We start from the raw sequence: 112,108 nt of genomic DNA, 5'->3' as shown, positions 1-112,108 counted from the left end.
TTACCAGGCTGCTAGGGACATTACTGTGCGTGTCCTCTTGTTCTGTGTACGAGGTTCTTTAATGTATGTCCCTATAGGAGTGAGTAAAACTGCCGAATCATAAAGTTTTCTCTGTGTGTACGTGTGCACATGTGTGTGTGTACTCAAGCACCCTGATGGCTTTGCTTAAGCATCGAATCAAAGCGGCTACATACAAGCAGGGATGCAAGCATTGGGCATGGCCTCTTGGGGCTCTGACTTCATTCTCGAGAAGAAAAATTAGGTAGGAGCTAGAGACTTCTTTCTCTAACATCCCCCAAAAGAAATACTCCTACCACTGGAAGATCAGTGCAGCAGCCAATGGTTCTCCTGCGCTCCAGAAGGTGGGCAGGGACAAGGGGACTGTGTCACCCTAGGTCCTCCTGGTGGCTGCTACAGCCCTGGACTCTGGAGGAAGAGCCTCTGGCACTAGGCAAAGGGCAGGGCCTGAATTTTATAGTCAGTAGGGAATTAGCCAGGGCTGATTAAGACCAAAGTTCTTATAAAGGAGAAATAATCCATGAAGAAAGCCCTAAGATGTCTGTGCTTGCAATTCCTTGTTTTATATTGAACACATAGCTATTCTATTGTAATGACAACCAGGATTTTTATTTTCATAATTAAATAGGAGAAGTGGGTCCTATCCCACAGAGCCAAATATATGGACTATGTTTCATGGATAACTATGAATATGGCCCACCAGAGCCTAAAACTAATATCTGAGAGTCTGGATGAGAGTAGAAGAGTTTATTAATCACTTTTTTACAGGGCTTTCCACTGAACTGCCTTAAATAATAAGCTCTGCCCCTGCATAGAAAATAGACTCAAGTCTACAGCACGGCATGTAGGAGCCGAGAACCTACAACCCAGCATGGCTATGTCCCTCCGCGGCCTTGGGCAAGTCACTTGTGTTTGGGCCTCAGCGTCCACATCTGTGAAATGACTTTGGGCCAAATGATCACTTGCTTTAAGGTTTTACGATTCTGTGATCTAGACTGGCAACAGTGAACCTTTCACTCATCTCTTTGGTCTCCTGTTTTGTGCATAAAACAAGCTAAACCCACCTACTTGTGTATCTGCTCTCTCTGCCCCATGCCTGGTAGGTCCCCCTAGCACCTTCTGACAGTCCCTCCTGACAGCCACCCACTCCTTGAGACAACATCCAATGTCACCTGAGGCTCTGAGTCAGGCTTTTCTTGTATGCTTTGCTGCTAATGGAGCTGGTGGTAATCTTCCACCCAAGAGTTTCTATTTTTTTTACAGCCAGTTGGAAGCTCCACCATTCCAGAAGCTCAGAACCCTCATCTGTTCTGTCTCTCAGGGCAGACACCTGCCGAGGCTAGAGCCACAGGATATGCTATGGATAGATTTAGGAGGTTGGGCATCTTCTTGGTGCAAGTTTTGAAGAACTGGCTCCATCCTCCCCTCCTTCTCCTCCTGCAGGTGAGCCAGCACAGATGGTTCTTGGCAAGAATCTCAGAAGCTTCCCCCAAGCCAGAGATGGAGGCTGACACCTACCTGGGAGGAGGTGGGAAGAAGTCAGTCTTGGGGCTGAAAGCCAGGCGTCACCAAGGGAACCAGTCTAGTGGTGGCTGCTGTGTGCTCAGGGCCCTGGGAAGGTTCTTCTGCAGCTGGATGTGGCCTCCTTACAAGTAGCCCAGGCTGGAGTGGAGCATGGTTTCCCGTTCCAGTTTCCCAGCACGCCTCCGGGGTTTTTCAGTACAACCCATTGGCAAGTGGGTGTGGGCAGAAATCCTGCTTCAGAAATCCAGGGGCTCAAACCAGGGACAAGCAAGGAGAAACTTGTTTTTCCAGCCCAAAACAAACAAAACTACTCTGCAGCCCCTCTTCCCTGGAAAGCCAGGTGGGATGGACTTTTGCAGCAGAAGCAGCAGCCCTGGGCAGCCCGGGTGGCTTAGCGGTTTAGCGCCGCCTCCAGCCCAGGGCCTGATCCTGGAGACCCAGGATCGAGTCCCACATCAGGCTCCCTGCATGGAGCCTGCTTCTCCCTCTGCCTGTGTCTCTGCCTCTCTCTCTCTCTCTGTGTGTGTGTGTGTGTGTCTCACATGAAAAAATAATCTTAAAAAAAAAAGCAGCAGCAGCTCTGAGGGTCACTAGGCTGAGAAGGAAAAGGTGACCCCCATTCAGGCAGAGGCATCCAAGTCAGTGGCCATTGTAAGCACAGGGGGCTCTATATTAAAAGTCACAGGCAACCCCTCATGGAGGGTAGCTGTGGGAATTCTGGGTGAATGAGGATGATGGTGGGAAACCACATAACTTCCCAGCACCTACTTCATCCTGACCTGAGAGGTAACAGTCTAACGATAATAATGATAAACAGCATGTAGTAGACCACTGCTCTGTGTTAGGCACTGAAGACACAGATTCAGATAAGTGACTTGCCCAAGGTCTCACAGCTTTTAAGAGGCCGAGGGGGGGACTGAATGTGGTGTTGTCTCATCCTAAAGTTCAGGCTCTGACATCTGGCCAGTGACCCAGGGTCTTTATTGCCAAGGTAACTCAGATGCCCTCATAGTGGCGTTAAAATGCTGCCTAGAACCATGGACTGAGAATTACCAAGCTGCAAGTTGCTGGAGAGTTCTCTTTTCTGGGGAAGGGAGGGGACACCAGCCTGGATTGGGAGGGCCCATTATTCAAGGGCCAAGAGCAAGCTGGAGCGGAAGATAACTCAAGGAAGCATCTCAGGGCAATCCCCAGCTTTGTAGAAAGAGGAGGCTGGGTCAAGGCCAGATGGAGGCAGGGGTCAGATGCAGGGTCATCCTGATTGAATGAAGAAACTGATGCAGAGACAGATGAAGTGGAAGTCTCCAGGACTTCCCTGTGACCAATATAACATTAATGGGATTATACTTTTATCAAGTGCAGCTTAAAGTCAGTCGTTTATCCTTTCAATAAACATTGATTAAATGCCTACTATGTGACAGGAACTGCACACAGTGGTATTAAAAATATTCCACTTTTCCCTTGTGGGCTTTATGACCTAGAGGAGGACCAACCAAAGAACACACAGACACACACACACACACACACACACACACACACACACACGGTGGCAAATAAAGATAAATGTCATGAAAGAAAATACCAGGAGGAACAAGAAACAATGAGTGCCTTGAAGGTGGCTATTTAGAGAGGGAAGCCCTCTCTGAATGAAAGTGGCATTTTAGCTGACCCTAAAAGACAAGAAGAGCTCAGCCACACACCCATCCTGGGGGAACCCATCCCAGGAAGGGGGTGTGGGGTATTGGGAGGTCTTGAGGCAGAGAGGAGCTTGGTGAGCTTGAGGCACAGAGGAGGGCAGCGTGGCTGGAGCCTCGTGTGGAGGACACAAGCCAAGGGCAGGAGATAGGTGGGGGCTAGATTGTGCAAGGTGATGGTCATGCTCAGGACTTTGGAACACACTCCAAGGGCAATGGGAAACTAGAGAGTTTTAAGCAGAGGGGACGCCATGACTAGGTCTGTTTTCAAAAGATTGCTGTAAAAAGTGTCACATAGCAGCCCCTCAGGTCTTTGGGCTACTAGCCAGTGTCCTGAGTCTTCTCTCCGAATTGAACTCAACTTGTCCTTTGAATCTTGTAGAGGGTTGCTGGGGAGCAGCTGGGGAGAAGGGGGAAGGAAGGGAGTAGGCTAGACTTCTCTGTCTTCGCCCCATCCTTGGCCAAGTGCAGATGGAGGACCTTTCCGTTCCTTGCTTCCGAGTGATGGAATCATTCACAGGTTCCAGATGTGGCTGCAAATGTACGCCCAATCTGGCTGGCCAGCAGTGGAGTGCCAGATGGCCCTTTGCTCCTTCCTTCCCTATTCCCCCTTCCTCTGGAAAAAGAAGAGAACCAGAACATTCCGTGGAAACTGTGGAGTGGCTTTCACAACAGGGAGCCCCTGAGTGACAAACTGCGGGGATCCTGGGAGGGTCACAGGCTTGGAGGAAAGAGGACAGCAGACACTAAGAAGGCAGAGGTTAGTTAACAAGGGAGGAGAGGGACGCCCCCCAAAAGGGGGCAGAAGCTGAGAGTAAGAGAGCTTAGCATCCTGAGGAGAAGAAATAAAAACACTTATCTGCGTCTTTATTGAATTTCTGCCCACCCTCATTCTAAAACAATTTGGGCCAAGCATCACTCATCACTCACCGCCATGTCAATGCCATTAGCAAACCACTGGGGAAAGACCTGCCTCAGGGACCAGGTCTGCAGGTGGGGAACAGAGCAAGGCAGTGGGAGGGAGATCCGTCTGCAACAGCTCTATGTGTTTCCTCCAAGAGCTTCTGTGGGATAAATGCATGCGGGGGCAGGTAGATTTATTTTAAATGGTTTCAGTTATATACACCTCCTCTTGGCCAGATAGGTGGGTGAGGCACGTAGGTTACCTGCTGGAAATGGACTCAACTGGGGGAAGAGAGACAGACAGGCAGGGGCTTAGAGGTCCCTTCTAGTTCCTTCCAATCTGGCAGCGGGCAGGCTCCTATCCTGACACTGGAGCCCTTGCAATGGGACCCATTCTGAACTGCCCAAAGCCTGGGCCTGGGATGGAGGCAAGGAGGCAGAGATTCAACCTGGGTGAGTAAATTTAAATGCTTTTATTAACAATCTTCTTACATTACAAGGATAATATGACAAAAGGAAAGTTTCTGCGTACATATTATGATAAACCAACATAGCTCTATTTGTATCCAGTGTTCTAGGTCCCGTCACACAGGTACTATAAAGCGTAGTCTGCAAAATAATAACATCAAGAGGTTTTTTTTTTTTAAAGAAAGAAAGTATTAACATATTAATATGTATATGATAATAGACTCCTAGGTATTTCCCCCCACCCCCACTTAATTTTTTTCCTTTGTGATTGAAATGAACCGGTTCAGCAGCGTGGGGGTGGAGAGGAGGAGAGAGGGCCCAAAAAAAGAGCAGATCAGACTGCTGGCTCTTCCCCAGAGACCCAAGTGAAGACGAGGGCGCCGAGGGCAGCCCAGCCCTGGCTTCTGGTGAGCAGTATTGTAACCGGCCTGCCTCCCCGGGACGGAGGGTGCCCGCGGGCCCCAGGGAATGCTCTCTCTCTGAGGTACAGTGCATCGTGGATTGCTTCCCGGGGATGCCCACCCCTGGCCACGGGTCTGGCCCACCGGCGCGGCAGGAAGGCTCGGGCCGGCCTGGTCCCCCTGGAGGCACTGAAGGTGTTCCGAGCCCGGCTGGCCGCCAGCTGTGGCCCCAGGAGACCCAGGCAGATGTGAGGGCAGGGGAGGCGGGCATCGGCCGAGCAGACCCGCCCCGGACTCCGGACTCCGGGGGTGGGGGGTCTGCTGGAGACTGAGGTACGTTGGTGGGTGGCAGGAGAGGGGAGGACGGGGTCGGAGGCGGCTGGGGGCAGAGGTAAGCGCCTTTGGAGAGCTGAAGGCCCGGCGGCCTGGGGCCAGAGGACGCAGGGCTGGGCCTGTCCCCGGCGGCCCCTCGGCCCCTCCGCTCCCACCTCCAGCCAAGGGGCCGTCGAGGAGCCCTGGGAGCCCTGGGAGCCGGCCGCCTGCTGATGGGGTCAGGGCGCGCCAGCCCGCACCAGGCCCGGCCCCACGTCCCCACGTCCCCTCCGTCCCCTCCGCCGGCGGGAGCAGGCCCAGCCGGGAGGGCGGGTGAGCCTGGGGCGTCCGGCTCAGCCTGCCCCGAGTCGCAGAAGGACAAACAGCGCAGCGAGCCCGACGTGCCGCTGTGGCAGCGGGGCCAGGCGGGGGGAGCGTCGTCCTGAGTGCGGCGCAGGCCGCGCAGGGGTCCCCCGGGTGCGCCCGGGCGGGGCGCGGGGTGCGTCCTGCGGCCCCTGCTCCCGCCGCCCCCCGCCCCCCTGCCCTCCGCCGGCCTGGCGGCCTGGCTTCAGAGGCTGGGCCTCCGGGCGGGCGGCGGAAGCACCTAAGCCGGGAGGGCAGCCCCCCCCCCCCCGCACCCTGCCTGGGCCCCCCTCGGGCACCCAGGCACCCTTCCTATTGCTACCGGTGCTGCTCCTCCCCGGGGTGCGGGTGCGGGTGCGGGTGCGGGTGGGGGGATTGTGCAGTGGTCCCTCCACCCGGGCCCCAGACCGTCCTAGTGCCCAGCAGCACTGACTTGCAGGGGTGCGCGGTGAGGAGGGCACAGGGGGCTCTGCGGTGGGAGCTGGGGCGCCAGGGCCTCCTCCCGCCTCAGCCCGAGCCCGAGCCCGAGCCCGCGGTAAAGGAGAGAAAGTGCATGGAGAGGGCGGGGACCCGGGGACTGTCCTCTGCTGCGCTCGCTCGGTCCCAGCAAAGCCCCAGCAAAGCCGGCCTGCCCGGCTCCAGGCTCCCGCAGCTCCCTCCGCACGACCCGCGACAGGCTTTCCCGTTGCTCTCTCAGCTCTCTATAGACTCTATTTTTATATCTATTTAAAACATAGAAATGTATAAATATATAGGATATTATTTATAGATATATAGACGTGATTTAATCTCTTACTCTGTGTGTATCCGTACTGTATATGTCCATATATACAATATATATGCTGTAGCATTTGTATTATACACTGCACGTACCCCCTGCTTCCATGCGCTCGCTCTCCTAGGGAGACTGGATTGCATAGGTATTTCCAGAAAACACCACTTCAGGGGATGGGGCGGGAGGGGACCGAAAGCCAGATGGAAGAGGAGGGCCGTACCATCTTCCTCCCCAAAGGCCACTTTTTCTCCCTCTGGCTAACCCACAAGATCATGGCAAAGGCTCCCAGAAATATCACAGCTCCCTCCGCTTCGCTAAAGGACCCTGTGAACAGAGAGCAAGAGAGGGTCTCCCTCCAAGCAGAAGTAGGGCCCTGGGTGCCTCTGGACAAAATCTTCATTCCTCAAGATGTGAGGAGGAAACCGTGAGCAGAACCCATGACCCAGCACCACCTCCCTCAGGAGGGTGGCATCTGGAATGGAACTGTCCCAAGGTCACCTGCTGTCCAAACTCGCCATTCCCACCTAAGGAGGCCTGGCCTCCCTGCTTTCACTGCCCCAGGCTGGCCTGCCTAGGGCAGCCACTGGACGGGGCAGAGGGACATGAGGTCCAGTGTCACTGGAGCCCTCTGCACAAACTGAGTGTGGGACCTAGAAAAAAGAATGATTCTACTTGGAAATCCACCCAGACCACATGCCAAAACCAGATCCGGATCCAGAATTCCTATACCTGGAGGGGTGGGGGTGGGGGAAAGGGAGGGGGAGGAATCTAGAAGTTCCACTTCAACCCCCAGGCCGCCTCCTGGACCCTGCAGTGGGGCTCCAGGTGAACAGCAGCCCCACAGACTGGCCGGGCCAAGCTTGTAGTCTGTTTCTTGGTCGCCACGATCATTTTCAGCCTCCTACATGCTTTTCTATCTTTCCTCCTTCTTGATATCACGTCCAAACAAATGGGTAATATTTAAACATTACCTTAAATAATTACAAGGTCCTTCCTCCAAATTACAGGGTCGACATAAGCAAGTCAAGGAGAGGGGGCTCAGCAAGACAACGCAACATGGAAACATGTAGCGGGGGCTGGGGCTCTTGATTCAGGGCCCAGCACCAAAGCTGGCCCTGCAGACACCCTGGAGCTCAAGCCTGCTCTCATTCTCCAGCGAGGATGAGAAAGCAAGGATCTGCCTTGTACTACCGGATGTTGCAGGCAGTCGTGAGTAAAAATAAAATAAAATACAAAGCTGGTGTTTTGGATGCCGGGACTCTCACATTCAATCAGGCAGGCAGAACGTGGGGATTCCACATGGCAAGAGCTGCAGACAGGCCTGGGTTGTCCTGGGGGTTCACAGATAGCAGATGGCAAATGGGGGTCTTTTCCCTCCACGGAGGAGAAGCAAACCATCTCATCCCAAGGGCTTGTGGCTCCCGGGCTCTGCAATGTATCAGCTTGGCACAAATGGCCATGAACCTGAACTCCCTCCCCACCCCTCTCTATGAGCCAAAGAAAGTCCCTAGTCAGCCAGTCCAATTAGGACAAGTCTCAACCCCAGAGACGAACATGTCATTCTAAGCCAGTGGCTGAGCTAAAGGACTCTATCTCCTCGGAAGTGACCACATTTGGGATGCCAGGACCGCCCGGCCACAGCTTTTCATGCCCATCAAAGGGAGATTAGGCTACATAAGCATTTGATTCCCTAGGCTAGACCCTGTGGGTCCCATTAACCCAAGGGTCTTCCCTAAGGAGTCAGAAGAGTGGAAACTCCTATGATAGAAATCACATGCAGCATTCACAGGATGGAAGCACTGAGCCTTCTGGGAGCAACCAGGTTGAAAAAGACCCTGTGTAAATTGCAGTGGTGTGTCACCCACATTGTTCCCTGGTTACTCCCTGTCCCGAGGCAAAGTGGCCTTCAGAGTGCCTGGCACGGCCCAGGCCTGGCTGGATTCTACAGAAGTCACGAGCACCCAGAGTTTTAGAGCGTCTTGCCAAACCTAGAAATCCCCCCAGGAGAGCTCGACCTGCCCGAGGCTTGGAGCCTGGCTCGGCAGGTGACCACCCACCGTCCTGTGCTGCTAACAGCAGCTCACACCTCTAGCTCAGAGGCAGGCTACCAGCTCCCAGCTCTCTCGGGAGACACAGGGGAGAGGCTGGCACAGGCCCGAAGGATTTATTCTCCCCTCTGGATAAAAATTTGCGCTGATTTTGGCCATGGCCTCTTGAAACAGTCACAGCCCTGACTAGTACTCAGACAGACATCAAGAATTCTCTTTTCCTGGTTTTCAAATAAGTGACCCAGGGCATGGCTCCCAATGTAGCAGGTGGAGAGGAGCAGAAGGGAAAAGGAGAAGGTGTAAGGCAATTGGTGGCTAGAAAAAAGCATCCCAACCTACTGTTTCTGGCCCCCGCCAAGGCCCCCTTGCCAGCCATCTCTGCCCTCAACCCATCTTACTTAGCCTGTGTGATGTTCAAAGAAAGCCCCCACAGACATGATAGTTTGTGTGTGCGATGGAGACGATGTCAGGGAGGGAAAGCTGGAACCTTGTGCTTTGCAACAGTATCCCACTTGACAACAAGTACTGACCCGGATGGGAAGAGGGGGGTTGGGGGGGTGGGGAGCACACCACCTTGGAGTACGGACATGATCTTTAGCTGGGAACTCCAAAGCCTCAGAAAGAGCTTTGGGCATTTCCTTGCCAGTTCCTGCTCTCTCCTTGTTTGGAGGAGGGTGGGGAAGTCTGCGGGCCTGGGGAGGAGGCTGGCGGGTGAATGTCACCAGGCAGGGGTGCATTGATTTGTTGAAGAAGGCAGCATATGAGGCCTGGCAGTGGGACAGTTGGAGAAAACCTGTTTTTTTGTTTCTTGTATTTTTTAACATGCTACATCACTGTTGAAAACAAACAAAAAAGTTTCAAAAATAATATATAATATATATATATAATATATTTATATAATGAAAAGCTATCGACTAGCAGCAATGATTCTAAAGTTATCTTAGCACCAAGACCATAGGGGTGGGGGGAAGGGACGTGTGGAGGGTGAAGGGACTGGCAGGACAAGGAAGGGGAAGTGACATGTTCAGTGTTGATGACATTTCCACTATGGTTCTCAACAGTGGCATGAGGCCTCGGAGACAAGATAAACCAAGAAGGAAGGAAGCCACCACAGTTTTATGTCTGAGCCAAGCAGGTTGGGGACACGGGGCTTTGCCTGTGGCCAGATCAGACCATCCTTTGCCCACCCTCTGCCAAGTGAGAGGGGTGGCTCCCAGCAGAACTGACCACGGACAATGCAGCTCTTCCTCCGTCCCCCAGATAGGACCTGCATCCACAGTACAGGATCTCTGCATATCAAATATGCATAAATCAGATGTGGAAACATGAACAGAAGTTTTTAACAGCTCACGCACATTTTTTTTTTTAAACTCCCTTGCGAGGTATACTGGTAGTTAAATGAACAAAAGAGCATTGATCAGACTCCTCTAGCTTAAACCACTACTTGCCCCAGGGAGTAGGCAAGTGGCTATTTCTAAAGCTTATATCATGGTTGTGTGTGTGCAGGTGCGTGGGCCCGCATGTGTGTGTGTGTGTGTGTGTGTGTGTGTTTAGGCTGTTGCCTTGAGAGTCCTGTCTGACCTCTTGTTTATACCATTTCTTTAGGACATCTCTACCCTGTTCAAAAAAGGAAGCATTTCCAGGCATAGATTCAATGCCTGGTTTCCCACTGCCTCCTGCCAGGCTGAAGGGTCTGGTACCAGCCTTGTCACAAAAGAAGGCCTCAAGCTCTAGAGACCCTCCTTTGAGTCACGCATAACCCAGGGCACAACTTGCATTGACATCTCCTGCCACTGAACTAGAGCAGGCATTTGATTATTAAAGGAATAATAATAATAAAAAAAAATCCCCAACACGTTACGTGATTATAAAGACAGAGCATAAATAATTCATGTAAATGGAATACATACTTTTCATTTTACTTTGCTTTTAGCCAAAAATCACTGCCCTGTTAGGGTCTGGATTTCTTGGCTCTTCATTCCCCCACAGTCCTGGATCTGACTGGAATTATATTATTTTACCCCATGCCGTATAAGAACAGGAATGCAAAAAAAAAAAAAAAAATCCCCCCACCCCCCCCACACACCTTATCTCTTCCCCAGGATTTCAAGCTTGGTTGTAAGGCAATTTTGCCTTCAGTATAACAGGTAAGTAGGATCCAGGGGGCTGGAAGGAGGGAATCCGTAACCCAGGGACCGGAGAGGAGATCGAGGTGGGGAAGTGGTGGGTGTCACAGTTTGACCGACACATTTGTTTCTAAGACAGTGAAAGAACGCTCATCAGGAAATGAATACAAACCTCTGAGGCTGAAATCAGGTGGGAGGGGGAAGGAGTCACGCACCCCGATCCAGGTACAATACCCACCCCATCGGAAACCCGAGATGGGATTCAGCTCCACCAGCATGTCGAGGCAGAGGCCCAGAACCCCCATCGTCGACCAAACGAGAAAAGCAAAGGCAAGAACATAATCCCAAACCCAAACCCCTCAACCCCCAAGCAAAAACATAAATGAAACAAACCACCTAAAGGTGATGACAGAGACCCGTCATTTTAGCTTAGGCTGTTGGTTGGCTGTGAGGTGGGCACGCGGGTGTCCCCAGCACGTGCTTCTGTGAGTGAAAACGATGGATGGCCACGTAGGTCGCAGCTGCCAGATCTTGTAGACAAGACTCCGTTTCCAACATCATTCCTTTGTGAAAGCTCCCAGTGGCTTCTGGTGGACGCGTCACCTTGGTTTTTAAAAATTTTCAGTGTGGGTTTATATATATATATATGTATATATATATATAATATAATATATATTTATATAATATATCAAAGCTTATGAGTATAGATTAAAAAAATATTCAACAGCTTAGTGAACTCTGGGACGCCGGCCCCCTAGATGTCCGGGTAAAACTCGGACCCGTGGTCCACGGTCTGCAGCACCGGCTTCTGCTCCAGCGCGGACATCCTGCTGAGGACCTCGGCGGACAGCGCGTAACTGTTGCCAGACTTCTCCTCAAACCAGCTGTCCAGGGCTCGCTTGGCATCGAAGTTGGCGATCGGCGGGCCGTTCACAGCGATTGTCAACAGGTCGCTGAGCTGCTCCAGGGTCAGGCGGGAGCGGTGGTTTTTGCGAACCCGCTGCAGGGCGTTGCGGCCTTTCTCGCAGCAGGCGGTGGAGGTGGGGAGGACTTTGAGGACCTGGATGATTTTGTTCAAGAGCGGGAACCGCTGCTTGTACTTGCAAATGTGGCCGATCAGGTCCTTGAAGCCATTTTTGGTGTAGTAATCAGCCTTGAGTTCCCGCCACTCCATCAACAGGCTGCCCCGGGGGTCCAGCCCCTCCCTACAGACATCCCGGGAGAAGGTGGGGATGGCCTCCAGGTGGTCAAAGATCTGCACCATGTCCTCCTTGCCGTAGCTCATGAGCTCCTCGCTGCTCCTGGGCCAGGCAGCCAGGTCGAACACCTGGCAGGCCTTCACGAAGATCCGGCTGCGGGAATCAAACCTCTGAGCCAGGATCACCTGGGTCTTCTGACAGATCTTCTCCCTGACGGACTGGAACTTGGCTTCGGCCACCCTGAGGTTCTTCATGGCAATCCCATTGAAGCTCTCTCGAAAGTTCTCCTCGAACTCCTGCAGGTACTCCCCCGGGGAGTCAGCCAGCCGGCTGATCTCCTGGATGGCCTCCTCGATCTTGTCGTCCACCTGGGACACCAGGAGGTACTCACCCTGGAAGACGTAGGCCAGGCGTGACAGCACGGCGATCACGTCCAGGAGGAAGTAGATGAGCTTGATGGACTGGTAGTCCATGAGGAACTGCAGCAGGGCCAGTGCGATGGCGGACGCGTCCGCCCGCTGGGTCTGGCTGCTGACGTCCTTGAGGTGGGCCACCACCTCCAGGTAGTCCTTAATGAGGGCGTTGAGGACGTTCTGCTCCCCGATGATCCACCTCACGGCCCGGATGTCCCCCAGGAACTCCGTCTCCTCGCACAGGGTGGAGGCCGTCGAGCGGAGCTCACACATGAGGCGCGGCGAGTACCGGTAGAAACTCAACAGCTGCTTCAGGTTGTTCTCCAGCTCCTCCAGGCAGGGGAGCTCCTTCCCGCTGATGGCATCCAGGATCTCGAGGTGGGGCCGGTGCACCATGAAGGGCAGGCACAGCAGCCAGGGCAGCGTCTTGCGGATGGTCATGAACATGCTGGCACGCAGGCTGGCGGTGACGTTGGCCCCGTCAATGCCCAGGCCCACGGTCGGCTTCTCGTCCTGCAAGCGGATGCCCAAGGCCGAAAAGGCACGGTCGAGTGCCTGCAGGTAGCTCTCAGTGCTGGAGAACCCGAGTTCCTGCAGGGACAGGAACTCCGTGGCCGGGGGCCCATCGCTGCTGGTGTACTGGACGTAGACAGCCACCGTGTCGGCCAGCAGGTCGTCGCTCTGCCCGTCCAGGATGATGCTGAGGCAGGGCGACTGGCGGATGCGCTCCACCAGGTCTTCCCGCAGCGCGCGGGCGATGTGATGGATGAGTATCTGGCAGTCGCCCTCGTTCATGTACTGGTCCACCACCTTGAGCTCGCACTTCCTCAGGAGCTCGGCCAGGGGCCGGAAGTCCAGGTAGGGCCTGCCCTCGAGGGCCAGGTGGTAGGCGGTGTTGAAGAGCAGAGTCATGTTGCGGCACATCTCCTCCGTCTTCTCGGGGTGCATGCGCAGCTTGTAGAGCTGCAAGCACTTCTTGTGCAGGTTGCTCTGGCTGTGCAGTTTGATGGTGTGGATCTTGAACTGCTTGGAGCCGATGATGAAGGCCGACGTGCGGGAGGACTGCACCGTGTACTGGCGGCAGACGTGGCACCACATCTCATTGAGGGTCGGGGAGTACCGCAGGAACCAGAACTTCTTCAGCCACTCCTGCTTAAAGCGTCGGATTCGGCGCCCGGTGGCAGATGACATCTTGGAGGGCTCGTCGGCGGCAGTCAGCATGTCATTGGAGACGGATTCGTCTGCAGAATCGACCTCCTGGTCATCGTCCTCCATGATGGCAGGGCCGGACACCATGCTCTCGGAGGCTGCAAGACAAATGGGAAGGAAGTGTTTAAACTCTGGTGGCAGAAACGCGGGCTTTTCCAGAATGAATGGGAACGCTGCCCGAGAGGTCAGAGCCACCACGGGTGAAACAAAGGCCAATTCCTACGATGGACTGAATCCCAGCCTAGATTTATTTTTTTTAAATAGCTGCTCTTGTTATCCACGCGTGACGTTTCCTCTCTGGGGATTACCCAGGGTGGACACCTGCTCCAGGCTGCCTGCCTTTACCCTCCACCAGTGGGCGCTCAAGGAACTCAACCTTCTATAGCAACGGGGCAGCTGGGCCACGGCCACCGGAGCAGATCTGCCCGAGTGAACGCGGCACACCCAACATTCCCAAGTCACACAGCCAGGACATGGGGCTCATTTATCTCAGTGCTAACATGGTCCGGGGAGGCAACCTGCCCTCGAACGACGGCAGCCTGCCATAGCTTCGGCTTATTTCAGGATCAGAATGCAGTTTAGTTAAGACACATGCTTTGAATATCTGAAACACCTCATTCTGAGCTCAGGGATGTGGTTAAAATAGAAAATGCTATGTAAATACTGGGATTCAGCTGCAGCTGTGTACTGAAAAAAACCTTCCTGGTTGTCGACCGCTTCTAAAAGATCCAGGCAGCCAACAGAAAGGGGCCATGGCGTGCGGCCATACATCCCGTATCCCAGTCCTTTTAAAATCCCAGGCCGGGGAGCCAGGACAATGTGTGGCAGGACGTAATTTGGGAAGAGAAGCACGAGGCTGTGTTCCAGGATTGAGTTCGGGAAGGCTGGGAGCTCTTCCCCCACGAGATGCCCTGCTTGGGGCTGGGGAGACAAAGGTTGGGGTTAGAAGTTTTGAGTGTAGGGTTAAGACACCACCAGGATCGGCAGAGAAAGGCAACGGGTCAAGAACACAGCACACACCCCTCCTGCAGTGGAACTTCCTTTATTGACAAGGAGGATACAAGGGCGAGACACGAAGCATCCCACGGGCGCCGCGGAGCAGCCCGTCAGAGGCAGGCACCTGCGGGCGTGGGCTGCGACCGGAGCCCGCCGCAGCATGACACGCCTTAGGCCACCCCCTCCCCTGAGGGTGGCTCCCGCAGAGGGCGCCAGGCCACCCTCACACTGCCCACCGGCTGCTCTTCCCTCCGACCACAATCTCATCCACGCCAACTTACCTGCAGGGTCGGAGAACTCCGGCAGCTCTAGTACCTGTGCTGGTAATACCGGGGGTTCAGGAAGTTTCCCAGACTTAAGCATGTCTAGTTCGGCCTGGAGTTCCCGGACCTTCTTCTTTAGGCGAATACAGTTAGGGCAAAAGGAGGTGGTGGGAAGCTCGTGAGGGTCGGAGGCAAGAGAGGCCTCGGCGGGACTGTCGGCCTTGAAGGATGAAGGCTCTTCTTCTTCATCCTCCAACGGGCCTGGCTCCTTGGAAGCCCCCTGGGGGATCTTCCAGTCCCCTTCCCCCTGGGTCCGGCTGACATTCTGCACGCCGTGCGACATGGTCATGGCACACCGACTGTATGCATCGTCCTGGTACTTGGGGACTTTCCTGATGACCAGCGAGGTGCTCAGAGCCAGCTGGTGCGCTTCCACCTTGGCGGATTCCAGTGACGCTTCCAGCACATCCTTGAAAATTAGGTCGATCTTCTTCTTCTTGGCCTGGGGGTGCGCATCCCCCTCGTCAAAGCCACGCTTGTACGGGCTTTTGCCCTGTCTCAACACGGGGAGCTGAATGGGACCCCTCAGGTCTTCTGGGTTATCCAGAGCCTGCTCAGACTTCTCCCTCTGCAACCTCTTCTCTCCTAGGAAGCAAAACCAGGCGTGAGGAAGTGGGGAAGAGCCCCAAAGTGGAGAAACCAACAGGAAACAGAGCGGGCCTCCTGTTAGGAAGCCACTTGACACATCCCTCTGGGGGCTGGTCTTGTGGGGCAGGCATGACCGAAAGGCAGAGGCGAGTCACTCGGTGGGTCTCGGGGTCTAGAGTGGGACCCGAAAAAAGTGGGAAGAATTCTCTAAAAAGACCATTCCAGGGGAGCCTGATGTATATGAGCTGCACATTCATAGGTGGAGGGAATGCTGGAGGGGAGGGCAAGTGGAAGTGCGGTCAGCCTAGAAGGTGACACCCCACCGGTCCAACTGGGCAGATGGAAACACACCTCAGAGCTCGGTGCATATGGATCCCCACCCTCCAGGCTTCTCGTCCAGTCCTGGCAATTGGATGATGGCTGCTTCGACTTGGTAAAAGGTACACAGGACACACCAGGTCTGCTCCTTCCTGTTCCCTGACTGCCTCCTCAGACAGCCCCGCAGGGCAAAGTCCAACCCATGACAACCATCCTAACTCTCCCAGGACATCAGAAGAAGAGGTGCCCATGAGAGGAAGTGACCTGAACGTCTGTGGTCCTCCCTGACAACTAAGGCAGGAGAGAAAGGGAAGATGGGGCCCCTCGGGGGGCTGAGGGCTCCCGAGGGGCAGAGGAGGGAGCCCCCAACAAGATAAAAAGCAGTGCGTGACTACACTGACCCAACGCGTTCTTGAAATACAGCCGTGTTTCCTTACCTGATCATTCAAAGGACCTTCCCTTTTCTATCTCTTTCCATCAAATGACTGACTTCAAAAACATCGGTGACCTCCCAACAGTAATTTTAGCCTGCTGCTTTAAAACGGCAGACATGGTTTCATCAACTGGGACAGAAGTGTGCTCCCTGGGGGTGCTGATGCTAAAGGGGGACCCTCGGAAGGTCCTGACAGCAGCCTGTGGGCCAGGAAATCTCAGAGGCTTCCTAGGTCAGGGCAGGGCCCTGCAAGATGACTCTGGGCAGTGACTTGGCCCAAATACACTTTGCAACTAGGCTTCCGAAAGCTGCGTTAGCTAAAAACCTCTGAGTGAAGGCCAACGGATCTTGGGGAGCGATCCAGATGTTCCAGGCTGTGACGGAGCCCTGGCTTCTTGCAGCTGATGAGGGGTGCTGGGCCCTGGGCCCTGTATGAATCCGGGTTTCCTACAGGTAATGGCACAAAAGGGGGTAACCTATTCAGGACACCCCTCTTCTGTCCTCACATGACTGTTTTGAGGAGCAATCTCATGTTCAAGGCCCCTGAAAGTCAGGTGGCTCTCACAGCCTACATTTCTATAATGGCTGAGGGGCAGAAAGGATGGAGATGAGTGCTTATAAAAAAATGCAACGTGTTTGTATTACAGATCAGATATGACACTTGCCCATTCAGAATCTCTAAACATCGAGGGCCACCCTTTCACTGCTCCCGGACCAATCAGGCAGCAAAGAGCTGAGGATGTCGGGAGGTCAAGGCTACACATCCCCAGGGAGTCCTCAGGCCTCTCTGCTCAAAAGACAAGGTCATTCAGATTCCCTAGGATGAGTGGGAGACCTCTTTGGACTCAAGGCTTCCAGAAAAATCTAAGGGCCGATAAAGACCTTTAAAGTATCATGAAATTGATTTCAAAGCCTCCATAAAAAATGGGGAAAACACCATTGAATCAGTGACTCAATGTAGATCAAATAACATAAATTTTTTGAATACACGTATTAGATGCATCCTATTCTTACAAGAACACCACCCAGGCATAACTTACACTGTCTTCAGGAAGCAGTTCTGGGCTCTGAGTAATAGCCCTACTTATGAAGGACTAATAATTCATGCTCTGGCCTTTCTCAGGGCTCCAGCCTCCAATTACGAAGAAACCTCTTTCCGCGCAAGAACTTCAGTGAGTGAGCGTAGGGATCCCCTTTCCAGAGCAGGGCTGGCACACCGATCTGAGCCTCCACTAACTATTCAGAATCTGCCAAAGCTACAGGCTAGAGACAGCTACACATCTAAAGGCCACAGAGCTCACCACTGCTCCCAAGAGCTTTAGGACCAAGCCTCACCACTGCTCTGGCACCGCCCCACGGTGCCTTTCAGTTTCCTACTGCTCAGCCTTGCCAGGAACAGACCCTCCTTCCTCCTGCATCTTCACAGGTCTTCGTGGATTTCATTTCAAAGCTCTCTGCCACGCCTCCTTTGAACCACTCCTGAAATCTCACTCCCTTCTCTGAGCATTCCCCTTGGGTCTCTGGGCTCTCTGAGGATTACTGCAGCTTCAGGTGCTTTGGAGAAGACCCTGGGGGTGAGGGGAAGGACATTACAAATCCAGAAGAATTCAAGAAGATTACGGCCAAGGGATGGAACCTGGGTCCTCAGATATGACTTCTCTCAGGTTTCTTTTCTTCTGGTGGTAGGATTCTTTTAGAGACTTCTTGGCTGTTTTCATTCATTTCTTCTTTTATCCGCTCGACAAAGAATAATTGAGCACCTACTATGTATCAGACACATTTACAGAAGGCATCTTCAGAGGTCAAATGGAAACTGTGGCAATCTCATCATAGAAACATGCCTTCCCGAGTGAAATCAGAACCCCAGATCCGAAGAAGACAAGAGATGAGTATGTCTACTGGGTCTCCTCACTGCCCATCCGATCACAGATACCTTTTACCAAGTCAGGCAGCAGCTGTGCATTCAATGTCCATAATCTGTTTCATTCTGCTTTGTTTTTAAAAATAGCTTACTTGCAATGGGCCACCCCACCCCTGTTCATCTTCTCCACTCATACTCCACATGAAGATATATTTCCAACAAGTAGGTTGGTCCAGAATGTGATATGGCGGGGCTTGGGTCTAGCCCTGGTTCCTGGAACCACAGGGACTCTGGGTATTTGAATATGTATTTTTTTAGTGCAAGGAAGGGCCCCCTGAAAGAAGGAGCCAGACTCGCCAGTTTGCCTTGGCCTGGCTGAGGATGGGGTAGGGAGGCAAAGGGCTAGGGCCTGGGGAATATTTTAAGCCACTTTCCAATGATTCCTTTAAATGGAGCCTGGATGAACATCTCATCTCCTGGGCACTATCCACCACTAAGGTCACCTTCCCACCTCCCTCCAGTCTCCTCCTTCTAATAGAGCTTGTTTGTTCACAGCATGTCATTAAGACTTCCTAATGACAAGAAACTAGTTTCGTCAGGGAGGTCATGTAACACTACAGCTTATAGGTCAGATCCTGGGCTGAGACAGACATGGATGAGAAGCCCAGTGCTGCCCTTCCTAGCCATGTGACCCTGGGGGAGTCATTGGACATATCTGATGTCCCGTTTCTACACTTGTGAGCTGGGGATCATAGTCCACATGGGACCATTAGAATTAGAAACTTACAGTTGAGGGCCTGCAGTGGTCAAGGTGGGCATTGTTCTGCACATATGACATAGTGTTAGCTACTGCTGGGGCAGTGGGACGTCATAGCATCTTTCCATCAGTTTGATTTGGGGAAAGCGGATCAATTTTGATTAAATTTATGCGCTTGCCTTTGGGGCCTCATCTCTCTCAATACTCTAAAATGTAACAGGGTTTCTGAGGGAGGAGAACACACGGGAGTGCCTGCTGCCCTGCCCAGAGCTGCTGCTCACACCCAGACCACCTGCCTCCACCCAAGTCCCTCTGAGTCTCCCCATCACTGGTATACTGCAGTTCCCATCCGTCCCCCTAGGACGGCTTCCTCTTAGGAAGCTCCCAGAGAAGCATTTCCGGCCTCCCCTGTGTTCGGTGGCAGGTGTGGCCCTCACCTCGGGGGAGGCTGGGCACTCACCTCTGGCCAGATTATGGTGGATGGTCTCCTGGGACATGCTGTGCAGGCGCTTCATGTAGTCCTCACTGTACCAGACCCGGAGCCGCTCCCCGGGCCGGATGTCCCGACACGCTCGGAAGTAGATGCGCTCGCTGTGCTGGAACGCCAGCAGGTTCTGCTCCCTCTCCTCCCGGGAGATGACCACGTACCTGGGGGCGAGGGGGACAGGTAAGAACGCACGGGCCACTCATCAGTGAGTGCCTGCTGGGGCCAGGCATGGTGCTGGGCAGGGGTTGGAGGTCGGAGGACCACCAGCAGGTGGCACGTGTCAAAGTCTAAGGACAGTTGTCTGTCCGAGACCAGTCCCTGGGCTCAACGTCACCGTTTTGTGTGACTTTGAGCAAATCTCCGAGCCTCTAAGTATCTGTTTTCTGAGACTAGACATGCTGCCCTGCCTACCTCCCAGGCTCTGGTAAATATAAAATTCAACGCCAGATACAAACCGAAAACTTGAAAGATCGTGTCATTTATTCCTCACTAATTTTTAAGTGCAGGGGTTCCCAGACACCCGAAGGCCTCTGATGGTGCTAAGTGTGGGGTTCTTGGGCTCTTTCCAGTATTTCGCAAAGCCCAGCAGAAATAACCCATGTGACAAGGATGCCCAAAAAGTCAATTAATAAATGCTAAAGATCAGTATCTTTAAAAAGTGGGTGTCCAATGCAGACAGAAGATAAAGGTAAATAAGGTGGGGCTTGGGTCTAGCCTTGGTTTCTGGAAGAACCAAGAAAAGGAAGAACCTGGAAGAGGTTAGCAGCCACTTGTTAATCTAACTTATTTTAAGGTTAGGAAACTAAGACTCAGAGAAGTAAGTGACTTGCCCGAGGTCACACAGCTAATAAATGGGAAGTGGAGCTTTGAGGTCTATGTTTTCCCCCCACTAGAACTCAGCTCAACAATGCCCAGATAACTTTAAATTTCCGCCAAACCCTCAGGATCTCTCCCTTACCCAACTCTCCCTGAAATGACATTTCCAACATCCAACCTGCCACCTCCAAAAGACGAGATGGCGTAACACCTACAGAGATACAGAGGCATGTAGAACATAAGGACCAGAAGAAATTATTTGGAGTTTTAAAGATCTGTGCTATGCGAACATCTAGGTAACTTGCAGTCAAAAATAAACTTATTTCCTTATGCTATGCTTTGTCTCAAAAACCAGGGAAGAAACCAAAGTCTGTCTGACTGGCCTAACCCAAAAAATCGTCTTTGGAGCAGTCCAGGGTAAACAATAATTCACAGAAAAAAAAATCCAAGTGGGTAATGAACAAATGAAAAGTATTCAGCATCACTAAGAAGAAACACAAGGATGCACATTGTCTCATTGGCACGGATTTCTCTCTCTCTCTTTTTTAGTGATAATATCCATATTGGCTAGAAAAGCATCTCCCATACTAATGGTAGAGAATAAACTGGCACGGCCCTTTGGGAAACAAAAGGGCAATATGGACTCGAACAAGTATTCGTACAGCCACGTTCAGAGCAGCAGGAGTCACAACAGTTAGGAGTGGAGGCACCCTGAGTGTCCACTAATGGGTAAATGGATAAACAGAATGTGGAACACACATACACTGCGTATCACTCGGCTTTAAAAAGGGAAGCAAATTCTGATACATGCGATACCATGAATCAACCTTGAAGACACACACGAAGTGAAATAAGCCAGTCACAAAAGGACAAATACCGTAAGGTTCCATTTATACGAGGTACTTATATGAGTAGTTAAATTCATAGAGACAGAAAGTAGAATGGTGGTGGCCTGGGGCCTGGATGGGGCCAGGGGAATGGGGAGTTAGCTGTTAATGGGTATCTTGTTGCAGTTGGGGAAGATAAAAAGAGCTCCGGAGATGGATGGTGGTGATGGTTGCCCAATGTGAATGAACTTAATGTGACCAAACTGTACCCTTCAAAAAAAAAAAAAAGTCGCTACAATGGTAAATTTATGTGTTTTGTCACAAGTTTTGCAAAATTTCAAAAAGGACTGTAAGATGCAGACCAAGTAGACAAACTCTGCACACCACCACCCCGCCTGTATCATTGTGCAAAAACGAAAACATCGAAACGTCTAATATTGGAGCAATGGTTTAGTAAACCATGGTATATTCATACGATGGAGTGTTACTCATCTATAGAAAAATGTTTTCAAAGGATCTTTCATGACATGGGGAAAATGGTCCTGACAGAATGCAGAGTGAACAGTAGGGCTGAACACTATTTACCCTACGGTTCCAATTGTGCGTTAAAAACAAGCCTCAGTAAGCTACTCGAAGGAAATATACCCATGTCTTACCACTGATTATCGTTACAGGTGGATGGATCTACTTTATCATCTTTTTCTGTATTTTCCAATTTTCCTTATAGCAATTACTACAGTTACCCCCCCACCCCACTGCCACCCCCTAAAAAAAAAGACACACCCGAACGGCAATACCAGCATTGGTGGCAGGTCCTGGCGGCCAGCCGCATTGTGAATCTGCATTCACGGAGCCTCAGGCACTGCAAGCTTGAGCACATCCTGCCCCTTGTGGTCGGACACAGTCCCCTGTGGACTCGGTTCTACTTGGCCCTGGAGGAAGCCATGACCTTCCAAGGGGGATCACTAGAGTCCCGGGACCACTACAGCTGTCAACAGCAGCAGCACAGACCCCTGGGTGGTGGGGATAAGGCCAAGTGGGTCAAGAGTCCCCACCCCCTTTGGGAGGAGCAACCATGAGCTCCACCCTGTGGCGGTCACACTCGCAAGGATGCGTTGTGCTTAGCTCCCCAGAACTTACTTGGGTCTCTGAACTTAGCCTCAATGCATCTGTGCTTGTCCTGCTGACAAGCACATGAGCATTGGTTGCCCTGAGCTGGAGACGCTACTGTGATATCCATGACACCCAGTGACGCTGCTAACAAAGAACTCGGGGGTAGGAAAAGAGGACCCCTGGCCTAGTGAAGTCGTTCCGAACCACAATTTCCAAGTCGCAACTCTCCAGCACAGGGGTCTGCATTTCTCCGGATCTGAGATTCCTCCTGAATGTGCAAAATATTTTTCAGTCCCCAATTTAGTGAAAGCCTGGGATCTGACATCCAAAATTAATCACCCTTGTGGTTAGCACAGAACTGGGGTAGATCCAAATTTTCCTACTCCCAGATTCGGACGGCAAACCATTCAATCACCTTCTCTCAAAAGAATCACTTGGAGCACAGAGCACACGGAAAGAGACACTCTTCTCTCTCTCTCTTTTTTTCTTGTGTTTAAGCAATCATTGAGCTCTAAAAGCTAGACTTATTTCCTCAGGCATTCAACTTTAGCAGCAAAAGAGATGAGGCACACGTAACTATCAGGGATTTCTTCAAAAGAGCAACTTCTAGACTACATCCAAAGGTTTAGACGGATTCAGGTCAATTTCCCTTTCTACCTCCTGGTGGTTTCCTGCCCCATAAGAATCAGGGTTTAGGAAGAGAACTCCAAATCTTTGCATTGATCACAATCCTCTAAGACAGATCAAAATTTGCACAGCATCTGGTTGTATTTGGTTGTTTCGAAATGTGGCACTTGAAATATGACATTTATGGCAACTCTCAGCAAATCGTAACAACCCGTCCGGTCAAGAGGTTTAATGGAGCCAGCTAAGCCCCAACACACATTACCTCAAAAGAGATCTCCTCTTTTAAGTATTTTGCAGTAACACCCCCATGGTTTGATCCACTCCCAGAATCCTTGTCTAGGATATTCTCTTTAGGAAGAGCAACTCCTGTCCTACTCCATGGCTGCAGATGAGCAAGAGCCCTCCCTGGGAGACAAGGCTTCTAGGTAGTGAACATCTCTCTATCTGTTGAGTTTCCAGGTCACCACTTCTTTGGAAAGCAGGAACCGAGTATGTCAGAAGAAGGTAGAAAATGGCTAGCGCAGGCCACTCTATGAATGCTAGAGCTCATCTGATTGCTTTTCAAATCAGACCCACAGAGTTGGCAACCTTTGAAGCTATCAAGGGGGTGGATGGCCGTGGTGGTGATGGGGGGTGTTCTGGACTGGATGTTTCACGATGATAATGGGTTGTTTTTATTTTGAACTCCTTGCTGACGTTGCGTACCGGGCAGATGAGCACTGAGACAACACTTCTCATACCTCACCCACTGTGCCTTATCAAACGCACCCTATTTTCTAGCTGGGTCAGGAAATGACTATCAGTTCTAACCGAAGAGAGAAAATAATCCACAGGGCATCCATTCTGTTGGAGTTGGGGCAGACAGAGGTCAGCCTCAGACATTCCCACTCAGCGGGTATGTCTCCGATGGAAAGGAAACTGCACCCGTCACAGAGCCAGAAATGGGAAAGAGTGGCCAAGAAGAGGCCGGGCTTGGTTTTCTCATGAGTTTAGGTCTCTGAGGTGGGCAGGTCTTCGGTTCATGCATCCATCCACCCACCAGATGGTCACCCGGCCTCTGACCGAACATCACCCAGTCAGCCTTTCAAGAGGCCTTGGACCCTTGGGTGGGACTCCCCTTACACTGAAATTGGCTGTGCATTCACTTCCAACCGCCGGTCCCAGTTTAGCCTTCCTGTTTTGACGTGCTAAACCCACAAGCCCCATGAAAGCCAAGGAAAAGAAACTAAAAAAATTTCATCTGAAGTTCACAGGCTCTTCATCTCTCTGCCCCCTTTTGCTTCCACTTGATCCCTTCCCTCCCCAGGACCAGAGCGGGGGGCCAGCCAGTTACTGCATGGCACCTAGACCTTGCTGGAGAAGATTCTGGGCCCAGTTTCAGTCTCTTTGCCTGTTGCAGAAATCAGACAAGTTTGATTTCCATGGCTGTGATTTTTGGCCAAGAACAGAAGAGGATGACCTGGATTCCGAGAGGTCAAAGGCGAGCTGGAACGTTCCAGAGGCGCTAGATCTTGGGGACTTCCTGCTTGGGAGGACCTCTCTGTGTGACTGGGAGTAAGCCAGGGTAACGCCCAGGTTGGGAGACCCCTTCTCTTCTCAGAAGACTCCCAAAGGGACCCAGAGGAACCGCTGTGGTTACTCTGAAAGCCTCAGATCTAGGTGGGCAGGGTCTTGCCTGTGACAGATCCCAGGATCAGTGGGGAGGCATCCAAAAAACAGTTCATGCCTCATAGTGGTCCCTGAAATACAGTGCCAAACGGATAGCCCCTGACCCTTCTGGGGTCTCCCGCCGGAAATGGGGATTTTTTTCCCAGGACCCCTAACTTCTTTTAGGGAATTAAAGGTAAAACTCACTTAGCAACATCCTGTTTTTGCTGTGCAGAGACTTTAAAAACGGCTGAACGGTTTCCTATGTGGTTGCTTCACCTCACTCAGCTCATCGGTTCGGTTCTCTCCCTCGCCGGGCTAGCCAGCACGGTGCCCAATATACAGGGCATCCGAGCACTTTCGGAATCGGGAAATGCCAGGGGCACTGGAGCCCCTCTGGCCGGCATGCTTTCCCTCAGTCATCTAACCCCTGCTCTGGGGGCCTTGAGGTTTTCACAGGAAGCGAAGAAAAAGAATATACACCAAAGAAAGATCCTGGAGACTGGGTGCATTCCAAGTGTGAGATCAATTTCTTTTTATTGCCATCTTAACAAAAATACTTGGGAAGGCAATCTTTGATTCCAGCATTGGAGGGCAGGGGAATGCCAGGCAAGTCAAGCCACTGGGCTGTCAGATGGGGGGGGGGTGTTTGCTTTGGGGTAGCAGGAACCCCCAAAGAACCACAGAGTGGGGAGATGGAGCTGAGGACACCAGGACATTGCAGTTGTCCCCCATGCTCTCTACATGGGACAAAGCGTGGTCTGGGTTTAGAAGCAGCACTCCTGGAACAGCCACAGCAGGGCACTGGGTAGAGCTGTCCTCCCAGCCCCCACCACGGCTCTAGGGGGGGCAGACGTGGGAGACAGGAGGGCTGGGGGAGGACAGCTTCTGCTGGGGTCAGCCTCAGGCCAGGGAGCAAAGAGGACACAGAGCTGAGCTACACCTGGGTCAGAGCGAAGCTGGCCACTGCCACCCCGCCTCCCTCCCTGCCTCCAGGAACCTGGCTGCCTCTGCACACTCCAAAATGAAACATGAAGCTAGAGATGTGTGTAGCTAATGCATATGCAGCCCAAGCAAGCGGAGGCAAGGCATGCTGGAACTTGGATGGGACAGGAGCCCTGCTGGGTTCTTCCAGAAGCCAGAGGAGGAGTCATCACCTTGTGGGTGCCGAGGCTGGGGTCCTGGCTCTCCCCAGCGCCCTGGCTGTCAGCCTTAGAGCCAGGGCAGGGTGGGGGACTCACCTCCTACACGCTGCTATTGCCTCCCACGGGCTGAGGACAGGAGCCAACACCCCTCCCAACTCCAGATCTGGCCTCTGACAGGGGAGCTGGACAAATCCACAGACCCGGCTTCCGGTCCTGTCCCCTCCACCCCCACCCTGCGACTAACTGTTGTGTCATCTGTCATCTATGAAATGCAGGTGATGGTGGTGACAGTAATACCCGGCTGGGCTGCCTCTCCGGCTGTCCTGAGAACCCACTGAGATCACACATCTGCAAATGCAGGGAAAGCATAAGGTGCTCTAAGAATGCCAGGGCAATCTTCTCCTTCCTCCGACGCCATCCCATTCTTCTCCCCATTCCATGAGAGGCAAGCACAGCAGCTGAGCACACGCACCGCAAGGGCAAGCGGAAGGCCAAGGCAGGGGCACCACCCGCGGCGCTCGGAGCCCTGGGGAAGGGGAGGACGGGCCCCTCCTGGAAGGACTGAGCTCCCCCTGCCCATCCTCAAGCTTCACCCGCTTCGGAAGCAGCAGAACCAGGGCATGGGAGGCGGCTGTGGCAGCCCTGAGGTTGGCAAGCAGGCTTCCATTCAGATGCTCCCCGCTCTTGCTCCCCTCTTCCCCACAAGGCCCACTGCCGTGGGTGCCGACCGAGAGGAGGCCGCCGCTCCAGGGCCAGCAAGCATCAAGCAGGCAGCTTTCCCGCATCTTCAGCACCTGCCAAAGATGAGGGAGTGGGGCTCAATGCACACACTCTGTTGGAGCCCAGGGCCGCCGACCTGCACCTGGGGAGCAGATGGCGGTCTCCCCAGGATCCTACAAGGGTCATTGGTCCTGGACATGAGAGACTGGCTCCCATCTCGAGGCCAGGCACCCGTTCTCCACTTCTCTTCCTCCTGCCGTGGACTGGCTGCGTTAGAAATTGTGCTTTCTCTTCCGAGACCTGGTAGTCCGTGCAGGGGCTGGCGCCGGGGGAGCCTGCGGGGGCTCAGCCGGGGGCGCCTCGGCTTGAGGGGTCGAGCCCACGGGGGCAACCCCGCCTGGCCCCCGCTGAGATGCCTGAACCCCGTCTCGGATCTCTGTCAGCGTCTGGCACATCTGGCCGACGCGGCTGGTCAGCTCGGCCATGGTCTGGCCGATGGCGTGCATGCTGTTGGCCATGTCCCGGTGCACGGTCACCAGCTCCTGGCAAAACTGCTGAAACGCTTCAGTCTGCTGGACGTGGGCATGGAGGAGCTGCCAGTCAAGGCCTGCGCCGGGTGGGCTGGGGTGTGGCCGAGGGGTCCTGCAGGCGGCCTGGGCCTGGGCCGACGACCGGGGTAGGGCCTCTGGCTTGGGGCCCACCATCTCGGACTGGTCTGAGGAGGAGGAGGAGCGGACCAAGGTAGGCCTGGCCAGGTGGGCCTCTTCCTCTGCTGACTGCTGAAGGGGCACCCGCAGAGGCTGCCTCGAGGGCCCGGGTGCCTCCTCATCTTCGTCATCTTGAAGGACAAGAAACAAAAAAGGGCAAATGGTTACCACGGAGAGAAAGGGTGCAGCCCTGGGCTCAGGCCTGCCCGCAGAGACACACCTGCTCCCCACATCCCCGAGGCTCGCGGGCCAGGCGCCCCTGGGGAGGATGATGGGCGTCAGCACTGCCCGGGCCCCCTTCCTCCTGCAGGGACAGCACCACTCTTGTGGGGGAGCCTGGGGGCAGAGGATTGGAGACCAGGCCCAGTGTTGGCAGGTCTACCCGTTCTCATCTCACTGTGACTCAGTTTTTCTGCAAAGATGATGCCTGCACTGTCCACCTACCCGCCCCTTGCCCACCAAGCAGGACTGTCCAGGGCGCTAAACAGGAGACCGGACAAGAAGGAGCTTGGCAAAGCCTAGAGTCGCACCTGCCCCAAGGCGCTCTGTGGTCCAGCCTCCCTGAGGCCGCCTCTGACTCGCGGGGGCCACCTTGTGGCCTTGCAGGAATCTGCAGCTTTACGCCACCACAGGGGTGACCAGACCCGGGGGTGCAGGGCAGGAGAGCCGCCTCTGCAGCCAGCCCTGATGGCCCCCCGACTCCCAGGTGCCCCCCCATCCCCGGCAGACACATCGCTCTCACCCTCACACCGACTGCCAGTCCCAGGGAGGGGCCTAGCCCCTGTGCCCTTGGGCCTTGGCTCTCTTGTGAGCAAGGCTATGAGCTGATTCCCATGGCCGGAAAAAAAATATATACAGGTTCCCTGCCTGTACCAGAGGGGCTAAATTCAGAACCAACCTCTGCCCCACCCCCCCAGGAAGTGACAGAGGACAGACTCATCTTGCCCCCAGCCACAAGCATGCCTCCCCAGGGTCCCAGGGCCTCCTTGGGCCCACACGGGAAGAGCCCAGTCACTTATAACCGCACTTGGTGAGACAGCTGCCCCCCCCACCCCACCCCCTGGGGATCCCAGGACACCCATTCCGGCGTGGCAGGGCTGGAAGGAGTAGGACGGGGGGAGGAGATGGTGCTCCTTCCCTTTCAGGGCCCCCTTCCACAGAGCCCCTGGCCTCGTGCTATAACAGCTGGTCGACTGGCTGGGAAAGGGGGGCTGGCCCAGCCTGCAGTGGAGGGGTCCTGGGCCCCCTGCCCAGCCCAGGTCACATTTGGTAACCTCATTACCTTCTGTCTTAGGGAGATGGAGGAGAGAGCAGGGCGGGATTCAGGGAATGGACTTCCCTGTGTTCTAGGCCCCCTTCTTTTTCTCAGAGCTGGGTGGAATCACCCTGAAACTTAGCAAAAACACTGCTTCACAGGGAGCTGGCTGACCAGAGTTGGCACACATGGGCTTGACCCCTGGTTCCAGATCTAGCTCAGGGCCACTTCTGCTTCTGGAACTCAGCAGCCTTGTCTCCATAGCAAGGAAGTCAGACTGGATGGTCTCTGCTCCTTTCTGAGTCCCCAAGAACTGACTCGGAATGGCCACCTGTCAGGAGCCCCGGCCAAACAGGAAATTAGCACAATCCCTATCCCAACGGCCAGGGCCAGGGGCCTCAGAAGGGAAGCAGGGTCTTTCTGAACCACCTTTCCCAGGCTGGCCAGTCGCTGACTTCCCTGGAGTCCTCCTGCCCTGCTCCATCTCTCAGAGGCCAGACTCCCGTTGGGACCGTGGGCTGAGCGTGAAAGGTGTGTGTGTGCAGGAGCAACCGAAGGGGGTGCAGCCCCAGCACAGAAGGGCCTGGACTGCTCCCTGCTTCAGGTGGGCCCAGCTGGAACCACAGCCCCAACTACAGCCCGCTGGGCCAGGAGATTCTGCAGTCAGGCCCCCAGCATCCAAGTCCATCCTGGGACACAGGAAGCCCAGGAGAACGAGGCAGAAGAGAGGCAGAGGGGGACGTGGGGGCAGTCCGGACAGGGAGCAGACCTGGTGAGACAGGCAGATCTGAGAGAGGGCCCTAGCAGGGAAGAAAGGGGCAGAGGGCAGAGTGGGAGGGGGCTGCACGGCGCAGAAGCTCAGCAAAGAACACAGATGTAAAGATGTCAGGAAGAGAGAGAGAAAGGACCCATCCCCTCTTCTCCCCCTTCACCCCCCCCCCCCCCGGGTGGCCTGGGCCCTGAAGACTTGGCTGGCTTCCTCCCCGGCCCCCCTCCCCCTCGCCTGCTACGCTGGGCTTCCCTGGCTCCTCTCTGTCCTGGAACGTGCCAAGCGCCTTCCTGATGCGGGGCCTCTGTACATGCAGTTCTCAGCCTGGAGGCTCCCCGCTCCCCTCCCTGCGCCCCATGCCGAGGCCTGGTTAACTCTTACTCACCCTGCGCCTCTCACTCCTGAGAGCCCTCCCCTGCCCCCGTGGAGAGCCAGTTCCTCAGCCCCTGGCCTTCAGAGCGCAGGGCCAAATGCGAAATTTGAATACAGGGCACCTGGTTCAAAAACTATTATGAACTTAACAGGGCAAGAGTGGAGCGTTAAGCCCGCACACTGCCCTTGTGCCTGCAGAGCCCGAGGGACGCTGCACAGGTGGCCTGGGTCATCCGCCCAGGAAGGCGGCCTGCTCTTAGGACTTCTGGTGTTCACCCCTCATCCCTTCGCTATGACTGTCCTTGTATGATGACTTCAAGTTCGCGTATTCCCACGAGTCTAGGGAGGACCCCAGAGCAGGGCCAGTGGAGGTTTTATATACAACTCTGTCTTCCCAGATCCCAGCACAGCTCCTGGCACAGAGTTCAGGAAATATTCTAGAATGAATGAACGGAAAGGGGTGGGGAAGACAGAGCAGGAGAAGGAGGGAAGGGTGCCTGGGAAGACTGGACTCATCCAGAGAAGGACAGAAGAGAGAAGGCGAGGGAAGGGGGGATGGCCTAGGAGGAGGCGGAGGGGCAGGGGCTGGGGGAGGAGGAGGAGGAGTTGGCCAGGGGCAGGCAGCCAGAGCCCAGGGAGGGGAGGCAGGTGGTACTCACAGCTGGTCGAGGGGCTGTCGGTGCCATCCAGTTCGGCCCTGGGGAAGCTGTGCCCGGAACGGGCTGTGAGCAGTGTTGACTCGATGGCCCTCTCGTGGGCAGTGAGCACGATGGTGGGGGCCCGGCCCCCAGCCCCGGGGCCTGACAGGGACTTCTGCATGAAGGCCAGCTTGTCCTTGGTCCTCCGTTTCATGTCATCCCATCTGTGCTTAATTTCCTTGACGGAGCGGGGGACCTGGCTGACGGAGGTGACTTTCCGAGCTATGCCTTCCCAAATCTTGTCCCTGTCGGCATGGGACAGCCGCATGGTCTCCCTCCCAAAGAGAACCGCTTCGTGGTGGGTCACCTCGGTGACCAGAATGTCCAGCTCCTCCTTGGAGAACTTGGGCTTCCTCTTGCGCTCGGCCAGGGGCGCCACATTCCTTGGGTTGAATATCCCACAAAGCACAATTGGGTAAATGACCGTCAGTGCGGGTGGTCCTCCTCCTTCCTAATTGCCGGCCCCCAGCTGGGGAGCCAGGAGGCACCTGGGCACCCTGGCCTGCTCACCACCACTATACCCTCCTCCTAGCCAGCGGCCCCTTCCACTACTCCTCGGAGGGCAGGAGGGCAGGAGAGGTGCGGCGGAGCAGGTGGGAGCGTGGCCTGAGTTAGATGCCTTCGGTGTCCGGCCCTGCCTGAGCCCGGGCCCGCTGGGAGAGCCAGGGCAGGTCACTCAGCCTCTCCCGGCCCCTGTCCCTGGCCGGGTCGGAACAACTGCACCGACCTCGGGGTTGTTACTAGGGAGGGAAAAGCAGAGTGATGAAAAGAGCTTTAAAGCCCTAAACAGGAACAAAGGGTCCTTATTGGGGTGAGGACCAGGCCATCGCCCGGACAGATGGCTCACAGGAAGAATATTTAAACAGGGAGACTATTTACAGCGGGCTTCCTGGTGTGTGGCCTCGCTGGTGATGCCCGTAATTAGGGTGTGGTCACAGAAAACTCATTCTGTACCCTGTGGCTCTCTTTGGCTCCTTCCCTGGCTCCCAAGTGCCCCCCAGGTCCCCACCTCTGGGTGTGTGTAGGCTCCCCTCCGACTGGGCAGAGGAGCTCCTTTTGGGGTAGGCTGCTGTGGCCTTTTGGCGGCTCACGGGTAGAACGTGAGCGGTCCACGAGCACCCACCGACAGACAAGTTCTGCTTTGATGCAGGCCAGGAGTGACCTTGGCTTCCATATGCACAGAGTAGCCAGGGGCTGCCTGCCTAAGATCTTCGCAAGAACCACCCAAGAGAGGAACCCAAAGTATGGAGGGGAAACCCGGAGCCCGAGTCACTCCTCCGGCTGCTCTGCTCCCAAAACAGCAGCGAGAGGCTAGGAGCGCAAAGATCCTGCCGCTCTCACCTCCCCAGAACACCACAGCTCAGGAGGAAGGAAGGCTGGGGCTGTATTACCAGGCCAACACAGTGACAGGGGCCTGGGCCCCACACTCAGGTAGACCTGGAACTAGACACTGAGTGTCCTGCACAAACCCGCCTCCCCCTCTACACAATGAGGGTGGTCATTCTAGAGCCACCTCCCAGGGCTGCCAGGAGGGATTCGTGGAGTTTTTTAATCTCACCACGATTGGTATTTGGGGTTAGAAACTTCTTTGTGAGAGGGAAGGGGCATCCTGGGCCATATAGGGTATTTCTCAGCATCCTCGGCTTCTGCCCGATAGAAACCGGTAGCATTCACCCGCAGACCTGTGACAACTCAACATGCCTCAAAGCCAAACAGCCCCTGGTTTCAGACCACCGATTTCATGAATGCAGAGCACCTGGCAGAGGGAGGCCATACAGTCAACACTCATTACGTTGCACATTCTCTTCCCCACCCACCACTTAATTGTTTGAAAAAACTAGCCAACTCCATTCAATCATGCACAAGACCCTAAGTTGTACAAGTGAAGGTATGTGCACATCGGGGTGAGGTATTACAAAAGGAAGCTACACATGAAAGGGGAAGGCAGGTTGCCAGGATGCACTAGCTTTCCCCTCCAACTACCACCAGTGGGACATCCCCATGGCAACAAGCCACACACCCAACCCCAACCTACTGGTTGAGCGCATAATGAGAGGGGGCCCACCAGCTGGGATTACCCTGGCGCCATCTTGCATCAGATCGGGTTTGGCAGATAGGATGGAATGGGATGGGGACAGACCCCATCCCAGCAAGGTAGTAGTAGCAGAACCCACCCCACAACAAAGCCCAGGAGGCCATGCTTTTGCCTGGGCCCTTGTGCACAAGCAGAAAGGACACTGGCCCAGGAGTCCAGAGATGGGTTCACGTCCTGGCTCTGTCCCTGACGGCACGATCTTGAGTAAGATCTTGCCCTGCTCTGAGCCTCAGTTTTAGCACCGTAGCATGAAGGTCAGTATACAGTAGGGGTTCTTAACACGAGCCGTCAGAATCACTATGGAGAGCTTTAGAAATACCCATAGCATGAGCTCATCCTCAGCCCGACAGGTCAGAATCTCTGGGGTGTCAGGTGATTGCTCAGTTAGTACAGATGATGTCTTTCTTTGGGGTTGTGGTAAAGCCTTGTCCCCAAGGTGCAAGATCAGAGATGGGTGGAAGGATGGAACAGTCATCTCTGCTGGTAAAGCTTCCAGAGCCTCCAAAGCAACGGTGCAGAAAGGCCCCGATGCCAGACTGTGCTCAGACACTCTCTCCTTTGCTCGCCTAGAGCCAGACGGGAGCAACAGGGAACAGAAGCCCAGGCCGGGGGTCTGGTCCCCACTTCTGTGTCTCTGGCCACAGTACCCTCAAATGTAATCCTGGCCCTCTGGAGGGCCCAGCTCAAAGGCCCCCTCCTCTGGCATCTGGGCCCTTCACAGCACATCGTGCCTTCATTCAACAATCATAGCAGAAAAGCCAGCTTCCACGGTGGAAGGGGTGAGTCCTGGGAGGACCGGGACGGTCAGTCCATCGAGGGAGCCCAGTTACACGGTCGGCTCTGCAAACGAGCAGGGAATTGCAGGTGCCGAGATGACCAGCACCCAGCAGTTGGGGAGAAGAAGGCAGTTAGGAGCATGTCCATGGCCTTCTCAGAGCCCCTTTTGCAGGGCACTGGCCGACAGGATGATGGGAAATGGGGCTGGAGGGAGGGAGTGCTATCCCTACACCACAAGGCAGGGGCCCACCCATCCCTGGGCACCTCTGCTTCTGCTCCTCTTAAATGGCAGTGAGAACAGCGGCTCTGACAAATAAGAGGACAAACCCTAGGGCCCTCTGAAGAGTGTAAACCGCAGCCCCTCTCGCCCCCACCCCCTCCACAGCTCTTAGGTGGGAGCACAGGTGGGCAGCAAGAGGAAGGAGACAACAGACCTCGTCACCACCTCCCCACCTCAAACCAACTTCTCCTTGTTTGGCCTGGAAGGTGTCAGAGTTTAAATACAGCAAACCCCCTCTGAGGAAGTTCCTGACCGCCCTCCCTCCAAGCACAACCTCTCCCACATCCCCCAGCGGCCATGGGTCACAGGACGCACCAACGCCTGACAGAGGGCCCCCGATCCACAGTGTCCCTGGGCCCGGCCATCCAAGGCCTCCCTTCCCACCCAACCCAGATCCAAACCCCCGGCCACGGCTCCTGGGGCCCAGACAGGGGCTCCAAGTAGGCACTGGTGCAAGCCTGACCCCTCTGGGCAGGGCCCCAGCCCCCTGCGCAGGCCTGTAGCTCAGAACTGACAGGAGGGCTGTGGGCCAGGTCCTCCGTTTCTGGCTCAGACCAGCCACCCCCGGGCAACCCTGGGCCAGTCTCCCGCTCTCTCTGGCTGGCCAGGAAGGATCCTTCTGGTGCAAACTTCTGTCCCAAATGCTGCACCACAGCAAAACCACTCTTGAAAGTACTCAAGCCTGGGCAGCAAGTACCATCAAAGAATGAGCGAGAGACTGTGCCAGAAGCCTCCTTTTCCACGGGGGCCATGTAAACAACTGCTGGCAGCTGCACTGGGAGGTGTCCTGCTCCCCTACAGCAGGAGCCTGTACTGTGAGAGGGGTCATAGTCCTGGGAGGGGAGAGTCGCCCCCAGAGCTGGAGACCCTGGGAACTCCAGACACAGGGATGAATGTGCAGACTTTAGGGGTCCCTCAGTAACCCACAAGCCTCCTCCTGAGCCCCCTCATGGAAAGCTGGGGAAGCAAGAGGATCCCCTGGAGCTACACATATCCCAAACCCTGCAAACAGCAGTCCTGGGGCCCCTAGAGGCCTCCACCACTGGAGACTCCATAGGCCCTAGCACGCTCCCTTGGCTTCCTTTCCAGAGTTTGGGCAAGGCTCCCGGGAAATCAGCAGAAAGCAAGACTCACCTCATCCAGTTGGCTTTAGTCTCATCTGACCCATCTATGGACTTGTAGCGGTTATTCTTGTCCACAATCTGGAAGACAGAGAGAGAGTCTAGAAGGGGCCACCCCAGGGAGGTTCTCGTGTCCCTGGGCTCCTCCCCAAGCCAGGGTGAGCGGCCTGGCACCTCTGCTACCTCACCTCCCTTCCTCTTGCCTTCCTGCTACCATGCCCCTACTGCTACAGGCCTGAAAACTGAGCTAGGGCCAGGAATCCCAACCCCTCTTCTGTCCTAATGGAAGACCCAGCAACATGGCTGATGAGCAGCATTGCTAGTAGCCCTGCAGAGACTGAAAAACAGAGGCCAGAAGTGGATGATCGAGCAGAGGTGAGAGGGTTCCTCTTCTCCCCAACCTTGAAATGGTCCAGGGCCGCAGGGCTGGCCTAGGCTCTTCTCATCTATAAAATATCCTGATTTCCTCATCACTCTTGAATCAGAGTTCAGCTGGGTATGGCGTTCTTGGCAGACTGTTTAATTTTCTTTCAGCCCGTGGAAGATTGCCCAAAAGGCTGCCATAGGCCGTTCAGCAACCTACTGCTGTTCTTTTGCAGATAGGCTGGTGAGGGTAAAATTTAAGACTTTCGCTTCATTTTGAATTTTCTGCAGTTTCCCTCTGTGGTTCCAAAGTGGAGGACTGACTTCCTTAAAATTCTCACTACGAGCATATTACTTGGTGAAGACTAAGTTATATTCATATTACTTGAAGAAGACCAGCTCTTCTTCAATTCTGGAATATTCTGAAAAACTCTGATGTTTGTGAGTACAGCATCTCAGTCATTTTCTCCAGTCTCTTCATGTAGAATTTCTATTAAACATATTTGGAGACTATGGGATACCCCAGGTCTATCCCCTACCTTTCTCTGTTTTCTCTCTCTCTTTCTGGGCAGTGCTCTGGGAATATTCCTCAGAACTCTCTTCCAATTCACTAACTCTCTCTTTGGCTCTGTCCAGTCGAAAATTTATCCACATTTTAACATTCTTCCTTTCTTTTTCCTTCCTTTTTTAAATGAGCACTTTTAATGCAATGAATACTTATTCCCAGAATCTTAATATCCATCTTTTCTTCATTCGAACTCTCTGATTCCCAATGTCACCTTCCTTCTTTTCCCTTTCCTAGCAGCTTTATTGACCTATAATGGGAATATTATGTGCCATCCGATAAATTTTGACAACTGTATACACCTGTAGCCACAATCAAGAAAACAAACATATCCATCACCCTCAAGCTTCCTTGTGCCCCAGAATCGCTCCACACCGGTCTCTTTCCATACCTCCCATCCCCAGTCCACAGGCAACCGGTGAGCTGCTTCTTGTCACTATAGAGTACTCTGCATTTTCTAAGATTTTATATAAATGAAATCAAATAGAAGTCATGCGCTCAGCACAATTATCCTGAGATCTGTCCATACTGATGTGCGTATCAGAGTTCACTCCTTTGTACAGTATTCCATGGTGTGCATGGGCCACAATTTGCTTTTTTATCTACTTATTGATGGATATTTGGGTCCTGTCTAGTTTCTAGCTATTATAAGTAAATCCGCTAAGAGAATCCAATTACAAGTCTTTCTGTAGACACACATATCTCTTGTAAGCAAATACCTAGTAGTGGAATGGCTGAGTCACACCGTAGGATTACGTATAATTTTTAAGAAACTGCTAAACTGTTTTCCGAAGTGGTTGCAATATTTTACATTCCCTGTACAACAGCCTATGGACGCACCGGCTGGTCCATATCCTTGACAATACTTGGTATGGACAGTCTTTTGCATTTAGCCATTTTGATAGTCATGAAGCAGTATCTCATGTGGCGTTAACTTTATTTCTCTGGTGACTAATGATGTCGAGCATCTTCTTGGGCAGTTACTTGTCAGCGGCATATCTTCTCTGGTGAAGAGTTGATTTGAATCTTTGCTCATTTTTAAAATTGGTTGTCTTTTCCTTATTACTGAGTTTTGAGAGTTTTTAAAAAATATATTTTGGATCCAGTCCATCATCAGACGTATGATATACAAATGTTTTCTCCTCATCCAAGGCTTTTTTATTCATCCTCTTAATGATATCTTACAAAGAGCAGAGATTTTAAATTCCACTGTTTTGTTCTTTTTTAATGCACATTATCCTTCCTTTATTTCTTCAAGGATCCTAAAACTAAGACTGCTAATTATCCCTCATTATCTACTATGTCCTTCATCCATAGTAACAGAACCCCTAGATTATAACTGGGCACCTGGCTACCTGTAATAATAGAATACATTTTGGGGCACCAGGCTGGCTCAGTCAGGAGAACATGTGACTCTTGATCTCAGGGTCATGGGTTTGAGCCCCACGATGGGTCGAGAGATTACTAAATAAATAAACTTTAAAATAAAAAAAAAAATCAGAATGCATTTCCTGGCTTCTTTGCTAGCTAAGTTATGGCCAAATGGATGTAGGTGCAAGCGTCATGTGTCAATTTCTTGAAAATTTCCTCAAAAGACAGCCAATACAGCCTTTCCGTCATGCTACTGCCTGGAATGCAGATGTAATGGCTGGAGTTCTAGCAACCAACTTAAAACATGAGGATTACCCAAGCACTGAGATAGTGATGAGCTGGGGTCAAACTTGGTTCCCTGAAGGCAGAGCCACCACATCAGTTCTAGAATGTATTCATAATAGAAAACTTAAGTCCTATTTAGCTTGAGCCACTGTTATTCAGAATCTCAGTTATTCACAGTTAAACCTATTCCTGATAGGAATCCTAAAGAGTTATTTTAAATTCATTTTCAGAATATAATTTTCATTTTAGAGTGAATTCATTTGTCAATGATATTCAGAGGCCATATTTTGAACATTGTCTTCATTTGTTTTGGAGTTTTGGTCTTGGGGGTCGAGGGAGGCTCATCTTTTTTTTTTTTCACTCTCGTTGTAACATTGGGGGGGGGAAGGGGGGGGTAGAACAAAGCATGAACTCTCAATGCATCTGAACTGGAAGCTCCCCTGCCCCCTCCACACACCTTCTCTACCTATTCTCTTTCTCTGGATATTCACATCTCCAGACTCTCAACGTATTCATTACTCGCAATTTTCACCTCAAGCCCCAGGTGTGAACATCTGACTTCCCACAAGACTTACCTTCCCTGGGTGTCTCATGAGCACCTCAAACTCACCTCCCCCAAAGTACCCTCCCCCCAGGTCCCACCCCCAAGCCTGTTCCTCTCCTACTTTCCTCATTGCAGGATCTGAAACCACCATCCACTCAGGTTTCAAAAAGAAAGCCATCCCTACAACCAAAAACCAGTGTGAATGGTATACTTCACATGGGTGAACTGTATGGTACATGAATTATATCCTGAAGAGCCTGTTTAAAAACAACAACAACAACAACAACAAAAAGAAAGTCATTCTTCATCCCATGCTCTCTCAACACCTCCCCATCCAATCTCTCAACAAGTCCTGCCATCAGATGTCAAAACTGCTCCTCTCGTTCGACTTTGTCCTCTGCTTCCATGCCGGTGTGAGCCGTTAGCTCTCTTCCAGACAACTACAGGAGACCCTAACTCCCCTCCCTGATGGCGCTTTTTTTTTTAAGATTTTATTTATTTATTTATTTATTTTTAAATTTTTATTTATTTATGATAGTCACAGAGAGAGAGGGAGAGAGAGAGAGAGAGAGAGAGAGGCAGAGACACAGGCAGAGGGAGAAGCAGGCTCCATGCACCGGGAGCCCGACGTGGGATTCGATCCCGGGTCTCCAGGTTCGCGCCCTGGGCCAAAGGCAGGCGCTAAACCGCTGCGCCACCCAGGGATCCCCTTATTTATTTATTCATGAGAGACACAGAGAGAGAGAGAGAGAGAGAGAGAGAGAGGCAGAGACACAGGCAGAGGGAGAAGCAGGCTCCATTCAGGGAGCCTGATGTGGGACCCCAGGATCGCGCCCTGGGCTGAAGGTGGCGTTAAACCTTTGAGCCACCCGGGCTGCCCCCTGATGGCACTCTTGAGCCTCCACCAGTTTTCCTCAGAGCAGCCACTATCATCTTTATGTAAATATGTAAATATAAAGCACCTCAGGTCACTCACCAAGGATCAGCAGCAGCACTTACAGTAAAATCTGCACTCGTGGTCACAGCCTTCAAAGGCCCACGCCTGCCTCCATTCCCACCTTGAACCTCCTCTTCCCCTTCATGTGCTGCAGCCACAAGGACCTGACAGTGAGCCTTTACACTGGTAGGGTTCACAGCCTCCGACCCTTTTGCCCCACTCTTAAAACTTAATAGTCCTGAAATTTTTCACGCATCCAGAAATCATGAAGAATAATGTGACTGACAATCATGTACTCATTAGCTAGAACCAACAAAAATTACCTCCGGCCACGTGTCCCCCACCAAGCTTGCTTCTAGAAAACACCTTGATATAGCTGAAGACCTTCTCTGCCTCCAACTTCACCCTTCTCCAAGGCTAACCACCATCTTGAAGCTGGTAGGGAGCCTTCTCATTTTTATTACACAAAGAGATTTCTGGAAACAATGTATGACAGTTTTGCATGTTTGCAAAATTCATAGATACAGCATCCCAGTGAACAGATCCTTTGTACGTTTTTCCCACTGATTTTTTCATGACTGGTCCCTTCTTATCTTTTGGGTCTCAGTTTCTGTCACCTCCTCAAAAGAAGCTTTTCCCGACCTGAACCTAAAGTAGGCTCTCCCTGTGTCACTTCCTGACCTCCTACACACGGCCCTCCACAGCACTATCTCTATGACATCATCTGTCACTTCCTTTTAGAGACCTAATTGCACAGTGCAGTTTTGATATTGATGGTGTTTATTTGGCAGTTTGGCAACTGACCACTGGTTGAATGACTGAATGATTGGATGAAGGGCCTTTTAAATAAAAAATGAATTAAGGAAAAGTTATATAATGTTAATATTTTAGTTGAAAGGTAATGAGAACTGTGCTCGAGCTGGCTTGTACTGGCTAACAAGAGCTGAATCTTCCAGAAATTCATGAACCAGTTGTTAAATACAGCTGTTACTAGAAATAAAATTATAGGGGTACCTGAGTGGCTTAGTCAGGTAAGTGTCTGCCTTCGGCTCAGGTCAAGATCCCGGGATCCTGGGATCGAGACTCGCATCAGGCTCCCTGCTCAGCAGAGACTCTGCTTCTCTCTCTGCCCCTCCATACTGCTTGTGCTTGCTCTCTCCTTCTCTCTCAAATAAATAAATAAAATCTTTAAAAAAAGTAACTAAATTATATAACCTTAAAATTCATGAAATAATACTTTCATGAAGGTAATAAATACTCAAAGCTTACCACTTCCTTATTATTTTATATCATCTGTGTTCTTGAGGGAAATGGGTATTTAATGTATCTGCACAGTAGAAATGCCATAGTACAGTTGCTACTGCCTATCTCTCCCACCTCATGCTGGTACCTTGAAATCAGCCACGGCGGGAGCACTTACACCATGGAAATGGGCACACGTCCCCTCACCACAGGCGTTACCACGTTACTAGCATGTGTTTGTGTGTGCACAGAAAGTCTGGAAAACACATTTTGAGCACTCAACTCCAGTTACCTCTAGAGGAAAGCAAAAGAAGAAAGCAGGACAAGGCTTTTGCTTTGTCTGTCTATTAAGCTACACTGCCTTTGTGGTTTAAAATTCTCAGATAGACAAAAAGAGAAGACATGCGGCTCAGGCTCCGCACTCCCCCTCATCACCCATCCAAACCCCAACGGTCTCCCTGGATGGTGCCCCAGTCCTCAGGGACCTTCCCTTGGAATTTCATAGAACCCTGTATTTTATTATCATATTAACCCCCCTACACTATCATTTTCTGATTAGTCCTTTCTCTCCTGGGGAAAAAGAAAAGCATCTCTTAGGCCCCACAGCCAGTAACAGGAGCACCCTGTGGGTATTAAGGACCACGAAGCCAGAAGAATCCGCTTCACCATTGATAAGTGAGTGGTCTTGGGCAGGCAACTCCACTGGACTTGTCTCAGCTTTTGCATCAGTAAAATGGGATAAAAACCAACCTTGCTATAATGACTCATGTGGGAGGCACTCAATAAACAGTCATTACTAGCATTTCAATCATGACTGTAATCACAATCTTTGATCTCTTAATGAAGAGACCAATTGTTAGTTATCATTAATTCTGGGCAGTGGGAGGTCTTGGGGTGAACACTGGGTTGTTGTGATCTGCCTTTTTACAGCTTCACCTGGGCAGAGAAGCCTGGGGGGAGCAGTAGGGGACAAGGGGACCAACCGCCTAGGGCCTCTGATGCTGGCTTCAGATCTGGAGGTTTACTGACAGATGCTTCTGGCCTTATTTTTCCCACCAATCAGGATTTTCTCCAACCAAGCATTCGATTATACATTCATTCACCAAATATCACTGAGGAAGTAGCTACAATGTCGGGCTCTGTGGATAAAATGATCTGGGGAGACAATGTCTCTGCTCTCACAAAACTCACAGTCCAGGGAGACACAGAAGAGAGGCCACTGTGATGTCCCATGTTTAGCACTGTGGCAGGTAAACCTGTATAAAGGGGAACTCCGAGCCAGAGCCTGCATCTGGGAGTCAGCTGAGGACCCTCCTAGGAAACATAGAATCTGAGCTGAGGTCTTGGAGAAGAGGAAGGGGAGGGTGTTCTAGCTGGAAGGAGCAGGAGCAGGCAGGATCACACAGGACTTGCAGACCATGTCATGTGTCACTGCAAAGCCCAGACCGCCCTGGATAGAGAGCAGGCTGTAGGCCTCCAGCCCTGCGACTACAGTGGTCCAGGAATGGCCAGCCAGGGCCTGATGCTCCGGACAAAGCCCCTAGGAGGCTGGCCTCCCAGTGTCTCCCCTGCCTTGTCTTGCAAGGTCACCTCCTTGTGGCCCCTCCAAACCCAGCACTTCCCTAACACCTGCCTGGGCTCTGAACACCGTGATGTGAAAAGGACCTTGAGAGTCTGGGCCTGACCAGAGAAGGGCAACCAGTGTGGGAAGAGAGCCGCCCCTTAATCTGGAGAAGGAGGCCAGAGAAAGTAGAGCCATCATCAGATGTGGGGAGGCCCACCCTGTGGGAGGAGCAGAGCCAGGACAACTTACAGGGCACAGGCCTGACCTGGTACAAGCAGAACCATCCTATAGCAGAGTGAGTATTCTTGTGAGGTGGTGAGCTTCTTGTTACAGGGAGAATTTAAGCAGTACCTGGATGACCCTCCATCAGGGAGGCTGAAGGAAGGATTTCCCCACAGAATGGAAATCTGTCCTCTAATGACCTCTAAAATTCTGTCTAAAGCTCAGATCCTATGATTCTATGTGGACAGATCCTCAGAAAATAATATAAAACCTGACTTTAGGCCCCGGGGGCAAGCATGGCCCTTGTGGATGGGAGGGCTATTTCTGACTGTGGTAATGATTAACAAAGACATCGGGAATGAAACACTGGTGGCTCCCATTCAAAAAGCAATTTCAGAGGTGCCCAGGTGGCTCAGTCAGGTAAGCACCTGGCTCTTGAGTTTGGCTCAGGTCGGTGGGATCCAGCCCCATGGGATCAAACCCCGAATCAGCTCTGTGCTCAGCAGGGAGCCTCCTTAAGATTCTCTCTCCCCCTTGCCCTCTGCCTCCCACCCCCAACATGCATGCACACGTTCTCTCTATCAAATAAATAAATCTTAAAAAGAAAGAAAGAAAGAAAGATGCCTGGGTGGCTCAGCGGTTGACCGTCTGCCTTGGGCTCAGGTTGTGATCCCAGGGTCCTGGGATCAAGTCCCACATTGGGCTCCCTGCATGGAGCCTGCTTCTCCTCTTGCCTGTGTGTCTGCCTCTCTCTCTCTGTGGGTGTATCTCATGAATAAATAAATAAAATATTTTCTTAAAAAAAAGAAATAGTTTAAAAACAAAAACAAAAAAGCAATTTCACTGTGCCATGGACTCTGACACACCATTTCTTGGATTCTCTTAACTCTGTGAAGTAGCTGCGATCATCATCCCCATTTTGCAGATAAGAAAACAGGCTCAGGGCAACGAGGTAATTTGCCACCAAAGAAATGTGCGGTGAAGCCAGAGTTTGTTCAGACTCCGATCTCGGCTGGTACAGCCTGCCTCTTAGGCACTCTGGAGAAAGATGGATGTTACCCCCAAGCTGCCCCTAATGACCTCATCAGAATCAACCAGGAATGTCCCAGGGGGACCTCTGAACCTCCAGTTCTGCTGCTGGCTTGAGCAGATTTACTATGTGAAGATCTGCATTTTAATACAGAGGAACATCCCTCTTGGTGGCACAACGGTCAGCTGCCACCAAGGGTTCGCTGTTGGGCTCCTCTGAATTGGTGCCATCACCGGATGCTGCAGAGATTAGAATTTCAAAAACCTGATTTGCTTGCAACTTTCCAGGAACCCGTGGAATCCATCAAGCATTCTGATTTTCAGCCCTGCACCTCTTCTTTGAGCAAAGCAGTTACAAAAATGATTTATGAAGCTATTCACAGTTGACAAAGCACTTCTGCACATCTCAGATGCTCCTCCCAGAACCCCAGGAGGCAGACAGCATGGCCTCGGTTCTCCGGTTCTCCAGCCACATCCCAGCCTAGCAAACTGAAATGGCAGAGCAAAAAAGAGGCCAGCCTAAACCTGAGCTTGAACTAAACACTTGAGCGTGAAGGGGGACCTCTGAGACTACTTAGGCCCTGGTCGCCTAATCTGGTGTCCACAGCTGGACTTTGGCAAGGCGAAGGGGAGGTCCCTTAAAATGTGCACAGCATTTTGGGAATATTGGTATATGAGTGTAACTTCCTAGGTGACTCCGGCTGCTTAAGAACCAGATTAATAATGGAATTAGTGCCTCCTTTTATTGCTCTAAAACTCTCTTTTATTAAATTTCAAAAGAGGCCTGGAGACCCAGTAAAAGAGGCAGATTTACATATAATCCTCAATTCTGCATCCAGGTTTCACACACTGTAGTATCACTCACCATGCCCATGTGATGCTAACTGGAGATAATAAAGAGGTCTGTGATCTGTTCATCACCTGTTATGCACCTGCACACAACAAGCATCAATACTCACAACTAAGGGAATGAGTGCTCCAACAGAATAAGCACCTAACCCCAAGACACACGACCCTCAAGTGGTAGGAATGGGAGTCCAGAGCCCCATAACTGATTCAGACAGCTCTTCCCCCCACTCAAGTCCCCCTGCTTGGCCTGTAAGAGTGCCCCCCTGGCCTTGTTACCAATCTCATGGCCAACTACTACCCCCTACTCTGAACACATTCAACCTCAAAAAATGTGGTTATTGGTGAAACCAGTGGGTTGAGCCCTTGGGCAAGAGCACTGGAGTAGCAGTGATGTTAGAATGGGCCTGTGGCCAGAGGCAAAGTAAATAGAAACAAGCTTTAAATACGCTGCAGATGTGAAGGGTCTTCCAGGTTAACAGAGAAGCAGTTGACAGGGCTGATGTGAAAAGCACCCATGGAGTTGTCCAGAGCCCAAGCAGCACACGTCTGTCATGGGTGGCTCGTCCCCAGTAACCAGAGAAATGAACAAGAGAGTCAGAAAAAAGGCAGAGAGCAAAGCAAAGCTCCACACTGAGACAGCGCTTCACACCCACGAGGATGGCTAGAATCAAAAAGTCGGCTGACAGCAAGTGTCAGCAGGGATGGGGCAGGGATGGGGCAGGGATGGGAGGAATCTGCCCTCACAGACTGCTGGTGCGGATGCAAAATGGTCCAGCTGCTCTGGAACAGTCTGGCAGTTCCTCAGATGATTAAACAGAGACTATCAAGTGGCCCAGCAATTCCACTCCTAGGTAGTGCTGGGCCGGCGGGATCCAGGGGGATCGAGGGGGATCAAGGGGGATCCGGGGTGGGCGGCGGACCCCCCGACCTGTGGCCCCCACCTCAGAACTTTCCCATTGCCACAGACCGCCCGAGGACATGTCATCAGGGGGAGACAGGACCTATGCAGGAAGCTGAACCACACCTTACCCAGTTCCATAAGCCCTTCAGGGACCCCCCGCGGGAACTGCCCGAGCACCGACCAGCACAGCGGCAACGGTCAAATGGCCCTGGTTCCCGGGCAGCGGCCTGGAGAGGGTCCCTGTCCTCCGGTGTGAGGGTGGTGGTCCCGACAACATGCCAACCATGCCAAGTCAAGTCCCATGCCTGGGCCAAATACTGGAATTCCTTGATATAGTTTCCCGGGTTGGCAGAGTACGAGCCCAGCCGCTTTTCGATTCGGCAAAGATCTTGGAGTGAAAATGGGACCCAGACCCCATAGAAGGGCATAAGCAGTTATCAGCCCATCCCGATTTCACCGGGAATATGCCCTAATACCTACCACCTGGTACAACACCCAAACCCTTCCCCCTTAAAAGCCCGCTTGCACCCCCCTGCGCGCGACTTCCCCGCCCTCTCCCTCCCCTGCGGCCCGGAACCTCGCCCCAGGGCGCGTCCCAGGAAAAGCCGGTTTCGGCCAACTTTGGCCTGGCCTCTCTATTTCCTTTCACTTCCGATGGGATTCAACCTGACGTTTGGTGCCGGAACCCGGGAGGAGATCGAGGCCGCACGCTGGTGGGGAGCCTCTCTCGTCTCCCACCAGGACCTTAACCGAACCCAGCCGCTGGAAACGCCGGGTAAGTTCCCGATTCCGTGCCTCCGTGGTGGTCCTGCCTGAAGCCGCGGCCGCGCCAGGGCACCTCCACCGAGCCACCAGGTGGCTCTCCGCCGGTCCCTGGGGATCAGGAGACGTCCTCATCCTCATCCTCACGGTGATCTCCGTTTCTGTCCGTGACCCTGAGCTGCAAACGGGGACGCCTGTTTTCAGTCTCTGGGTTACCAGGCGGGAATCATGGGAACTGCCCAATCCAAATTTGACCCCGAAACTCCGCTGGGTTGTCAACTGGCCAATTTCGAAACTCTGGGGTTCTCACAGGATCTCAGAAAACGCCCTCTTACCAAATTCTCACGGACCCAGACAATCCCTGTAGACGCCGGGGCAAGTGGACCGGGGTCCCACACGTGCAGGCTTTCTGGGACCGCCGCTCTCGCCCCTCCCTCTGCTCCCAAAGTTCGGGACTGCTCACGTCCTTCTGGCGCCTCCTTCTGCCCCCAAAACAAAAGCCCCTTATACCTATCCTCCTCCTCCCTACTAGGAAACCTCCTGCCCCCCTCCCCCTGCGTCCCAAACCCCTTACCTATCCCGACCCTCTGCCTTCACCTCTTGCCCTCCGATCTCTACCCGCACAAGATCCCACGGGGTCTCTTCCTCCCCTGACCTACTCTATCCCTTAGGACAGGTGGCGCGGGCAGAGGGCATTGTACGTGTTCACGTCCCATTTTCACTCCAAGGTCTTTCCCAAATCAAAAAGCGCTGGGCTCGTACTCCGCTAACCCGGGAAACTATATCAAGGAATTCCAATATTTGGCCCAGGCACAGGACTTCACTTGGCATGATTGGCATGTTGTCGGGACCACCACCCTCACACTGGAGGACGGGGACCCTCTCCAGGCCGCTGCTGGGAACACGCCGACCGGGGCCATTAGGCCCGTGTCACTGTCAATCCAGGGGGCCCGGCCGGGATTGTCAGGCCGGCCAAGATGCCCAGTCTCCTTGCTGGCACTCGGTGGCCTCTAACAGGGCCGGCAACTATGACAAACTCTGGGAAGTCGTTCAGAACCCAGATGAAAACCCTGCAGTTTTCCTTCAGAGGCTCACTGAGGCCTTAACCCAGTACACTGGCCGGAGCCTGCCTCCCCCGCTGGGGCTGCTGTCTTGGCGGCCCATTTCATCTCTCGGTCCTCCCCCCATATCCGTAAAAAATTAAAGGCAGCCGAGGAGAGTCCTCCAACTCCCATTCCCGACCTGGCGAAAGTGGCATTTAAGGTCTTTAACACCCGAGAGGAAGCGGCTGAACTTCAGAAGCAGGCTAGACTCCAGCGGAACGTCTAACTCCAGACCCGGGCCTTGGTGGCAGCCCTGCGGCCGGGGACTCCGGGAGCCCACAGAAAGGGGGATCCAACTGCACCCCGCCTGGGGCTTGCTGCAGATGCGGCACTGAAGGACACTGGGCCTGTCAATGTCCCGATCCCCAGGAGCCGATGCGGCCGTGCCCTCACTGTCGAATGATGGGCCACTGGAAATCTGCCTGCCTGGGTCTCAGGGGATCATCAGCACCTGTGAGTCCAGCCTTCCAACTACTCGGATTGGACGATGACTGATGGGGCCCAGACTCGGACACCCCCCAACCCAGGCCGAGCCCAGGGTCCTGCTCCAGGTAGCGGGTAAGTCCTGTTGGACACAGGAGCGACCTACTCTGTTCAGCCTTCCTACTCGGGGGCTAGTTTCCCTCTCCAGTAGCGGTGGTGGGAATTGATGGCACCTCCTCTATTCCACGGACTGCCCCACTCCTCTTTGCAGCCGGGATGGGTTCCCCTTCTCATATTCCTTCCTTATAATTCCTTCTTGCCCAGCTCCTCTCCTCGGCCGGGATATCCTACACAAACTCAAGGCCACCATTCGTCTTTCTCCCTCACCCACTGTTTCTACTCCCCTCCTCTTCATCAAAAATTCTGACATCTATCAACTTCTCCTCGTCTAAATCCTGCTACCCTCCTACCTCCCCCCTCTACTAACTCAGAACCCTCCCATTCCTGCCCTCAACTCCTGGAAGAGCTGACCCCTCAACATCCAGGAGTTTCTGATCAACCCCTCCCTCACCCTGACTGAAACCTCTTTGTGGATGGTAGTTCTCTCATGGGCCAGAGACATGCAGCATAAGCCTTTGTTACCCTAGACGCCATCCTAGAGGCAGTTCCCTCCCCCTCGGGACAAACTCCCAGAAGGCAGAACTTAGAGCTCTCACCAGGGCTCTTCACCTGTCCAAAGGGCAACGAGTTACCATATACACTGACTCCAAATATGCCTCCCTCATCACACACACATTCTATCCTCTGGCAGAAGTGAGGGTTTCTTACCACCAAGGGAACCACCATAATCAACGGGCCCCTCCTTTCAAAACTACTCAAGGCCCTCAGCCTTCCCACTGAAGTAGCCATTGTCCACTGTCACGGACACCAATCCTCCAAGGACCCGGTGTCCTGAGGCAACAACAAAGCCAACTCCACTTTCCTCCACTTTCCGAGCCACTTAGGCCCCCCACCAGCTCCCCTCCTCCTCTTCCTTAACACACCACATTCCCCCTCTTACACAGACTAGGAAACTCAGACACTGAAAGAGATGGGAGGAATAGCAGGGGGAAAAGGCTGGATCTTCATTCAAAAGAAACTCGCTCTTCCAAACCATTTAGCTCCCATCATCATTTCAGACATACATCAATCCCTACACATTGGCCCCAAGGCCTTACAGCAGTTCCTAGAACCCCTTTTCCACTATCCACATCTCCGAAAGGTTATCAGAGAGGCGCATCACTCTTGCAAAACCTGCTCCACTGTAAACGCTCAAGGGGGAATTCGCAGGCCGGGACCCAATCACCAGCTCTGTGGCCACCAACCTGGTGAGGACTGGCAGCTTGACTTAACCCACATGTGACGCCATAAATCCTTTCGCTACCTATTAACCTTAGTGGACACCTTTATAGGGTCCACTAAGGACCTTTATAGGGTGGATAGAGGCTGTCCCCACAGCTCGGGAGACAGCGGATGTGGTGGCCACCATACCCATCGAACACATCATTCCGAGATTCGGCCTCCCGCGGACCCTACAATCTGACAACGGCCCAGCTTTCATCTCCAGCATCACCCAGCAAGTCTCTGAGAGCCTTAATATTACCTGGAAACTCCATATCCCATATCACCCCCAGTCTTCGGGTAAGGTAGAGCAGGCCAAAGGCCTTCTCAAGGAACATCTCACCAAACTTACCCTTGAAACCCGCCTGTCCTGGCCAACCCTACTCCTGCTGGCTTTAACAAGGCTCAGAGCTACCCCTAGAGGGCCATCGGGTCTAAATCCCTTTGAGCTTCTCTATGGGCAGCCCTTCCTGCTCACTCAAAATCTTCCATCATCACCTCCTCCTCTCCTATCCTTACCTGCCTTACCTAACTCTTCTTAGAGCCCTCCTGTGGGCCCATGCGGATTCACTCACCCCTACTCCAGAAGAATCCACACCAGATACTCCCCCAGCCCTGGCCCCAGGGGATAGTGTCTTGCTAAAAAAACTATACCCAGAAACTTTACAGCCTAAGTGGACTGGTCCCTATACGGTGGTCCTTACGACCCACACGGCCACCAAACTCATAGGATACCACCCGTGGGTACACATCTCTAAATTAAAGCGAGCGCCCTCACAAGATGTATGGACGGCACAACCTTTGGGACCTACTCAAATACAGCTTTGGCACCATCCTCCTCCTCCTGGTCCTATCTCCTAGTCACTCCACCACTGACCCTGGGTTTAGGTGGAGGTTTTACATGACAGAGACCTGGGACCAGGGAATCCGGTCTCGCCTTATTTCTACCACTGATTGTCAACCACTGGGGTTGCCATCAATTACTCCATCCCACATTTCCAGTCAATTCCTGTATCCAGCTCTGATCCTATAATCTGTTTCACCCATGATCAGACCACCCTACCTGCCACAATTACTGGGGTGAAACCTACGGAGGCTGTTCTTATCGCTACTGTAATATTCATCACCTTGGCCACTTCTGTCGGGACCCTTTCACTGGCACCTTTGCAACCAGTGACCTACGATGCCGCTTCTACAACACAATAAGTATATCCTAACTATTTCGGACCCTTGGGATTCCCGCTGGGTGACAGGAGGTAACCGCAAAATTATACCACTGGCCTTTTCCTCTTACCCTACCGCCTCTCTCCCAATCTATAGAACATACGCGCAGGTCTCACTTCCACAAATCCAATCCGCCCTAAGTAACCAAGCTCACACCATACATGCACAGGAACAACTTCTCCAAACCCACCTACAGGCTAACCCAGCTCAGGACCAGGGCCCCTTCTCCTGGACTAAACTTATCCAACAAGGCACTTCCCTCGCCAGCCTTTCCAGCATGGGCAACCTGTCCCACTGTTTTATCTGTGCCACCTTGGGCAAAGACCCCCTGGTGGCCGTTCCCCTCCCTCATGCATTTAACTGCACCAACCCTACACCCACACCTTGGGACATTCTCCCTCTCTCCATGACATTCCCTTATTCACTGACCCTCTCAACCACCAATTCCCTTTCTGTTATTCCACCCTTAACTCTTCCCTCTGCAACGTCACCCTGTCAAATGTTACCTCCCATCACGCCCCATCGGTGGTTTCTTTTGGTGCAATGGCCCCCTTTCTAAATCTCTCAATACTTCTGCCTCTTTCCTCTGTCTGCCTGTCTCCCTGGTTCCGCGATTAACTCTCTATAGTCAGGCAGAAGTAGCCCTCCTTACCAGCCCCCCGGAAAAGCAGAAATGAGTGGTCTTTCTCCCACTAGTTGTCGGGGTCTCCCTGGCCTCCAACCCTGGTGGCCACGGGATTGGGGACGGGGACCTTAATCCACTCTGTAGATTCCATCAGGGAGCTATCTGAAAGGCTTCAAGTGGCCATCGAGGCCTCAGCAGAGTCTCCGGCTTCGCTCCAACGCAAGATGACCTCAGTGGCCAGGATGGCCCTCCAGAACCTATGTGCCTGGGACCTGCTCACTGCAGACACGGGCGGAGCCTGCATGTTTCTCAACGAAGGATGCTGTTACTACATCAATGAACAGGTGCAGTGGAGACCAATCTCCACACCCTCGCCAAAGTTCGTGAGTCTCTCCAAAGCTGGTACCACCCCGGCGGCCCAACACCCCAATGGTCGCAGACCCCACTAACCACACAGCTCCTCCCCCTCCCAAGCCCACTCCTAATCATTGGTATACTGTTAACGGTGGCCCCTTGCATTCTCTGATTCATCCAGGAACGAGTTCGCGAAATGTGTCGGATATCTGTCAACCAACTCCTCCTACACCCCTACTCCTGCCTGTCCACTTCCGAGGGACCCCACAATGCCCCCTACTCAGCAGGAAGTAGCCAGATCTGAACCAATGCCCTATAACAAAAGGATCAGAATGTTGGGCCGGCGGGATGAAGGCGGGGGGTCGGGAAGCACCAACAAAATAGCGGTGGACCCCCCCACCTTGTGGTCCCCACCTCAGAACTTTCCCATCACCAGCAGACCACCCAAGGAGCCCAAGGACACGTCATCAGGGGGAGCCTGGACCTATGCAGGAAACCTGAACCGCACCTTACCCAGACCCCATATAAGGGCATAAGCAGTTATCAGCCCATCCCGATTGCACCAGGAATATGCCCTAATACCTATCATCCCGATTTCACCAGAAATATGCCCTAATACCTATCACCCCCTATAGACACACAACCCCTTACTCCTCCCCCCTTAAAAAACCTGCTTGTGCTTCCCTGTGCCCGACTGCCCACTCTCTCCCTCCCCTGCAGGCTGAGGAACCTCGCCCCAGAGCCTGTCCCACTAAAAGCCAATTTGGGGCAGCCCTGGTGGCTCAGCAGTTAAGTGCCTGCCTTCGGCCCAAAGCATGATCTTGGAGTCCCTGGGATCGAGTCCCATATCGGGCTCCCTGCATGGAGCCTGCTTCTCTCTCTGCCTATGTCTCTGCTTCTCTGTGTGTCTCTCATAAATAAATAAAATCTTTAAAAATAAATGAAAGCCTGTTTCGACCAACTTTTGCCTGGCCTCTCTATTTCATTTCACTACCAATCGGATTAAACCTGACAGGTAGATGCCCAAGAGAAAACATGTCTGCGTGTTGTGCACGGGAACCTGTACACACACATTTATAGTAGCATTGTTCCAAGAGCCAAAAGATGAAAACAACACAACTGTCCATCGACAGATGAATGGATGAACCAAATGTGGTGTGCCCATGTGATGGAATCGAAAGGCCATTAAAGGAAGGATAATGCTACATACATAGTGATAATGTGGCACAACATGGATGCACCTGCAAGACATCAAGCTAAGTGCAGGGAAACCCGCCTGTCCTGGCCAACCCTACTCCTGCTGGCTTTAACAAGGCTCAACAAGAAGCCAGTCACAAAGGGCCACACACTTGTTTCTATGAATTCAATGATCTCCTATCTTATTCATACAAAAGTCCACAACAGGGAAATCTCTAGAGACAGACTAAATCAGTGGTTCCTGAGGGCTGGACAGGGAGAGGGGAGAGGAAGAGGTGGCGGGACAGCTAAAGATAGAGTTTCTTTTTGAGGTGATGAGTGTCCTACAGCTGATGGTGGCAGTGGCTGCATATAGCGGTAAATATACTAAACACTAAATTACACACTTTATTTATTTTTTAAGATTTTATTTATTCATGAGAGACACACAGAGAAAGGCAGAGACACAGGCAGGTTGAACCTGCGGGGAGCCAGATGTGGAACTCCATCCCAGGACCCCAGGACCACGACCTGAGTCGAAAGCAGACACTCAACCACTTAGCCACCCAGGCGCCCTAATTACTACACTTTAAATGGGTGAATTGTGTGGTATGTAACTGTATCTCAATAAAGTGGTTTTAAGAAATCTGCCAAGGGGCACCTGGGTAGCTCAGTTGGTTCAACATCTGACTCTTGATTGGGTCATGAGGTCATGATCTCAGGGTCCTGGGATCAAGCCCCACATTAGACTCCAAGCTCAGCAGGGGCTGGGAAGGAGCCTGCTTTGTCTCCCTCTCCCTCTGCCCACCCCCCACTCATGTTCCCTCATTCTCTCAAATAAATAAAATCTTAAAAAAAAAAAAAAACCCTCCAAATACTCAGCAGCAGCAATCAGACAAGGAAAGGGAAACCACCTTATACTATCTGCTTGCAAAGCACTCCCTAGACAATTAGAAGTTTCTGTGAGAGTGGGAAGACCAAGGATGCCCTGGGGGCATGCACCTATGGCGTTAGAGATTAGGAGCTAGAGCTTTAGTTCTAAATCCTGGCCCCAGGATTAGCTGCATGGCCTTGGACAAGTAACCTGGCTCCCTGAAGCTCTAATTTCCCAATCTGAGCAAGGGGGGAGAAGTACATCCCTCTGAGAGCACGGTTGTGACGATACAGAGTTACAGCACACAAATCCTTGAGTGCCCAATGAACAGCAACTATTTGGTGGCTGTTAGGGTTGTTGTTGCCCTCCCATCCTCACTAGCTTTGGCTGAGGACCCCCTCCCTCAGGGGGCGATTTAAGAGTGCTGAATCGGGTTCCAACAAGGCCCTTCCCAAAGGAATCTTCAAACACCAGAATACCCACGTTCCCTATTATTAAAGCCAGGGAGCTCACGAGAAATTAGTGTCTCTCAAACGAGATCCTTGGATATGTTCTCAAGATCCAAAAGCTCGCTCTAGGAATTCTTAGTTCAATGTTTTCATTAAGATGAAAAATCCACATATGGGAATCACTATGAGATTTCTGCCGTGAAGAGTACTATGCTCGTAGCTGGGTTGGCACCTGTAGTAGACTGAATCCGTGGCCCTGGTTCCCACCCCTCTCCATGGGCCTTGGTCATGTGATTCTGCACTAGGCTCTCTCTTACAGGTGGCCTGGACTTCTTTGATTCCCTGACCTTGGCTTCATCTCTGGGACTATTCTGGCCAATGGGATGTTAGCACACACCAAGCAAGCAAAGACAGGAAATGTGCTTGCGAGAGTGGGCTTGCCTCTGGGGCCTCTGCCTTCACCCGGAGAAGAGCTTCCCCAGGGAGCCCCTGCTCTTTCAGCCTGGGCCCAGAACAAACGCACATGAAGTAGACCTGGCTCCATGGCAAGGCGACAAGCTCGCCCCATGGGCTGGCGACAGAGGCCCAGCCTCACCCAGCTAAATCAGCCTCCTACAGTCTACCAGCAGACACACCAGACTAACTGAAGAACTGCAGTGTGGCCAGTAGATGCATGAGCAAGAATACAGGATTGCTGTTCTACACTGTGGGTCAGCCAACTATGGCCTGCAAGGTAAATCCAGCTGCCACCTGTGTTAGATGGCCCATCAGCCAAGAATGTGCGTTTCTTGGTGGTTGAAAATAAACCAAGAGAAGAGTATTTCATTATGTGAAAGGTATATAGAATTCAAATTTCGGTATCCATAAACAGTTTTACTAGAATGCACCACACCTATGACTACTCTCCCACTACCAGGGCAGAACAGAGGAGGACACGTACGATCCGCAAAGCCTACAATATTTACTATCTAGCCCTTTACACAAAAAGTGTGCAACCCAAGTTCTCTGCCACTGAATTTGGAGGTAGCTTGCTAGATGGTCACAGCTGACCCTACAACCAATTACTGCTATCTGCTGCAAGCTGGTGCAAAAAAAAGCAAACGCAAGCTTAATAAGCACAGGATGCATTCTGGCAAAGAAAAGAGGCAGTTGCACTAAAAGATTCCCCAGTGTCTCAAATAGAGACAAACAAAGAAAATAAAGGTGTCACAAGGCACATGAAAGCACGGGAACGCCAAATACCAAAGAATCTGGGTGTCTGTAGTCATCACCATGGTCATCCTAAAAACAACAATTTTGTTCTAAACATCATCAAACACGTTACACTGATTTCATTAATTTGAATTACGTTGGTTTGTATCGTTCTGTTCATTTGATATTTGTAAGTCTGTCTTGGATAGTTATAGCTATTTAACAGCTCTAAGAAATGTTTCATCTAGATCTATGCTTATACCTTTTCAAATAACATTAACATAAGGTTAATGTAACACTGGGACACCCTCCCACCCCGCCCCATGAACATTAAAAGTCAGCTGACCAACAGGCACAGGAAAAGGTGCTCAACTTCACTAGCCATCAGGGAAATGCAGATCAAAACCATGATGAGATATGCCCTCAGGCCTGTCAGAATGGCTAGGGTCAATGTGCCAAGGGATAACAAGTGCTGGCCAGGATGTGGAGAGAAGGGAGCTCCTGGGCACAGCTTTGGGAATATACATTGGTGCAGCCACCATGGAAAATAGCAGGGAGGGTCCTCAAAAACTTAAAAATACAACTACCATGTGATCCAGCAATTCTACTTTATCAGCACGAAATGAAAACAGTTAATGAGAAAAGTTAACACGCAACCATACGTTCACTGCAACATTACTGACAACAGCCAAGACGTGGAGACAACCCACGTGTCCCTTGGCAGATAAAGGAATAAACAAGATGTGGTAGAGATACACGACGGAATATTATTCATCCATGAAAAAGAATGAAATCTTGCCACTTGCAATAACACACTGAAGAATGGACCTTCAGTGTAGGATGCTAAGTCAAATAAGTCAGACAAAGACAACACTGTACGCTCTCATGTATATGAGGACTCTAAAAAAGCAAAAAGCAAAAAGCTGAACTCATAGACGTGGAGAACAGATTGGTGGTTCCCAGAGGCAGAGGGTAGGGAGTGGGTGAAATGAGCAAAGATGGTCAAAGTAAAATAAGCAAGCCCTGGGGAGGTGACAAACAGCACAGCGACTACAGTTATACCTATCTTTTTTTTGCATTTTTATTATTTTTTAAAAGATTTTATTTACTTATTCAAGAGAGACACACAGAGAGAGGCAGAGACATAGGCAGAGGGAGAAGCAGGCTCCCTGTAGGGAGTCTGATGTGGGACTCGATCCCAGGACCCCGGGATCATGACCTAAAATGAAGGCAGACACTCAACCACTGAGCCACCAAGTTATATGCATCTCTTAAAAGTCACCTCAATATGACAAAGGTGAGAAACACCACTGCAGCAGAAGTGCTGAGAAGACAAGGAATGGTGAAGGTCAAGTTAGGGGCTCCTTCACTCTGGAAATACTGGGCCACTTCAGAATAGCTCTTCATGCTCTACTTTTATTCCAAAATAAGAGATTTTGAGAATTACAGCCAGTTCCAGCCCAAACTGGTTCACCAGCATATTACATATTTAGGGGGAGTCTTGCCTTGTTTTGTGATTCACAACCAAACAACCAGCATTTGTCAAAGAGTTAAACAAGGCAAACCCATTTAATGCTTCCGATATTAAGAATCTTAGGATTGAGCTGCATATTTTTATTCCTGGAAAAGCTGATATTGAATCGAGAGTGTTTTAAGGGTCCATATATCTTAGAATATGAGAAAAGCAACTTTTTTCTAACATAATCTTCCACTCTTCTTTCTAAGTATACTTTGTACTTCTGCTATGCCCTATCACCTGCCCACCCCCCACAACAGTACTCGTGTCCCCGGATCCTTGCACATGTTGTGCTCACTGCTCATGATTCTGTGCTCCCTCAGTCCTTAGTGCCTCAGGGCACTCACTACAACTCATCTCTCAACACTTAGTTCAGGTCTAGAAGCAAGGAGACCCCAGTAACTACGCGCACACTTAGTGCCAGGAATCTTGAGTTCTACACACCATTTCCACTAAAACAAATTAGGGCTCCTAGGAGAGATGGCTAGAACATCTTTGTGCACCAGAAAAGTAAGGGAAGTACTAAAATAAGGACAAGAAGCCAGTCTGAATGGGCTCCCGCTGGCCAAATCTAGGACAATTTAAACATCAGAATGAATAATGACAGGAATGGACTAGAACACATTGAAGGGGGAAAAAAAGGATTCAAGAGTCCATACTGACGCTAAAAATAACTTTAAAATGAAGGATGGGGGGAGGAGAAAGTTGAGCATCTTTTTTTTTTTTTTGCAGAAGAATATCACATAGTAAATATTATAGAACATAAATCATTTTAAACCGTGAAAAATCATTAATGATGCAGGCAAGAATCATCAACAGTTGCTAAAACCACGGGGTTAAAGATAAGACAAACTGACTTCACATGCTTCCTGCAACCTACAGGGAGAGAGACACAACATTCTTCGGGCCAAAACTCTACAAGCTGAATCTATCATGAGGAAACCATCAGGCGAACCTAAACTGTGCAACATTCTGCAAACAGCTATCCAGGACTTCCCCAAAGTGTCAATATCCTGAAAGAGAAAGAACAACGCAGGCCAACTGTTCTAGGATAAAGGAGACTAATGACACATGACAATTCAATGCAGCCTGTGATGCTTGAGTGGGTCCTGGATGGGGGGGCAGACTACAAAGGCCACACGCCACCAGGAAAATCTGAATACGGATTGCAGTTGAGACACTGTCGTGTCTATGGTTTAATTTCCTGCGTATACTAATTCTACTGCGGTGACACAGGACAGGGGTCAGCAAACTACCTCCTGCAGTTCAAATGCAGCCCCCATCTGCTTTTACACAGCTGTGAGCGAAGGGTGGTTCTTGCATTTTTTTAATGATCAAGGAAAAGCTTTTTCATATTAATTTCATTTCTATGACTTTTTGGGTGAAATGTAGATGAAATTCGAATTTCCTTTGAACTTATGGGGCACTCACATTTGGCATTCATAAATAAAGTTTTATTAGAAGGACACCTGTGTGGCTCAGTGGTGGAGCATCTGACTTTGGCTCAGGTCATGATCCTGGAGTCCCAGGATCGAGTCCCACATTAGGCTCCCTGCATGGAGCCTGCTTCTCCCTCTGCCTGCGTCTCTACCTCTCTCTGTGTCTCTCATGAATAAATAAGTAAATATATTTTTAAAAAATAAAGTTTTGTTGGAACACAGCCACACTCATGCATTCGTGTACCGTCTCCAGCTGCTTTCATCCTGCAACGGCAGAGTTGTGTAGTGATGATGGAGAGTGCACGGCCCCGCAAGCCTGATGTCCTAGGCTTTGAGATAATCAGGTTTGAGATAACTGTATCTCAAACAGCTCAGAAAACAAAACAAAACAAAACAAAAAAGAATGTGTGTATGCATGCACGTGCCTGTAGGTATCTATAGAGATTCAAACAATTGCTATAAAATGTTAGCAGCGGGAGAATGAGATGCAGGGTGTATGGGTGTTTATTACACTCTTCTTACAACTTTTCTACGGGGTCTGAAAACCTCAAAATAAAGAGTTAATGGGAATTAGCAAACAAGCATGGAAAACATCTGCTCATTCTCTCTCTCTCTCTCTCTCTCTCACACACACACACACAGACACTAGCCAACCTCTCTCTAAATGTCCTTTCTTTTCTTCCTGGAGAAGCCCATTATTCTTCCCTTCTCTGAGCTCTCCCAAACTTGGTGACACCTGCCTTTTCCCACTGACATCTCATGGGCATTGCAACTGTCTGCTCACGCTTCCATCTATCCCAGTCACTCAGGGGTTTTTTTCAGACTCTGTTTGGGAGGCTGTGTCACGAGCTTTTGCATGTCCAATTTCAAGCTTCAAAATAAACCTCCATTTTACCATGGGACTTGAAACGGAAGACACATTCAAATACCATTTCCCCTCGGTTTCCCCCCAGAATGGTAGGAGGCTAGCAGGCGGAAAGGCTGATGGACTACAGGTGAACAAAGCCACCCCCCGCCCCCGCCGCAGCGCCCTCTTTCTAAGGACCCCTAGGGAAATCTCCTGTTCAGTACCAGTACCCAGAAGGGCAGACCTTCCCAGGAGCTAACTGGGGACTCTTCATGATATCGACAGAAGGTCCAGATAGCTGATTGGGCTTGCCTATATCCCAGTGGCTGCAAGATTTGGACCCCACATAACTAAAAGTGCACATGCAGGTCATTATGGCGTACATTTTTAGCCTCATTCTTGGCTCCACCCTTGCTTTTCTTTCTTCTGTCTCTTCCAGTTTTAATATGCTATGGTGTTCTATTTTATGCATCCTGCTAGGCTACCCTAAATCCCTTCTGGAACAAGACTGAGCCCCAAGGGAGAAATGTAGACACCCTGTGCTGGCGTCCCCTTTTTTCTGCCTGTTACCAAACCGGTCAGCTGCATGCACTCCCGAACACCTCAGGTCAGCAACATCGTCTCTAGCTGCTGGGGTCTGAGGGCAGCTTGGCAACCCTGGCTATGATTTGTGGAATTTATCATTTCCAATGAGAGGAAAAAGCAGAGGAAGGTGGCATTTCTGTTCTAAGCAGCCAGAAGTGAGGGCAAAACCCCTGCAGAAGAGGCCAGGCCGTGGAGAGATACGAAGCGGAAATGGTCACTGGGTCCATCTAAATGCAGGCCTTGGCCCCACACCACACTGGGCACCATGGGACCAGCCTTCTTCTAGGTTGAGGGGAGATGGAGAGGGAACCAGTGCTGGGCAGTGCTTTGGCATTAAAGCCAAAGGCCAGCAGACAGGAATAGGTGAGATAAGTAAGGAAGGTGGAGAAGGACCAGGAGACAGAATGGGAGGGGTGGGTTCTGGAGTCCAGACTGCTGGGTTGGAACCTCTGCTCAGCTACTTGCTAGCTGTTCAGCTTTGTGCAGAATGACTTTCCTCTCCAGGCCTCAGTTTTCTCAGCCGTACAGTGGGTAAAATAACAGAATAATAGCTACTTCACGGGGGCATCATCAGGACCAAATGAGATTGTGCTGTCAAGTGCTGAGCACAGACCTGAAGCACTGTCTGTGCTCAAGAAACGTGAACAGGTATGCTTCTTACTGGCCCCAGCACTATTTCTACTGGAGCAGTGTGTACACATGAGCAGTTGTGGAAGGAAATGTGTTGTGCTGGACGAAGGCCAGAGCTTGTGAAGGCAAGCAGAGGTCAAGAAAGGACATCGAGTATTGGTTTGGGACAGGATTTGACAAATGAATGCAGTTTGTTTGGGATGTGATGCTTCTAGCTCCTGGTCCAAAATCAGTGCGTGGTTCACCAGCACCCTCCTTCCCACCTCCCTCTGTTCAACCAACCCATCACCTGAGCCAGCAGAGCTGTACCTCATTCCTGCTTTTCCCCAACTGAAACCCTGACTGAGGACACACACACACACACAGAGGCCCTGCTTTTTTGAGCCATTCTGCACATCTGTTCTCTCCCGGCCTTCAATGCCTCTCACCTCTCTGGTTCACAAAGGTGAAAGCCTCCACATGGTCCCTTGACCTCCAGCCACTCCCTCCCTGCCCTCATCCACATGTCACAGCCCCCAGCTCCAAGGCCCTAGGAAGAAACCTCCAAGGGAGCAACACTGCTGGCCACTGGTCCCTGAACTGCAGGCCACGCCCACTCTCGACTGGTAGAGCTTGTCTGTGAGCAGGCTGCAAACTCTGGGGCTTCCTCTTTCCCCTTTTCTCCAGACCCCGGACTCAGGCCAGGCTGCAAACCTGGGGAAGCTGCCTGCTTTCGAGATCCCAAGCTTGCTGAGCTGGGCTGTCACAAATTGTAGATTCTTGGGGCGGGGGTCCCTTCCTGGGCATAGGCCTAGATTTTCACCTCTGCTGAACTTCTACCCATCCTTCGAGACTCATCTCTAATCTGCCCAGTCAAAATCCATTCCCCTTCTCCCTGGCCCTACAGCCTTCTGCAGGACTACAACCACAAGACAAGACAGCAGCACTCTGCCTCTGTATTACTAGGTTGGGAAAAGGCCTCCTGTCCTCCCATCCTTAAAGCTCAGCAGCGTGGAGAGGCGCTATCTTCACGGTCTACCCTGTGTCAGCCATGGGAGCTGGGGTGGCAGACTGAACCTCTTCAGTCCCAGGTGTCCTCTCCTGAACCAGAAGGGGATCGACCCTCGCCTACAGGACTGTCGGAGGAGAAATGTGGCACACAGCTGGCATATAATCATTGCTTGCTGGCAGCCAGACTTTTAAAAACAAGCCAGGCACCATTGCTGGCTCCCTCCCCTCACCTCCCACTCACACCTCAATCCCAGGCAGCAAAGCTTCCATAACAAAACTGCCTGTGGCCAGGACACAGAGATCCGTGCGCTGCTCCAGCCCCGCAACTGTCTTCCCGCTTCTCTGCAAACCTGTCCCCACGGCCCGCCCCCTCCCAGGGTCTCAGCCGCATCCGTTGACATGCTTCATGCTCCCTACACGCAGGCCTCTGTCCTCAGCTGCTCGACATGCACCAGTGTGCCCCTGGACAGGCCACCTGGGCGTTTCACATATCCCACCTAAACTCAGCTTCGGCGCTCCCCTGGCTCAGGCCAGCTCTCTCCACGCATGTTAGCAGCCGCCTCCCACCCCCCCAGACACGGAAGCCCACTGCGTGCATTTCCCATCGCTTCTTAACAAATGGCCACAATACGGTGGCTTCAAACATGGCACGTTTATTATCTCACAGTTCCGGGTGTCAGAAGTCCTCAGATCAAGGTGTCGGAAGGGCTGAGTTCCTCCTGGAGGCTTGAGGGAAGAAGATTCTACTTCCTTGCCTTCTAGAGGATTCTAGAGGCTGCCTGCATTCCTCGGCTCCTGGCTTCTTCTTCTATCTTCAAGGCCAGCGGGATAACATCTTCCAATCTTTTCTGATTCTTACTCTTTTGCCTCCCTCTTATAAAAATGCTTGTAATTCTATGCCCCCCCCATAATCCAAGATAATACCCCTATCTCAAGAGCCTTAATTTAATTATCTCTGGAAAGTCTCTTTTGCTGTCTAAGTGGACATGCACACAGGATCCAGGGACCGGGACATGGCCATCCTCTGGGGAAGGCGAGGACATAATTAGGCCTACTACACTACCCTCCCTCCATCTGCTCCAGGCCTCTAGGATGTCCCTCCAGTGATAGGAAAAATGCTGACCCATCTCCCTCCTGTATGCAATGTTTTCACCTGAACCTTCTTGATAATAGAACAACTCGTCCACCAAGCCTCATCTCTACTCTATATGCAACTGGTTCTCTTAGTAGGACCCTCCCACCAGGTTTTTCAAGGTTTGTTTGTCCCTCTTTTAACAAAGCTCCCTGCCCCTGCATCTGCCTGCAGCCATCTCCTCCCAACTCCTGTCTCTCCTCCACTGTTCTTACTACCTCTGATCAAACCTCTTAAGAAGTGGCTCCACTGGTCACCTGGGTTCTAACAAGGTTCCCATCAGAGGGCTTCTCCACCACAGCACCATCAACCACTGAGGCCAGATCATTCTTTGTTGTAGGAGGCCAGCCTGTGCATTATGAAAGGTTTAGCAGAACCCCTGGCCTCTACTTTCTAGATGCCAGTAGCATATCCCCGTCCCAAGTCGTGACGCCAAAACATCTTCAGACGTTATCAAATGCCCCGGGTGAGAGGAGCAGGGAGCAAACCGCCCCGGGTTAAGAACAACTGTCTGACAGTAACAGTTCTTGCTAAATAAAGTGGCTAGTGACCTCCCCAGCACTAAACCCAAGGGACGCTTTTGAGGCCTTCTCTTGCCTGTTTCCCAGCAGAATCTGACACCATTGGCCATTCTGCATTTCCCATCTCTTGGGCTGCTCTTCCTGTCGCCCCATGCAGGATCACACTCCCCTGCTGGACCCGCTCACCACTGAAGTTCCTCAACGCTCACCGTAGACCCTCTCCACCTCTTGTTCACTTATTCTCCCTGCGGGCTGCCCTCTGCATCTCTGACCCCACTGACCCCTATCCACAGGTGACTCTGGAAGTGACATCTCTAAACCTCCTTTCCAATCTCCGTACCCATGTAGCTCACCACCTAGTTAACATAGCCACTGGGTACCTTGCCGTCAGTCCAAAACCAGGATGGAGATCTGGACCTCTACCCAGGTCCTGCCCTGCATTCCATTTCTCAGAGATGCCTTCCTGACCTGCTGAGAGTGGAACTCTGAAGGACTTGTCCTGGCCAATTCCCACACCCTTACTTAGGCCAATCAATCTATTTCCAAGTCAATCTCGCCTATCTCTGAAACAGGTCACAAACTAGTTCACCTGTCTCCATGTTGCCACCCCACCCTAGTTCAAACCTCCACCATCACCGACGTAGAAAATAACTTCTAACTTAGCTGTAGGCATCCATTCTCAACCAATGTCCCCACCCCCGATCTGTTCTCCAGGCTACGGCCAAAGTCACCCTTTCAAAACATAAATGAAACTTCTCAGTGTTCTTAAAGAGCAAAAGTCCCAGTTTGGTCTACTGGGCCCTATACATCCAAGCTTCTGTCTCCCCCCGGCAGCCCCTGGATTTGCTGTACTTCAGGCACAATGATCTTCTTCTAGTTGTGCAAACATGCCATGTTCTCTCCTGCCACAGGGCCTTTGCACATGCTGTTCTGGCCATCTGGTGGGAATTCTCTGCCTCTCGGGCTCATTGCTAGTGCCACACCAGACCGGTTGGAGTTTCTCTTGCTCAGCTGTTCTGTATGCACACAGCATTTTTCTGTCTCCCTTCCCATAACTGCTACTCATTCCTCAAGTCTCAGGCTGAAGGGAATCCTGCCCAAACTCCTCAACGACAACAATAATAATAGCAGATATTCACTGCAAGCTTCCTGAAAGCAGGCACAGTTCTAAGAGCTTCATAATATTAACCTATTTCATCTCCACCATCACCTGTGATTATCCTGTTACAGAACAGGCACAAAGAGGTTAAATGACTCATCCAAGGTCACGTTTGATAGTAAATAGCAAAGTCGGCTGACATAATGAACTTGGCTCCAGGCCCCAGGTCCCTGAGCACCATGAACACCACCATCTCCCTCTGCTCCTAGAATGTCCTGTCTTCCCCCTTCCGTAGTAATGATCACATGTGCATGTACCTGTCCAGTGCCTGTTCTCCCCACCAGACTGTCCACTCCCGGAACATGAAGGGCCATGTTTCCTCTGGCGCCCGGCCTAGCACCTGGCATCACTGCTTTGTGGCCCCCAGACCCAAGTCACCCGCTCCAGAGGAGGGCTTGGGTAAACCCCTCGTAAATGCCACAACATTTTGTGGGGCCCACCAGACATACACACATGAACATTCACGGGGAAGTCACCCTGTGCTCTGCCTGGCTGGCGGGCCATGGGCTCCCTCGAGCCCCGTCACTGGTTCTGCTGACTATGGCCAGATGGGCTCCTCAGTGCGGCTCTCAGCCACCCAGGGTGGCAAGCACTCAGCCAGGGCAAGGGGAGAGCAACATCCATCATCCCCGCATCCTGGAGGGACGGCAGGAAAGCTCGTGGCCCGGGCTGGGCCAGCGTATGGCTCCCCCTGCTGGTTTCCTTCTAGGCTCGCTCCTTAGCACCCTCTCCCATGGCACAGCGGCACAGCCCGGGGACACTCACCAGCCAGGAGAAGAAGCCAGCTGATTTGTCCTGGGTGGAGATCTGCCCCTCATAGGGGCCGAAGATGTGGCCCTTGGGGATGACCTCATTTATGCATCGCACGTCATTCTCCCCACTGGCTTCCTTGACCACCTCCATGCCCTGCGGGATGGTGAGGGCAGCCCTGTCTGGGATGCCCACGGGCACTGGCGTGTCGGACACAAACACTGGGGGACCGTGGTTCGGGCACTCATCCACAAAGTACTCTTGGCAGGACTCGCAGACTGAAGGGATGGAAAGAGCGAAAGAGCCTCAGTTGCGGCAGGGAGGCAGGACGCCCACGGCGGAGGCGAGGGGCTGCAGGGAAGCCCACCCTGAGGACGGCAGAGGGCAGGGAGAAGCACACTGCGTGGGATCAGCTCCACCCCAGCCAGCCTCAGGCCCCTGAGTCTTCCGTGGTAATAACCCATGACCCTCCCTGGGGGCTCCAAGGACATGCCTGCCAATGCGAAGGAAGCCAGTAGCTCCCTTTGTTTTAAGTATAAAGCACAACTTTGGAGTCAGACGGATTTGGGTTTGAACTGCAACCATGTGCATCTGTGGGCTGGGGGACCCGAGGCAAGGTTCTGAACCTCACCAAGCCCCAAGTGTCCTCATCTGGAAAATGGGACCAATAAAAGCCACCTCGGTGGCTCACGGTGAGGATTCACAGAAGCCTGGCCCTGCGTCTGCTACATAACGGGCGAGTACCTATCATTAGTATGGTGGCTGCAAGTTCCCTAAGCAGAGATGGGGCGTGGGGTGGGTGTAGGGTGAGGGGAGGACAAACCCAGGCACAGCCCCAAGCTCCACTTACACCAGAAGTCCACTTGCTGGAAGCTTTTGGGCATGATGAGCTCACGCTTCCCCTTCAGTTTCTTGGGCTCCACTTCCATGGTTGAGGGGTCTGGTCTCCTAGAGCTGGCCAGGCCAGGGGCCGGTAAAGAAAGCAAAGAAGCCATCAGAGAGTGGCAGGCTGGTGGGCAGAGGAGCCGTGGACCAGGCCAGGAGGCCACGGGGATGCGGGGTGGGCGGAGGAGTCCCAGCCAGGCTGCCCGTTCAGTGCTGGGGATAGTGAAGGAGTTCTGAGACCTGGGCCTAGGCCTTCGAGGGCCACGGTGTGGATTCTTCTAGCCTTCTAGAGCCTGCGTTCACATCTGCTCCCAGAAGCCGCCCATAGAAAGTTAAGGAAGGTGGGCCAGGAGTGGGAACTCCCCCCGCCCAGGGGCATCCACCCCACCCAGCCTGGAGACTCCCCATTTTTCCCTCTCCTGTCCCCACATAAGGGCCTCACCAGGGCTGGCCATACTCCTGGTCTCGGAGTGGTGAGTAGACCTCGGTCTTCACCACGGTCACCATATCCCCCACGGCCGCCTTGGTCTGCGCCAGGCACTCCTTCATGTTCTCAGTCATTCTGTCCTGGGGACGCGAAGGCGGATGGCGCAGGAAGAGGATCAAAGAGACAGGGGAAGAAGGGTGAGTGTCAGAGAGGGCAAGCGGGGGTCCCGTGGAGTCTGGTTACCCTCCCTGCCATCCCCAGAGGAAGCGCTTGAGAACACAGACAACAAAAACAGCTGTAGCCCAGCCAAGAGGAAATGCCATTTCTATCCCGGGCTGGTCCTAGGGAAGACTGGAGCCACCAGCCCCCTGGGGTCAGAGGCCGCCCGGGGGCAGCTCAGGCCAGGGGGCAGGACTTAGGGTAGCACAGCCAGGGACCCCAGGACTACAGGGCAACGGGTGCCAGGAATCCACAGGAGCCTCGGCCCCAAAGTCTGCAACTGGGAGCAGGGGAGGGACCCACTCAAGCCCAGCTGGGGCCAAGGGGGGCTGGCCCATGAAACGGGCCGCAGAAGCGGGCGGCGCAGCCCCTCACCCCGAGGCTGCCAGGGAATGCGGCCAGGCCCGCTTTGCCAGCTCAGAGCAGGTACAGGCGGGGCCTGGGGGTCCCCGCGGGGCCGCCCCGACTCCCAGCCCCACCCGCTCTCCGCTCCGCTCGGGGCAGTCTCCCAGCCCGCGCTTACCGCCCTCCTCCACCACCGCGCCGGGCTTCAGCCCCTCCCTCGGCACCCCGGGGTCCGCATGCCAAGCCCGGGGACACTCTTCGGGCCAGGGCCGGGGCCAGGGCCGGGGCCGGGGCCAGGCGGCGCGCGGCTCGGGCCGGACCGCGCTCGCGGCCCGGGACTGGGCGAGCAGCGTGTGTGACTCACTACCCGGGGCCCCGCTGGCCACACCCCTGCTCCTCGGCTAATCAGCCCCTGCTCCCCACCGGGGCCCCAAAGCCGGCGGCGGCTGGGAGGGGTGCGGGGAAACACGACGGCCTGCCCCCTCCGCCGGGCCCGCGGGGCCGGGGGCGCGCGAGGGGGCGGGGGGGCCCGAGTCGCCCCGCCCCGGGCCCGCGCCCCGCGCCGCCCGCACCCCGGCCCCCGCCCCGCCCCCGCCGCCCCGCGGGGCGTCCCGCCCGCGTGTCCGGCGGGGAAAGTGTGAGGTCGCGCGGCGGGGCGGGGGCGGGGCGGGGCGGGGGGGCCGGGCAGGGCGCGGGGCGCGGGGCGCGGGGCGGGGGCCGGGCCGGGCCGCCCTCTCCGTCTCACCAACCTTCCCGGCGGGGAGCTCCCTGCCCTGCCCGCCCGGCCCTGCCCAGCGCCGCCCCCCGCCCGCCGGGCCCGGCATTCCTTGCGGGGGCATGTGGCTTCTTGCCGGCCCCGGGGGCACGCAGTTGGCTGGCGGCCGGGAGGGGGGCGCGCGGGGAGCGGGAGCGGGAGCGGGCGCCGGGAGGGGCGGCGGCCGGGGGCCCGCCCGGCGGGAGTCCACCCCCCGCGGGCCGGGGCCGGGCCGGGGCCGGGCCGGGCCGGGGGCGCCGCGGGGCCCGGGCCGGGGCGGGGGTGGGGGCCGGGCGGGTCGGCGGCGAGCGCGGGCGGCCCCCCGCGCGCCCTCCCTGCGGCCGCCGCGGACTCGGCGTGGCTGCGGCGCGGCCTGCGGGCCACCGGGCACTGGGCTCCCTGCCGCCGGGCGCGCCGCACGCCGCCGCGTCCCCACCTGCGCGGCCCGGGGTGGGGACCGGGCACCTGCGGGGGCGGCGGGGGTGGGCAGGCTGCGCGCCTGCCGCTGGGCCGCCCTCCCGGCCCACGGAACGCCCCCCCCCCCCCCCGTGAGGGGCCGGGTTGAGGTCCCCGAGGCGGGAGCCTAGAGCAGGAAGATGCCACGACTCCTGGCCAGTATGACCAGGGACTTGCCCAAGGTCACGCAGTCCACTCCTAACGGCGCCTAGACTGGAGCCGGGGACCTGCTCCGAGTAAATTGGAGACCGGAGAGCCCCGCTTCAAGCGTTATGTTTCAGGTCTGCTTCGCCCAGCCTCTCCGGAAGGATCACCGGGATCACCCTGGGGTGGGTTCAGGCCGCCCCGAGTCCGGCTGCTGGGTCTGGGCAAGGTCTCACAGCTTTATTTGTAAAGGACCACGGAAGGCTTCCTGCCCCGCGGAGCACTTCTCACTTGGATGGGCAACATTCACACACAACACATCCTGAGGTGGCTCAGTCTGGTGGTTAGAGACCCAGGTCTCCGAAAGGAGCACTGCCTGCAAATCCCAGCGGTCGGTGGGTGTTAGTGGACTGAGAATTCGTGTGCCCCCCCCCCCCAATTCCTATCCTTAATGTGACTGTATTTGGCAACAGGGCCTGAGAGGAGGTGATAAAGGCTCAATGATGTCACAAGGTTAGAGACCCCCAATAGGGCTGGTGCTCTTCTAAGAGGAAGAGATACCAGAGCTCGCTGGCTCACTCTCTCTTTCCACCAGGTGAGGACGAGAAGGCATCAGTGTGCAAACCAGGAAGAGAACTCTCCCCAGGAACCAAACTGGCTGGCACTTTGATGGTGGACTTCCCAGCCTCCAAAACTGTGAGAGATAAATCTTGTTAGGCCACTCAGTCTATGGCATTTTGTCATGGCCCCCTGAGCCGCCTGAGACAGCAGGTTATCCAGCTTCTCTCTGCTCCCATTTGTTCATCTGGAAAATGTGGCCAATGTTAGATTCTATCACAGATGCTGCCGTACGGAAATGGAAGAAGATGAGTTTGGAGAGAGTTAGACACAGTCTCTGCATATCTGCACCTGAAGAAAGCTGATCAGGAAGGTGGGTATAAGTGACCTCCTTAAGGGGTGGCTTTGAATTCTCTCCATTGGGTTGGATTTGTTTTTTTTAAGTCAGTCATCTGCAGACTGTGGCACTTTATTAGAAAAAGACTGCGCGGGACCATTTTGTATTTCTCCTGCTCTGGCCCCTCCATCCTCCACCAGCACCACCCCCACCCTGCCATGGCGCCTGTGAACTTGCTGTGTCCTCCACTTGCAACACACCTGAAAAAAAATCCCACGGATCCTTCAGCCCTCCCTCTCTTCTTTCCACCTCCTGAGCCATAATACCCTCTCCAGCTCCGCGTCCCTTACCTCGTGGCACTTGTCAGCCTTAGAACAGTCTTTTGTTAGCATGATTATTTGATGAATACTTGTTTCCCATAATACATTATAAGTTCCACAAGGGCAGGCACCTTTGCTCACCACTGAAAAAACTGCATTGCTGGCACTTGTAACAGCACCTGATACCAGGGCAAGAACTAGTGAAAGACCAGCAAGGTGCTAGGGCATAAACTTTAAGGAGGCACCCCCACCTCTCTGGGTCATGCCCTTGGCAGGAATGGCACCTGAAAGTGAACACATCCTTGAATTTGGCAACTTAGGTGACTTCTTGCCTTAACCTAGTCTCAGCCTTGCCTAGCACACAGTGTATTCTCAATATTTGGCCAAATGAACGGCCAAATGACCCATGTCGCAATTTACCACCCCCTTTAATATGTCCTACTGGCCCCACTGAGAATCTCAAGTCTAAAAGGGATCTCAGAAAGGAAGACAAGGTGGGCGGGTTATTGTTTTGAATCCTCTTCTCTTCTGGGTGCTTTCACTGATCTTAGCAGGGCAGGGTGGGTGGCCCAGTGGGTGAGGCTGGCAATGAGAGGCAGTGAGGTACAGCAGAGACTGTGATGGAATTAGATTCTGAGTCCGGGACCTGAATCTGATAGGAAGTCCTAAAGTGTATGCTTTGAGCACACGCACATCACTTAAACTCACCAGGCCTTTCTGTCTTCATTGGTAAAATGGAAATCGTCCTGTTTGCCAGGTAATCCCCATAAGGAATAAATGAGGTAAAGGCTGGGGCGAGGCCTTGGGAAGAGCCAAGTGCTACGGGTCTGTAAAGGATATTAGTATTAAACTGGCCGCCCAGAGGCAGGGAGTGAGCAGGAAGGGGGAGAGGGGAGAGATCTGAAAGGGGAAGGGAAGGAGGGAAAAGGCAAGAGTAAGAAAATAAGGGATGGAGGGGAAGAAGGAGGGAGAGGAAAAAAGACATGCAGACATTTTCTGAGTCTTAAATGGAAAACCATTCCCTCTGAGAAAAGCATTCATTTATACCTCAAGATAGAGATGTCTACTGGCCATTTCCTTTCATATTTTACTTTTCACTTACATCCCACCTTCACGTAAAAGAACCATGATGATTTGTAACACAAACACATACTCAATGGGACAGAGATTTCATGGAGAAAGATTGATGCCAATTATACCAAGAATCTGTTGTCAGATGGTTAGTGATCTAGCCGCCCATTCAGTGCTGAGCCTCCTGGCGGCTAGTGCAAAAAAGGAAATACGATGGCTTTCAGAGTACTCATTATTTGAGGCTTATTTATTGACTGCATGATTAAGTTCTCTCCATTCTTGGAGCAGTCCAGCTGCCTGGTGAACCAGAACCGAGCCTTATTTGCGTGACTGATGTGCATTAGGGCTCCTTCCTGTGACTGTAATGAAGGTGGTGGGGGTGGGGGGGTGGCAGGACTTCCACTGGGGAAGAGAAGGAGAACACCACAGGCTAGTGTCCTTCACTGGTTCCATCTCAGCGGGCACTGGGAAGCCTGAGCTGGCTGAAGCTCCAGCAACTGTTTCTGCAGTCTGCTCTCGACCTGTTTGCCCACTGAGGGGCTTGGGGGAGGGCTGGCCCGCAGGCCTCAGGGAGGACTTCAAGCTGCTGGCAATGCTCCCTCTCAGCTGGCTCCTCTGAGTCTGCACATGCAGAGATTAGGCATGTTGCAAACCCAGCAATGAGATGCAAACCCAAGGGGGGGGGGGGGGACAGAATGCAGCTCAGGAGGGCAGCAGCTCTGTTTTCACCCTTGGCGGGGCGCCAGGGTCCTGGAATGCCCGGCAGCTAGTGTGGCCTGAGGACTGGGAATCTGTGCCCACTTGGTTTTCCTAGCGGCTGGCCCCATGAGAATCCGAGGGTCAGCTCCGGTGCCACCACAGCATCCTGTGTTGTTCCCTCTGATGACCAAGGGACAGGAGATTAGAGGGCTGGCCCAAGCCACCCAGTGACCTGGGCTGGGTATCCCGAGCTCTGGGTTTCAGTCCTGGCTGTGCTGTAAACTTTTTAGGTGACCTTGAGCAAGTTCCTGCCTTGCCCTGAGCCTCAGTTTCCTCAGCTTGAAAAATAAAAGGTCCAACACGGTTCTTCATAGTAAACCATGGGGGTAAATAGAGGAAGAGCACGGAATCATTACAGGGAACCGTTGAATTATATGCCCGAGAAGCACTGCCTCTAGATGGAATAAATTATGTGCCTTTAATTTATACATAAGACAGATTTATAAATGTATATAAATACTTTTAGGATGAAGTAAATGATAAAATGGTCTTAAAATGTTATTGAATTCAGGCAGCCCAGGTGGCTCGTCGGTTTTGCGCCGCCTTCGGCCCAGGGTGTGATCCTGGAGACCTGGGATTGGGTCCTGCATCGGGCTCCCAGCATGGAGCCTGCTTCTCCCTCTGCCCTCCTCTCTCTCGCCCTCTCTCTCTCTCTCTCTCTCTGGTCTCTCGTGAATAAATAAATAAAATCTTTTTAAAAATTAAAAAATGTTACTGAATTCATAGAAGCCGAATGTCACCATGTGTTTTCTTAATCAAATGATACCAAGCACAGTCGCTTGCAAACTATATAACCTTGAGAAAATTAACCACTCCTACCTTAGTTTCCCCACCTGTCTAATGGGACTGAAGTCAGAAGCTGTCTCATAGGGCTGTTTATACACCAAAACACCTGGCATATAAGCACTCTATAAATATTAGTTCTTATTATCATTCATTTTATTGTTGCTTTAAAAGTAGAGCAGACATCAGGTGGACACACTGATGAAAAATTTTTTTACATTAAAAAGAGGGCTTTTATTAGCAGTTACTACCTTTAAGGGAGAAATACTTTTAAAATGTCTGTGTTGGGCAGCCTGGTGGCTCAGCGGTTTAGTGCCACCTTCAGCCCAGGGCGTGATCCTGGAGACTCAGGATCGAGTCCCATGTCAGGCTCCTTGCATGGAGCCTGCTTCTCCCTCTGCCTGTGTCTCTGCCTCTCTCTCTCTCTCATGAATAAATAAATAAAATCTTTAAAAAAATAAAAAATAAAATGTCTGTTATAAAGATGTTCATCCCAACAGAAAAAAAAGGAAAATAATACTTAAAAGGGAATTTGTAAAAGAAAGACAAATGGCCAACATGCTTTATGGAAAACCACAAAATTTAATAACCAAATAAATATAGATTATAATAAACATCATTTTACCTCTATTAGCAAAGATTTAAAAATCTCAGCAATATTCCAAGTTGGCAAGAGTGGGGAAAAATACCCTATACACGGACCCTGGTTGGAAAATAATTGGTATGAACTTTTTGGAGGGCGATTTGGCAATACATATCAAAAGACTTGAAATGAGCAAAACCTTCGTAGGAGCAACCCCAAATCTAGGAGTTTATCCTAAGGACATAATTAAGCTGTATGCAAAGATTTATCTACAAGGCTGTCTTCTGCAACACTATTTTTAGTAGCAGCAAACAAACAAACAAAAAACACACAGCAGGGGAAAACATACACCTTGAAAACAGTAAAGAAAATATATATCACATGGTGAAATATTAGCAATTAACAATGCTTTAGAAGAATATTTATTGATATGGAAACATGCTCAACATATTGTTAATGAAAAATGAAAGTTACTAAGTGAAAGATCATTTAAAAGGCTCCCTGCTGGATGATTCTGACTATATGACATTCTGGAAACAGGTAAAACTGTGGAGGCAGTAAAAAGTTCGGTGGTCACCCAGGGTTAGCAGGAGAGAGGGATGAATATGCAGAGCACAGAGGATTTGTAGGGCAGTGAAACTTACTCTGTGTGACACTGTAATGGTGGATACATGTCACCATGCATTTGTCCAAACCCACAGAATGTACAGCACCAACAGGGAGCCTTGATGTAAACCACGGACTCTGGGTGATAATGACGTGTCGGTGCAGGTTCATCAGTTGTGACAAACGTACCACTCTGAGCACTCTCCCATAGCAGGGGAGATCGTGGGTATGTGGGGCCAGGGAGACTGTGAGAATGCTATGCTTTCCCCTCATTTTACTGTGAATCTAGAACTTCTCTAGAAAATAAAATCTGCTTTTATTTTATTTTAAGATTTTATTTATTCATGAAAGACACACACACAGAGAGGCAGATACATAGGCAGAGGGAGAAGCAGACTCCCTGTGGGGAGCCTGATGGGGGACTTGATCCCAGGATCCCGGGATCACGACCTGAGCTGAAGGCAGACGCTAAACCGCTGAGCCACCTAGGCATCCCAATAAAATCTGCTTTTAAAGATGAAAACTGTGGAAAGATAGATACAAAATAACTCCATTTTAGAAATACATATACACATGGATTTGCACACACAGGTCTAGGAAAATATATTCTGGGGGATCACATGTGGTTAGTTGGCACCGTGTGTTAAAGAGAAAGAGTTCCCCTTCTTTTTGCTTATAAGAAAAAAGTCACTCTTTAAAGGAACTCTTTATAATCCTTTAACTTAGAAATTGCTAAAGACAATGTCTAAGGTTCCGATACCCTCACCCACTTGTCACTGGATGCTGAGACTCAAACAATTGGTTGGGAGGAAGAAGGACTCCAAATTAGAGACTGAACCCCAGGCATAAGTGGCATCTATTGCACATTTGATGAATGAATGCAAATCGATTGATGGATCAGTAAGAGCCCCGATATTTCTACCATGAAAGACTTCTATTTTTATTTTTCTTATGATCCCCATTTTAAAAGATTTTGTCTACCGAAAAGACTAAATATATTGTATAATAACTCATTCATTTTTCGGGGTGCCCGCATGGTGTAGTTGGTTAAGTATCAGACTCTTGGTTTCAGCTTAGCTCATGATCTCTGGGTCATGAGATCCAGCCCCTGTCGGGCTCTGTGCTCAGTGGGGAGTCTGCTCAAGACTCTACCTCGCCTTCTGCCCCTCCCCACTGCCCTCTCCCTCTGTCTCTAAAATAAATAAATAAATCTAAAAAAAATATTCATTCATTTTCCTAGTTTTTCCTAGACATGCTGGTAGGTGATAACCAGGGTTAACATACTGGTTAGTTGCTATCCTCCTATAAGCAAAAGCAGAGAGATCTGGCACGTTCATTCATTTGTCCTGATTTCAGGGAACTGCACAATTTTCATTAAGCTTCTTTATGTTTACAAAATAGCTCGGTGGGTCGATTACTGTGCAGAAATGAGACTAACCAAACCACACTATCTGCTCTCGTATGTAGTCACGATGCGAGAAAAGAAACGAGACTCCAAAGAGGACATACTGTATAATTCCATTCATGTAAAGTCAAAAAAAAAAAAATGGGCAAAACTATGGTATTAGAAGTGTCCGTGGTAACCCTTGGGAAGAATGAAAAAGGGATAAGGAAGGGGCTTGTCCGATGCTGGTCATGCTCTGTTAATCTTGGTGCTGGTCCGCCCGGTGTGTTGAGTTTGTGAAAATACATTGAGCCACACTTTTATAATATGTGCATTTTTCCATATGTATTTATACGTTAGTAGAAACAAAGGAAAAATATTTGCAGGGGTCCTAAGGGCAAAGAACTCCCATGGGCGAAATTGGGACCCAGTATAGCCCCTGATTTTGCAGCTGGAGGAACTGGGGTCCAGCCAGCGAGGCTCACAATTGGGTTTCAGGCCTTCATCTGCAGAGCAGTTGAGCACAGCTGGCCAGGGGTGGGGGGATGGGGGTGGGCAGTGGAACACATTCTCCCAAGGTGGTCCCTCCTGCAGAACCTTTTAAAGGTAACAGGCTGACCCCATCATTGATAAGATTTTGAAAAGAGGTCGGGAGAAGCGGTGTAAAAGTTCATGAGTCAACGTTTTGCCATGTTTGCTCTCAGAGTAGACACTGCTGTGGCAGTGTCTACTTAGATCCCATTTCTTCCTCCCCGCTAATAGAACAGGACATTGTTCAGGTGGGACACCTCTCTCCCAGGACCTACTGAGATCCAGGAGGAGCTGAGCCTACCTTCAGCTCCAGGTGCGGACTCCAACTAATCAAAGACAGTGGTGGCAAGACCATCCTCCTCCCCAGTTATTAGATCAGGAACCTGGATTTTGACTAGTCAGCACCTGACATTCCCCTCCCAAGGTCAGATACCTGACCTACTTAGGCCCATCCAAGGGAAGAAAAGGACTTCAGTTTCATGACTTGACCAAGAAAGCATGCAGCCATGTTGTGCAAAGCACCCTCAAGATGAAGCTAGCACAGTGGAGCAGAGGGAAGGTGTGGTATAATAAGTAATATATTTGTTCTTTGTCCCCAGTTCCTGGCAGAGAGCACCTAAAACCCTTGGAATTTCCCAAGTAATAGGAGTGTCTGTTGCCCCTTTCTAGCTCATCTGAGTGTATGTTAGTGAGTGACTAAGGGTGGGGCCCCTATAGAGCCTCAGGATAGGGCTGGTCACCCCAGAACCCAGGATTAGAACGTTAGAATTTCCGGCCCACCTGCTGACCTCCTGGGAGGGGAAGGGGCCTGGAGAGTGAGGTCTACAAAAATCCTTTGGTTCTTAAATTGAGGTATAATTGACCTACAACAGCATATTAGTTTCGGGTCTACCACATAATGATTTCATATCTGTATATACTGCAAAATGATCTCAGTAAATTAACATCTGTCATAGTTACAGAATTCATTTTCTTGTGATGAAAACACTTAAGATCTACTCTCTTAACAACTCAAATATGCAATACAGTGTTATTAACTATAGCCACCAGGCTGTGCATCACATCCCCAGGACCTAGTTTATAACTAGATGTTTGTACCTTCTGTCTCCCTTCCATCCATTTCGCTTCACCTCACCCCCGCCCCTCGCTGGCAATCACCAGTCTGTTCTCAGGATCTATGAACTTGGTTTGGTTTTGTTTTCATTCTGCAGGTAAGTGAGATCGTACAGCATTTGTCTTTGACTTATTTGACTCAGCATAATGCCCGCAGGGTCGATCCATGTTGTCACAAATGGCAAGATTTCGTTCTTTTATATGGATAAATAATACTCCGCTATCTCTACCACGTCTTCTTTACTCACTCATCTGTTCATGGACACTTAGCTTGTTTCCAAGCCTTGGCTCTTGCAAATAGTGCTGCAGTGAACATAGGGGTGCAGACAGCTTTTCCAATTAGCATTTTCATTTTCTTTGGGTAAACACCCAGAAGTGGAATTGCTGGATCATATGGTATTTCTATTTTTAATTTTTTTAAAGGAGTCTATTTATTCAGTTGAGACAGAGAGATACACAAAGAGAGAGAGCATGAGCAAGGGGAGAGGGAGATGGAGAAGCAGATTCCCTGCTGAGCCTGGAGCGGATGTGAGGCTCGATCCCAGGACCCTGAGATCACGACCCAAGCCAAAGGCAGATGCTTAACCATCTGAGCCACGCAGGTGCCCCTATTTTTTTGAGGAACCTTCGTCTCATCTTCCACAGTGGCTGCACCAATTCGTATTCCCAAAGCAGTGCACCAAGTTTCCCTCTCCTCCTGGCCAGGGCTTGTTCTCTCTCTCCCTCCTGATGCTAGCCATTCTGACAAGTGTCGGAACATCTCATTTCCCTGATGACCAAGTGATGTTTATTCATTTACCTGTTAGTCTATATGTCTTCTGTGGAAAACTGTCTTCAGCTCCTCTGCCCATTTTTTAATCAGATTGTTTGGTTTTCTGCTATTGAATCATATGAGTTCTTTATATCTTTTGGATATGAATCTCTTCTCAGATAGATGATTGGCAAATATTTTCTCTCATTCAATAAGTTGCCTCAAAAAATTCTTGATCAAGATTCGGAGAGCCAGGCAGCCCCGGTGGGCTCAGTGGTTTAATGCCGCCTACAGCCTAGGGCATGATCCTGGAGACCTAGGATCGAGTCCCAAGTCGGGCTCCCCGCATGGAGCCTGCTTCTCCCTCTGCCTGTGTCTCTGCCTCTCTCTCTGTGTGTATTTCTCATGAATAAATAAATAAAATCTTAAAAAAAAAAAAAAAAAGATTCCGAGATCCTCAGGGCACCTGGATGGCTCAGCGGCTGAGCATCTGCCTTTGGCTCAGGTCATGATCCCAGGGTCCTGGGATTGAGTCCCGCCTCAGGCTCCCTGCAGGGAGCCTGCTTCTTCCTCTGCCTATATGTCCACCTCTCTCTCTCTCTCTCTGTTGTCTCTCATGAATGAATAAATAAAACCTTAAAAAAAAAAAAAGATTCAGAGAGCCTTCTGGGTGGGAAGAGGTAGCAGTGCTGGGGGGCGGGGTGCACAAGGAGGGGGCATGGAAGCTCCATGCTCCTTCTCATCTACCTTACCCAAGTTCATCTTTTCCATCTAGCTTGTATCCTTTATAGTAAACTATGATTGTCAGTAAAGCACTTTTCCTCAGATCTGAGTCATTCTAGCAAATTATAGAACCTGAGAAGGAGGTTGTAGAAACCACTGATATGTGTTGGTCAGAAACATGGGTGTCCCAGGACCTGCAACTGGTGTCTCAAATGGGGACAGTCTTGTGGGACTGAGCCTTCGATCTGTAAATTCAGTGCTAACTCTGGTTGGTTAGTCTCAGAACTGCAGTGAGCCGTGGGACACCAGCTAGTATCTGAGAATCAGAGGACTAGTTGGTGCGGGACAACATCTCAGAGATGTGGTCTTGGGCAGTCGATGGAATCAGCTGCTCCTGGAACCTTCCCTACTTCTGCACTTCCTGTTAGGCTGCTGTATCACTCAGGCCCCTCCAGGACAGGTCTCTATGACATGAGTCCATCACCATGCACACCACCCACCTACCAGCTCTGACTGTGTCCCAAACTCTGGCTGTGCCTCTCTAAAGGGTCCGCCTTGATGGTGCCTTGATCTCCAAAGAGCAAACCAGGAGGGCCTACAGCATCTCACCCCAGCCATGCTCTCCCCTCAGCCCAAGGCCTGACCTGAAGCTGTACCCCAAGCACTCTCGCACACTGGTGAGAACGTAAGCTGGTGTATTTAAGGAGAGTGGTATAAGCCTGGGAACCTTTAAAAGATGCACATAATCCTCTGTCCTGCCATTGCACTTCTAGGAAGTTCACTGAGATGCACGTCCAAGACTTTTCACGGCAGCACTATCTAGAATAGCGAAAGACTGGAAATAACTGAGTCCATCTGGAGGCCGGTTAAATAAATAATGGGGTCTCTGGACAACAGGCAGCTGTTTCGAAGAAGGAAAGTCATGGAACAAGGGCTCCACCAGCGTGGTCTGAGCCACTTCTCCCTCTGGCCTGAAGGGCTGAAGCGGCAGCCTGATGGTCTCCCTGCTGCCACTCTGCCCCTGCTGTCCATTCTCCCGCCCCGTTAACCAGTCAGATCAAATGGTCCCCTGCTCTAAACCCTCCACAGAGCAAAGCTCAGCCAACAGCAAACTCTCCAGAGTGACACAGTCTGCCCTCTGTGACCTCTTTCCTACTGTGCCCCCCTCACTCCCACCACCCCCAGAGGGGCCTCCTTGCTCAGCCAGCAACATGACAGTGCTCCCATCTTGTGCCTTTGCACTGGCTGTTCCCTCTGCTGGGAACGCTCCTCCCCCAGATACCTGCAGGGCTCACTCCCTCACTCCCTTCAGGTCTTAATTCAAGGTCACATTCTCTGCCACCTAGATACAACTGCAATCCCCTGATGGGTCCTATCCCTCTTGCTTGGCTTTTCTCCTGAGCTCGACTCACCATCACATTGATGTAGTACTCATTTATATTATTCGCCCTCTGCCTCCCCAACCAGAATGCAAACGCCAGGAAGGCAGAGATATTTATCTTCCATTTATTGCTGAATCCCCTGCAAGTAGGACAGTGCCTGGTGCAAAGTGAGTGCACGATAAACATTTGTTGAATGGATTATGTAATTGGTGGTGAAAACAAAACCAAGGTAAAGACCATCTGCATCAAAGAGAGGCAGCAGCAAGGGGTCGTTAAGAGCATAGATCTCAGTACCCAGCTCCCTAGGTTCTACTCTCAAGCTTCACTTACCACTGTGTGATGCTGGGGGCCTTCCTTAACCTCTCTGTGCTTTGGCGAATAGCACCTAAGGCTGTTTGGAGGACTGAATGAGTTAATATTTGCCATATACTTAGAATGGCGTCTGACACGAAGCAAGCAAGCTGTATGAATGTTATATAAAATAAACATACCCTATTTTAATAAAATAGAAAGGATATACACATTTATACGTGCTCGCGTCTGCACAAAAGAGTTCTGAGCTGTGACAGCCGCTGTTCCTGGGACTGAGGGCTAGTGGAGGAAAGGGCCTTACTTCTTATGGAGCTTTCCACCAGATGCATGCATTTCTGATTTTAAAAATAGATTAGTAATGCCTATGAGTTATTGATTATGAAGGAAATTTATTATACTCTTCTTTTTGTATAACAACAAATTTTGAAAGGCATGTTAGTATTAACAGTTTAAAAAACAAGCTGTAGGCTGCCCTGCCACCTCCCAGGCAGGGAGCAGAAGGGGGAAGGCATCTGCTGATGGAGGGAGGGTGGGCAGAGGGGGCTCCTCCTTAGCACCTGCTGACCCCCTGGAAGGGAACTCTGAAGTCCACATGAATTCCCCAAGGCTGACCTAGCTCCAAGATCCCAGATATCAAGTTGAGCACAGACAAATATGGCTTGCGGAGAATGGGGTGTGTGCCGGTGGGGGCGGGGGTGGTCTCTGGGCTGAGGCTTCCAGGGCCTCAGGGAGATTGCACTTGCAAATGATGAAGCGGGAAGGTAGGAGGTCATGAGTGTAAGCGACCTGAATGTGTAGATGCATTTAAGGATGGTCAGGGCCATGCTGCCCCGATTGCTTGCCCGCCTGGTGTGGCAGACGCTGGCCACCCACAGGACCTCTAGTTTGGTCAGCTCCTTAGGTCCCGTCCCCCATGATGCTAATGAAGAGGGCAGGGTTGGGAGTTGAAGCCATCTGCACCCAAGGCCCCTGTGGGTTTTAAGGAGTAGGGCTGGGTAAAGTGAGCTTTCACATCCCACTGCCTCCTCTAGACTGTCGGAGCTGGAAGCCTGTATCCAAATGGCTAGATTCAAGACCCTCCTTTCCTGGCTAGGAAACTGAGGCCCAGAGTGGGAGCAACTTGCTCAGGGCCTCCCAGAGGAACGTGGTAGGAGATAGGAACCCACCGCCACGGTCTGTGCCGGGCTGCCCCTCCCCAGGCCCTCCTTTCTCTATCCCCGGCCCAGGGTGTCCTGCACATTCTCAAACCTACATTTAGCCCGCCCTATGGGGCTAGAGCCTCCAATTAGCAAAGTGGGGCCCTGGTGAAACCCCATGTGGTTTTTTGACTCCAAGGAAAGGAGTCCCTCTACATCACGAGACCAGAGGGGAAGGCCTGTGGAGGGAGTTTCGGGGGGGGGGGGGGGGCATGAGGGGGGCCCAGTGGACCTGGCACTGTGCCTTTATCTCTCCTGCAGTCTCTTCCTCTTCCTCCTCCTCCTTCGCTGCTCCTTCCCACCCCTGCCCTTCTCACTGGCTGTTTATTTCTATTCATCCAGTCCTGCCCGGCATCTCAAAATTAAAAGAAACCTCAAAAGTCACCTAAATCCTTGTTTCTGAATGTGTGGTCCACAGACCAGCAGTAGGGGCATCACTTGGCACTTAGAAATGCAGAGTCCTGGGGCACCTGAGTGGCTCAGTGGTGGAGCGTCTGCCTTTGGTTCAGGTCATGATCCCAGAGCCTTGGGATCATGTCCCATATCAGGCTCCCCAAAGGGAGCCTGCTTCTTCCTCTGCCTCTGCTTCAGCCTCTCATGAATAAATAAATAAAATCTTAAAACTAAATAAATAAATAAATAAAATTCAGTCTTGTGCTCCTCTCCTAGGCCTCCTGCACCAGAGATGGCCCTAGGTGATAGACACACACAGAAAAGCTGGGAAGTACCCTTGGAAACTGCAAGGTGCTCAAAGCCATGGTACGTGTCAGCACCAAGCGTGATGAAGACCTCCCACAGGAGTTCTCCATCAGCAGCTAGGCCGCCACCCCATCTTTCGACAAGTAAGCTGTGCGCGCATGCCCGTGCGTGTGTGTGTGTGTGTGTGTGTGTGTGTGTGTGTGTGTGTGTGATGGGCCAGGCGATCCCCCAAGGGTCCTGAGCGTCCCTGCTGAGTATGTAAACTGTTAAGGCCTCACCAGCCTCTGACCCCAAGTCATCTCAGTAGCTTGTCAGGTAGGTAAATAAGTAGGTTAAAGCGACCGCAGCATGGTGCTCAGCCCCAGAGAAGTGGAACCGGCCACTGGCTACCCAAAGTGCTGGCCCCCGAGTTCTTCCGATGCTGTGTAACCCACGGTCCACACAGTCACCGTCTGGGTTCACTGTGTCACCCTGTGGGACTTGGGGGTGCAGTAACCAAGGCCACCATGTGATGATCCTGCTATTTACTGCACCGGAGTCATCGTCCTGCCGACCCAGAGTCTTGGCCATCAGATTGGGGTTCTTCCCTAACCATATGTGTGCATGTATAGGTGTGTCTGTTTGTCTCTCTGCGTGTCCTCAGCGGCCATTTACTAAGGTATCCATGGGAAGGCTCAGACTGAGACCTTGACTTGAAGGCATTCACAGGGAACCTGGCCTTGCCTGAACCCCCACTTTCTCCCAGCCCTGTCCCCAGGTGTTCCACTTCTTCATTCTGTCGCCTAATCCTCCCCACGACCCCACAGGGTGGATTACAGCCCCTTTTTACAGTTAATGACATTGGAGCTCTATCTGTAGCTCAGTCGCCAAACAGTAACAAACATAAATTATGTGGACACAGGCAGTAAAGAAGCAAAGAATGAGATGATTTCGGAGAATGATACCTGTGAATGCAAGGTGGTGTGATCAGCGATGATTATATTTACTGTTTGTCAAGCTTGTCCTAACAAACGGGTGTTCTGGGGCCTCCCCAGAGGAGCTAGCCAGCTCAGTACCAAGCAGCCAGTGCAGAACCATGACATTGCACCAGACAGGTGAAGCGGGCGAGGATGAAAAACCTTTATCCCAGCCCTCCAGGAAGGAGACAGGAGGGGCACGGCGTGGCTGATGCCAGGCTCTGTGCCAGGTGTCTGCATGCACTGTGGAGGATATCCATTCATTCACTCTTGACTTTCTCACATGCCACGCACTGTCCTAGGTGCTGGGAACCCCAGGGTGAACTAGGTCCCCGCCCTCATGAGACTTGCAGCCTGAGTAGAATGTCTGTAGGTTTTCCTGCTAGCATCTATCCCCTTTCTGGCACAAAGGACCCTGGTGTCCTTGGAGAGTCCCCTTCTCCAAATGCTCCATTCTGGGATAGGACCAACCAATCAGCACTCAAGTCTGCAAGTCATAGTGAACGCTGCAGGCAAGGGTAAAGGGCCCAGCCAGTCACAAGGGGCAATTTTGGGGCTTTGGAGGAATCTGCTGGGAAAGAATGGAACGTTACTATGGATCTGCTGGCAGCCGGCCACTGTGGCACCACGTACACTTGCAAACACCAGCCTGCCTAGGAGGGGAGGCAGTACAGAAGAAAGCAGAGTAAGAGGAACAGACTGAGTCCTGAGGACACTGTGTGAGCCCCGGATCCAACTGTTCCTGAAGCTTAACAGGACCCTGGACTTTGCACTTTGCTGAGCCCATAAAATCCATTTTTGCCTAATCCTGATCGACTTGAGTTTCTGTCTTTACTGTCTTTAAAACCCTTTCAAAAACCTAATGAGTACAGTTCTACTTTACTTGTTTTTCACACAGGAAACAGAGGCTCAGAGAGGACAAGTGTCTTGAACAAGGCTGCACAGCAGATGTCTGGAATCTATCCAAGTCAAAGCTCATGCTTTTTCCACTAATGCCAGGTGGCAGTCTAGCATGGGGGGTGACAAACTACAATCAGGGGGTGGGCTAGGGGCTTCATGGCAGGTAGTGGAGGGACTTCCTGACAGAGGTGGCCCTGGGGGGATCATTAGAACCTGCCTCGACCAGAGACAGGCCTGTAGAAAGGCAGCAGAAGAAAGAATCCACAGGTTACAAACTGGTGCCTGGTTTTGTCTTGGGTTTATCTTTTCCAATTTTTATTTTTGCCTTAGTTGCCAACTCTGAAGAAACAAGATTTTGTGGAAAGACCCAATGTTCAGCTTTGCTGGAAAATCGGAAGCACTGGCAACAGCAGGCAGGTGGCTCCACGTGGCAACAGTGTGCCAGAGCTGGGTGGTGGGGGCCCTGCTCAAAGGGCAAGGCGCTTACTCTCCAGACCTGCGGCCAGCCTGTGTCACCCAGGTGCCTTCCCTGCCCCGGCTGGCATCTGAGGTCACGGCCTGTGCAGCCAAGGCCATGGGGCTGTGAGGACATCATCCTCTGAGAACCTGGCCTCAGGCAAGATGGGGGACCGGGGTGGGACCTCTGTCCCAAGTTCCCCGGGGCTCACGATGGTCCCTGGTACCCGGCAGGGGCTCAACACACACTCAGTGAGTGAACGAAGCAAACAAGAGGGTGGGAGCCACCCTGGAAATCCACTCTGAGAGGCAGTGTGGTGGATAACTTGGGGAATGGGGGCTCCGGGGTGAGACCACTTGGTTGCGGATGGTTGCCTCACCACTTACAGCTGTGTCATTGGGGGACGGGGCATTCTTTTCCTTTCTGTGCCTTCAGGTGCCTCTCCATAAAAGGGGAATAAGAGGACACCTGGGTGGCTCAGTGGTTGAGTGCCTGCCTTTGGCTCAGGGCGTGATCCTGGGGTCCGGGATCAAGTCCCATGTCGGGCTCCCTGCAGGGAGCCTGCTTCTCCCTCTGCCTGTGTCTCTGCCTCTCTCTGTGTGTCTCCATGAATAAATAAAAATCTTTTTAAAAAACAAAATAAAATGGGAATGATAATGGTCAAATCGGGTTCATGAGCAAAGGGGTCCATTGCCATTAAATAACTCTTAGCCTGACCTCTTCCACTACCAGACATTAGACAGATTGCATCCCCCGTCTGAGCCCCAGTTCATCCAAGGGGGTCGGGTTTGATTTTGTCAGGACCCGTCAGCTCTTGCACTGGGTCACTATGAAAATTCAACATTTGTGCAAACCCCTGGAGCCGGCCACACAAAAGCCCCCGAGGCCACAGGGGTCTCTCCACCAACCGCTTCACCACGGAGGCCAAAAGGGACCCTGACGGGCATCACGGGAAGGCCACACAACGCCAAATTCCTTGAGATTGAGCCCAAGTTCCAGCTCCAGGACCTGGCATGGCTCATTTACTCCAAATCATGATGACCCAAAGGTCTGGGGACACGGCTAGAAGGAGCCAGCCCTCGGGAGCCCCTCATGGGGGTCCCCGGGGGTCCCGGCCTTGCTTCTGAGAGCATGCCGGGCCCACCGCAGCCGTTTCACCACGGCTGGCGCCGGGGCATCCAGCTGGCAGAGCCACGGCCATTTCTCTCACACGCCCCCGGATGGGAAATGATTCATGAAAACCAAGAAGGTAAAATTAGCCCAAAGGCTGCCGAGTAATTTATGCAGCCACCAGGCCCAGGAGGGAGGGAAGGCCCACGCTGCCAGCTCCTGCCTGGCCATCAGGAGCCTCTGTCTCTGGGGTCTTCTATTTCGGGACTCAGGCTCTGGGGCTGTTGACAAGGCTTCCAGAACCATCCCTGACCCCCGCCCCACCACACTCAGCAGACCCATGCCTGTCACTGGGGACCTGCCGAGTGTCAGCGGGTTGCTGGGGAGAAGCTCAAGCATTCCACCCTCACCTCAATCTCGGGAGGGCAGTTTCACTCTCCCTACTTCCCAGGTGAGAAACTGAGGCACTGAGAAGTCAGACAGCCAGCCAAAGGTCAGGGGCAAAGCCAGAATTCTGACCCAGACTTCATGCACTCCAAAAGCCGTGCTTTCCCCCCACGCTGGGTGTTGTCTGCCAAACTTCGAGTTCTCAGGGTGGGCAGAGGGGAGTGGACCCAGCAGGGATTCCCCAGCAAGTCCTAAGACACGCTTTTCACCATCTCAGGACTGGGCCACACCAGAACCAAGCCCAGCTGTCCCAGCTCGGCAAGGAGGAAGGTCCCCAATATCCTAGTGTCTTAAAAAGGGGTTGAGAAAGTGGGGCATAAGTCATACCCCTTAATGGAGGCACAGAACAGTAGATGTCAGCGAGCCTGTGGCCTCACTTTACAGGGCTGCACATCAAGGCCCAGAGAGGGGAAGGGGCTTACTCAAGACGACACAGCAAACCCATGGCAGAGCCTAGGACGGAACAGCATCTCCTGAGTCCTGCTACAGAGAGCCTGCTGTCAAAACTCTTTAGAACGACAGCAAATCCGAGTGGGAGGGGATTCCCCACCTGCCGGAGCAGCAAAAACAGGAATCACCCTAGAGACCCCCTGGGATACCCTGGTCTGGTTATGTCTGATATTTGTTCATACTTTTGGAACCCACAGGGGACATGTGAGCACCTGGAAAGGCCTCCTTCTGAGGCAGTAGCTGGAAGCAGACTGGAATCCCACCCTACACCTGTGGAAACCTGCAAGTCCCCTCACCTCCTGAGCCTGGGTGAAAAATAGACTCAGGAAACTGACAAGAAAACACCTGGGTGTGTGTGTGTGCATGCGTGCATGCACGTGAATCACCCAGCAGGCTGTGAGTGTTCAATAGGAAGGCAAGGGTCCCTCACGAATGCCGTCACAGTGCTCACCCTCAGCCCCTCTGGCCCCTGGCTTGGCCCAGAAGAAGCCCAAGGCCAGCCATGGGTGACATCCCACAGCCACCCATGCAGAAAGAACCCACCTCTGCCCCCCAGGGCAGGCAGGTGAGCTCCAGTGCAATAGCTTGGAGCAGCACCACTCACTCATGGGACACGGTTCAGAGCAGCTCAGTGGCACTGTCTCCCCAGAGTGACCAGAGCAGCCATGGCCTGAGCCCTGAGCTTATCAGCACTTTCAAATATCAACGCACTGAGTGGATCCTTCCCATCAATGCTGGGGGAAAGGTGGCTTGGTATTCACTTTACTGGCATCCAGAAAGACTGAGTTGCTTATTCACTTGATAGACGTGTAACAAGCACCTGCCATGTATCAGGTACCATCTGGAATAAGGTGTGCTTGGCCCTGGGGGTCCTCCTGGCCATAAGAAGCACTGTGGTGGTTCACACACAAAATCCCAGTTTCACCCATATGACTCTAGGGAGTCACTTAGCCCACCTGTGCCTCAGTTTCCTTGACTGTAAATGGAGAATACTAGTGGTATCTACCCCATGAGGTTATTCTGAAGATTAAATGAAATGTTATGGGTCAAGACTTAGAATAGCACCAGCACATAGTAAGTGTTCAATTAATATGAAGTTTTGGGGGCACCTGGGTGGCTCAGTTGGTTAAGCATCTGCCTTTGGCTCAGGGCATGGTCCTGGGGTCCTGGGATCGAGCCCCACATTGGGCTCCCTGCTCAGTGGGGAATCTGCTTCTCCCTCTCCCTCTGCCCCTTCCCTTACTTGTGCTCTCTCTGTCTCCCAATCTCTCTCAAAAAATAGATAAAATCTTTAAAAAAATATATGAAGTTATTGTTGACCTAGGGCCCAAGCCCACATCCCTCTGACCCCACCAGCCATGCTCGTAGCTCAGACTGAGGTCAGCTCAATGTCTTTGGTGTGACCCAACAACAAAGAATCAGGAAATGGGGCTTCACGTTTTCCTTCTGCCAACTCCCAGCTCAGAGCAGCCCCCGTGCCTCTCTGAACCTTGCTTTCTCTACCCAATGGTGGGCTGCTCTCCTGCTTCCCTGGAAGGAGCACCCAGAGTCCCAAGGGTTGCTGCAGCCCCCTGCCCACATCACAGAGAGCAAGCCTCCCCCAGCAGGGCAGAGGGCTACAGCTAAAGCAACCACACTCTGTTCCCCCACTGGTGACCGAGAGATGGCTTGTCGCTGGTGCTGGGGAAGGGCTGGGCCCCAAGCCAGCTACGGTCCTTCTTGCTTCTCAGGAGATAATCCCAACCCTCCGTGCCCACTCACCGCACAAACCACTGACCGGAGGACAAGAGGTCACACGGGGCTGCCCGGCGGGGCACCTTCTGCCAAGACTATCAGCGCAGGTGGCCTCATGAAAAAGAACTGGACAAGAAGCCAGACAGCCTGGGTATGTTGTCAATGCCACTGATGGCTAACCATGTGGCTCTGGGAAAGTTACTTCACCTCTCTGAGCCTCAGCGTCTGCATTTGTGAAATGGCCCCGGCAAGGCAACCTGCTTCACAGGGTGGCTGTGATGAGCTGGTGAGAAGGTGACATGAGAGGTGGTTTAGAACCTGAAGGGTGGGGAAGAGGTGAGGGAAAAGCAGAAGGGCCATCCTTCCCAACGCTAACTACACAGTCACAGGCAGAGATTTGCGCCCCCACCCCGAGCAGAAAGGCAACCCCAAGCCTGGACCAGCCAGTGTGGCCCAGAGGGGCCCCAGGGCTCTCAGGGGAGAGGCTGGCCCCAAGCTGCTTTCTTCTCCTGCCCACCCTGCAGGCCAAGAGAGATCAAATCCCCGGCCACAACGGGCCCCATTGAAAGCTGGTAAATCTGCCCGAGGTGTGGGGTTACGTTACCAGGCTCCCGGCCACCGCTGCCGAGCGAAGGGTCAGGCTGACCTCCTTCCCTCCCCGTAGGCCCCAGTCCAGGACCTGCAGGGCCGAGCCGGGAAGTATTCCAATCACCCGCCGCATTCCCAGGCAGCAGCCTCCTCTGGGAAATCAGTGAGTGGACAGTGGGATAAAACCGTTGCAGAGGCCAGAGCCATCCCAGGCTGCCCACCAGGGACACAGGCCCCCATCCTCAGAGTGGGGTGTGGAGCTAAGACAGGCGAGAGCCCCCAGGATAGAGTATTAGTGGGATTTTACTGTGTGCCTAGCACAGCATCCTGCACTTTACCCGTGTCCGCTTCCTTGGTCCTCACAGAAGTTCTGTGACACAGATGCTATTGTCATCTTTATTTTACAGAGGATACAACTGAGACTCCCAGAGGTTAAGGAGATTTCCCAGAAACACCAGGATTGGAACCAAGGACCAAGAACCAAGTGACTCCAAAGTCCATTTACCACAAGAGCCACCCAAGAGATGGGTCACCCAAAAACATGCCCTTTGAGTAAGGGTAGAAAAACCCAAGTGTGAAGGAAAAAAGTCTCCAGGAGCCATGGCTACTATTTTCAGCTCTCTGGGGACCACCAGGAGACAGGGGAGTAGCCTTTTCTCTCTGACTCTAAAAGAAGACACCAGGAATAGTTTGGGACCTACAGGGAGACATTTGGTTCTGTCCAAAGAAGTCTCAGCGGATGCCTTTTAAATATTGTGCAATCATTTATAAAAAAAAATGCAACAGGCTCCCATACCCAGCAGTAGATAAGCCCAGAGAGGCACAGAAATAAAATTAGAATTAACTTAAATGTCCAGCAGTAGGAGAATGGCTAAAACTACCGTGTATAAGAAAGAAAGAAAGAAAGAAAGAAAGAAAGAAAGAAAGAAAGAAAGAAAGAAAGAAGCGAGGGAGAGAGAAAGAAAGAGAAAGAAAGAAAGAAAGAAAGAAAGAAAGAAAGAAAGAAAGAAAAGAAAAGAAAAGAAAAAAGAAAAAAGAGAAAGAAAGAAAGAAAGAAAGAAAGAAAGAAAGAAAGAAAGAAAGAAAGAAAGAAAGAAAAACGAAGGAGGAAAGAATTATGATAGCTTGCCATGACAGATTTCCTAGATCCAACATTGAGGAAAGCATTTACACAGTGATCTGTAACCCTTCATTTATGTTTTTTATGTAACCCTTCATTTAAACATGTACACACGCAGACACACACATGCGTGTTATAATAGCACATCTTCCTCTAGGTTCTGTGAGTGGATGTATAGAGAAGTATCTAGAAAGATATATACCAAAGTAATAACCGTGATGATTGACCCTGCAGAGGAGGCTGGAATATTGTAGTTATGAAGGAAGCTAGTACTTAGCTTTTTAAATCATATTGGACTTCGGTACAACAAAAATGTATCTGTATATTCCTTACATAATTAAAACCTAGTAAAACAACATAAAAAAGACACAGCAGGTTGCCTTGGAACCAGTGAGCTGCTTGTCCCTGGAGGTATGCAAGCATCTGCATTTGGGTGGAGTGATTCGAAAGAATTTGAGGAACACAAAGGCAGGTGGGTTAGCTGGCCTTCCAAGCCTCAGAGCCTCAGAGCTTTGTCAGGGGAGTGCGGGGGGTCGGGGGAGCCCTTAGTCTCTCTGCATCAAGAGTGGCTTTAAGGAAGCACTGAGCATCAGCTCCTGGAGCAGGGAGAGGCTGGAGGCCCTCGCCATGACCTGGGCAGAGATGCACAGGCCAGTCTCTCCCTCTCCTCACAGCCCCAGCCCCTGGGTCCCAGCAGCCCCCCAAACACTGGCCAGTATGCATGGTGTTAACCTCAGACTCCCAGGGTAGGGGCTGTGTCTCTGGGAGAACCTCACACCAAGGACAAGAGTTCAGGAAGGAAGAAGAAACGCTCATAAGGCTGATGGCTCCTGTGACACTGAGCCCAAGCCATAGCCATGCCACATGGTGAGCCCAGTCCCCAATGGGGTCAGCCCCAGCCCCAGCCAGGGCCCTGGCCCCTGACAATCTAACAAGCAAAGGTCAACTAAGCTCTTACCTTACCTGGCAAGACAGCAATGTGGTCAAGGAAAGAGCTGAGATACAGGTTTGGGTCCCAGCGTCTGCCCCTGACTTCTCATAAGACCTTGACAAAATCACTGAGCCCCACAACGCCTCAACCCTCTCATCTGCAAAAATGGATGGACAGTATCTAACTACCAAGCCTGCTGTATAAATACAATGAGATATCAGCCACATTAGCCTCTTTGTGGACTCCCACAAAATGTGAGGCCCCCAACCACGCCACGGACACTGAGAAAAGGAGGCGGTCACAACGGAGTTCCCAAAGCAGCCAGACGGGCTGCAAGTCTGGGAGCCCAGGGGCAGTCAGAAAGGGGCCCGTTTCTGGCCCCGGGGTGGGGATCAGGAGGCAGCATGTAGAGGGATTCTCCAGGTGGAGAGGGACCCATGGGAGGAGACAGGACTGAGCCTGAAAGAGCAGTGGAGCCTTTCCTGGCCACCGTCCTGGGCCGAGGGCCAGGGTGCTCAGGGAGGGCAGGGAGCCACTGGCAGGTGCCAAGGAAGAGTACAGTTTCTACCTGAAACTAGGGGCGGGGACCCTGGGAGCCGGGCCAGAGAGTCCTTGCCTCACCAGTAGCCAGGGAACTGGGGCAGAGGCAGGCTACGGATCCACAAAGGGAAATTAGGAGGAGGAAGTGCAAAGCTCAGGCGCGGAGAGCCCAACACAGGCTGCAATGAGCCAAAGGGCTGGACGAGCCCCTGGGTCCTGGGCACAGCCCTGGAGGATCCGATCCGGGACACAAAGTGGCATGGACCACACAGAACAGGCTCGGGGTGTCCTCTGATGAGAAGGGCCCTGGAGAAGCAAGGAGGTCCCACCCAGTGCTCTGAGAAAGGGCAGGCCCCAGAGCCACAGGACCCCACACTGGGGAGACCCTAGGGTTATGGCAAGCACCGAGTCCAGTGTGCGGCCAGCCCAAGGCAGAGAGCCAGAGAGGTCCGAGGACTCCCGCCTGAAGCCTCTGGATACAAGCTAGGCCACTGTCAAAACCTAAGCTCTTCCGTGACTGCTGGCGCTGAAGCCAGGACCCAGACAGGCTGCGAACGCCTCCCAGCCCCATCCTGCAGGATCCCGGGCAGCTGGACTCCCCCCTGAATGGCAGCCAGACAGTCCAGCCTGCTGTGTGGGGCCCAACTGATGGGGAGCCCAGCGGATGGGGAGCTGCAGGGGGGGGAGCGGGAGGCTGGGCCACTCTGAGCAGGGGCCCAGGAGGAGGGTGTAGGTGGGGCTGGCAGGAGAGGCGCTCCCCACAGCTTCCTCCCCGCAGGCCGGCATTCTCCGTGGACCTGTGGCCACATGCAGGCCCAGGCACACCAGCGGCTGTTCCCAGCAGCCCCCAGCCAGGGAGGGCTGGCTTCTCTCCTCCCCAGGCCGCACCACGGCAGCAACTCCCCGCCACCACGCTGTCTGCTCACCTGCGCTGGCCCGGGATGGGACACCAGCCATCCCTCGCCTCCTCGGCCAAGTATTCACTCCTCAGGCCACACGTGCGGGCCTCGGCCCTGACCCAATGGACGGTTCGAGCAGGAAGCTGTCCACTGCTCACCTCCTATTCAGACCCCACACCACATCACACACCAGATCCTGTGCCGGGCCAACCCCCACCCCCACCTCATCCTCAGATCTCCGCCTGGCCTCCTCCTGCCCACATTCCCTGGCATGTCTCTGGACTCCTTGGGGGCAGTCGGCGCCCCCCCCCCCCACCACCGGACAGCTCACAGCCCTGGCTGCATCAGGCAGGAGGATAAAGGGGCTCCACCACGGCCAGCCAACCACACCAGATGCCAACCTGCTGGCCAGGACGGCCTGGGAAGGCCTGCTGCTCGCACCCGAGAACTGCCTGCCTGTCCAGCCAGGACCAACTTGGGGGCCTCCAGGGGGCTGGCTGCCTCGGGAGGGACAAGGACAGGCCCGCTCCCCAGCAACTTAGCCTGCAGGCACCAAGAAACAGCCGTCCTTGAAGGCCGAAGATGGAAGCAACCACCACCTGGATGGCCCGTTCCGCCACTGAGAGCACCTCCTTGGCTGTGACTTTATCTCCCACCTCAGGACCTCCGCCTCCAGAACACTCTGGTCACTTACTTCCTCTAAGTCCCGCCTCAGCCTGGCAATCAAGGCCCTTCCAGTCTGGCCCTAACCTGCCTCTCCAAGGCCATCTCCTCTACCTCTTCTCCAAACACCCGAGACTGCTTGCCCTTCCCTGAACCGCCCTATCCTCATGCTGTCTGCCTTTGCACATGCTGTTCCCAGGACCCAGACTGTCCAGCCCTCTTCCTCCACCCGGCAAACTTCTACTCTTCCTTCACAGTCCAGTGCCATGCCTCTTCCTCTGGGAAGCCTACCAGGCTCTCCCTCTCCCACCGCTGGTGGCAGAATGACTTGCTCCCCTCCCCGACCACATCCTCGAGCAAGTAGGGCATTTCCTACCTTCAATCACAGTTAGGATCTGGGCCAGAGCTGCTCACACTATTTGTGGTAGAGATTTTTTTTTTTAAGTTTTCCAATCTGTTGCCAACTGAGGCTTTTGTAAATTACAATTAAAAAATGGCTCAGTGGGCAGCCCCGGTGGCCCAGCTAAGGTGTAGCGCCGTCTTCAGCCCAGGCGTGATCCTGGAGACCCGGGATCGAGTCCCACATCGGGCTCCCTGCATGCAGCCTGCTTCTCCCTCTGCCTGTGTCTCTGCCTCCCTCTCTCTCTGGTTCTCTCATGAATAAATAAAATATTTAAAAAACAAATGGCGTAGTGATGTCAAGTTGTGATACGAGTTTTTTGACACTCTCAGCGTTGTAACTATCTCTGCTGCAGACCAGCAACACACAGCTCACGGATGGGCGGGGGTCCGCAGACCACCCTCTCTGGGTACAGGGCTCATCAAATCATGTGTTTCTGTTTGGCCCTCTGGAGCCCAAAGGCGAACTCCACGAACGTCTCCTGACCCAAAAATGGATGGGAAGGTCCCAACAACGGAGCAACACCGGGAGGCACCTGTGCCAGGCTGTGCTGCCCATTTCTCAGGCGAGCACAGAGAGGCCGATTGGCCTGATGCCACAGCTGGCCCATGCTGTAGTTTCTCGGTACTACTCAGCGTCACAGGGGCAGGCGCTTGGAGCCTGCAAGCCTCCCAGACCACGCTCCCTCCTCCCTCCCAGCGCAGCCTCCCACAGCAGTTCCCAGTACAGTGACAGTGAGGCAGCTCCAGGCAGTAGAGAAGAGCTCCATTCTGGAGTCAGACAGACCTGGGTTCGAGTCCCAGCTCTAACCGTTCATAGCTGTGTGGCCTTGGGTAAGTCACTTCACTTCTCTGGGACTCACTTTGTCCTCCATAAATGGAGGCTACTGACATCAGCGTGATGGGGCAGCGCACTGCTTCAGACACGGCCCGTCTACACGTACGAGGTTCGCTCAAGTTTGGCTATTCTGATGTTTTTATTATTTATTTATTTATTCTGATGTTTTTAAAGGCCTGGATCACCCAGCCCAAAACTTGGCCCTGTATCCTCCCTTTCTGCTTCTCCTCCACCCAAGGCCCAATGTCCTTTTTTTGGGAGGAGGTAAACTCTTCCCTGGCTGCCAAGTTTGCTGATTTCCTTTGAAGATTTCACCGCCTTGAATCCCCCTGCCCCAGTCTAAGCACCCTGCCCCTGCCCTTGAGACACCTTGAGCCTCTGACCTCTTCACCTCCTCTCTAAATACCAGCCTCCCTGGCTGGTCTGGCTTCTCCTCTGGGGTACGGCTGTCCTGTACCTGTCCTGCAACAACTCCGCCCTGTTTGTGTTGGGGCACCGAAGGGCTGGGCTGTGAGGTCAGGGCCAGGCCTCAGCTTGCAAATGCCTCCCCCACCTCCACCCGCCACCAGAGCACCCTCCCTCCCTGTACCTTGGGCCATGACAATGCTGAGTCCAGCCGGGCTGGGTCCCAGTCAGCCGCCCCCACGAAAGGCTCACTCCCTGCTGGGGCCGAGGGTCCGCTGGGCTGCTCCCCATGCCCCTCGGCTGTCCCAGAGCCTCCCAGGTCGGTCATCTCCATCCCCTGAGCATCGGGCAGCAGGATCCCTTCTCGGCCCTCACCCCTTTCCCTTGGGGAAAGTGAGAGATAGTGGGAGAAGCCACTCTGGGAAAGCTGACACTGTGGGGGTGGTTCCATATTTACTTGCTTGGTGACGTCCATACCAGCCCAGCTCGGTGCCCAGGTCAAGCTGCTCGTCTTGTCTGCTGGTCTCACTCTGGCCCCCAACCCGGCCATGAGCCCAGGAAGGAGAAGCCCCACTGGCCATGACCCCCTCCCGACCCCTGCCCTGACACGCACATTTCCCGGGGTCTGCTCAGGGAGGGGTGAGCTGCTGCCACTGTGGACAGTCAAGCAGTGACCCCACAGCCTCTCCTTTTGGAGAGCAGGGTTTGGAGACGGGGCCAAAATTCCCCATCCTGAGAATTCCCCATCCTGTTCTGACGATTGCAGGAGGATGGTGGGTGCAGAGGAAGGGTCCCAGATTTGGGGTTTAGCTTGGTCACCCCCTAAACGGTACAACCTCCACCATACCGCTTCCCCTCTGTGGGTTTCCGTTTTCTAAGCTCTAAGATGGGGGACATGAGCACCGGGCTGCCAGCCTCACGGGCTATTGACAAGGGATCTGGGAAAAGGTGAAGTTGGGAAGAGTCCTTGTTGGCCTTATGGGTCGAGTTGGGGAGGTTGGAGAGAGTGGTGGAAAGGAAAGCCCTAGAAGGCTCTGAAGGCTCCAGAGACCCAGGTGTGCCTCTGCATGCAGGGTCTCCACCCCTGGGCACCCACTGGGGACCTGAGGCTGATGCTGGGGAGCAGGAGAGTCAGCAGCCTTCTACCATGATCCCCTCTCCACTCCTCCCTCACCTCACCCTGTGTCATTTCTTTGGAGACCCTTGGTCTGTCCCAGTGTGCTTGTAAGTTCTCACCCATGAGGTTCCCAGGTGGGGAGAGGGGCCTGGAACCAGCTGTGTAAACCGAGGGCTTATAAATCAAATCCCACATTTAAAGCACCCAGGAAACCTGCTGGGAATTGTTACAGGACACAGGTAGGCAAACCCCTAAAGCTTCCTTTATAAATGTGGGTTTCTCAGAGTGATTAGAAAGATTAGATTATAGCTGTGTGATCTAGAGCTAGTCACTCAACCTCTCTGAACTTGACTGAGCTTCCTCATCCACAAATGGAGGTCGAAGAGGCCTCATGGGGCACAATATGTGTTCCTCTTAAATTTGGTCATGAGAACAGGGAGGAAAAAAATGTCTTCCAAAGAACGTAGCACAGGACTGATATGACTGTCTCCATTTCTAGAAAGGGAAACTGAACTCCTTGACCTTCTCCAAGCCTTCTGCGTGCCCATGCCTTTGTGCAAGCCATACCCCACACCAGAATGCCTCTCCCTTCTTTGCTGTCTGTTCACCCTTCAAAAGCCAGATCAAAGGCCGCCTCCTCCTCCAGGAAGCTTTCCCTGACTTAGAATCAGTGGCCATCTGCCTTGCACCCATCTGCTAGAATCTGTAATTGTCTGGTTACATGGGCTCACTTCCCATGTTGGTCCTTGAGTTCTGTAGGGGCAAAGACTGTGTTTGACATACACCTCCGAGCCAAGCACAGTGTGCCCCGACCTCCTGATGAAGGGGGGGAGGGCTGAAAGATGCCCCAGGCCTCCCCTCTTACAGAACCTCAACCAGGGACGCCACCACGAGTGTGGCTGCACCGCGTGAACATCGGGCTTTCCAACACAGATACAAATCTGCAATAGGAAACAGGCTTTTTAAAAATAACAGCATATTTTTCTTTTTTCTTCATTGTTTTTTTCTTTCTGCACGGCTTATTTTTCCGGCGCAGCCCCTGGGCCAGCTGCAGGGAAGCCTCTCCCAGGCCCCACTCTGAGACCATGGGGCTCCAGGGCCTCTAAGAACTCTCAGGCCCCAGCAGGGGTGGAGATGCACCAGATGGTTCTAGACTGGCCCTGGCACCAAGGCCACCAATGAGCTCTGAGCCAGCAACCCACTCGCACAAACCCCAATGTTAGGTGGGTGTTACCTCCTGGAAACATATTCCCCAAGAAGGATTTTATAACCCCATGTGGCATTTCCAAAGGCGGGTCTGGGGATCCCTGCTCTCATTCTAAGAGGGCATCCCTAAGGAAATGGCATCAGAATGCCAGGGTTCCAATCCTGGCCATACCACTGTGCAACCCTGGATCCTTTAGTCCAGCTCCTGAGGCCTATTTGCCCATCTGTGAAATGAAAATAACAATATATACCTTGTGGAGTTGTTTCCTGCATAGAGACACGCTCAGGACCATACGTGGCACACATTTAGCCCTCAATAAACATTTGCTGCCTTCATCATCATTATCTTCGCCATCCCTGGATCTCCTATTCTGTGGCTCCTTCACTGAATCATATCCCCTCCAGATCAGCAGAAGCCTCAGGGTTTGTTAAATCTCACCCTCTTGCCCTCTTGGAAGGTCCTCTCCTATCTCCCAGCAACATGGTCCTTCTGGAACACGGACACCTGAAGGATGGGGAGTGTAGCACCTGTACTCTACAAGCCAGTCAGTTTGCCCGCCAGGGCTGATGCCTCCTTCCCTGCCCTGACACCCGGGAAACAGCATTCATCTATTCTGTCCTTTGCCCCCCAAATACAGCGAACCAGCAGTCAGTGCTCAGGAATTCTTTGGAAGAGCAAGTCTTGTGTGCAGATACTGGAAACACAGCAGCACACACAAGCCAACCCTGTACCCGCAGAGCTCCTGGTGTGATGAAAAGGGGAGACCACCGTCAATAATCACATCCACAACTGTAAAATCACTACAAAGACGAGTGCTGCATAGGAGAGGGACGTGGGGCCATGAAAAGCTGTAATGGAGTGTTTGATCTAATTAGGGTGGGGCTTCCTTGAAGAGGTGATGTGGAAGCTGAAAAATGAAGGATGAGGAAGCCAAAGCAGGGGGGATTACGGGGCATGGTCAGGGCCTAGGGGAACAACATGAGGAAAGCACCATGTCAGACGGGACACGGCAAATGGAATTATGCAAAACAGTGTCCCCACGGGGTCTGGAGGGCAGCCCCAGGATTTCTGTCTTTCTCCTAACAGCAATGGGAGTCCCCGAAGGTTTTTCAGGCAGGGTTTGATAGATTCACATCTGTTTGTCAAAAGGGTCACCATGGCTGCTAAGGATGAGCCTTCCCGAGTCCCTGTGTGTGTACTTGTCTCTGCCTGGAATGCTCCTCCAGTCCTTGTACCAGTCAGGTGAGGCCAGGTTATGCTGTGGTAACAAACAACCCCCAAATCTCAGTGGTTGAAACACCAAAAGTTGAAACATCACTCAAGTTGCATGTCCATTGTGGGGCACCAGGGGGCTCCATCCCACGCGGTGACACAGTGACCCAGGCTAGCAAAAACAGCCACCATCCCACTGACCGCTAGTTGCCACACCACAGGAAAAGAGCGTTCTGGAGGGTCTTGCGCCAGCCACTAAGTGCTTTGGCCCAGAGTGATTTGTGTCCCTGTAGCTCACAACTCACAGGCCCACCACATGGCCCCACCCAAGCACAAGGGCACCTAGATCCAATCCTACCCTGTGCCTGGGTGAGCTGGAAATGTCTAAGGATAGGTTAAAGGACCATCGGACGGACATTCTCCCACTCCGCCTCGCCCTTTGCTAGCCTTAACTCATTCATTAGGTGGCGACTGTTTCAGTATTCCAGAAGGAAGGCCGGGTACAGGCAGGAAAGAATAAGACAGGGAGTGCAGCGAGATCCAGAAGAGGGTACGAGATGAGGCCAAGGAAGCGGCCGGGGCCAGATCACTCCAGGGCTTTTAGATCAGGGTGGCATTTTGGTTCTATATCCCAAAAGCGACTGGGAAGACTTTTTGGTGTTTTAAGTGAGAAATATGAGTCCTGATGTGATCTCTTTTGGAACAGATCACTCTGTGATGTGGAGACTGGCACGGAGGAGAGGCTACAGGTGGACAGTTAGAGGAGACTCTGAATGTTGTCCTGGAGGAGAGCCAGGAGGCAAGGGACAGCCTTGGATGCCATGTGTTGGTCATGACAACGATATAGCCAAGAGGATAGGCCAAGGAGGCAGCTGTAGAAGCACGTATGACTTGTGACTCCTAGTCCAGTGGTCTTTACTTCCTTCATACTTGCCAGTGACCTAGAACCAGGGAAACCCTGCTTCCCCATCCAAGTCCCTGTGAGGAAAGACTCAGATAATTGAAGTCATACTCAACACCAAGAACACATTTATGCAACACAGGAATCCAAGGGGCCTAGAGGACAGAACTCTAACTCATGCCAACATGGTATATAAGTGATGGTTGTAGTAGCTGATCAGGGCTCTTGGGACAAGGGAGGGGAGCCCTCACGTTGGAGAATGTCATTAGGGAAGAGAACTAGCTCCTGCCCCAGCTGCTCCTTGGAGGCCCTGTCAGTTTGGAATCCGAGGGTCCTGGGTGGGGCCCGGCAGGCAATTCTGATATTCCCCGGGGGGATAGCATGTTCCCAATAATCCCAGACAGACAACACTTCTCAAATCGTGTGTGGAGCATGCATTGGGCATTTTCTCTCTATCACTTTTAATCTCACAACTGCCTTGCCAGACAGACTGTGTTGGTCCCATTTTCGGGATGGACAAGTAAGGCTCAGAGAGGTCAAAGATAATTGTGCCAAACCCAAAGCCATGCAGGTATGCAGTAGAGGGGAAAGGACTCCAGTAGAGAAACCCCTCAGTAAACTAAACTGACCAGCTCGGGCTCTTCCCAGCAGGTGTTCAGACCCGTGCCCACACAGAACTCTGCCCACCTCTCAGAGAGCTGGTGGGTGAAGACCATGCCCCTGCCTCACAGGTAGGGAGACCACAGCCTGTTCCAGACTCCAGCCAGTGGACCTCACACCCCCAACACCTCCCTTCCTCTCAAGGGTCCTATGGTCAAAGGCAAGCTTGGGTGTCCAAGGCATCAGGCTCGGTGGAAAATTCTTTTGCCCCAACCCAGACCAAAAAACCCCTAAGTTCATAGGGTTTCCAGGCATCGAGAGCAATCTCTCATTATTGCCTCCTGTCCCTGAGCACAAAGAACTGGGTGTGTATCCTCTGAGCCACTCTAAATTATATACCACAGCCTCTCTCCACACGAAGCAAACGTCTAAGCAGAGAGATTTAACATCTTTCCCCTTCTAAGTCCCGGCCCATCCCAGGGGTCAAGCCCCTATGGCCCAACCCCGTCCAAGACACAGTGCAACTTTCCAACCGGCATCGCCCAACGCTCCAGGAACGCGTATTCTCCTAGCAGCGACTTGCCTTAAGGGCGAGCTGGCCTTGACCGGAGAAAGGTCACTGGCCGCTAAGTTTCTGCAGTTTCTGCAGGCGAGAGCACCTTGGGGACGGCGAGTGGGGGAGGGAGGCCACACTCCGGGGAGTCGACACCGCAACTGAGACTTAAAATACATCAAAGAGCCGGCCTCCGGCCCCGCCGCGTTTCGCGGGAAACCGAGGGCTGCGCTGGAAGCGGCCCCGCCGCCTGCCGAAGGGCCCGAGCCCCCCACGCCCGCCGCGGGCGCCGCGCCGAACGCGCCCCCGAGAACTAGGCCAGCGGCGCCCCGCGCCCGCCCGCCCGCCCGCCCTCGCGCCGCGCCCCGCCCCGCCCGTGTCACCGCGTTCTCATTCCGAACGCCCGGCCCGGGCCGCCGCTCCCATTGGTCGGCGGCCACGTCCGTCAGCGGGCGGGACGCCGGCGCAGAGAAAAGGCTACATTGTAACAAGGCGAGCGAGCGAGGAGCGAGCGGGGAGGAAGGAGGCGGAGGGGCGGCCCCCGAGTCCCGCAGCGGCGGCGGCGGCGGCGGCAGCTACCTGCCGAGGGTTAACCCACCTCGGGGCCGGGACGAGCCGCCCCCCCACCCCCGGGCCCGCGCCCGCGCCGCCCGGGCCCCCCGCGCCGCCCGCGCCGGACCCCCGGCCGCCCGCGCCCCCCGCAGCCGCTCGCAGCCCCTGCACCGGCGGCCCCCGCGCTCGCTGGCAAACTGCCGAGCGCTTTCCGAAGCCATTTTCAATGGCCACATTGGCTACCGGGGCTGACTCACCTTCCCGGGAATGCTGCGGCAGCCGCGGGGCCCGGGCGGCGCGGGCGGCCCGGCGGGCGGCTCGGCGGAGGCGGCGCGGCCCCGGCTGGCGGCCCCCGCGGCGGGAGCGGCCGCGCTGCGGGCGCGCTGGTCCCCGGCGAGGCAAAGTTTCAGCGCCAGCCTCGGCGCGGCGGCGGCGGCGGCGACTCGCTGCTGCTCTCCTCCCCTGCTTTGACCACCATCTTATTAGTACAGGAAATGACATGGAAAACGGAAGAAAGCGGCGTTTGGGGCAGACGCGGACCCCCCAATTCAGGGGCCGGAGCCGGGACTCAGCAGCCGCGTCCCAACCCGGCCCCGGAGAGAAGTCCCGGGGCCCCCCTCGGCCCCCGCCCCGCGCGCCGGCCCGGAGGGGGGAACCTGGCTCCTCGAGCCCACACGGACACGGCGAGTTTTATAATCCAGCCCGCGGAGAAGCCGAGAGAAAAAAATAATGAAATAAATGAAAAAAGAAAAGGTTAAAAGAACTTTCGAACTGGGACACTTTTTTTCTTTCTTTTTTTTTTTTTTTTTTTGGTTGGTTGGAATTAAAAGTTCTAGAATTTTAAAAAGTCATCCCGTGGGGGGGCGGGGGGGCTCCCTGGCTCTCCTGGCCCCGAGGCTGCCCGCGCTGAACAGGATGGTCCCGGGGCGTGACGGCGTCGATAATTTTAACCCTTTCGGGACACCCCGCCCGGCGCAGCGGGCCCCCGCCGGGTCCCTTTTAACCCTTTGAATGCCCAGCGGTTTGGAGACACGAACTAAAGTTGTAAAGCGGGGGACCCGCTGTGAGCCGAGGGACTGCGGGGGGGGGGGGGGGTCGCTCGAAATGTTCACCGTTTCCGTGGGGCTGCGGTTCCCAGTGGGAAAGCTCATTCGCACGTGAGCTTCACATCGAAATTCGTTGGAGGCTTTGAGATTCCGAGAATCGGGCCCGGCTGGTCCCCGGCCGACTTGGGAAAGACGTTTGTGGAAGCCGCGCGCAGTGGCTCGGTTCCTCAGTTTCTCCATCTGTGAATGGGATTCAGTGTCGCGGAGACACCAGGTAGCCAGGGCAAGGTGGGGCGTTCGGAACGTTCACAAAGACAAAAGTGTTGGGGGGCGGAGACGCTGCCTTCGGCGCCCACGAAGCCCGAGGGGCGGCGGTGGGGGCAGAGGACACCGCGGGATGGCGTAACCAGGACAACCGTTCCCAAAATAACCCCTTGCTCCTGGCATTGTCTGCGAGGCTGGTTGGTGGCGGCACGGCAAGGTCTCCTGCCCGGGAGGCTGTGCGACGCTGGCTGGAACTCGGGAGCCTAACCGCACCCCCCCCCCGCGCCCCCAGTCGGAGGTGCTTGGAGGGGTTCGGTCCCACGAAGGCGCCGAGGTGGGGCGCTGCCCAGTGAGGGCGCCCCCTCCCCGCCCCCTCAAAAAATCCATCGCAGCCCTTGCAAGAGCTGGCACAGGCGGCCTCCGCTGGGTACCACCCCAGGGAGGCCTCCTCCCGGGGGAATGAGGTTCCCACTCAAGCTCGCTGCTGGCTGGGAGCCTGGCCCTAAGATGGGCGTCCACGGTCAGGTCCCGGAGTCTGGATGTTGGGGATGGGGGTGGGGTGTGCAAAAAACTTTAGGCACCACATCATCTTTCCTCCCTTAACTTTGACATCAAAAACACAGCTTCTTGGGATCCAATGGCTGTTTCTAGCTGTGTGATCTTGAGTAAGTGACTTTCCTCTCTGAGCCTCAGGTCCCTCCTCTGCAAAGGGAGGCATCGGAATTGCCCTTGCTGCCTGCGGGCTCTGTGTGAGGGGCCCTGAGAGTGTATTTAAGGGGCCCATCCAACACCAAGCTGCTCATAGTAGATGCTCAAGTAACAGTAGCGAATGCCACCATCATATGACATTCAATACAAATATAAAAGTTCCCAGAGTGTATATCTGTTCCACACCAGGCAGGGTGTTGGGTACAGGGGAGTACCAAGATAGCGAAGCGGGTCCCTCAAGGAGGTCTCCATCTGGCCAGGAGATGGAGGTCTCACAGCTAACTGGAAACAGTTCCCTGGTGAACGCACACCCAGCTTCCCTAAGCATTATCCTGGAGGCCGAGTGCTTAGGCAGGGGAAGAGCACTGAGGAAGGTGCCGTTAATTCCCCTTGAGGAGCAGGGTCCACCAGAGAAGTGATGTCAGAGGCGTGCCTTTCGAGGGACCTGGAATTCCCAGCAGCAGTAGGGTGGCATTTCCAGAAGGTGAATAGCGCGAGCAGAGACCCAGAGGCGGTAAAGTGCCCACGGTGTCTGACATGTGGTCCTCTGTGACCGGAGTAGAGAGTGGGTGGGCAGAGGAACCGGCAGATGAGGCCAGAAAGCCAAGTGGATAAAAAGAGAATGTGGTCACAGCCTCCAAAAAGCAAAAAAAAAAAAAAAAAAAAAGTCTGTAAGAGATGGTAAGTGAGGCAAGGAGGGAATTTTATCTTGTGGTGCCAGTTTTCTATTTAAATCTGTCCAGCCATTTGGCCCAATCTGGCTTCCCTTTGCCAGGAATACTTGGTCCCAAGGCTGCATCTGTGAAGTGGAACCTAGAGCATTGCAGGCTGGGGAGCTGATGCTTCAAGTGTCACACTCAGAGAGCGTAGCCCCCTGCCCAGACCATGTAACCTGGAGCACGAACTCTTCCTATGTGGGCTCTAGTTTCTTTCTGCAGGACATGAAGAGTTTGGACCAGGGGTCCCACAAAAAGTTCTGCCCGCAAGATGTTGCCCCATAGAGACATAATCAAGACCAATGCGCAGGAAGGAATCTGAAACAAAGCTGAGATAGTTGCTGGAACCATCTCCCAAGGGAACCCATGGCAACTCAAGGGTTGGCACAGGTGCTCTGGATGAATGTGGGCAGAAAGTGGCTCCGGGGTCTGAAGGTAATTGCCACAGACAAGTGGTGTTCACACGTGGTGTGAACAAGGCAGATCTTGTGAGGCTGCGCCTCAGCTTCCCTCTGTGGCTGAGTTGGGCCTGAAACAAAGAAACAGGGGTAGGGTGGGAGCTTCACTTGAATTCCCTGAAACCAGCAGAGGAGGGAGAGAAAGAGATTGAAGTGAAGGGAAAACTGCACACACTTTTGGAACATTTCCATTTGACCCAACAATCCAAGGCAGATCTGATCATCACTATTTTTACAGACAGGAAAACCATGCTCAGAGAGGTTAAGAAAATTGCCCGAGGCCACACAGCTAGTTCGAGGTAGGATAAGATTCAAACCTGGGTCTGCTTGACTCCGTTGCTCAATGCCTTCCACTCTTGAACACTTCTGATTCATTGTCCTTTTCCATAATGCAGCTTTTCAACCTAATGGTTGGTAAAAATAGTTCCCAAATTTCTCTCTTGGGTCTACTGCACAAAAAGAAGTGACCAGAACTTTGTGATGTGAAGGGGCAGGTACCCCCATGACCTCCCCTTGCAAAACATGTACTAACAAGCTGAGACTGAGATCCTCTAAGTGAACCAAGTTCAGCTCTTGGGAAAGAAAAGCTAATCTGAGACTTTCCTTACCCATGATACTGCAAAATATACATCCAATGATACTAGCTAGCTAAATGCCCCCTGGATCACTAGTGATTCACTTCCACATTTGCTATAAAACAAGGATGTTGTTCATGGCATATACTGATAATCCCTTCTAAGCCCTCAAGGGAGAAATTTCATTCAGATTTAGTGCCTGGAAAAATCAAAACCTGAAAATCAACTGCATTTCACCCGTGGAACTGGCAAGCATGTCCTTTGCTAATAAGAAGAGCTCCATAACTGATCAGGTTTCCCTTTTTGCACTGGCTGCCAGGAAGCTCAGAGCCAAACTCCACCCCTCTTCCCAACAACTTTGGCTGTTGCTTCCTCCTCATTCACTCTTTCCCACTTCTAATCCAACTGACTCAGCTTTATTTCGTCTGTCCTCTATTAAAGATGTCCCCCCCCCCATTTTAATTGCAAGAAATCAACATTTAAAATAAATCTGCATCTGGAAGAGTTTCTCAAGGGACCAGCATTTCACGGGCCTCGTGTTAAGCCAGGCACGGTCCTCTTCTGGTCTGGTCTTGTCCACTTGCCCAACAGCTGAGGGATCCCTCTCTTGGAAGGAAGGAGGGACTGGCTTAAGACCAAGGGATTCCTCGCCCAGCTGCCGATGGTGGCTAAGACCTAATGCCCTGGGTCAGATGAGCATTGCTATTTTTTGCTCAACTGACAAACAGCTTGCCTCTCTCCTGCCAGCTCCCCAGGAAGCCCAAACCACTATCCCCTACCTATTCCCCCCCGAAAGTAGCCCCCATTATTTCCTCCTGTCACGACATGGCAGGAAACAGACCCCTCTTTTCTGCAGAAGCCAGCACCACTCACAACTGCTTAGGAAGCGTCCAGGTGATTGGGGTGGAGGTGGGGCTTCGCGGGGTGGCAGCAAAGGAGCCACTTCCCCCCCCTCAGGACTGGGAAGGCCACGCGGAGCAGAGGGGTCTTGACAGATGAAGGGACCAGGCCCGCCAAGAGCTGAGAAGAGTTGCCCATGGAGGGGTCCGAAGCAGGACCTTGCTGAGGTGGCAGCAGGTCAGTGTGTCCAGAGTGTGGCCTGGGTGGGGGTGGGGGGGCATATAGGGAGGGAGATGAGGGGGGAAGGGCAGGGATGTGGACCATGCTTTCCCACAGTGTGGATTGATTTGAGGCGCAGAAACCACTGGCAACCTTCAAGCCAGGGAGACGTGGGAACGGGTTTGTGTTTCACAAAATCACCTAGGCTGCCATGTGACGACTGACATCTACGGAGTGCCAGGTGACAAGGTTGGCATCTCGTTTAATCCACCCCTCCTTAGAGAGGAGGCTGATGTGGACGCGTCTCTTTTTTTCTGGTTGCCCATCTGACGTCCCTTCTAGGGACTGGGGAACTACCCACCTTCCGGGGCTCAGTGGGGAGGCAGGGTGTCCCTCCACTGTGCCCACTGGAGAAGCTCAAAACACCCAAACTCCCTTTCCCGGTGCTGTGGGTGAAATGTCTGTGCCCCCCTCCTTGGTTCATATGTTGAAACCTAATCCCCAATGTGCTGGTATCAGGAAGTGGAGCCTCTGGGAGGTGGTTAGGTCCTGAGGGTGGGGCCCCCGCCAATGGGACCAGCGCCCATCCAAAGGAGGATCCAGAGAGATCCCCCGCCCCGTGCACCATGTGAGGGCATGGACGGAAGATGGTCATCTTTGAACCAGGAAGTGGGTTCTCACCAGATGCCACCCAATCCTGGACTTCCGCCTCCAGAGCTGTGAGAGATAATTTTCTTTTTTTTCTTTTTTTGAGAGATAATTTTCCGATGTTTGTAATCCACAGGGCCTTGGGAGACTGGTAAAAGCAGAGAAGGGGGAGACTTTGAACTGAGGGCTAGCTGTGGAGCCTTGTTCCCAAATTCGAGAATCTGGGCAAATCCCTGCATCGCAGGGGACTTCGTCTGTACCCTCTATCTATCCCTAAGTCTCTGTCTCCTCATCCCTAAATTGGGTTGGGAATGTTGCATTCAATCATAAACTGATAAAAGATGTTCCCGGTATTGCTCTTTTCTTCTAGTGCACTAGAGAACGGGAAGGAAGGAGAGGTGGAGACTGAGGTCTTGAGAGGCTGTTCTCCAGTCCCTGCCAACTCTAGGATAAGACTCCTGAATGCCACACATTCCTAAACCTGCAGGACCCTATGGAGATGGGGGAGCAGATTCAGGACTGCTGGGTGCAACCACATCCAGACAGATTTCAGCTGAGTCCAAAGCAGGAAGGGAGAACTGCCAAAGAAATGGAACCACTCCCGCAGCCAAAGGGTGCAAATAGTGAGTTTCCCGCTACTGGAGGTATGTAAGTCAGAGCTGGGGCTCTTGTGGAGAGAATTTATGCCCAGGTCAGGTCTCAGGTTTAATGAGTTCCAAAGTGCCCACCATAGGGGAATATGGGAATTATTCTCCATTCTAGGCAAGTGCAGGCACGTTGCTTGGTCATAGGTTCTGTCGTGAAGACAGCTCCAGGCCAGGAGTCAAGAGATGTGGGTTCTGGTCCTCCTCCTGCTATCTGGCTGCTGGGGGACTAGAGCTGGGTCCTACATCTGCTCCAAGCCTCAGTGGAGCAGTCTGTAAAATGAAAGACCAGCTTTCACATGCCGATCCACGGAGACACCTCTGCCAGAGAAGAACTTCTCCCTGATTGTGGAGGAGACGAAAACCATAAGGTAATGTAGATCATTTCTTAAAGCAAATCTATTCAACGACAAGGATCTTATATTTGCGATTATGCATTCCCTATTATTTTGGTGTTAATGTTTTTCCCTTTATGAACTGGTTGTAATCGCACATGCAAATGATGGAGGTAGCTTCGTGGGTTTTTTTTTTCCCCCAGTGACCTTACTTGGCAAAATAAAAAGTGATCAAACGTATAGCAATTAGTTTCCTCAATTTTTTGGAATGTCTACTAATACATGAAATTAAGAAATGCGAGAATCAGTAGAGTAGATAACTGCAAATAACCTTCAGCATAGTTTTTTCCTCTTCCCCTCTCTTCTTTCATGGACTCACTCATCCACCCATCCGTTCCTAAAACATTAAGACCTACTGCGTCCCGGATAGTACCCAAGAGAGCCACTTGTCACATGAAGCTCACAGGGACCCAGGCGAGACAAACATAAAGACACACAAACAAATGGATATTTAGGTTGGTTCATATTCTTCTCTTGTAAACATGCTGCAGTAAATGTCCTTACATGTCTATTTTGTGTGCTTCTCTCATTATTCCCCTGGAATAAGTTCCAGAAGTGGAGTTTTAGGGTCAAAGCGTATGCCCAGCTGTACATTCTGAAGCAATTTTGCCAAACTACCCTCCGAAGATTGAACCAGTGTCAGTTCTCCTTGACTCAGGATGAGGGGGCTGGTTTCTCTACACCCTGAAATGTCACCAATATGCTTAATCTTCAATAGTTTGATGCGCAAGAGATATGCTCCATTGTTGTTTTAAGTGACATGATTTCGTTAGCAAAATGAACATATTTTTACATGTTTACAAATCTCTTGGACTTTTGTGAATTGCTTGATCATATCCTTTGTCTATTTTAAATTCGTAACCTTGTGTCTTTTTATTGATTTATAAATGTAGTTTGCGTATTAAGGATAGCAAAAACCTTTGTTTGAAATATATAATGCAATTTATTTTCCCAGTTCAGAACACATTTGTAAACTTATTTATGATGTTTTTCACTGTATGGAAATTCAAATGTTTTGTTTTTCCTTTTGTTTATGGCTTCGTGGGCATAGTTAAAAAGACCTTCTCCTGAAGGAAACTGTAAAGACATTGTCCTCAATTTTCTTCTAAATTACTTTTAATATTCTGTGTAAATATTCGACCCATCTGGAATTTATTTTGGCGCAGCTCACACTTGCCTCCAAATTCTTAAATTTTGTGCTTATATCGCTAGCTTTTGATGGATCAATTTTAGACATTATCTGTTGGTTTTTCTGACATGGTAGATGCGAGTCTTTAGTTCATTCACTACTTTAAATTCATTTTCTTTTCCCTGATGCCTGCCACCTACCACCGCCACAGGCTCAATTTGGTCAAATCTCAGTGTTGGGTTGTGTTCCTACTCTGTGTTTTCACTGTAATGACCACATGAGTATTGTGAGCTGCTGAGTCAAAGACACACTATAATTAAATTTCCTTTATTTTACAGCTTTTTGTTTTTCCTAGAGTTCATAACAGATAACAGGCTCATCTTTTTTTATTTGTTTTTTTTTAACAGCCTAGATTTTATATACCCTCCAACACTGTAGAGAAAATGCCTTTCACTATAATTTTCAACATCCTCAAACTTGTTAGATTATAGAGCAGAGAGCTTTGTTTTTTCCTAGAGACATTTTTTCTTCTAATAGGGATCAGCAAACCTTCAGAAAAGAGTCAGATAGTGAATCCTCTAGGCTTCATGGGATACCTGTGGCCTCTGTCACATATTCTTCCCCTTCCCCTTCCCCTCCTCCTCCTTCTCCTCCTCCTCCTCCTCCTCCTCCTCCTCCTCCTTCTCCTCCTTCTCCTCCTTCTCCTCCTCCTCCTGCTTCTAAGTACTCTCCACACCCAGCATGGAGCCCAACGCAGGGCTTAACTCAGGACCCTGAGATCAAGACCTGAGCTGAGGGGATCCCTGGGTGGCTCAGTGGTTTAGCGCCTGCCTTTGGCCCAGGGCGTGATCCTGGAGTCCCTGAATGGAGCCAGCTTCTCCCTCTGCCTGTGTCTCTGCCTCTGTGTGTGTGTGTGTCTCTCATGAATAAATAAATAAAATCTTAAAAAAAAAAAAAGACCTGAGCTGAGATCAAGAGTCAGATGCTTAACTGAGCTACCCATGCGCCCCTCTCTCACATATTCTTGTTATTTTGGTTTCTGGTTTCTGTGGGGGGGTTTTGTTTTGTTTTGTTTTTTTGTTTTGTTTTGTTTTACAGCCCTTTGTCCAGCATATTTAGAGATTCATTCATGCCATTGCTTGAACCAGCAGTCTGTTAATTTTTAGTGTTGGGTAACATTTCATTCCATCAATATACCACAATTTCTGCCTTTTTACTGTACTTTCTGGGAGATGTCCAGAACCTTATCTTTCAACATTTAAGCTCTTTTTAAAAATGTTTTAGTTCTCATATTTTTAAATTTGTATTAAGAAACAGAGGAGTAAGAAACCTGTTCTTACAGCTTCCTTTATTTTTAATGGAGGCAACATTTTCTCTTCTCTAGAAATATTGCCCCATCCCACCGTTCTGTTTTACCTGCTTCTTTCCTTCCTTAACCTGCTTTCTCCTCTTTTTATTGTGTTCTCTTTCATGTTGGGCTTTTCTTCAGATGTCCAGGGATACTTGGCTGCCTTTTTCTTTTTGAGAGTGGGGCCTGGGTGGGTGGATTTGTAGACAGGGCTTACTGGAAGGCTACAGTGAGTTGATCCCATGTGGACCATATGGTGTACATCTTCCCTTCTTCGAACGGCAATCCTCCACTCTACCAGTGTGCATGTATGTGGGGGACAGAGGTGGGAGTTGGGATAATAGGTCTAGTCCTAGGTGACTTCAAAGTGATGCCAGGTCAGATGGGCCCCTAATTTTGGACTTGAGTGGGGAGGAAGCTGGAAGTCTCCAACTTCTGCTTAAGCATCTGGGTTTGTGTGTGTGTGCGTTATTTTTTGGCTTTTGTTTTGTTTTTGAGAGGTGGGGGCAGGTAGAGGGAGGGGGAGAGAGAGAATCTTAAGCAGGCTCCATGCCCATTGTGGAGCCCAGTGCAGGGCTTGATTGCACAACCCTGAGATCATGACATGAGCCAAAATCAAGAGTCAGACACTTAACCAACTGAGCCACCCAGGCACCCACGCATCTGTTTTTAATTCAGCATTTTCCCACCCTCCTCAGTGCCTGGTGAAATCAAGTTAGAAGATTCCCTGTATCCATTTCTCTACAGAAGGTATCTCTGGTGGTCTGCAGGTACAGGAGAGGGATAGCCCCTCAACTGCCATGAGGGGGGTTGGATGGGCACTCTGGGGGTCTCAATGCTCCTTGCATAGGTTTTGAAAAAAGATTGCTGTATTTTCAGCCACAGGCTTCACCTTAACCTTCTGAGGGACCTGGTCCCTCCTATCCCTGTGCCTTTCCTATGGTTCTGGGTGAGCAAACTGGCTTTCTCCTTTTCCATGGCCCCCATGACCATTGATGGGTCACTGTTTGACTTCTACATGTGTGCCTTGATTTCTGAGGTGGACAAAGGTATAGGGAGTCTTAGGTGAGCTTTCCCCAGGTGCAGGGGGCAAAGGCTGGCCGAGAAGTTCCCTTGAGGGGGGCTGGTCTAGCAAGCAAATTGGCACCATGAAGGGAAACAAAATAGAGCAATAATCACTGTACTAAGAAGATAATGTAAAAAAAAAAGATGCTAATTCCCATGTCAAAAAAGGCATTGATAAAATTTAGTTTTCATTCCTAATAGAAATTCCTACTAAAATAGGAATAGAAGAACATTTCCAAAATGTAAGAGATTATCAAAAACCTATAGGAAACATCATAAAAACAAGTGAAAAGCTGATGTCAGTAACAAACAAAGATGCCTGTTGTCTCTATTCCTAATCAATATTGCTTTGGAGCTTCTAACGAATGTAATAAGAAAAGAAAATTAACTAAGATGCATACATATTTTTTTAAAAGGGGCAAAATAATTATTTGCATGAGATTCTTGTTCTATCAAAAAATCATGAGAATCAAGTCAGAACTATCATAAACTATGGGTGAATTTAGTAGGATGGCTAGTCAGAATATAAATTTACAAAAATCAATGGCTTTCCGGTAGACCAGGAAGGACAGTTTAGAAATAAATGCAATTTAGGATCTTTAGAAAGATCCTACTCACAATAGCCACAATACCTTGAAATAAACCTAACAAGAAATATGTTAGGTCCACAAGAAGCAAACTATAAAACTTCACTGATGATCGTAAAAAAAGACTTGAGTCGGACGGAGAAATATACCACGTCCCTGAAGGAAAACTCAGTATTGTAGAAATGTCCATTCTGCTCCAATTATCCTATAAATGTAATGGCATTCCATCAAACTCTCAATGGCTTTCTCCCTCAAACCCATGACCCCAATCTAACCATGAGGAAAACATCAGGTAAACTACAAGAGAGGGGCAGTCTGTAAATACCCAACCAATACTCCTCAAAATTGAGGTCATCAAAAAGAAGGAAAGTCTGAGAAACTGGCAGAGCTAGGAGGAACCCAAGGAGATATGATAACTACAGTAAGGTTATATCCTGGTTGGGATCCCACAGCAAAACATCTGCAGGTAAAAACCAAGGAAATCTGAATAAATGATGGATTTCAGTTAATAATAATGTATCAATATTCATTCATTAGCTATAACCAATATATCATACACATTGATCACAGGGGAAGCTAGGTGAAGAGTATATGGGAACTCCATAATATCTTTGCAAATGTTTCTGCAAATCTGAATTTTTTTTTAATAAAGCCCATTTGAAAAATTTCAATGGGATATTTTTGAGGGAGGCAGACTGAAGGGGAAACTTCCAGCTTTATTCTAAATATTACCTAGAATAATAATTGGATGCTGACAGGACAAGATTTCCCTTCCAAGAGTCATGGGTGCCTACCAAGTTAAGGAAGTTAAGATGAAGTGAAGAGAATTCCATCTCCTCTCTTGAAGATTATCTTCAAGCAACAAGAAAAAAAAACAGAACCCCAAAACCCCGCCTTGGGCAGAAGAAGGAGGCATCAGAAATCTCAGATCACAATGTAAGGAGATGGAAGGCATCTGGAGGAAGGGATGCCTTATTGAGAAGCAAGAGTCAAATGATCTTTTCATTTTGCAATATACCAGGAACATCTTCACAAATCCATAACCTTTCCCCTGTAATAGGGTTTATAATAGCTGCATTGTATTCAACATGTCTGGAGACATTCAGGTGTTGTCAAATTTTTGGACATTGTTGTAATAATGACAGTGACATTCTTGTGCACACATCTTTGCCTGTTGGGTTCTAGGGATTTTCTAAGAATGAAATTACTGGGTAGTATGTCTGTTATTAAGGTTTTTCTTTAATTTTCCTTCCAATACTTTGTATTGATTTATAATTATCCAGCAAAGTATGCAGATACCCATTGCCCACCCCCGTTGTCATCAGCTTTCCTCGTTAGCATCCTATTTTTTAACTTGTCACTGAAGTATAACATCCATAAAGAAAATTGCACAAATCAGGTTTAATGCTCACAAATTGTATGTTTCCATATAACCAACACCCAAGTCAAGAAATGAAGCATTTCCAGCTCCAGAAGACGCCACCCAGACAAAAGCCCCGAGAGGTAACCACTATTTCAATTCTGTTACTACGAGTTAGTTTTGCTAATTCTTGAACTGCATGAAAATGGAATCATACAATATATGGATTTTAACATCTACTTCTTTTGATCATCATTATATCTGTGAGATTCACCCCCATTGTAGAGAATAGCAGAATTTTGCTACTTTCATTGCTGTGTAGTATCCCATTGTGTGACTACCAGGGATCCATTCTACTGGTGGTGAGCATTTAGGTTTTGTCCAATTCTTGGCTATTTTGAACAGAGCTACTATAAACATTTTTGTATGCTTTTTGACGGACATGTGCATAGTACTATCTCTCAGGTACTTACCTTGATTCAGATTGCTTGGTGACAAGATAGGTATGTGTTTCACTTTATAGAAAATTATCAAAAAGTTCCCCAATGTAATCATATCAATTTACACTCCCCACAACATTAGGTGAGTGAATTCCAAGTGGCCCACATAATTGGTAACAGTATTGTCGATTTTTATCCTCACTCATTCTGGAGAGTATGTAGTGATGTCTCATTGTAGTTTCTTTTTTTTTTTAATTTTTATTTATTTATATATGATAGTCACAGAGAGAGAGAGAGAGAGAGACAGAGACAGAGACAGAGACACAGGCAGAGGGAGAAGCAGGCTCCATGCACCGGGAGCCCGACGTGGGATTCGATCCTAGGTCTCCAGGATCACGCCCTGGGCCAAAGGCAGGCGCTAAACCGCTGCGCCACCCAGGGATCCCCTCATTGTAGTTTCAACTGACCTTTTCTTGATGAAGAATGATGTTGAGAACCTTCTCCTGTGTTCTTTGGTCATTTGGACATCCTCTCTTATGGAGTGATTAAGTTTTTTGCCCAATGTTTAGTTGAGTTGTTTGACTTTGTTTTACTGATTTTTCACATATATGTATTGTGAATATCTTCTCCTAGTGTGGGGCTTGCTTTTTCACCCTCCTGATGTCTTTTAATGAACAGAAGGTCTTAATTTTAATGAAGCTTATTTTATGGCTCATGGTTTTGATGTCCTGTTTGAGAATTTTGCCTATCTCAAAGTTATAAACACATCCTTCTGTGTTTTCAACTAAAAGCTTTGGACTCTTGTCTCCCACATTTAGATCTATAATCCATTTCAAATTAATTTTGTGCATGTTGTGAAGTAGGGATCAAGCTTCCTTATTACCTATATGGATAGCCAATTGATGGAAGAACAACATAGCATTTTATTTAAAAAGCATCCTTTATCCCTTGAGTTGCAGTGGCCCATTGTCAAAAATCAGTTGACCATTAAAAAAAAGAATCAGTGACCATAGAAGTGTGGGTCTGTTGCTGGACTCTATTCCACTTCATTCTTCCATTTGTTTATCCTTGCACCAAAACCATATAGTCTTCTTAACCATTGTAGCTTTATAGTTAAAGTATTAATATCTGACAGTATTAGTCCTCTAGCTTTATTTTCCTTCAAGGCCATTTTGGCTATTTTGGTTGCTCTATGTTTCTGTGTATATTTTAGAGTCAGCTTATCAACTTTCTTCTGGGATTTGATTGAGGTGGTACTAAGTCCATAAATCAGGTAGGAGAGATCATTGATACAGATATCAATGAGAAACAGTATTGAGTCTTCCAGTCAATAAATATGAAATGCCTTTCCATTTCTTTTAGTCTTATTTGACTTCTCTCAACAATATTTTATAGTATTCTGTGTATCCTGCAATTTTTCATTGCTTTCCTTCTGAGGCATTTGATTTTTAAAAATCCACGTCTAAATAAGATTTTAAAGTTCTATTTCCAATTTGTCTTAATATTATGTACAATCGATTTATGAAGTCACTTTGTTTAAGCAACCTTTCCAAGTTTATTAT

The 112,108-nt window shown here is 51.8% G+C and overlaps 1 protein-coding gene and 1 long non-coding RNA gene across 12 annotated transcripts; one reads left to right on the top strand and one right to left on the bottom strand.

The window, feature by feature from the left end:
- Positions 1 to 10,834: 10,834 nt before the first annotated feature.
- PRDM11 (PR/SET domain 11) lies at positions 10,835 to 98,578 on the bottom strand. Of its 6 annotated transcripts, none has more exons than XM_072758817.1 (8): positions 98,362 to 98,578; positions 64,515 to 64,639; positions 64,038 to 64,141; positions 63,203 to 63,465; positions 34,199 to 34,266; positions 19,190 to 19,377; positions 14,731 to 15,357; positions 10,835 to 13,551 (listed from the first exon to the last, which is right to left on the bottom strand). In XM_072758817.1, exons 2-8 carry the CDS (start codon positions 64,631 to 64,633, stop codon positions 11,387 to 11,389), a joined length of 3,534 nt encoding a protein of 1,177 aa, XP_072614918.1. In that variant the 5' UTR covers positions 64,634 to 64,639; positions 98,362 to 98,578; the 3' UTR covers positions 10,835 to 11,386. The 6 variants fall into 6 exon arrangements, with proteins under 6 accessions (XP_072614918.1, XP_072614917.1, XP_025859917.1 ...); XM_072758816.1 differs by lacking the exon at positions 98,362 to 98,578 and adding an exon at positions 92,147 to 92,329; XM_026004132.2 differs by lacking the exon at positions 98,362 to 98,578 and adding an exon at positions 65,242 to 65,567.
- Positions 66,249 to 79,828, top strand: LOC112924113 (uncharacterized). Of its 6 annotated transcripts, none has more exons than XR_012001703.1 (5): positions 66,249 to 66,554; positions 66,670 to 66,812; positions 66,891 to 66,930; positions 67,013 to 67,348; positions 69,974 to 70,171. It is a non-coding gene; the product is annotated as an uncharacterized lncRNA (long non-coding RNA). The 6 variants fall into 6 exon arrangements; XR_012001706.1 differs by having other exon boundaries at positions 66,670 to 66,930; positions 67,013 to 67,113; positions 67,258 to 67,348; XR_012001702.1 differs by having other exon boundaries at positions 66,670 to 66,930.
- Positions 98,579 to 112,108: the final 13,530 nt, after the last annotated feature.

The sequence above is a fragment of the Vulpes vulpes genome, chromosome 5 (assembly GCF_048418805.1).
Source record: "Vulpes vulpes isolate BD-2025 chromosome 5, VulVul3, whole genome shotgun sequence".
NCBI lineage: Eukaryota > Metazoa > Chordata > Mammalia > Carnivora > Canidae > Vulpes > Vulpes vulpes.
This window is presented reverse-complemented; position numbering and strand designations above follow the sequence as displayed.

Coding starts and splice junctions, on each gene's coding strand:
- PRDM11 (XM_072758816.1), bottom strand. CDS start 92,296: ATGGAGATGACCGACCTGGGAGGCTCTGGGACAGCCGAGGGGCATGGG. Junction 34,267..63,202: donor CTGGCTTCTTCTCCTGGCTG/GTGAGTGTCCCC, acceptor TCTGTCTTCCAG/ATTGTGGACAAGAATAACCG. Junction 15,358..19,189: donor CCACCATAATCTGGCCAGAG/GTGAGTGCCCAG, acceptor TTTGCTTCCTAG/GAGAGAAGAGGTTGCAGAGG.